Here is a 144,179-nt window from a genome sequence, read left to right as displayed (position 1 = left end):
ATTCAATCTGTACATCACACACACAGATAGCTATTACTATAAAAAAAAGTGCAATTATAGAATACCTTACATATTTTCTGGAGAACCTAAAGTACAATATCACTAATGCAGTCCAATTTACAAACAACATGTTACCAAAACCAGCAATGAGATACTGACCGCATTGATTGAGGGATAGGTATAACTCAACTTCTCTTCTTGGTAATAATACTGCAGGATTTTTATGTCCCACTGAAAGGGCAGACAGGCTTTCAGTTTAATATTTCATTTGAAATAATACACTTCCAGCTCTACAGCACCCCTTCATGCATGGGATTGTCAGCTTAGATTTTGTATTCAAATCTCTGGAATGTTGCTTTTTAACTCAAGAGGTGAAGTGCCCTCACTAAGCATGGAACCTAAGCACCATGGACATTATTTGACCAGCACAATGTACACACCTTGCAGTGTGAGGAGGTATAGGCCTGGATACAAGGGACATGCAGGTTAATATGAGCATATACCTATTATACATGGGTCTGAAAAGGTTTGAAAGGGTTAACACAAAGGAGTGCCATCATCACTACCCACAACTCCAACGTCACATGGACTTGGCAGAGAGAACAACTTAGGATCTCAAAGTGAAACTTAACATCTGGTCCTCGTCCAAATCTCTGTGCCAATATCAATGTAACCTGTAACTAGTTGCTAACATAATAAACTATATTAAGTCAACTATAAAGACTCTTCTATTGAGACCAGGAAATGCGCCAGAACAAGCAGGCTCTGTCGACCTCTACACTTCAACAGGAAGATGGCAGCAATCTTCATCATGAACAACAGCTCATAATGAATCGGGAGTTGATACAAAATACAACATTGACATTAGACTAAGAGGCTCCTTATACTGCAGTAAATAGCATGCAGCCATGAGACCATTTCTGAGCTCTACATCATGGGACATGTCCTTGCCTCAACTGCAGCTTTGTTGTGTTCCAAAGCCTTTGTAATCAATAAGGAAGAAAAACTTGGCTTTTTTTTCAAACCTTGCGCACTGGAGATTCAATCCAAAGACTTGCAATCACATTTTTTGAAGCTCTGAAAACTGTTCAAGAAGCTAACTCCCAACAGCACTGTATTGATTGCATGCTCAAAATGAGAAGATCACCCTGACACAAGAAGAATTGAATAGAGCCCGCCACTTCAAGAATAATAATCGAAACCAATGGAATTCCTCGTCAAGATTTTGTAACCCCTCTGCCTCACTGCCAGGAAACATCCTGCCCCAATGGACCCCCATGAACAAATACACAAAAGGCAAAATCACCAAAAGTTGTGTCACAGGTTAGCAAGGCCATAATAAATAAAGCAAGCATGAAGCTTTATTTCTGGAGGGATAGAGTTATAAAGTACTGAAGTTTTGTCAAACTGTATTGGACATTGATTAGATCGACGCTTATGAGTACAGTGTACAGTTAAAGCAAAAGAATTTGAAGCACTAGAGATGGTACAGCGAAGATTTATAAGGATGTTATCACAAATGCTCAAGTATATATTTTTGGAAAGGAATCACAATGCTGAGAGGTGACCTAATATAGTCTTTTTTAATTATGCAAGGTTTCATTAGAGTGAATGCAGAGATAATGTTTCCTCTTGTGGGGAAAGGCTTAACTAGAGGCCAACAATAGAACATTGTCATCAAGAAATCCACTTAGAAATTCAAAAGAAACATATCCAACTGCGGGATGGTGAGGATGTGGAACTCACTGCCATAACACATGGTTGAAATGAAGGGTACCTTAGGGAAAGTTAGACAATAATGTGAAGGAGAAGGGACAAGGGGGTTACAATGATAGATTTAGGTGAAAAAAGGTGTAAGGTGTCTGTAATGAAGCATAAACATCAACATGCACTGAATGGTGGATTTGGACCATTTCCATGTTTTATATCCCATGTTATCCTGCAAGGCAAAGAATCCTACAAAGTATATGCTGAGTCAGAGACTCATCTTTATTGGGCATATCAGAAAACAATATCCTGAATCACAATAATGGGGAAATAAAATAACCCTTTGTCTTGCAAAGAGAAATCACTGTAACAGAAAAATTGATTCCTGAAAATGGGCAATATATAAATGTATAAAGAAAGACAGCTCATCACACAAAACTCAACTTTACATAGCACCTTTGATGTCAATAACAGTGATCCAGAGTACGTTATGATGTCAAGCACATGAAGGAAACATTAAGAGGGTTGACCATGAGCTTGGCACAACAGGATCTTGATCAGATGGGCCAATGGGCTGAGAAGTGGCAGATGAAGTTTAATTCAGATAAATGAGCGGTACTGCATTTTGGGAAAGCAAATCTTAGCAGGACTTATATGCTTAATGGTAAGGTCCTAGGGAGTATTGCTAAACAAAGAGACCTTGGAGTGCAGGTTCATAGTTCCTTGAAAGTGGAGTCACAGGTAGATAGGATAGTGAAGAAGGCATTTGGTATGCTTTCCTTTATTGGTCAGAGTCCTGAATACAGGTGTTGGAGGTCATGTTGCGGCTGTACAGGACATTGGTTAGGCCACTGTTGGAATATTGCTTGCAATTCTGGTCTCCTTCCTATCAGAAAGATGTTGTAAAACTTGAAAGGGTTCAGAAAAGATTTATAAGAACATTGCCAGGGTTGGAGGATTTGAGCTATCATGAGAGGTTGAATAGGCTGGAGCTGTTTTCCTTGGAGCATCGGAGGTTGAGGTGTGACCTTACTAGAGATTTATAAAATCATGAGGGGCATGGATAGGATAAATAGACAAAGTCTATTCCCTGGGGTTGGGGAGTCCAGAGGTAGAGGGCATAGGTTTAGGGTGAGAGGGGAAAGATATTAAAGAGACCCAAGGTGCAACTTTTTCACTCAGAGGGTGATACGTGTATGGAATGAGCTTCCAGAGGATGTGGTGGAGTATAGTACAATTGCAACATTTAAAAGGCATCTGGATGGGTATATGAATAGGAAGGGTTTGGAGGGATATGGGCCGGGTGCTGGCAGGTGGGACGAGATTGGGTTGGGATATCTGGTCGGCATGGACGGGTTGGACTGAAGGGTCTGTTTCCATGCTGTACATCTCTATGACTCTATGACTCTGCTACAAATGTTTCTCTCAGTTACTTCAATACTGTTCTTTGGAGTTATCGGCCACCTGCCATAATTTCCATTCTTATTTTACCGTGACAACGTTGGTCAGCGATATTTGATACAATCACTTGATGGCCCCCAGAAGACAATAACTGGTAGGATTTTAAAATGATTCAGTTACATTCAGAATGTGGACCCATCATCGGGGCAGGATGGTTAGCACTGCTGTCTCATAGCACCAGGCACCCGGGTTCAATTCCACCCTCGGGCAACTGTGTGGAGTTTGCACATTCTCCCCATGTTGGCTTGGGTTTCCTCCCACAGTCCAAAAATATGCAGGTTAGGTGGATTGGCCATACTAAATTGTCCGTAGTGTCCAGGGATGTGCAGGGTTATAGGGTAGATAGTGGATGGGCTGGCTGTGGACTCGATGGGCCAAAAGACCTGCTTCCACATTGTAGGGATTCTATGACATCAGTTTCAGAATTGTCAAGGGGCAATGATGAATTTTCGATGCCATTCTAAGGGTGCTGCGCTTTGGCAAAAAAATGTTTCCTGACACCAATAGTAATGAGAGAGAAGATTGGCAGTAACTTTACAACAATATCATCTTCTATTCCCATAACACTCTAAATATCCCAAAGTAATTCACTGGGTTGTAATCAGATGAAAGTTGATACTGTGGGACATAAGTGTTGAGGAGAGGGACCTAACCTTGGTCAAAGAAATAGGTTTTAAGGAACGTCTTAAAGGATGAGACAGAGGCAGGGAGGGCTAGACTGCAGATTTCAGATGTTTGTATCTTGAAGGTTGAAGGCAGAAGTGTCTGTAGGGCTGCAGGAGGTCACAGAGAAAGGGAAGGGCAAAACTCTGGGGAGTTTTGAACCACAAGGACAAGAGGTTTGCCTTTTTCAGGCATTGCTGGAATGGGAGTCAGTGCAGGCCAGCAAGCACAGAGGGGGTGGCTGAACACTACTTGGAATGTTGTCTGGTACATTGTCTAGTTACCTAGTACAGGCAGCAGATGATGTGGGTGATTTCACAATGAGTGCAAGGCTGGAAAGCAGGTCAGGAGAGTCTTAGAACAGTGAAGTCAGAAGGTAACATGACACATGGATGAGGGATAAAACAGCAGAGTAGCTGAGGAGAGATAAATAACATTGTAAGTGGAAATAGGCAGTCTTGCTAAAATAAATTTCCTCATATATATGTAAAATCATTTAAAGCTGAACATTTATTTAGTACTTTTCTGAAACTAATTTTTAGAAAGCATGGATTCATAAATAAGGTAATGATCAAAACAATTTGCAAAGCAATGTTGTCCAGTAAACAACAGCCTTAGCAACGCTACATCCTCACATAGCAGACACAAAGAGTGGTTTCAGACATAGTTCCTGCCAGCCTGTCACAAACCAACCTTCTCCATTTCCTAATTAATTATCTATGAGAGATGGTATCTGTCCAAAGATCAAACACTTGTCATTGTTAACTGTTTGTAGCTGGTGCCCCAGGCAACAGTGGAAATGATTTACTTAGATGATAGACCTTAACTTCTCTGAAAGAATATCAAGCCCTCACCTGTAGCTGTGACTAAGTTCAGTTAAATCACAACAGTTACTGCATTTAATGGGGAAACGAAAACTACTTGTAAATGTAATTTTTCAAAGCCACTCAGAGCAAAATGTGAAGTACGAATTCTTTCATCTGTAGAATCCCAACAATATGGAAGCAGGCCATTCAGCCCATCAAAACCAAACAGACCCTCTGAAGAGCATCCTACCCAATCGCCTTTTCTATAATCCTGCATTTCCCATGAATAATCCATCCACCATACACATCCCTGGAGACTATGGGCAATTTAGCATGGCCACCTAACATGCACATCTTTGGACTGTGGGAGGGAACCCACTCAGACTTAAGGAGAACGTGCAAACTCCACTCAGACAGCTACTCCAGGCTGGAGGTGAACTAGAGTCTCTAGGGCTGGGAAGCAGCGTTGCTACCCGCTGAGCCACCATGACACTCTTTCTTTGCAAAGGCTGCTTTGAAGGAAAGAATGTGCATTTATATAGCACCTGTGTCAACCCCAGGATTGTATGGCATAGGCAAAATGGACCGAAGGGTCTGTTTCCATGCTGTACATCTCTATGACTCTGAGGCTCTTCTTCGGAACTGATTACCTGGTCATTACCAAACTGGTGTTTGTGAGAACTTGCTGTGTACATGTTGCTTGGTTTCCTCCACTGCAGCAATAATGTTTTTATTGTGAATACCAATTAGAAACCAAACAAAGCTGATTTATTTTGATGACTGTCCACACTCGTTCTGCAGCACTGGAATACCAGGTACACAAGCCTAACTATCCCACCCTCCTGAATTAAAGACAATATTGATGCAGAACCAATGGTGGCTATAAGCCCAGCGAGCAGATAGAAAGAACAAATTAATACGAGCAAATTTTTGAATACAAACAAACAGCTTATAATTCATCTTTACTGCTTGTGCCTTTTGAATACTTAATTCTATTATCTGTTCTTAAATAATTGGACATTATCAACTTTATTTTAACTCATGTTCACTCTGAGTGGAGGATTGTAAAAAAAGTGAAAAATCACTTGGTTTGCACACGCCTTTGTACAGCAGGAAACCTGGTTTGAACCTTCCCCGACAGGATGTGATTTCATTTCTGGAATGTAGGCATTGCTTTCAAGGCCAGCATTTATGAACTGTTGCTAATTTCCCTTCAGAATTGCCCTCTTGAACCGCTACAGTCCATGTGGTGTAGGGATACCCACAGTCCTGTTAGGGAGGAATTCCAGGAACCTGATTCAACTTTAGGGAAGAAACAGCAATTTGGTTTCATCAGGATGGTGTGTGGCTTGGAAGCAACTTGCAGGGTGTGTGTTTCCATGCATTTCCAGTCCCTGTCCATGGTGACTTGACATCCTGATCTGGCCAGGGCAGGCTGGTTTCTCATTAAACGTCCTGGTATCTCAACAATTTGCTCAAAAGAGCTCTCAATGTTCATGACCTCAAGAGGAGTAAGGGGAGCACAACTGTGGGTGTGACTAAGCTGTAGAGTTGGAGCTGAGGGGGTGATGTTAGAAGATGATGTTGTAATTGAAAGTGGTGCAAAGGAAGGTGTGGAAACTCAGTGTTGATAGAATTGACAGGGAGTGTCAGAAAGGAAGGAATTTGGAGGCTCAGGAGGTGAGGATGCCTTGATTACCAGACTGAACCCGTGGTTCTCTGTGCCAAGTGCAACCTGCTTTGCCTTTCATCCGCATGTGAACTGTAAATGTACCATGGAAATGGGAAATGGCTGTAACCGCACTCGCAATGGGGAGGGTCAGTGTTTTCTGTCCCACTGAGCACACAGGCTCTACCTGGGAGTGATGTGAGGTCCTTCAAAGACAATTGCAATAATCAGACACTTTCCCAGTGCAGGTTGAAGACATTTTTAGATTTAGATTTATGAGCAAGTTTTGTAAGATTTGTAGCTCAGGTTGAGGCTCCAGATGTAGGTTTGCTTGCTGAGCTGGAAGGTTCATTTCAGACGTTTCGTCGCCATACCAGGTAACATTTTCCATGAGCCTCCAGATGATGCACTGCTGATGATTCCTGCTTTCTATTTATATGTTTGGGTTTCTTTGGGTTGGTGATGTCATTTCCTGTGATGATGTGACCAAACATATAAATAAAAAGCAGGAATCATCAGCAGTGCTTTGTTCGGAAGCTCACTGAAGATTTTACCTAGTATGGTGACAAAACATTTGAAAATGAACCTTCCAGCTCAGCGAGCAAACCTACATCCATTTAGATTTATTGTCACATGTATATAAAAACATTGAAAAGTGCTTTTCATGTGTGATATGCAAAGTGTCACCACATTCCAGCGCCATCTTGAAAGTTTGAATAGAATGCAATAGAGTTCATCTTTCTCTCTTCTTGTTCCTCCTCTGTTGCTCCTCCAGATGCTGCCTGAAATCAAGTGGTGTCTCGGTTACAGACCCTGGGGTCTTGGTTATGGACCCTGGGGTCTCGGTTATGGGTTTGGAGTCTCAGTTACAGACCCTAGGATCTCGGTTATGGGTTCTGGGTGTCTCGGTTACGGGTTTGGGGATCTCGGTTATGAACCCTGGGGTCTCGGTTATGGGTTTGAGAGTCTCAGTTACAGATCTTTCTGTGCCATTGCCGCCATGTTCAAGCTGGAGCCAGCCATGGGGCTTGGGGCTACGCAGGGCCTGTCCACAACATGTCCAAACTGGAGCCTGCACCCAAGGCTCACTGAAGTAGTGGAAAACAGAGGAAAGACAGTGAAGCCATTACAGTGAGAGCATGTGGATACAGCTGGCTCCACTCCCGGTACCATCTCCATGGTGCCCAGGAGCAGCTGAGCCCAGGCACCTCTAATCACAGCTCTCTGCATGTGAAATGTATGCAGTGCCCAACTGCGTGGGAAAGAAATCCTGGTCCTGGTCACAAGCACAATCTCGGCCCTAGCAGATGGCAAACGCTTATCATCTCTGTGAAACAGACTTTAAAACAGGCCTCCATAAGTTACAATTCACAAAGGTGATGCAAAGTCTTATGGGCTGCACAGGGACACAGGGCTGATTTTGTCTTGTCTTGAGTAGTAAGTATTTTCTAACATGCTCTCGAACATTCTCAATGCAATGCTGCTTTTCCTGAGTAACATGAAGAGTACGGCAGAAGGATAAAGTCTCAGCACTCATGGAACCCTTACAATCTCCTACTCTCCTGGCCTTTTGCTGCATTCATTAGAATAAGGTCCCTGTGCCAAAGAACCATGGAATGACATTCCAAGACCCTCTCTGTCGGAATCCTCCATGTCGCTCTGTCAGGAGGATTGTGCCAAACCATCATTTGTGCGTGATATAAATACTGACCACTCACATTCCTAAGGATTTGTTCTGTTTCTGATATTCCCCACAGGTTCATTGGGATAGTGACCAATTGATCAAACCATAGCAGGGGGTATCCTCACTGTTCCAGCAGCCTCCAGAAGCTGCTAAACAAGTTCTACATGAAAGTACCCTCAGGATGTGTGGGAGGTCCAGAATCTATTGTCCTCGGTGCCATATCCTCCGGATCAGGCACAGTGTTGCCACAAATTGAGGATGTCCCAGGACACTGTCAAAGAAATATACCAACTACTGGAGTGGGACCTGAGACATGAAGGATCAGATGACCAGTCCATCTCTGTGGTTGTCAAGGTAACAGTTGCACTCAAACTGTACACAACAAGCTCTTTCCAAGGATCCACTGAAGATCTGTGTGGGATCAGAGAAATGGATCAATGGAACTGCTATGGATCAAGTCTGTCAGAAATGGAATTTCTGCCAGATCACATTCCTTCTTGACACCCTGTGACAAGAGTAGTGCTGCGGCCTGGGCAGGAGGCTTTGTCAACATAGCTGGCTTCGCCTGGATGTAGGGCACTATACAGTACACACATGGTGTTGAGAGGACCATATCGCAATGTGGCTGACTTCATGAACAGAAAAGGATTCCATTCCATCAATGTAATCAGCAACATCTCAGAAATCTGCAGCAGGTACCCTGGGAGCTGCCATAAGACCTCTATTCTTGAGAACTCTCAAGTTCCTACTTCATTTCAAGGTCTGGATGCCTTACAGTAATGGTTATTGGAAGACAAGGGCTGCCCTCTGTGACCATAGCTGATGGCTTTGTTACATAACCTCCTGACTTAGGCTAAGTATTGAGACAATGCAGTCGAAAGTGTGGTGCTGGAAACGCACAGCAGGTCAGGCAGCATCCGAGGAGCAGGAAAATTGACATTTCAGGCAAAAGCCCTTCATCAGGCTGATTCCACAGACTTTTGCCCAAAACATCAATTCTCCTGCTCCTCAGATGCTGCCCGACCTGCTGTGCTTTTCCAACACCATACTCTCGACTCTAATCTCCAGGATCTGTAGTCCTCACTTTTGCCTATTGATACGATGCAGCCCATTCTTCAACCAGAATCATCATGGAGACATTAGGTCTGCTGAAGATGAGGTTCTGATGCTTGAACTAGTCTGTGGAGTGGGCCTTGCAGACAGAGTATGCCACATAATCCTAGCAAGCTGTACACTTTACAAATGGAGCAGGTGTTGAGGGGATATCATGGGCTCTGAAGAGCTGAGAGAGTTTCAGCAGTCTTCCAAAAAGGAAGACAAGGATGTTGAGCAAGGAGATCATCATCTTCTGTACATCTCTAAGCACAACAAGGCAGACTGGACTTTACTGACATTCGGTTCCAATGATCATTCATTGTCCACAAATATGTTGGTGTTTGAAAAATAATCAGTCCCTATCTGTCCCAGAGGCAATTGCAACTTCAGTCTTTTTCTTGTTTGCTTTTGCTATAGGTGAATAAAAGTGAATGTTTTGAACCACTTGAAGGCCTTCCAGTATGTAATGGCCCCACATTGAACAATGAGAAGATGCTGGGCCACACTGGATGTTGGGGAAGGACTGGCAAGCACTCCCTTAGACAGAGCTGTAAGATGGCATGAGTCTAAGGATGGATAAGATGTGTGGCTTAGTTCCTAAACAGCAATAGATGTTAGAACCTGTGCATTTGCTAGGATTACATCCACTGGTCCTTCTTTATTTATGCTACAAGTAACATGAATCTCCAATATATTTGTCAAACATAAGTTACCCTTCATAAATCCATGTTGACTCTGCCAATTTTACCACTGGTTTCAAAGTGTCCAGTTACCATATCTTTTCCAATAGATTGCATTATTGATATCAAACTAACAGAACTACAGTTGCCTATTCTCTCCCTTCTTAAAAAATGAAATTATATGTTATTTCCTAGTCTGCAGGGACATTTTCAGAATCTAAAAGATTTTGAAACACAATCACCAATGTATCCACTGTTTATATAGCTCTATGGTCCAGGAGTTTCATCAACCTTCCATCCAGTTTTCAAATACCTTTCACTGTTATCAATTTCCTTCAGTTCCTCGGTTTCACATGTCCTTTGGTGGCCGAATATTTAGTGTCATAGTGATCTACAGCATGGAATTCTGGGTGATTTTCTATACCTTCTCCAGTGAAGCCATGTGGATCTGTAATTTGTAAGGACGATACAACAGAACAGGCGAAATCAATGGCCAAGAACATAACAGATGGATTATAATGACAGTAAATGTGAAGGTATTGTGTTTGATAGAGAAAAAATAGATGGACAGAATATTTTTTCAATGGTGGCAGATACTCAAAAGGATTGTTAAAGAGTTTCTAAAAATTAGTATGGAGATGCAACAATCAGTAGGGAAAGTAAGAAGTATGTTGGCCTTTGTTGTAAGGGATAAGGCTACATGATTAAAGATGTCTTACTGCAATGATATAGAACCTTGGTGAGATCTTGCTTAGAGTATTGTGTATAGTTTTTGACTCCTTTTGAAAGGAAATATATACTTGCCTAATGGAGGTTCATCAAATTAATCCCTGAGATGCTAGGATTCAGTCATGAGGAGAGTTTGAGGAAGTTGGGCCTGTATTCACTCAAGTCTGGAAGAATGAGAGACGATCTCATTGAAACGACTCAAGTTATTCCACGATGTGACAAGGTTTGTGAAGATGGGATGGTTCCGCTGGCTAACGACTCCAGACGTAGGGGCCATATTCTCAGAAGGAGGAGTAAGCCATTTAGACCTGAGACGAGGAGGAATTCCTTCACTCAGAGAGCCTTGAATCTTTGGAATTCTCTACTCCAGAAGCTCGTGGAAATTTAATCATATATTCAAGACAGAAATCAATGGACTTCTGGAGACAAATGACATCAAGACAAATGGAGATGATCAGCCATGATCCAACTGAATAGCACAGCAGTCCAATTCCTGTTCCTATGATAGGATTCATCCTGCATTCCCAAGGCTTTTCCATGTGTTATCATATTTATGTTTAAAAATCTAGTCACCATAACTCTTGTTGTTCTCTGTATTCCATTTGGTAGGTGCTATTTGCTGAGTCGCTGCAGTGCATCTTGTAGAGGTGCGTACTGCTGCATCAGTAGTGAAGGAAGTGAATGTTTAAGACAGGTTTTGGGGAGTCAGGAAGTGGGTTACTTTTCTTCTGTTCTGAATAAGAGTGACTGGACCCAAAATGTTATCTCTGCTTTCTCTCCACAGGTTCTGCCAGATCTGCTGAGTTTTTCCAGTGATTTCTGATTTTGTTCCAGGATTTCCAGTCTCTGACCTGCTCTTGTAGCCACAATGTTCATGTGGCTGGTCCAGTTAAGATGCTAGGCAGTGGTAACTCCCAGAATGCTGTCAGTGGTTGGTTCTGCAATGGTCATAGAATGTCAAATTAAAAGAAAAAAGACTTGTATTTCTGTAGCTCCTATAGCATCAGATGTCTCAAAGTGAAGTACTGTTGATGTGTCATTGCTTTATAAAGTAGGAAACACGAAAGCCAATTTACACACAGCAAGCTCCCATAAACAACAGCACAATAGTTTCTGTTTTTTTCCTGTGATGTTGAACGAGGGATAAATATTAAACAAGACACCCAAAGATAACTGTTTTGCTTTATGAAAGAGTGCCATGAAATCTTTAGTAATACAAACAGACAGATAAGAGCTTAGGTTAGCACATCCAAAGTGCAGTACCTGGAGAGTGTACCACTGCATCAGTGCTGTGATGGTTTATTGGTCTTGATCTGTGCACGAGAGTGTGGTGCTGGAAAAGTACAGCAGGTCGGGCAGCATCCGAGGAGCAGGAAAGTCAACATTTCAGGTGTAAGCCCTTCACCAGGAATCCTACTCCTCGGATGCTGCCTGACCTGCTGTGCTTTTCCAGCACCACACTCTCAACTCTGATCTCCAGCATCTGCAGTCCTCACTTTCTCCTAAATCTGTGCACACAAGTATAGAAGTTCAATCGGGATATTTAAAATTCAGATACTTCTAACTGAGCTAGAGCTGACATTGTCAGAAGCTTCAATGAGTGCAACTGTTTCAGCTCATTCGGATACCAGATGCAGTTGTCACTACAATGGGACATTGAGAAACAGACAGAATGAGCAGGTAAGCACCTTTCGCAGATCTGGCCGTCGCAGCAAGTGACAAAATAAGACCAGCATTTAAATGCTAGAGCAGTTTATAGTGATTCAAGCCTGATCTGAAGTCTCATTGTGTGGCCGAAATGCCCAACACAACATCAAGATCATCAAACGACACAGGGTGAAGAGAACTCTGATAAAGTAGATGAAGACATTGATGAATCTGAACAAATTATATTTGATCACAAAGAGTTTAACTCCTGTGCTGAATGCATTAATCATGGACTCCTTTAATAGGGCTGGATACCATCAAAGTGTACCCCCCATGTGGAACAGATTGGTTAAAATGTTACCTTGTTTCACTAAGAGTGGGAAAAGCGAGCGAATATAAAAGTACTATTTGTTTTAGACTTGGTGATTCACTGAAGTCATGAAAGAGAGTAATCAGTCCATGTAAAATGGAATAAACCATTTTATAAGCTCTTTGTAGTCTCTCAGGCAACATCCGAGGAGCAGGAGAGTTGACGTTTCGAGCGTAAGCCCTTCATTAAGAATGTTCCTGATTATGCTTATGCTGGCTCCTCAGATGCTGCCTGACTGACTGTGCTTTTCCAGCACCATACGTTTTGACTCTGATCTCCAACACCTGCAGTCCTCACTTTCTCCTCTTTGTAGCCTCCACTGAGATACCTGTGCTATTAAGGAAACCTATGAAAAAGATATAAATAAAACTTTACACATTGAGGGGAGATCATTAGGCTCTCTCTTGTTGGAAATGGTCATTGCCTAGTATAGATGTGCTATGTACTGTCACTGAGCAGTCTTGAGTCAAAACTTGAGTGTTGTCCAGGGTCTTCCTGTGTCAGACTCAATATCTGAGGAACTGTGAATGTAACAGTTGTGAATATTCAAATATGCGTGCAAATCCAAGGAAAAGTAAAGGTGTGCATCAATGCAACTGAATATTGTTTAAAAGCACTCAGCATTGATGCATTCAAAGAGCTGCAGAGTAGCATCCTATTCCATACTCAGGGAAATCATTAGACATTATGGGAAGAGGGTCTCCAGCAGTGACATTGATAGGAAAGTGCAGGAGCACTGATTTGATAATAAAAACCTCTGAGGGTCTTGGGGATTGGGAAAAATGGAGTGGGCTTTAGACAATAGACAATAGGTGCAGGAGTAGGCCATTCAGCCCTTCGAGCCAGCATCACCATTCATTATGATCATGGCTGATCATCCACAATCAGTATCCTGTTCCTGCCTTATCCCATTACCCTTGATTCCACTATCTTTAAGAGCTCTATCCAGCTCTTTCTTGAAAGTATCCAGAGACTTGGCCTCCACTGCCTTCTGGGGCAGAGCATTCCATATATCTTTGCACTAACAAGCAGGAAGTCTGGAGAAAGATACAATGGTTTTTGTCGAGGTTTGTCCCAAGCAGTTCCGTAATACAGGACTCTGTACTCTTCCACAGTCTGTTCCCTGGGACACACACTGAGACAAACATCGACTGTGCCTAGAGGAGCACCAACTCGGTGAAAGGTGCCCTTTAGTCTGCCTGAAACATGTTGGTCTTCCGGAACAAGGAGCTGACCCCAACCAAGTGTTGCAGACTGGGATGCTCCAAGGACTACGTGCTGAGGGACACACTAAAGCTTGGGGCAGCTGCTGCCAAGGCACAGGGGGAAAGACCGTTGTCTGAGGTCTTTCTGCTGAAGGTAAATGAGAGTCCATTCAGTTATCAGGCCCTCCTGTGCCTCATAAATGTCATCGTGCACGAGTAAGAGGATGCATTGGTTTGTTTTGTTGGATTGAGTCAAACTCCAATGTTTATTTTCTTCATATGCTACTGTGTAGAACTGAACAGCTTTAGTGACTTTGTATGTAAATAAAGTACATTATTAAAATAAACAAAAAGTAATAAGACTGATGTCCTTTTTATACATCCATTACAGTTAGTCACAGGTACATGTAGATCTTTATGATCCAGGCAGCTCTCAAATTAACTGTGCATTCAACTGCTGCCATTGAAACTTTATTGATTGTACATTTGGAAGTGTCATCTCTGTTGTAGGAAACACAGTAGCCAAGTGGCTTAGAGGGCCACTTACTAGTGGTGATGACCTAACAATCTGGTTTTGAGTTTCTGATTGAAGGATGAACATTGGACAGGATACTGGGAAGAACTCCCCTTCTCTTCTTTGAGGTGGCAAAGGATCATCTGGATTCTAGGGTTGGTCTAGATTCAGCTAACTAACCAATGATCACTAGTGATGTGACAAATCCAGCCAAATGGAAACAATCCTGTTTGCTATTTAAGATTGAGATCAAGTGTGCAGTACTCAGCTGGGAGTCAGAAGGTGTTTTGAACCCTGGGGATAATAAACAGAACAGTGCTAATAGTTACAGAGCTAATTACTCCAAAATCAACTGCAGGGTATATCTCCACGTCTTCCCACTTTCCCACTCAAAGCCCAACCAGGAATGATGAAACCAAGATACCAATACTGTCACTTAGTACTGGAACTTACTGTGTGCAAATTAACTGGCACTTTCTTTTATGATTTGGAGACACTGGTGTTGAACTGGGGTGTACAAAGTTAAAAATCACACAACACCAGGTTATAGTCCAACAGGTTTATTTGAAAGCACTGGCTTTCTGAGCACTGCTCCACAACCACCTGATGAAGAAGCGTCGCTCCGAAAGCCAGAGCTTCCAATTAAACCTGTTGAACTATAACCTGGTGTTGTGTGACTTTTAACTTTCTTTTACGACAATGATGACTAGATTTCAATAGGTGTAAAGCCTTTGGGATGCTCTGAAGTCATCAAATGTGCTGTTTAAATATAAATCACTCTTCTGCAGATCAAAACTAACAAGTGAACGCATTGATTTAAGACAATGGCTGGAGACTGGACTCAGGTTTTGGATACGTGATTGCATAATGATAGAAAGTCACATCACTGGCTAAGTGCTGTCCATTGCTGGCTCTCTGTAAGAGCAACTTACCTAATGCCACTTCCCTGTGTTTTCCCTGTAGCTCTGCATTATTTTCCTCTTCAGATTCAATTTCCTTATGAAAACCACAAAGAAATATGCTCCCACCACATTCTCAGGCAGTGCATTCTGGATCCAGACCATTTGCTGCATAAAAATGGCTTCTTCATTTTAGTTTAGTCCTTTTGTCATTCACCTTAAATTTATGCCTTCTGCTTCTTGATCCGTCCACCAATGGTAATAGATTCTCTCCATCCACTTAAACACTTGAATCAAATCCTTTCTCGACCTTCATTTCTCTAAGGAGAACACATCCAACTTCTCCCATTTATCCGCGCAACAGAGGTCTATCGCCCTGGAACCATCCTCCTGAATCATGGCTCCATGCTTTGTAAAGCCTACACTTCTTTCCTGAATCAGACACAATTCTCCATCTGAGACCCAAACCAGACTGTTTTTAAGAGACTCATCATAACTGCCTTGCTTTTCCTCTCTCTGTAAAGCTCACGGCCCAATTATAAGCTGTTTCTAAACAGAGAGAAAATGCAGAAGGTATCAGAGGTGGAACACTATCCTGTATTTATGAGGAAATACTGGGGCTCCGCCAGAGCGCAGAAAGCTAAGAGAAAATTTAATAGTGTTTCAGTCAAATTCTGAAAGCCTCCGATGGTATGATTTACTAGAATGGTTCTAGGAATGCGAAACTTCGGCTGTGAGGATAGATTGGAGGGTTTGGCACTATTGTCTTTGGCAAAAAGAAAGCTGAGAAGAGATCTGATCGAAGTTTTCAAAATTATGAGCAAATGAGACAGAGCAGATAGAATGAAGTTGTTTCCATTTATAAAAGAAACAAGACCAAGAGGATATCGATTAAACATGATATACGAACAAAGTAAGGGGGATGTGAGAAAAAAACTTTTGTTGTTAGGGTATAGAATGCACCGCTTGGAAATGAGATGGAGGCAGGTTCAATTGAGGCATTGAAGAGGGCATGGACTGTTTTCTAACTCGGGAGAGAATTCAGAAGTCTGGAGTGCAAAGAGACTTGGGAGTTCTAGTCCAAGATTCTCTCAAGGAAAACTTGCAGGTTGAATCAGTAGCTAGGGAGGCAAATGCATTGATGGCATTTATTTTGAGAGGACTTGAATATAAAAGCAGGGATGTACTTCTGAGGCTCTGTAATGCTCTGGTCACACCACATTTAGAGTGTAGTGCGCAGTTTTGGCCCCCATATCTCAGGAAGGATGTACTGGCCTTGGAGCATGTTCGGTGGAGGTTCACGAGAATGGTCCCTGGAATGAGGAATGCTTAGGATTCTGGGTCAATACTCAATGGAGTTTAGGTTGGGGGGAATTAAATGAAACATACAGGATACCGAATGGCCAGGACAGAGTGGATTTTGGGAAGATGTTTCCATTGGTAGGAGAGACTAGGACCCGAGGGCACAGCCTTAGAGTAAAGGGAAGAGAACGGAGATAGTGAGAAAATTCTTCAGCCCAAGAGTGATGAATCTGTGGAATTCAGTGCCACAGAAGGCTGTGGAAGCCCAGGTCATTGAGTATATTTAAGACTGAGGTAGATGGGTTCTTGATTATCAAGAAAATCAAGGATTATAGGAAGAAAGCAGGAGAATGGGGTTGAGAAGCTTGTCAGCCATGATTGAATGTGGAGAAGACTCGATGGGCTAAATGGCCTAATTTCTGCTCCTCTGTCTTATGGTCTCATGGCATGAGTTTATTTTTGATCGTCATGGTGTGCAGGGGATAAAGGGAAGAGGCAGAAGATTAGCACTAGATAATCGAGCCAGTATAAGCACGATGGAACAAATGGCTTCCTTCTGCACCACAATTCTGTGATTCCGTGATCGCGAAAAGATTATTTTGGACAGTCACTGATGAGGTCATAGAGTCATACAGCTGGACGGCACGGGAACAGACCCTTTGGTCCCACTTGTCCATGCCAATCAGATATTCTAAATTAGTCTAGTCTCATTTGCCAGCATTTGGCCCATATCGCTCTAAACCCTTCCTATTCATATACCCATCCAGATGCCTTTTAAATGTTGTAATTGTACCAGCTTCCACCACTTCCTCTGGCAGCTCATTCCATACACACACCACCCTCTGCATGAAAATGTTGCCCTACAGGTCCCTTTTAAATCTTTCCCCTCTCACCTTAAACCTATGCCCATTGGTTTTGGACTCCCCTACCCTGAATCATAGAATACCTACAATATGAAAACAGGCCCTTCAACCCCAACCACTCTACACCGACCCTCCAAAGAGTAACCCACTCAGACCCATTCACCTACCCGACATTTTACCCCAGACTAAAGCACCTAACCTACACATCCCTGGACACTATGGGTAATTTAGCATGGCCAATTCACCTAACCTGTACATCTTTGGACTGTGGGAGGAAACCAGAGCACCCAGAGGAAGCCCACGCAGACACGGGGAGAATGTCCGAACTCCACCCAGACTGAAGCGAGAACCGAATCCGGGTCCCTGGCACTGTGAGGCAGCAGTGCTAACCACTGAGCTACTGTGTGCCCTCGGGAAAAGACCATTCCTGATGAAGGGCTCTTGCCCAAAATGTCGGCTGTCCTGCTCCTCGGATGCTGCTTGGCCTGCTCTGCTTTTCCAGCACCACACTCTCAACTATGGTCTCCAGCATCTGCAGTCCTCACTTTCTCTGCACTGACTAATAAAGGCAAGCATGCCAAATGCCTTCTTCACTATCCTATCTACCTGTGACTCCAGTTTCAAGGAACTATGAACCTGCACTCCAAGTTCTCTTTGTTGAGCAACGGTCCCTAGGTCCTTACGATTAAGTGTATAAGTCCTTTCCTGATGTGTTCCAAAATGCAGCACCTCACAATAATCTAAATTAAACTCCATCTGCCACTCCTCGGCCCATTGGCCCATCTGATCAAGATCCTGTTTGTTCTCTGAGGTGACTTTCTTCACTGTCCACCACACCTCCAATTTTGGTAACATCAACAAACTTACTAACTGTACCTCCTATGTTCACATCCAAATCATTTATATAAATGACGAAAAGCAGTGGACCCAGCACTGATCCTTGTGACACACCACAGGCCTCCAGTCTGAAAAACAACCCTCCACCACCGCCCTCTGTCTTCTACCTTTGAGCCATTTCTGCATCCAAATGGTTAGTTCTCCATGTGATCTAACCTTGCTAACCAGTTTACCATGAGGAATGTTGTTGAATGCCTTATTGAAGTCCAAACAGATCATGTGTACCACTCTGCCCTCAGCAAACCTCTTTGTTATTTCTTCAAAAAAACTCAATCAAGTTCCTGAGACCCATGATTTCCCACACACAAAGTCATGTTGACTATCCCTAATCAATCTTCATCAATTTAAAGATGTGGTTGAGAGAATGAAAGTTGAGATCAGCAGCAGAGAATAGGTGAAATATAGAGTGTATCACCAAATAGAATGTACTAAGCAGAGAGCATTAAATGTTTTTGGAGAAAAAAAGGATCAAGCATTTGAAGCAGAAGAAAGATGCGCTGTTAAAGGGAAGAAAATAGGGCACTAAGTTAGTTTTGGATTTCTCCATGAAAAGTCCTACACAGACACTACGGCCTGAGTGGCCATCCATCAGTGGTGTAAACTGCTGTGGCTTGGTATTCAGGGCCTGTGGGATCGGATGGAGGAGGACCATGGAATGAGGAATAAAGAAAAAGAACTGAATTCAAGGGAGGTGACCTGGAATGGGAGGTAGGATGGGCTGCAAAATGGACATCATTAAAGAGATGGTGGAATGGGGCAGGAAGTAAGGGAGGAGCATTAGGGTGAGGAATAAGAGAAGGATTTGCAGCAGAGAGTAAGAGGAGATGCCATAATGTGGAGTGGACAGGAGGAAAGGGGTCACAGAGTTAGGGAGCAGTGGAGAGAGTGAGAGTGGGTCACGGAGTGGGGAGAAAGGCAAGGGTTAGAAACCCAACACAGCTCAAGAGTAAACTTAATTGTATTCTGTCCTCATTAAGAAACGCAGATTTCAAATGTCTGCAAAGGAAATGCTGGTTAACATCTTTTACAGAAGTTTTGTTGGGAATTATCATAATAAAACCATTATTGGGATTTGAACCTTTATTTTAATTGTGTTTTCACGCTAACTGTTCTTGGCACCTTTGATATTTAATTACAAAGACGGGAATATGGTTCATCTTGACAGTGATGTCTACTGGCAACTAGTCCTAGAGGGACATTTTGAGTTTGTAAGACATTGATTGGGAATTGAAGGATTGCAGGTTATTTTGAGCAGGTTATGTAGAACAAGACGAGCCATTTAAGTGGACGATGTGTTTAGTCACGCTGAACTAAGTAATGTAAATCATAAACACTGGAAAGGTAAGTGTTAAAAAAGTCAGAATTCTCCATAAATTATGTAATTATTATTGAATTTAATATTATGTAAACAAAAAATTACATTTATATAGCAATTTTCACAACCTCAGGACTTCCTAATGTGCCTCACTGTTGATAAACTATTTTGTTGAGATGTAGCTACTGTCATAATATTAATTGCATTGTAGCTGGTTTGCACAAAGCAAGACCCAACAAACCCCAAAGTAATAATACCTAGCTATATTATATTTGCGGCTTTGATTGAACAATAAATAATGTTCGTCAAAATTGTGCCTGAGAGAGTAGATAGAGCCTCGGTTTAATATGCGTTTTCCGAGAGACAGCATCTTCTCCACTAGCCTAACAGTGTCAGTCTAATCAAAAGGGAGGCATTGTGATAACACAAACTTAATTGACATTTTACAACTGGCTATTTATCAGTATGGCTTGTGATCTCAAGCCTTACTGTATATAAATGTACTGGTTATTAATACAGGTCCTTACTATATATAAATATTCTGCCGATTATCCAACTTCATGTACTTACTCTGGCCATTACTCTGACTTATGGAGCACTGAAAAGCAGTAATTACAGATGAATGGTTTCACCCAAATTTATTACTATCTAAATTAATGTTCGTATACATACACAATTGAAAAGAAAATAAATGGTTTATAACATTTTACTTTGAACAGCAATAGACAATAGGTGCAGGAGTAGGTCATTCTGTCCTTCGATCCTGCACCACCATTCAATATGATCATCGCTGATCATCCTTAATCAGTATCCTGTTCCTGCCTTATCTCCATAACCCTTGATTCCACTATCCTTGAGAGCTCTATCCAATAGATTCAGAGATGTAAAGGCAATAGATAATAGTTTGGAAGGTGGAGTGGGCGGCACGGTGGCACAGTGGTTAGCACTGCTGCCTCACAGCGCCAGAGACCTGGGTTCAATTCCCGCCTCAGGCGACTGACTGTGTGGAGTTTGCACGTTCTCCCCGTGTCTGTGTGGGTTTCCTCCGGGTGCTCCGGTTTCCTCCCACAGTCCAAAGATGTGCAGGTCAGGTGAATTGGTAAATTGCCCGTAGTGTTAGGTAAAGGGGTAAATGTAGGGAAATGGGTGGGTTGTGCTTCGGCGGGTCGGTGTGGACTTGTTGGGCTGAAGGGCCTGTTTCCACACCGTAAGTAATCTAATCTAAAAACTCTTTCTTAAATGAATCCAGAGACTGGGACTCCACTGTCCTCTGGGGCAGAGCATTCCACACAGCCACCACTCTCTGGGTGAAGAAGTTTCTCCTCGTCTCTGTCCTAAATGGTCTACCCCATATTTTTAAGCTGTGTCCTCTGGTTCAGCACTCACCCATCAGCGGAAACATGTTTCCTGCCTCCAGAGTGTCCAATCCTTCAATAATCTTATATGTCTCAATCAGATCCCCTCTCAGTCTTCTAAACGCAAGGGTATACAAGCCCAGTCGCTCCAGTCTTTCAGCGTAAGGTAGTCCCGCCACTCCAGGAATTGACCTCGTGAACCTACGCTGCACTCCCTCAACAGCCAGAAAGTCTTTCCTCAAATTTGGAGACCAGAACTGCACACAATACTCTAGGTGTGGTCTCACCAGGGCCCTGTACAACTGCAGAAGAACCTCTTCGCTTCTATACTCAATCCCTCTTGTTACGAAGGCCAGCATGCTATTAGCTTTCTTCACTACCTGCTGCACCTGCATGCTTACCTTCATTGACTGGTGTACAAGAACACCCAGATCTCTTTGTACTGCCCCTTTACCTAAATTGATTCCATTTAGGTAGTAATCTGCCTTCTTGTTCTTGCCACCAAAGTGGATAACCATACATTTATGTTGTTGATTGAATTTAATGAATGGAGATAAAAGTTTTGATTTAACATGCTTTGGGTACACAGTGTGTGCTTCATCAATCTGCTAATTGTTTCTTGGCACAGAAGCTAACTGATTGCTGTTTTACTGCTCATACATCTATGAGAAATCATTCAATGGATAATTTATTTTTCCAACTAAATATATTAAACAGCAAATGATCAGGTATGTACTCTCAGTAACAAACACATATTTTAATTCTTCTGAACTTCACAAGATCCTCATTGTAATGGAAAAATAATAAATAGGTTGCAACTATGTGCTTTATGTGGAGAGAATGGATGTTTACAGAGGTTCTGATCAAACAGATTCTGAAAGGTGTCAAGATTCTTGAGCATGTTTGCAGTCCAGGTAAGTGGACAGCATTCTATTATATCAATGACCTCTACCTTTTAAATGGTGGACAGACACTGGGGAGGAGGGAGATGAATTTCTTGCCACAGAATTCACAGCTTCTGATCTGCTCTGAGAACCATAGCATTTACGTGGTTAGTCCAGATCAATTCCTATAAGTTGGTAAACCCAGGATGTGGTTAGTGGGATATTCAGTGGTGGTAATGCCATTGAATGTTCAGGGATGATAGTTAAGAACCTTTTTTTTTGAGGTGGTCATTGGCCACTCGTGTGCCATTAATGTTACTGAGTGGCATGTGAGACTAATTGAATAGCTCTTTAAAAGAAAGCTAGCCCAAGTATGGGGGCCGAATTGCCTCCTGTGCTATATGATTTTTGTTGTTCATATAATCAGTATAGACAGATCATCGAGTCTGCATCTGACCCTCCAAAGAGCATCCCAGCCAGACTCACCCTGTAATCCTGCATTTCCCATGGATAATCCAGCTAGCCTAAACATCCCTGGGCAATTTAGCATAGCTAATCCACCTAACCTGCATATCTTAGGACTGCAGGGGGAAGAAAACATCACAGACAGGGGGAGAATATACAAACAGTCACCCGAGGACAGAATCAAACCCAGGTTCCTGGTACTGTGAGGCAGCAGTACTAACCACTGAACTACCACATCACCCTATTGTGGTTCTAAAATGTAACAAAATAACCTGAAACATTTTGATATGAATGAAGGTGGTCTCATTTTATGAGGGCAAAATTAAAGAGCCAAACTAAATATAGAACTGTGCAGCACAATAGGAGGTTGGGGCAGTGGTGGGGGGTTGGAGGGGGAGGGGCATAAAGTCATCATAGTCCCACCAGACCAAAGATAGAGAGAGACGACTGGTGGTGTTTTAACCTGAAGGTCACCACAGCACAGGTAAGGGGAGAGGCTGAGATGGGAAGATCCTTCATAATAACCTCAGCCATCCAGCTAACTGAGCTAACTGTGGATAAACCAACTTTGTTGATACACAGTTCAGAATAAAGCAAATGCTGATAAGTATTTACAATTGGGATTTTCCCCAAATCTTTAATATTAGATTTACTTGAAATGACTGTCAAATTAAGTAAACACAGAGTCCAACTTAATTTATCCATGTAATCTTATAGTCATGCTTGAAATATCTTCTAAGTTAAAGTTAGGGAATATGAAGGAATATTTTCTAAAACACAGAACAAAAAGGCTTTGGAGGGAAAGTCCAGCTAGATCAAGATATATTTCTTTATAGGAAGGGATGGGAAATGGAAGAACTTAGACTTACATTTCAGTAGCACCAGTCACAAACTCAGGATATCCCACAGCATCAATGAAGGGTAGTCACTATTATAGTATATAATTGCAGCAGACAATTTGCTGTCTGTCACACCAATAATTATGTAGCAATGATCACATAAACTACCTTTAATTATGTTGTCTGAGGAATAAATATTGGCTTGGGTAGCGGAGATTATTCACCTGCTGTTCCTGTAAATAACAACATGGGATCATTCACCTTTACCTGAGAGAGTAGATGAGAGTAGTGATTCAATAACTCACCTGAAACACAGCATCTCTGCTACACTTCTGTTATAATGCAGTCGGAGTTTCTGCCTAGATTATGTGCTAATTTCTTTGGAGTGGGACCTTCTGACTGAGAGGCAACTGTGCTGCCACTGAGTTACGCAGTCGCATGGAAATGTGCAAATACTCCAGACAGTAATCGCATGCCAGTTTTAATGGGCAGAAAATTGTTTTGGAGCACGACACTGGTTAGCTTTTGAAGTCTCTACCTAGATACAATATTACTTTTAGAGAAACAGATGTAGTAATGTCATGATGCTCTTATTATTTGGCAGAGTCTTTTTTGTGACTTTCTAAGAATAACATTGATGTTACTGAGATACAATCAACTAGTGCAGTGTGTCAGTTCATTCAGGGAGGAACTACACTGTGCTCAGCTCTAACCTCAATGTGTAATTAGGTAAAAACAATGACTGCAGATGCTGGAAACCAGATTTTGGATTAGTGGTGCTGGAAGAGCACAGCAGTTCAGGCAGCATCCGAGGAGCAGCAAAATCGACGTTTCGGGCAAAAGCCCTTCATCAGGAATAAAGGCAGAGAGCCTGAAGTGTGGAGAGATAAGCTAGAGGAGGGTGGGGGTGGGGAGAAAGTAGCATAGAGTACAATAGGTGAGTGGGGGAGGGGATGAAGGTGATAGGTCGGGGGGAGGGGTGAGTGGATAGGTGGAAAAGAAGATAGGCAGGTAGGACAAGTCATGGGGACAGTGCTGAGCTGGAAGTTTGGAACTAGGGTGAGGTCGGGGAAGGGGAAATGAGGAAACTGTTGAAGTCCACATTGATGCCCTGGGGTTGAAGTGTTCCGAGGCGGAAGATGAGGTGTTCTTCCTCCAGGCGTCTGGTGGTGAGGGAGCGGCGGTGAAGGAGGCCCAGGACCTCCATGTCCTCGGCAGAGTGGGAGGGGGAGTTGAAATGTTGGGCCACAGGGCGGTGTGGTTGATTGGTGCGGGTGTCCCGGAGATGTTCCCTAAAGCGCTCTACTAGGAGGCGTCCAGTCTCCCCAATTCTCAACGTGAGAGCTGATGAATGTACTAAATATTAATGTCTTCAATCACACTGAGTCAGTGCGGAATAATTTGATTGCACGATGTACTGATTCAAAACAAAACTCAGTTTGTCTCTTATTTTCAAGCTTACAGTTGTATTCAGTGAAGAGTGAACCGTGCATGATTTTGTTGTGTCTTTGGGAACTGTAAGATTGCCTTCAGATGTTTGGGAAGATCAAAACTAAAACTGATGCTTTAGGTGACTGGAGCAGTCTACAAGGTTGCCAGGGACAACTGATTCACACTGAGCTGTGGGAACTGCATTCTGCTCATTCGCCTGGCAGGGGTTTGTTACTTGCTGTCGGGATAGAGGGGGTGAAGAATCTGAAGACACTATAAGTAGACAGCTCGTGATTTAACTTTCCCTGACAGACCACAGAGACTGACAGAAATATAATTTTCCCCACCAGACTGGCGGGAGTTTAATATTTTCACTGAATTACAGTACATTTTGTGTCAACAGTTCCATTCCAGAGACTTTGAATACCTATTCTTGGCTGGCACTGCCAAGGCAATACTGTGGCACTGCTGTGTCAGTGAAGGGGCCATCTTCTGCATGAAATGTTGAAAGGTCTGCCCTGTCAGGTGGGTGTAACCCATGGCATGAGCTTGAAGCAGAGCCGGGCAGCTCTCCTGTAGCCTTGGATAATATTGTGCCCTCTTACTCCCCTGCTGTGGTCGACGTTGTACTTTTGAGAGAGGCTCTTTTATTCCCCGCTCTGACCTCAGCTGGGGTGAAACTAAGGCTTTTCCAGGTGATCTCAGTATCGATTGGAAATAAGACATCTGTTCTCATTGCTATTGAGTGATGCCTGCTTAAAATATCTGTGAAGACTTCGACTGTAGAAAAACCTTAACATGCACGATTGAGACCCATACGCGAAGTCTGACCTTTCAAGTATAAATATAAAGCAGCATGAACAGATAATTTCAGCAAAGGTGTGTGAAAGCTTATGGGAGAGAGTAAAGTAAACATGTAATTATAACAGCCAAGCAGTAAATAACAAACAATACCTAAACTATTGAGCTAACGCAGGACCTTATAACTGCTGTGAAAAAAAGAAGTTAAAAATCACAGGTTACCGTCCAACAGGTTTATGTGGAAGCACTAGCTTTTGGAGCATTTTCAGATAGCCATGGAGCAGGACCATAAGGCACAGAATTTATAGCAAAAGGTTATAGCGTCATGCACCTGAAATGATAGATTGAACAAACCTAGATTGCTTTCACCTTTTAGAATGGGTTGCAGGTTTCAGTTCATTAATATGTAAATCTCAGAATTTGTTTAAGTCACATACTTGAGATAACTTAAAGTTTTATAAAAATATGACATCTCAGCTCAAACAATGAATTAAAGGTGTGAGGTTAGAGTCTGCTTGTATCCCAATCTTGAGTCAGACTGGTTCTATTTCCAAAGTGGAAGTTATAAAATATTACATGGATTGACTGCCTGTAGATTGTGTGCTTTTTGAGCAAAATAGAATGTATCTGCAAATATAATTCTGCAAATGCAAATTCACCCCACAGACTTATATGTGTGTGTGCACGTGTGCCTGAGAGAGGGAGAGAGAGAATGTCTGCACATGAGTGTGTGCATGTGAGTGTGAGTGTGCGTGAGAGTGTGTGTTTGCATATGTGCATGCTTGGTAATGTGTGTGTGCGAATGTGATGGAGTATAAGCCTATGAGAGGATGTGAGTGTGGGGGGTGTATGCGTGTGTGTATTGAGAGAGTGTGTGTATGAGAGACGGTCTGCGTGAGTGTGTGTGTGTGTGTGTGTGAGAGAGAAAGAGAGAGAGAAAGAGAGAGAGAAAGAGAGAGAGAGAGAGAGTGTGTATAGTGTAGTGGGGTCACCTGTATTGTGACATGAACCCAAGGTCCTGGTTGAGGCCATCTCATGGGTACCAAACTTGTCTATCAGCCTCAGCTCGGCCCCTCTGCATTGTTGCGTATCCTGAAGTCCACTCTGGAGGATGGTCACCCAAAGATCTGAGGCCAAATGCCCCTGAACACTGTAGTGTTCCCCGACTGGGAGCAAACACCCCAACAATATATCATTTCATGTGCATGTCATTGTAATTGTTTGCTATGAATTCTGTGCCTTACGGTCCTACTCCATAGCTACCTAATGAAGGAGCAGCGTTCCGAAGGCTAGTGCTTCCAAATAAACCTGGTATTGTGCGATTTGTAGCTTTGTCCACCCCAGTCCAACACCGGCTCCTTTCACATCGTGAAAAAAGAAGAATGACATGTGTTTAACAAGGGTCTTTCATTAACTCAGGACTTCCTAAAGTGCTTTACAGTGACAGAAGTGCTTTTGAAATGCCCTCTGTCCTTTCCAAGCTTTTCTGGTGCAATGCTATTGGAATCCAACAACAGCAGTCAGGGCTTACTGAACAGATTCACGTCTGAAATTCCCTCCCTGACCACTGCTCTGGCCAGTGACACAATCAGCAAAGAGGGTGGATACACTGGTATTGCATTATGCCCACCTCAATCTAAATGAGGTCGCAAATCTCAAACCCTGTGCACAGAAAACAAGGCAGGCATACATATTAGTCCAGAGGATCATAGAATCCTTACAGTGTGGAAGCAGGCCATTTGTCCAACTGAGTCCACACCAACGCTCCAAAAAGCATCTCACCCAGACCCACCCCATCCCTGTAACACCGCACTTTCCATGGCTAATCCACCAAGCCTGCACATCCCTGGATGCTATGGGCAACTTAGCATAGCCAATTTACCCATCCTGCACATCTTGGACTGTGGAAGGAACCGGGTCACATAGAGGAAAATCACACAGAGAATGTGCAAACTCCATAAGACAGTCACCTGAGGCTAGAATCGAACACCATTTCCTGACGGTGTGAGGCAGCAGTGCTAACCACTGAGCTGCCGTGCCATCCCAGGAAACATGCATGGAAGCTGTCCTAAGTAAGACCTTCCAATTCTAACTATGAAAACAAAATGGAGGTAAATAGTTAGGTGTAGGAAAGTGAGGACTACAGATGCTGGAGATTAGAGTCAAGAGTGTGGTGCTGGAAAAGCACAGCAGATCAGGCAGCATCTGAGGAGCAGGAGAATCGACATTTTGGGCAAAAGCCCTTAATCAGGAATGAGGCTGGGAGCCTCGGGGGTGGAGAGATAAATGGGAGGGGGGTGGCACTGGGGGGGAAGGCAGCTGAGAGTGCAATAGGTGGATGGAGGTGGGGTAAAGGTGATAGGTCGGGGGGAGGGTGGTACACATAGGTGAGAAGGAAGATTGATGGACAGGAAGGTTGGAACTGGAGTAAGGTGGGGGAGGAGGGGAAGTGAGGAAACTGGTGAAACGCACATTGATGCCATTGGGTTGGAGGGTCCTGAGGCGGAAGATGAGGCGTTCTTCCTCCAGTTGTCGAGTGGTAAGAAAGTGGTGATGGAGGAGGCCCAGGATCTGCATGTCCTTGGCAGAGTGGAAGGGGGAGTTGAAGTGTTTGGCCATGGGGCAGTGGGGTTGGTTGGTGCGGGTGCCCCGGAGATGTTCTCTGAACCGTTCTGCGAGTAGGCGTCCTGTCTCCCCAACATAGTGGAGACCGCATCGGGAGCAACAGATACAGTAAATGACATGTGGGGAAGTGCAGGTGAAACTTTGATGGATGTGGAAGGCTCCTTTGGGGCCTTGGACGGAGGTGAGGGGGGGGAGGTGTGGGCGCAGGTTTTGCAATTCCTGCGGTGGGGAGAGTGGATTGTTGGGGGGCGTGAACCTGACAAGGTAGTCGAGGAGGGAACGGTCTTTACCGAAAGCAGATAGGGGTGGGGAGGGAAAAATATCTCTGATGGTGGGATCCATTTGTAGGTGGCAGAAATTGCAGAGGATGATGTGATGTATACGAAGGTTGGTGGGGTGGAAGGTGAGGTTACCGGGGTGGGTATTCTTGTTGTGGTTGGAGTGGTGTTGGAGGGAGGAATAGTTAGCTATTAACCCATGCAAGAGAGATTGACTTTAAAGAGAAAATTGCTGGAGCAAAGAGATAAAACAGAACTAAACAGTTGTTCAAATGGAAATGACTTCCAGCTGTTACTACAATGCCATTTAAATCTTTTAATCCATTATCAAAAGCAATGAATACCTATCATTATTTGCAAATTAATGCAAGAATTTTGAACTTAATTAAATGGAATTGCAAAATGATTCTTCATGTCACTTTTTATTTCAAGTAAAATTTTTCTGCACATGCCTGAAGCAGCCCTGAAATCTAGTTTCTGTAATAAACTAAATTACAGGGTGAGTTTATGACTGGTGTTTTATTTCTTATGAAATGTGATTTACACTAGTTGCACAGTTATTACATTGATGTTTCTAATCAACATCAGCCCTGGTTCAGAAAAAGAAATTTGCTGGAAAAACTCAGCAGCCTTAGCAATATCTGGGGAGAGAGAAACGGAGCTGAAAATGTGTTGCTGGAAAGGCGCAGCAAGTCAGGCAGCATCCAACGAACAGGAGAATCGACGTTTCGGGCATGAGCCCTTCTTCAGGAATGAGGAAAGTGTGTCCAGCAGGGTAAGATAAAAGGTAGGGAGGAGGGACTTGGGGGAGGGGCGTTGGAAATGCGATAGGTGGAAGGAGGTAAAGGTGAGGGTAATAGGCCGGAGTGGGGGCGGAGAGGTCAGGAAGAAGATTGCAGGTTAGGAAGGTGGTGCTGTGTTCGAGGGTTGGGACTGAGACAAGGTGGGGGGAGGTGAAATGAGGAAACTAGAGAAATCTGAGTTCGTCCCTTGTGGTTGGAGGGTTCCTGGGCAGAAGATGAGGCGCTCTTCCTCCAACCGTCATGTTGCTATGGTCTGGTGATGGAGGAGTCCAAGGACCTGCATGTCCTTGGTGGAGTGGGAGGGGGAGTTGAAGTGTTGAGCCACGGGGCGGTTGGGTTGGTTGGTCCGGGTGTCCCAGAGGTGTTCTCTGAAACGTTCCGCAAGTAGGCGGCCTGTCTCCCCAATATAGAGGAGGCCACACCGGGTGCAGCAGATGCAGTAAATGATGTGTGTGGAGGTGCAGGTGAATTTGTGGCAGATATGGATGGATCCCTTGGGGCCTTGGAGGGAAGTAAGGGGGCAGGTGTGGGTGCAAGTTTTGCATTTCTTGCGGTTGCAGGGGAAGGTGCCGGGAGTGGAGGTTGGGTTGGTGGGGGGTGTGGACCTGACGAGGGAGTCACGGAGGGAGTGGTCTTTTCGGATCGCTGATAGGAGAGGGGAGGGAAATATATCCCTGGTGGTGGGGTCCGTTTGGAGGTGTCGGAGAACTCAGCACCACCTTCCTAACCTGCAATCTTCTTCCTGACCTCTCCGCCCCCCACTCTGGCCTATCACCCTCACCTTTACCTCCTTCCACCTATGGCATTTCCAACGTCCCTCCCCCAAGTCCCTCCTCCCTACCTTTTATCTTAGCCTGCTTGGCACACCTTCCTCATTCCTGAAGAAGGGCTCATGCCCGAAACGTCGATTCTCCTCCTCCTTGGATGTTGCCTGACCTGCTGCGCCTTTCCAATAACACATTTCCAGCTCTGATCTCCAGCATCTGCAGTCCTCACTTTCTCCGAGAGAGAAACGGAGTTAATTTTGCAAGTCCAGTGTCTCTTTATCAGCCCTGGTTCATTGGTAGCACTTGTAACTCTAGTCAGAGGATTGTGAGCTCAAACTCTAATGCAGATTTTCGGACATATGACTGGAGCTGACAATACAGCAGAGTACTGAAGGAGTGCTGCACTGTCAGAGGTGTCAACTTTAGATGAGATGTCAAGCAAATGCCGTTTCAAATGGATTCAAATATTCCCATCATGCTGTTTAAAGTACAGCAGCGAGGGCCCACCTCCTCCACCCAAGCCCTAAAGACAGGATCAAAATCACTAATAACTTATACAGTGTATATAATATAAAAGATTAATGTAGTGTTTATATGAGAAAATCCCTGGCATAGAAATTTACTTTAACATTAATTACTGCAGTGTGAATTTTTGATAAAGCTGAATTTTGTGTTTAACTGTTTATGTAGAACAACACAAGGAAACATAAATCACGTAATAATTAGACTGTGGTGACTGTAAAACACAAGTTCTTAAATTAAGTGGAAACAAATATGGTTTAAATTAGTGACAGTTACTGAAAGGCAATAACACAAATAGGACAAAATCTGGGGCAGATTGAATGCATTGCACACAAAATCTAATGTCTCCATTAAAGAGAGGCAGAGAGGGCGAGAGGCGGAGAGAGGGCATGAGAGAGGTAGTGCACAGAGGTAGTGCCCCGATCCCTGGACTGGGAGGCTTGCGTTCAAGTCCCACCTGGTCCAGAGGTCACAGCATCATTGAGATGTACAGCACGGAAACAGACCCTTCCGTCCAACTCGTCCATGCCGACCAGATATTGCAACCCAACCTCGTCCCACCTGCCATCACCTGGTCAATATCCCTCCAAATCCTTCCTATTCATATACCCATTCAGATGCTTTTTAAATGTTGCAATTGTATCAGCCTCCACCACTTCCTCTGGCAGCTCATTCCATACACGTACCACCCTCTGTGTGAAAAAGTTGCCCCTTAGGTCTCTTTTATATCTTTCCCCTCTCACCCTAAACCTATGGCCTCTAGTTCTGGAATCCCCCACCCCAGGGAAAAGACTTTGTCAATTTATCATATTCATGCCCCTCATGATTTTATAAACCTCTATAAGGTCACCCCTCACCCTCCACGCTCCAAGGAAAACAGACCCAGCCTATTCAACCTCTCCCTATAGCTCAAATCCTCCAACACTGGCAACATCCTTGTAAATCTTTGCTGAAGCCTTTCAAGTTTCACAACATCTTTCCGATAGGAAGGAGACCAGAATTGCATGCAATATTCCAACAGTGGCCTAACCAATGTCCTGTACAGTCGCAACATGACCTCCCAACTCCTGTACTCAATACTCTGACCAATAAAGGAAAGCATACCAAACGCCTTCTTCACTATCCTATTTACCTGCGACTCCACTTTCAAGGAACTCTGAGCCTGCACTACAAGGTCTCTTTGTTCAGCAACACTCCCTAAGACCTTACCATTAAGTGTACAAGGCCTGCTAAAATTTTCTTTCCCAAAGTGCAGCACCTCACATTTATATAAATTAAACTCCATCTGCCACTCCTCAGCACATTGGCCCCTCTGATCAAGATCCTGTTGTAATCTGAGGTAACCCTCTTCACTGTCCACTATACCTCCAATTTTGGTGTCATCTGCAAACTTACTAACTGTACCTTTTATGCTCGCATCCAAATCATTTATGTAAATGCAGAAAAGTAGAGGGCCCAGCACCGATCCTTGTGGCACTCCACTGGTCACAGGCCTCCAGTCTGAAATCAAACCTCCACCACCACCCTCTGTCTTCTACCTTTGAGACAGTTCTGTATCCAAATGGCTAGTTCTCCCTGTATTCCATGAGATCTATCCTTGCTAACCAGTCTCCCATCGGGAACCTTGACGAATGCCTTACTGAAGTCTATATAGATCACATCTACTGCTCTGCCCTTATCAATCCTTTTTGTTACTTCTTCAAAAAACTCAATCAAGTTTGTGAGACATGATTTCCCACGCACAAAGCCATGTTAACTATCCATAATTAGTCCTTGCCTTTCCAAATACATGTACATCCTGTCCCTCAGGATTCCCTCTAACAACTTGCCCACCACCGACATCAGGCTCACCGGTCTATAGTTCCCTGACTTGTCCTTACCACCTTTCTTAAACAGTGGCACCACGATTGCCAACCTCCAGTCTTCCGGCACCTCACTTGTGACTATCGATGATACAAATATCTCAGCAAGAGGCCCAGCAATCACTTTCCTTGCTTCCCACAGAGTTCTAGGCTACACCTGATCAGGTCTTGGGGAGCTATCTATTTTTATGTGTTTCAAGACATCCAGCACTTCCTCTTCTGCAATATGGACATTTTTCAAGATGTCACCATCTATTTCCCCACAGTCTATATCTTCTATATCCTTTTCCACAGTAAATACTGTTGCAAAATACTCGTTTAGTATCTCCCTCATCTCCTGTGGCTCCACATGAAGGCTGCCTTGCTGATTTTTAAGGGGCCCTATCCTCTCCCTAGTTACCCTTTGGTCCTTAATGTATTTTTGTGTGCTAACATTTCTGAACAGGTTGATTAAAAAACCGGTCAAATATTTTTTTTAAAATGTAAAGACATCATTAGTAGGTACTCTTGTGGCACAGAGGTAGAGCTTCTATCCCTGGTCCAGGAGGTCTGGGTTAAAGTCCCACCTGCTCCAGAGGAATGTTATACCATCTTTGAATTGAGGTTGATTAGGAAAATAGATGAAGATATCAATATTAGGGCCCTCTTGTGGTGCGGTGTCAGTGTCCCTGTCCCTGGACCAGGAGGCCCAGATTCAAGTCCCACCAGCTGCAGAGCTGTATAATTACATGGCTGGTATGAACAGATTGATTAGAAAAATAGGTGAAGATATCGTTATGATACTGACTAGCCTTACAACACTGACTACAACATGATAACACTGTTAATATGAGAACATTAAGTATAACATTCCAAAACTGATTGTAATATTACAGCATTGCAATACTAACTACAATAATAAACTGATGACACTATTGCAACAATACAATACTGATTACAACATGACAATACCTGCTACAGCATTAGAATACAAATATGACATTAGAACACTGACCACAGCATCATCATCAACATCATCAACTATAGCATTAAACATTGATTCTGACATTGCAACACAGCCATAACATAACAACCCCGTCCATTAAATACTGCCTACAACATGACAGCACAGACTACAGCATTGTAACACTAACTGCAGTAATACAACACTGACTACAGCATTACAACACCAGCTATGATATTACATTGCAAATATAGCATGACAACACTGATAAGAGGACGGTTAACTGGACAATTGGTTTGTAATACAGAGTGCTCAGCATTGTGACTTCAATTCCTGCACTGGCTGAGGTTACCATGAAAGACTCTCCTTCTCTACCTTTCCCCTCACCTGAGGTGTGGTGACCTTCAGGTTAAACCACCACCAGTTGTCTTTCTCGAATGAGAGAGCAGCCCTAAAGTCTGGTAAGACTATGGTGACTTTACTGCACCTTTCCTTTACAAAATTGACTCTGGCATTGCAATGTGGCCACATTATCCCAGCCATGTCTATAGCAGTGTAACATTGACTACAGCAATGCTACAGTCCCTTAGTACATTTTCGCAAAAACAGAATGTAGGAACTGGGGTGGGAGAAATTCTGCCATTGAGGCACACCCACAGGACTTGCTGCTTGAGTATCATCGATATAGTGCACATAAAGGTACAGTAGTCCCCCTGTACTTGCGTGGGATATGTCCCTAAACCTATCGCGTAAGCCCAAAACCGCAGATAGGAGCAAACCCACTCAATTTAATGGGAAATCTATCTTCCCGACAGCCCCGGTCCTTGATTCCAGAAGGTTCTCTATAGCATGTTCCAGTGGCGGTCAACCGCGGGTAACCGAAAACGCAGAAAATAATTCCATGGAAACGGGGGTTGCCCTGTACACACAATCAGTCATAGTTGGAGTAGCCATCCCACTTTTAAAGAACTGATGCCTAGGCATCCCCCACCCTCTCAAAATGAAGTTCTGGAGCAGGAACATCAGGACCGTAATGGGCGGCACGAGCAGTATGAGTCGTCAATGTTACACCACTATAAGCACTTGGGAATGTCGGCACTCTGACAGTGGTGTCACTGCCCTGAATGAGACACAGAAAAACCAACTCAAACCGGTTGGATACATCTTCTTCTGGAAAGGTAAGTCACTAGAGGAATGCCAACTCCATGGGTTGCCTTTGCCATAGCTGATTGTCTCAGAGAGTCCAAAAGTCTCATAGAGTTATAGAGATGTACAGCACAGAACCAGACACTTTACTCTGTCATGTCAACCAGATGCTCTACATTAATCTAGTCCCATTTCCAGCATTTGGCCCATATTCCTCGAAACCCTTCCTACTCATATACCCATCCAGATGCCTTTTAAATGTTGTAATTGTACCAGCCTCCACCACTTCCTCTGGCAGCTCATTCCATACATGCACCACCCTCTGTGTGAAAAAGTTGCCCCTTAGGTCCCTTTTAAATTTTTCCCCTCTCACCTTAAATCTATGCACTTTAGTTTTGGACTCCCCTACCCTGGGGAAAAGACCATGACTGTTCACCCTATCCATGCTTCTCATGATTTTACAAATTTCTATTAGGTCACCTCCCTCAGCCTCCAACACTCCAGGGAACATAGCCCTAGCTTATTCATCTTCTCCCTGTAGCTCAAACCCTCCAACACCCTGGCAACACCCTTGTAAATCTTTTTATGATCGCCTCATATCTTTCCTACAGCAGGTAGGCCAGAATTGAACTCATGACCCTTCGGCTCACACTAACTCAGACGCATTACTCCATTGTCAACAGTGTTTATGTCCCAACCCTAAAAGCAGCAGATGAGGTCAAAGAGGAATTCTACTCCAACTTGATCGGTCATAGTTTGGTCCATGTTCCTGACCCTTGTCAGACAAACAGATTCTCCCTGGTGATTTCAATGTGAGGGTTGGAAGGAAAGGCCATTGACAAGGAAGGCATAAGGAAGACTACCGCCAACAGAAATATCCTCTGCATGAAATGCCTACTACATGATCTGTTCATAACAGAAAGACAAATACAAGACCTCATGGCATCACCCTTGCTCCTGACATTGGCACCTGCTTGACCATCCCATCATTGGAGCGAGGGACTACAAGGATGTTCCTATCACTTGTGCCATGGCAGAAGCTGGTGAAAACTGCAGTGAGTTTTGCTCAGTCCAGTCATTTATCTCCAATGTATAAAACCAAACAAAGAACCTGCTGATACTGAGCAAACAAAAATAGCAACTTGCTGGTGAGACTCTGCAGGTCTGGTCTCATCTGTGGAGAGAAAGCAGAGTTAATGTTTCAAGTTACCCTCTTCAGAACTGAAGAATTTTATAAGACCACAATGTACATGTGCAAATTGGGATCAAGCAAGACTATGTCATTGTACCAATGCTCTTCCCCAACTTCTTCACTGCAACACTCCCCCCCCCCCCCCATACTTATTAAACTTCCTGCTGATTTAGAGCTAAACTTACAGCTGAGATCTTCACCCTGCATTACCCCCAGTCCAGAGATAAGACCATTCCAAACTCTCTCATCGAGCAGACAATGCTCCAAACTGTCATCAATACATTCACAGAAATATATGGGAGAATAGACGATAAATCTGCAAGATGCAGGTCTTCTCCTAGCCTGCTCCTGCTGCATAACATTCTCCCCAATGCTGTCAGACCTGCTGAGCTTCATCAGCACTTTCGGGTTTTGCTTCAGATTTCCAGCATCCGTAATATTTCACTTTTATTCAGATGTACATTGTCACTGTTGAATTATATCTTTCAAAGTAACCCACTCCCGGTATACCCACAAAACTTAAATTACAATCCATTTTTTCTTGCAAACCCTCAAGACTTAAGTCCTCCAAGAAATATGATACAGGAGGCATCTTTCTAACGCACAGCACAGGCTTTAGGTTGAAATTCAAACCTGTCGGGGCTGGTCAAACACTAATCTTCTGCTGATTTAGGAATCTCTTACAAGAAACAACTTAGGGTTTTTGAATGACTGTTCTGTTGGAATGTGTTCTAGTCTGAGGTGATCTTTATTCAGCTACATTAAAACTGACTGACTATTTTATCTTTCACTCACATCAACATAATTCCCACTGCCACAAGTTCTTGGAGATATGTAGCTCCTCCTTTTACAGTCTTAAACACGAGCTGAAAATGTGTTGCTGGAAAAGCGCAGCAGGTCAGGCAGCATCCAGGGAACAGGAGAATCGACGCTTCGGGCATAAGCCCTTCTTCAGTCTTAAACACGATCCCAGTTTTCAAAACAAGAATATCATGTCATACAGTCATAGAGTCATACAGCAGAGAAACAGACCCTTCGGTCCAACCAGTCCAAGCTGAACATAATCCCAAACTAAACCAGCCCCACCTGCCTGCTCCCAAATCTTTCCCGTACATGTGTTTATCCAAATGTCTTTTAGATGTTGTAATTATATCCACGTCCATCACTTCCTCAGCAAGTTAATTCCATAGGTGAACCCCTGGTCTTGAAATCCCCCATCTGAGGGAAAAGACAACTACCATTAACTCTATCTATACCCCTCATTATGTTATAAGGTTCTCAACTTCCTACACTCCAGTGAAAAAAGTCCCAGCCTATCCAGCCTTTCTTTATAACTCAAACCTTCCACACCCTACAACATCCTGGTAAATCTCTTCTGAAGCCTCTCCAGCTTAATAATATCCTTCCTATAACTGGGTGACCAAAACTGGACACAGTATTCCAGAAGAGGCCTCACCAATCTGTGAAGGATGAAGAAAGGGAAGTCTTCTAGAGACTGCACATGGTGGTACATATCTAATAAAGTAGGGAAGGCAGAACAAAGACTATAAGAAATGGTGGGGAGAAATAGGTCTTTCAGCTCCTTTATGGTCATTCAATAAGGTAATGGCTGATCTGGTTGTGACCTCAACTCCCTAATCCTGTCTGCACTAACCCCATATCCCTGAACTCCATCAAAAATCTGGAGATGTCAGCCTTACTATGTACTCAAACCTGTACAAGGACGGTGTAGCAAAGTATGTCAAATCATCAGCGTTTATTGGAGGAATAACATCTGCATGGAGTCCTACGTCTCTCTTTGCTGCACTGGCGTACTATCAAGTGAGTGTTCACACATGGTGCTTTCCAGGAACCTGTCTTTGACCATATTACAACCTGACAAAAATTAGGTTGCTAGGATGTAGGGAGCGTAAAGTGATGGTGTTGGACGTAGGAGGGTGGACGTACGTCGATAATAATGATATAGCCGTCACAAGTGGAAACATGTTCAATGGTCATTTTCATATTTGCTCCCTTTACTTCAAAGAGAAGGAGTCTTGCCAAGTCTGTTACATCCTGGAAGTCAAAACAGTGCAAATTTGCCTCTGGTCTTTTTGATATTTGCATTTCGTCTTTTGGCTATGTCCAGTCCAGTTCTTATTTTTACAATGACATTGGCCTCCTGAGAAGTTTACCAATGTTTGACTTGTTACAATTACCTGAGCAACTGTGCAGTTTTGGAAGTTTTTCAATCATTTTCTAACCATTCTGAAATGCTTCCAAAATCAATAAAGTGGTTTTTTTTTCACCAGGTGTGTTTGCTGTTGTCACTTTAAGAAATGAAAGGAGCTGGTTGGCAGAGCCAGACCTGAGGAATTCCTCGTGGTTACCCAAGACTGCTGAGTTTGACTACATCAATACAGAGCCCCAAGCAGAAGTGATAGGGCAACCCAACTTATCTGGAGTTTGACTTGCAGGGAAGGAACCAACAACAATTTAAGATTGACAATGTGCCATGCGAAGAGGTATTAGGGGCTATAACCTAAAAGGGCTAGTTTCAAGGTGCATTTTAAAGTAGAGTAAAGTGTCATTGAAGTTTGGGGAAGGAAGCCCACTGTTTTGGGACTGTGCAGTAGAAAACGAGAGAGAACCAAAGCACATTGGGAATGTACCAAAGCTTTGCATTGGAGAATTCCCATCCTTCAGTGAAAGTCGTCTCCTCCTCTGGATCCCAATGCTAAGAACAAAGAACAAAGAAAATTTACAGCCCAGGAACAGGCCCTTCGATTTTTCAAGCCTGAGCCGATCCAAATCTACTGTCTAAACCTGTCGGCCAATTCCTAAGCATCTGTATCCTCTGCTCCCTATCTACTCATGCATCTGTCCAGACGCATCTTAAATGAATCTACCGTGCCTGCCTCTACCATCTCTGCTGGCAATGCGTTCCAAACGCCCACCACCCTCTGTGTAAAATACTTGCCACATGTATCCCCCTTAAACTTTCCACCTCTCACCTTGAAAGCGTGACCTCTCATTATTGAATCCTTCACCCTGGGAAAAAGCTTGTCTCTATCTACCCTGTCTATACCCTTCATGATTTTGTAAACCTCAATCAGGTCCCCCCTAAATCTCCTTTTTTCTAATGAAAATAAACCTAACCTACTCAACCTCTCTTCATAGCTAGCACCTTCCATACCAGGCAACATCCTCATAAACCTTCTCTGCACCCTTTCCAAAGTGTCCACATCCTTTTGGTAATGTGGCGCCCAGAACTGTACGCAATATTCTAAATGCGGCCAAACCAATGTCTTGTACAATTTTAACATGACTTGCCAGCTCTTATACTCAGTATCCCATCCAATGAAGGCAAGCATACTATATGCCTTCTTGACCGCTCTATCCACCTGTGCAGCCATCTTCAGGGTACAATAGACCTGCACTCCCAGATCTCTCTGCCCATCAACTTCCCCCAAGGCTCGTCTGTTCATTGTATAATTCACTCTAGAATTAGACTTGCCTAAATGCATTACCTCACATTTGTCTGGATTGAAAACCATCTGCCACTTTTCCGCCCAACTCTCCAGTCTATCTATATCCTCCTGTATTCTCTGACAGTCCCTTATTCTTTCTGCTACTCCACCAATCTTTGTGTCATCTGCAAACTTGCTGATCATACCAACAGTGCCCTTTTCTAGATCATTTATGTATATTACAAACAACAGTGGCCCCAACACTGACCCCTGTGGAACCCCACTGGTCACCTTTCTCCATTTAGAGAAACTCCCTTCAAATGCTACTCTCTGTCTCATGTTACTCAACCAGTTCTTTATCCACCTAGCTGGAACACCCTGCACACCATGTGACTTCACTTTCTCCATTAGTCTACAATGGGGAAACTTATCAAACGCCTTACTGAAGTCCATGAATATAATATCAACAGCCCTTCCTTCATCTAACAACTTGGTCACTTCCTCAAAGAACTCTATTAAGTTGGTAAGGCACAATCTCCCCCACACAAAACCATGTTGCCTATCACTGATAAGCTCATTCTTTTCTAAATATAAATAGATCCTATCTCTCAGTACCCTCTCCAGCAACTTCCCCACCACCGACATCAGGCTCACTGGTCTGTAGTTACCCGGAATATCACTACTACCCTTCTTGTACAGGGGGACAACATAAGCTACCCGCCAGGCCTCCGGCACCTCACCTGTGTTTAAGGATGCCACAAAGATATCTGTCAGGGCCTCAGCTATTTCCTCTGTAACCTCCCTCAGCAATCTGGGATAAATCCCATCCGGTCCTGGGGATTTGTCCACCTTAATAACCTCTAGCATACCCAACACATCTTCCCTACTTATGCCAACATGATCCAGACTAATCAAACTTCTATCTCTAATCTCAAGATTCATCATGTTCCTCTCCTCAGTGCTGGCCAGTATTACTCACCTGCCTGGTGTAGGTAACAGATTGCCAAGCCTTCTGCAGGGCTTTGATCTGGTTCCAAATTGTCACCATCTTGAAACTATCGTGACACCAAAGGGATTGTGACTCTCTTACCTGCTCTGATGATGAACTCTCCCCTATTCCTCCGTGGCCTAGTCTGAGGCTTCAGATGTTAACCACCTGCAGTTCACGCTCACTTGTGTGCATGGCAACAGTTCAATCAACAGTTCACCTGAATAGTATTAATAATGCAAGTAACTAAAATGTTCTCCAGTTTGACCGATTCACTTGTCAGACAGTACAGAAAGGCGTTATCTTCACTGTGACTGGTGGGGCGGGGGTGTGCTGTGATGTATAATTTTCATCTTTTGGCTTTGAACTCTGGTTCTATCCATCTTGTTAAAGCTCAACTAGTTTCCACTTCCAACACTTTCAATTTCCTGTTCTTCAATGCCTCGTGTCATGGCCCCAGGCTGGAGGAGGGATGTGGCCTGAGAAACCTGTGCAGCTGAAGTGATCTGACATTAACCCTTGCTTCTGAAGAGCAGGTAACTTATGAGTTGTGTAGAAAAGTCACCCTTTTACACACTTACCTTTAATCTGGAAAGGCCAGGAAGGGAGCCCAATGCAGCCTGCAGGACAGAACTTTCAGTTTGGTTCCGTGGTACAACTATAGACATCATACACGCTGAGTAGCAAATTACAAATCCAAGACCAGGATAGTGTCACAATGGCTGGAGTATGAGAGCATGGCTCCTGTACCCAATTAATCCAATCATAGATATAACCAATGTTTTTTACAAAGCATAGTACATATCCCATATCAATTTCCCATCCAGTGCTGAGATAAATGAACAATCAGTCATTCAGCTCAGAATACCATTCGTTCCATCACGCTTGTGCCAGCACATTGGAAGAGCTTTCCAATTAGTTGCACTCACCTGCTCTTTCCCCAGTAGCCAAGCACTTCCACCCCTCCCTTTTCCAAGCTATTTTTTTTTCCTAATTCCCTTTTGAAAGCTGAATTTGATTCTGCCACTCTTTTCAGAACAGTGCATTTCAGATTTCAACTTATTGCATAAATAATTTCCCCTTTGTGCTGGATTGTTTTGCTAAATATTTCAAACCCATGCCCCCTGATTACCAACACTCCTGCTATCCGAAAAAAAAATTCTTCCTGTACATGCTCTCACAACTCTGCTTAATTTGGGATATCTCTGTGAAGTCTCCCCTTAACCTTTTCTGTTCTAAGGTGAGCAATCCTACTTTTTCCAGTCTCTACATAGCCAATGTCCCTTCATCCCAGTTACCAATCTGGCCAACCTCCTCCTACAGATACCCACAAAGTCTTTGTGACACATGAACACATAATTTGGGAGCAGGATAGGCCACTCAGTCCCTCAAGCGTACTTTGACATTCAACAACATCACCGATCTCATTAAATCACATTTCCGCCTACCTCTGTTAAACTTTTACCTCCTTGCTTATCAATAATCTATCTTCCTTTGGCTTCAAAGTATGCAAAGACTCTGCTTCCACCAACTTCTGCGCAACAGAGTTGCAAAATGTCATGACCATCTGTGAGAAAACATAAATCCCCTGGACTCTGGCTCAAATGGGTAACATTTTCATTTTAAAGTAATCCCTGGTTCGTCCACAGGAGAAAAATGCTTTCCATATCTACCCCATCAAGGCCCCTTAGGATCTAATACTGTTGTAACCAAGTCACTTCTTACTCCTCTTAACGCCAGTGGATACAAACCTAACAGATCCAACCTATCCTCACAAGACAACTCACCCATTCCAAGTATTAGTCTTCATCTTCTCCAAACTGCTTCCAATGTATATACGTCCTTCCCTGAATAAGGAGACTAAACTTTTCCAGATGTAGGCTCACCAATGCCCTGTATAACGGAAGCACCACTTCCGTATGTTTGTAGTCATTTCCCCTCAAAATAAATTACAACATTCCATTAGCTTCTCTAATTCCTTACTGCACCTGCAAACTAATCTTTTACAATTCATGCACAAGGTCCCACTGCATCTTAGAACTGATCAATCTTTTACCATTTAGATAATATTTCTCATTTTTTTGTCCCTGTCAAAATGGCTAATGTTTCCCACATCATACTCCATTTACCAGATCTCATCCATTACAGCCTCCTTATGGCCTCTTTAAAATTTACTTCCCCATCTATCTTTGTCTCATCAACAAATTTAGCAGCTCTAACTTCAGTCTCAACATCTAAGTCATTTATATCAATTGTAAATGGTTGAAGTCCCAGCACTAATCCCTGTGGTAAACCACACAAAGTTTGCCAACCAGAAAATGACCTAGTGCTGCCTGTTCTCTATTTTCTGTTAACTAGCTTACCTTCTTTCCATAGGAGAAAGTGAGGACTGCAGATGCTGGAGATCAGAGTCGCGAGTGTGGTGCTGAAAAAGCACAGCATGTCAGGCAGCATCCGAGGAGCAGGGGAATTGACGTTTTGGAAATAAGCCCTTCATCAGGAATGAGGCTCATGTGCCGGGGGGCCTGAAAGATAAATGGGGTGGCGTGTGGCTGGACGGAAGGTAGCTGGGAATGCGATAGGTAGATGAGGTTGAGGGAGAAGGTGATAGGTTGGAGAGGAGGGTGGAGCAGATAGGAGGGAAAGGTGATGGACAGGTCAAGAGGGCAGTGCCGAGTTGGAGGCTTGGGACTGGGATAATGTGGGTGGAGGGGAAATGAGGAAACTGGTGAAATCTACATTTATCCCATGTGGTTGCAGGGTCCTGAGGCGGAATATGAGGCATTCTTCATCCACGCATCAGGTGATTAGGGTTTGGCGATGGAGGAGGCCCAGGACCTGCATGTCCTTGGTGGAGTTGGGGAGTGGGGGGAAGTTGAAGTGTTTAGCCACGGGTTGGTGAGGTTGGTTGGTTCGGGTGTCCCAGAGATGTTCTCTGAAACGATCCACAAGTAGGCATCCTGTCTCCCCTGTAGAGGAGACTACACCAGGTGCAACAGATACAGTAGATGACATTGGTGGAGGTACAGGTAAATTGCTGTCAGATGTGGAAGGATCCTTTGGGGCCTTGGACTGAGGTGAAGGGGGTGGATTACGCGCAAGTTTTGCACTTCCTCTGGTGGCAGGGGAAGGTGCTGGGAGTGGGGTGTCCACTGGTGGATGGGGGGGGGAGCATAGATTTGACGAGGGAGTGGCGGAGAGAATGGTTTCTCCGGAACGCTGATGGAGTGGGAAGGGAAAAATGTAGCTGGTGGTGGGGTCCGTTTGTAGGTGGTGGAAGTGGTGGAGGATGGTGTGATGAATGGGAAGGTTGGTGGGGTGGAAAGTGAGGACCAGTGGGTTCTGTCCTTGCTGCATTGGGAGGGGTGGGATTCGAGGGCGGAGGTGTGGGAAATGGAAGAGATGCGCTGGAGGGCATCGTCGACTACGTGGCAAGGGAATTTATGATCTTGGAAGAAGGAGGCCACCTGGGATTTTCTAAGGTGGAATTCGTCCTTCTGGGAACAGATGCGGCGGAGGGGGAGGAATTGGGAATAAGGAATGGCATTTTTACAGGAGGTAGGGTGAGAGGAGGTGTAGTCTAGCTAGCTGTGGGAGTCGGTGGGCTTTGTAATAGATGTATGTGGTTAGTCAGTCACCGGAAATGGAGATGGAGAGGTCCAGGAAGGGGAGGGAAATGTCCGAGATGGTTCAGGTGAACTTGAGGTCGGGGTAAAAAGGGTTAGTGAAGTTGATGAACTGTTCAACCTCCTCATAGGAGCATGAGGTAGTGCTGATACAGTCATCGATGTAGCAGAAGGACAGGTGGGGTGTGGTGCCGGTGTAACTTCCATGTACTGGTCAAAGAGGCAGGTATTGCTGGGTCCCATGCTGGTGCCCCCAAAGGATCCTTCCACATCCGACAGAAATTTACCTATACCTCCACCATTGTCATCTACCGTATCCATTGCACTCCTCTATGTTGGGGAGACAGGATGCCTATTTGCGGATTGTTTCAGAGAACATCTCTGGGACACCTGTACCAACCAACCTCACTGCCCTGTGGCTGAACACTTCAACTTCCCACCTCCCCTTATTCCACCAAGGACATGCAGGTCCTGAGCCTCCTTCATCGGCAAACCCTTATCACCCGACACCTGGAGGAAGAACGCCTCATATTCCGCCTCGGGACCCTGCAACCACGCAGGATCAATGTGGATTTCACCAGTTTCCTCATTTCTCCTCCCCCCATATTATCCCAGTCCCAAGCCTCCATCTTGGCACAGCCCTCCTGACCTGTCCATTACTTTTCCCATCTATCTGCTCCACCCTCCTCTCCGACCTATCACCTTCTCCCCCACCTTCATCTACCTATTGCATTCCCAGCTACCTTCCCCCTGCCTCCAACCTCACCCCCGTCCCATTTATCTCTCAGCCCCGGCCCACAAGCCTCATTCCTGATGAAGGGCTTATGCCCGAAACATCAATTCTCCTGCTCCTTGGATGCTGCCCGACCTGCTGTGCTTTTCTAGCACTACACTCTATCTTCTTTCCATGCCAATATTCTGCCTACTAAACGTGAGCTTTTATTTTCTGCAATAAACTTGGATGTGGCACCTGATCAGAAACCTTCTGGAAATCTGAAGTCAGTACTTTCACTTTTCTCCTCACACCTGTTACTTCCTCAGAGAGATCCGATAAACTACTTAAGCACAAATTCCCTTTCCCCACAATTTCCACAATTTCCATGTTGACTCTGCCTGATCACCTCGAACATCTCCAGGTGCACTGTTTTAATATTTTTAATAATGGCTTCTAACATGTCCCCTATGACAGATGTTAAGGTAACTGGCTTGTAGTTAGGAATAACATAGGAATTAAAAGTGGGAGAAGGCAATTCAGCCCTTTGAGCCAGCTATGCCATTCAACATGATCATGACTGATCTTTTTTTGGTCTCAACTCCACATTCCTGCTTCTTCCCCATAGCCCTTTATCCTGCTTTTCATCAGAAACATGTCTATTTATTTCTTGAATCTGTTGATTGATTCTGCCCCCACTGCACTCTGGGGCGGTGGGTTCCACAGATTCACAACCCTATGAGAGAATTAGTTTCTCCTCCTCTTACCTCTATGTCTATGAGCTCTTGTTTGAGAGTGTCCCACAAGGGGGAGCATCTGTACAACATCCACCTCATCAATCCCCTTTAGTATTTTATACAGCTCTCATTCCTCTGAACTCCAGTGAGTACAAGCCCAGCTATTCAACAGTTCCTCATATAGCATCACTTTCAGCCCTGGAGTCAACCTGGTGAAGCTCCTTTGAACTGCTTTCAGTGCCACCACATCCTTCCTCAAGTAAGGAGACCAAACCTGGATACAATACTCCAGGTATGTTCTCACCAACACCTTATATAATTGTCACAACACTTCTTTACTTCTTGTAGTTCCAGTTTTCTGTCTGCCTTTTTGAATAAAGGAGTTACATTTACAATTTTCCAATCTAAAGTAATCTTTCACTAAGCTGGGGGAATTTGGGAAAACTAAAACAAATGAATCTCAAGTCCCTGAAACAGGTCTGTCAGGAGCTCGGGAGTTGTCACCCCATAGCTCCGATAGTTTATTTGGTATCACTTCTCTGGTGATTGTAAAGAGTCCTTCCCCCCTTTCATGTCCTGATTTATAGCTATTTCTGGGATGTAACTAGTATCCACTCAGTTCAAGATCAATTAGGAATGGGAAGCAAATGCTGGTGGCTTTATCTTCTGCATCTACATCCCACGAAAGAATAACGAGAAGAAAATCACTTTGTTGGGGTGTTTAGTTAAGCAATTTTTTTTTCTCCTTAGTGATTTTCAAGTGGATTTCAGTTTCAGTTTTAGATGAAAGAGCTTCAGTCTAAGTACCATCATAAGCTTAACCACTATTGTTGTGGTTTATGTGAAAGTCCATTAAAAATACGAATCCTTTCCTCCACACAGAGGCAGACACTCTCAGGGAGTTGGGTGGAGAGGATTCAGACAGGACGCGCAGAAATGCACCTCTGCTTTTAATCTCCCAGATCTGAACTAATGATATTGTGCTGAATGCAGATAAATTGCAGGTGCAGGTATCAACTGTCGATGTTGGGAGGTGTCAGATTTCCTTCACTTCAGTGTGAGGAACATCAAACTATTTGATATTGCAAAGAAGAAGCAGATGAGGCACGCAACCCAAAAGAATCAAATCTTATTATGTCTTTAAACTACATCAAGGTCTAGGAAGGAGGGTATTAGCACATGATGGAATATCCGGGTTCTTTACATTGCATAGGAGGAGCATGGGGAGGAGAAATGGTTTCAATGATTTCTTTCATGATGTTATAAACATTTGAGCCCCTATCTTTTAATGTACATCTGTGTACAAAAGATAAGACTGTGTTTCAGCTGTCAATGATCTGACAGAGAAAAAGCTAACGTCAGATAACTCAGTTTCTGAAGAATGGCACTTTGAGGGACAGCTAAAATCTTTAGCTGCAAAGGTTCTCACTGTTGAATGCTAATCAGGGTGCAGATCTATATCCTGGCTGTTTCACAGAACATCTCCATGTCAGCAGCTATTCCACTCCTTTCCCCAGCCCACTGGACCAGTCTACCCCTTAGTTGTCCCTGACCAACATATAACTTGACCTCAACTCTCCATTTCCTTGCCTTTTCCTCGAACCCTTCTCTCTCCTTTCGTTCAAGAATCCATCTATTTCAGTTTTGAACATATACAAGAACTTGGCCTCCCTTTGTGGACTAAAAAATTCAAAAGGTTCATCAGCTTCTCGAAAGAAATTCCTTCTTAACATCTGAAATGTGTCACTTCTTAGCTTCTTATGGGTGCTGCTGGCTAGGCCAGAATTTAGTGCCCATCCCTGGATGCCCTGGAGAAGGTGGTGTGGGCTGCATTTATAAGGGGGTCAGGATTTGTTATGCTCTGTGTGGAAAGAACATACCTCGGAGATTTTCTACATTGCCAGATAGATACCAGAGTTGCAATTGTACTGGAACAACTCAGTCAGGGCTGCAGCAAATTCTGGAGTGCAGGTGTTCACTACTAATGTTGGAATGAGTCAGAATCTGTAGCCTTGGCAGTTTCCAGTCCCTTCTACTGTTTCTTGATATCATACAGAGTGAATTGGCATTTGTGATGCTGGGGATCTCAGGAAGTGACTGAGATGGATGACCCACTTGAGAATTCTGGCTGAAGATGGATGGAAACATTTCAACCTTGTTTTTTTGCACTGATGCATTGAGCTCTAATATTCATTGTAGATGTGGATAAATGAGGAACCTCCTCCTGTGCTTTAATTTTGTTCAACCATCCATTCACAATTGGATGTGGCAAAATTGCAGAGCTTAGATTGCATCTATTGGTTGTGGGATCTCTTAGTCTTAGATAGCACATGCTAATAGTACTGTTGTTGGTTTATCAGGTTGACATTTCATTTTCTTGGTGTTGTTCTTAGTATGCCCGCCTGCACAATTCACTGAACCCTGGTTGGTCGCCTGGCTTAAAGGTAATGGTAGAGCAGGAGATCTACTAGACTAAGAGGTTACAGATCATGTTTGAATACAGTTCTGCTACAGCTTATGGTCCACCATTTATGCTCAACTTTGAGTTGTTAGATCCGTTCGAAATCTGACCAATTCAGTACTGTGTTAGTACCACACGACAGAGGAATGTGAAGACAGAATCCAGTTTCTACAAGGACGGCATCGAGGTCACTTGTATCCATACAGTCAAGAACAGATTCAACTGCAGACTAGTGGGGATAGGGTTCTACTAGGTTTGGCCCTTGTTGGTTCCCTCACCAACTGCTGCAGACTCGTCATGCAGTTATGGGCGGCACGGTGGCACAGTGGTTAGCACTGCTGCTTCACAGCGCCAGAGACCCGGGTTCAATTCCCGACTCAGGCGACTGACTGTGTGGAGTTTGCACGTTCTCCCCGTGTCTGCGTGGGTTTCCTCCGGGTGCTCCGGTTTCCTCCCACAGTCCAAAGATGTGCAGGTCAGGTGAATTGGCCATGCTAAATTGCCCATAGTGTTAGGTAAAAGGGGTAAATGTAGGGGAATGGGTGGGTTGTGCTTCAGCGGGTCGGTGTGGACTTGTTGGGCCGAAGGGCCTGTTTCCACACTGTAAGTAATCTAATCTAATCTAATATCCCTTAGGACTCATACAGCTCAATCAATGATGCAAGGCAACACCACTGATTGCAAGTTCCTCCAAGCGACTTATCATGTGGACTTGCAACTACTATCACTGTCACTGAATCAAGATGCTGGAACTCCCTTCTTAATCGCACTGGGCACCACTCATCAAAAAATAGTGAGGAGATTAAAAATAACATTTTCACAGAGGGTCATGAATCTTTGGAACTCCAATTTTTCCGAAAAGGTGGTAAGAGAGCCTTTGAATATTAATGCAGAGGTGAACAGATTCTTGATAAGCAAGGGAGTAAAACATTACCAGGGATAGACAGGAAAATGTATTTGAGGTCACAATCAGGTCAGCCACAATCTTATTAAATGGTAAAGCAGGCTCCTGATCTGTCCTTACACTTGAGCTGCAATTATGAATGGCAGCAGCCTAGTATCACTTTCACAAGGGGAATTATTAATCAGCAATAAATACTGAATACTGGCCTTACCAGCAATACCCACATCCTGCCAAAGGGTAAAATAATAACTGACATTGACCAAAAACAGAATAAATGAAGATTTTTTTTTAAGTGTTACGTTTGCACAGATTTTCCTTCATGGGTTCAAGAGTATATTTTCAGCATGGAGACTCCATGTTCAGTACCAGGTAGAGTGACAGTTCTGTAATCTACTGGAGGCTGCACCAACTGGAGCAATGTCAAGATACTGCCTTAGATTTTCAGCTGGAGTCATAGAGATGTACAGCACGGAAACAGATCCTTCGGTCCAACTCGTCCATACTGACCAGATATCCTCAATTGACCTAGTCCCATTTTGCCAGCATTTGGCCCATAACCCTCTCAACCCTTCCTATTCATATACCCATCTAGATACCATTTAAATGTTGTAATTATATCAGCCTCCACTACTTCCACTGGCAGCTCATTCCATACATGCACCACCCTCTGCGTGAAAAACTTGCCCCGTAGGTCCCTTTTAAATCTGTCCCCTCTCAACATTAACCCATGCCCTCTAATTTTGGACTCCTGTAGCCTGGGGAGCAGACCTTGCCTATTTATCCTGTCCATGCTCCTCAAGATTTTATAAACCTCTGTAAGGGTCACTCTCAGCATCTGACGTTCCAGGAAAAGGAGGCCCAGACTATTCAGGTTGAAGGTGTTAGCCCCCTGTGTTCTCTGGGGGGCTAACACCTTCAACATATTGTCTAGTTAACACCAATTGTTACAGCTAACCTGAGAATGCAACTTTAAAAAAAAGGTTTTGTGCTTTACACATGAAAGAAGTGAAACTATTGTGGTATTCGAACAGATGAAAGACTCAACAGATAATCAAGGTATTTTTCAATGTATAATTTCAGTTGCATCACACTGTAAATTTTTGCTATAAATTCTGTGCCTTACAATTGTGTCCTCCACAATCACCTGATGAAGGAGCGATGCTCCGAAAGCTAGTGTGCTTCCAATTAAACCTGGTGTTGTGTGATTTTTAACCCCATGACATTCAATGGCATTAGTAGTTACCATTGACCTGAAACTGAACAGAACCAGCCATATAAATACTGTGACTGGAAGAAGAGGTCAGAGCTATGAATTCTGCAGGCACTTGTTTCCCTACTTTCTAAGCCAGGTAGCGTCAGGCAGTGGAGAAGTCAACATTTTAGGTGTAACCTTTGTTCTTCCAGCCTCCTGCTTGTCTACTTTGGACTCCAGCATCTGCAGTTTTGTTTTGTCTCCCCACTCTCTATGGCCTGCCCACTATCTACAAGGCACAATTCAGGGGTGTGATGGAAGACTGTCCATTTGTCTGGATGAGTGTAGCTCTGGCAACATTCAAGCAGCTCAAAATCTTCCAGGACGAAACAGCCTGTTTGAAGGGTAACTGACTCTGCTTTCTCTACAAAGATACAGCAAGACCTGCTGAGTTTCTCCAGCAATTTCTGTTTTTGTTTCAGATTTCTAGCAGTTGTGTTTTTGTTTTGCAGCCTGTTTGAATGTCACCTTATCAAACGCCTTCAACATTCACTCCCATCATTGTGTACCACCTACAATTTGCAATACAGCAACTCACCATAGACAACACCAAGACACCTAACTTGTGGAAGATCAGCAGTTGCAAGGGGACATTACCACCTGCACGTTCCCCTCCATATACACATAATCTTGATATAGAATCATATCACTGTTCCTTCATCATTGCTGGAACAAAATCATTGAATTCCCTTCCTAACATCACTGTGGGTGCACCTACATCACTTGGACGGCTGCAGTTCAAGAAGTGGAGCTATCGGTGTTGAACTGGGGTAGATAAAGTCAGAAGGCACACAACAAAAGTGATGGAAAAGGATAGACCAGATCTTAAAGTTGAAGTTCTAAATTGGAGAAAGGCCAATTTTGACAGTATTAGGCAAGAACTTTCGAAAGCTGATTGGGGGCAGATGTTTGCAGGTAAAGGGGCGGCTGGAAAATGGGAAGCCTTCAGAAATGAGATAACAAGAATCCAGAGAAAGTACATTCCTGTCAGGGTGAAAGGGAAGGCTGGTAGGTATAGGGAATGCTGGATGACTAAAGAAATTGAGGGTTTGGTTAAGAAAAAGAAGGAAGCATATGTCAAGTATAGACAGGATAGATCGAGTGAATCCTTAGAAGAGTATAAAGGAAGTAGGAGTATACTCAAGAGGGAAATCAGGAGGGCAAAACAGGGACATGAGATCGCTTTGGCAAATAGAATTAAGGAGAATCCAAAGGGTTTTTACAAAAGGGTAACTAGGGAGAGAATAGGCCCCCTCAAAGATCAGCAAGGCCACCTTTGTGTGGAGCCACAGAAAATGGGGGAGATACTAAATGAATATTTTGCATCAGTAAAGGATATGGAAGATATAGACTATAGGGAAACAGATGGTGATATCTTGCAAAATGTCCAGATTACAGAGGAGGAAGTGCTGGATATCTTGAAATGGTTAAAGGTGGATAAATCCCCAGGACCTGATCAGGTGTACCTGAGAACTCTGTGGGAAGGTAGAGAAGTGATTGCTGGGCCTCTTGCTGAGAACGTCGGAGGCTGAGGGGTGACCTTATAGAGGTTTACAAAATTATGAGGGGCATGGATAGGATAAATAGACAAAGTCTTTTCCCTGGGGTCGGGGAGTCCAGAACTAGAGGGCATAGGTTTAGAGTGAGAGGGGAAAGATATAAAAGAGACCTAAGGGGCAACTTTTTCATGCAGAGGGTGGTACGTGTATGGAATGAGCTGCCAGAGGATGTGGTGGAGGCTGGTACAATTGCAACATTTAAGAGGCATTTGGATGGGTATATGAATAGGAAGGGTTTGGAGGGATATCGGCCGGGTGCTGGCAGGTGGGACTAGATTGGGTTGGGATATCTGGTTGGCATGGACCGGTTGGACCGAAGGGTCTGTTTCCGTGCTGTACATCTCTATGACTCTATGACCAGGTTGTAGTCCAACAGGTTTATTTGAAATCACAAGCTTTCAGAGCGCTACTCCTTCATCAGGTGAAGTCAGGTTCACCTGGTGTTGTGCGACTTCTGACTCAATTCAAGAAGACAGCTCCAAAATAAAAGCAATTAGGCATGGGCAATAAACACTGGCCTAGTCACTCTCGCTCACACCTAGTGAATGATTTTTACTGAAAACTATGCAAGAGGCTAAAATGCAACAGAAAATCTCTGGAAAAAAAACACGTCCCACTAAAGTAGGTTTAACTTAAACAGCCAAAATCGCTAAGTCACTCAAATGTTTTTGAAATAACATTAAACTGCACCTGAACCCCTAGCCCTCAGCAATATTACACAGTTTAAAAATGTGTTGCTGGAAAAGTGCAGCAGGTCAGGCAGCATCAAAGGAACAGGAGAATCGACATTGCCCGAACCGTCGATTCTCCTGTTCCTTTGATGCTGCATGACCTGCTGCGCTTTTCCAGCAACACATTTTTAAACTCTGATCTCTAGCATCTGCAGTCCTCACTTTCTCCTAATATAACACAGTTGGTGTGTTCAGACTCTTAAACGCTTTGAAGTATTATCCTTCTTTCCTGACACAGCCTTACTAATCTGGTGTTATTCATTTCCACAGACACACTCGAAACAATGTCACAATTAAGATTCACACTAAATTGTCATTAATGTGCTATAAAAACAGGAGGATGGTTGTGTGCCAATGAATGATTAATACCGGAACAATTGCAGTCGTAACTCATCAGGCCATGTGATTTTGTTTCACTTTGTGCCCACTACCTGCATTATTAACACTGATAAATGTCAGATTGCAGATGCTCAGGTTAATCAAGAATTATCAGGTCATTAGGTAGAAGCTCTTGTGTAGATAGTATTTGCATTGATATAGCCCCTTTCACAGGCTCCAAACTCAACACACTTCACAGCTAATTAGATGCATTTTAAGATTAATCAGTCTTGTAATCTATATTTAATTGAATGATGGAACTGAATGACATTTATTACATTCTAATTATTTTTAACTATATTTTGGGAGCACTTATACCTTGACATTTATTCTTTCATGGGACATTGGGAGTTGTTTGGAAAAGTCAGCATTTGTTGCCCATCCCTAATTTGCCTTTTGCTCTGAGTGGTCATTTCAGAGGTCGGTGATGAGTCAGGTACATCACTGTAGGTCTGGAGTCACATGCAAGTCAGAACAGGGAAGGACAGCAGATTTCCCTGAACGGACATCAGTGATTCAGATGGATTTTTATGACAGTCAAGGATACATTTAGAGTCAACATTACTGATTCAAACTCTGAATTCAAAATTTCATTAGCTACTGGGGTAGATGCAGAAAAGAAGAACAAGGATTAGGAGTAAGCCATCTGGTCCCGCAAGCCCACTCTGCCATTCTATAAGAACATGGCTAATCTTTTCGTGGCCTCAGCTCCACTTACCTGCCCACTCACCATAACAAACCTGTGATCCTGAAGCATCAGCCAGAATGTCTAGTGACTTTACCACTAAACTACAATCTCACCTTCTACCATGCACATATTTGATTTGGGATGACTGACACTTGAGGAATCTATAAAGACTTTCCAAAGATCAATAAGTTTCCATATTAGAACTGGTATGTTATGCATGTGGCTACACTAATGTTATAGATTCCTTTTAGATAGCAGTGGCCATCTTACAGAAGACCGGACTGGAGATTATCCAAAGGGTTTTAATGGTTGTAAAAAGAAAAGTTTGAAAATCAATGTCCCATCAGAGAGAAAATATCAAAAATTTTTATGAGATAATTGTTTCAGAATGATTACAGCATTTGCAAATTTTAAACACAAATTGCTTTTGTAATTGATCTAAACAAACCACCAATGTCAGGATGTGGTTGCCTTGCCTTTGGGGATGTGAGATTTTCCCATTAAAGAGCTCAAATTAATTGAGCTAATCTAATATGATTCATTTGCTCACTTTTATAACCATTAAATATTTCTCTTCATATTGAAGCAGAACTTGTAAAAGTTGCACTAACAGTTTGTAGCAGAAAAATCCATATTTTCACTAGTACATAAAGACGTTTTTTCATAAAGTTCTTTTTGATTAATTCTGCAATTATCTCAAATTTGCATCTTACTGATATAGTTTCATCAGCAGTACTATGATGCCAAAATGTGTACACAATATTTGAATCATAGTCTGTTCTTTAACAGGATTAACATCACTTTCTTGTTTCATGAATAACATACTTGTGTTTTTGGATGCAAATAGATGAGTCGTTTTGCCTGACTGTGCAACCTTTATTGAATTAAGGTGGTCAGTTAGCTCAGTTGGCTGGGTGGCTGGTCTGCAATGCAGAGTGATGCTAAATTCCTGTTCGGGTTACTGTGAAGGTCCTGCCTTCTGAACCTCTCCCCTTTCCTGAGGCATGGTGACCCTCAGGTTAAACCACTACCAGTTGTCTCTTTAGTGAGAGAGCAGTGCTAATGTCCACTAGGACAATGGTTACTTTACCTTTTTATCTGATCATATCCAAAATATTCCAAGTCTTCACACAAATAGAATCTTACATAGGACTAATGTCATTTTAAATAACTAATGTCAGCTTAACCTCATGTTAAATGGAAGGTTCAATTCCAAATAGACTGAATGTTCAGTCTTTTCCCCTGGAAATTGAGTGGGAACTTGAGGGAAATGAATTTGCAAGGCTATAGGATAGAGTAGGCAAAAGTGGGGACTGCAGATGCTGCATTCCTGATGAAGGGCTTTTGCCCGAAACATCGATTTTCCTGCCCTTCGGATGCTGCCTGACCGGCTGTGCTTTTCCAGCACCACTCTAATCTATAGGATAATGTAGACCAATGGTCTGACTGGATTGTTCTAGAGAGCAGGTCAAAACTGAACTCTTAATAACTTTAACGACTTTGTTTCCTAATAAGAAATCAGTAAACAGGCTTATGCGCATAGCCTAGAAATGCTGACCTTTAAGGAATGTTGAAAGTCTAGAGCAATTTATTCCTTCCATGCTTTGTCAAAACAATGACGTGGATTGTTACATGTAGAAAAACCTGTGTTAACCAGGTATCTTCTGATGCTGTGGGGAAAGTGAGGACTGCAGATGCTGGAGTCAGAATTGAAAAGTGTGGCGCTGGGAAAGCACAGCAGGCCAGGCAGCATCTGAGGAGTAGGAAAGTCGACGTTTCGCAAATAAGTGCTTCATCAGGAATTCCTGCTCTTCAGATGCTGCCTGACCTGCAGTGCTTTTCCAGTGCCACCCTTTTCGACTGATCTTCTGATGCTGTGAAACATTCAATCCAGTTGCAGACCAGTTGTGAATCTGTGTTAGTTCTGACTTTTCAGAATGAGAAACAGAGCAAACCTAAGTTGGTACAGGCTGTTGGGGGAAGAATGAAGTTCTCCCTCAATCCAGCAGGTACAGCCTATTGAAAACAGGCTTCAGGTTGTACATTCCTTTCACAAACAAAAGATTAATAAATCCGAAGCAAATGTTAATCATAGCTGAGAAAATTAAGAGATTATACAAAACTCATCAAACCATTCAGTTCAGGAAGCATCTAGAAATTTTATTTTATTTATATATAGTATACATTTTTACACAGGAGAAAAATAAACCTTTCATTGTTGGGTATCTAAACCAGCCAAGAAGTTGATATGAGATAAAACCATCTTTTAATAGATTTCAATAGAATAAGCAAACAATGGTTCCATCTGAACCAATTATTTGTGAATATTGATATGTTTGGCTATCGCACTTTAAGACTGTTCCTTAAATTCCGTTTGACCAATTTTTGATCCCTCTCCTAATATCTCCTCCTTTGCCTCAGCAATCATTGCATTCCCTTGTGCTTTCTGTATCTTAAAGGTGCTGCACAAATGCAAGATGTTGCTGCAAAGTAACAGCACAGGGAACGTAACATTTCTCATTTTAGACTCTGTATAGGCATCAAGACAGAGGACAAAGGGAGCACAGACTGCTTAACTTTACAGATTTGCTTGTAAAACACTAGGTGATTCCCCAATTCTTTTATAAATAGCCACTGCTTCTCACCTGTACATTGATGGATGCCGCAACAATCCCCATCACCCTGCTCGCCCTCCCTTCAAAAACATCCTGACTTTTTTTGGATCCCAGAGATTGTTTTACAGATAACTTTCCTTTCAGTAATGTTTCCGCAGTACATTAGAGAGAACAGAAAATCCATCAATGGCGCAAAATTCACTGCAAATTTGTTCAGTTCTAGTTTCAAATCAAACTAGGTAAAATAATAAGTTACAATTGTAACATCTATCAGAACTGAATTGCCACAGAAATAAAGCTAGGGAGATGTCTGGCTATATTACAACACTTCCAGTTCAACTCTTTCTCACCTTGAGAATACTCACATTGGACAGATTAAAATATTTCAGAATCATCATTAGTTGCTAGAGAGTGGAGTGATTCAGGTCAATGCCAGAGACATAGGGTTAGATAAATAAATGAAGGAGAAAGGAATAGAAAAATATGTTAAAAAGAGTCAGATAAAATTGAAGGATGATCACATGTAGTATAAACACTTGCAGACTGAGCCAAATAGATTGTTCCTATACTGTGAATTCTGTAACTCAATGAACTGTAACCTCTGCAAATTATTAATGCAGCTTTAATTTAATTATCTCATTACATTATCTATAAAAGGGATTAAATTATACCATTTGTAGGTTACAGTCCATTTGGTCATCATAAAGTAGCAAAGATTTTCCATAAGAAACAACACTAATTTCATGAAACATGGTGATGTATATGGGGGCCATGACTCCAGATAAAATGGTTGGTGCGGATCAGTTGGACTATGATTTTGTGATATTGTACAAGTGCAAGTGTGAGTCCAGAGCAATTAAACTTATTTTAAAATATTGGCATATTGCAATAAAATTTAGTTTCACAGGTATAATATTTTGTTTTAGAATATAGAAGTCACAACCAGCTATCACAACACCTACATTAAGGCTTTTATTGAAGATCTCAAAAATTGTTGATTTCTTGTTTGGGGAGTGTGAATTAAAAAATTAAGAAGTGAGATTGATAGATTTTCTTAGTTTAGGATATTGGATATGGAATCAAGGTGGGTAAATGAAGTCAAGACATATCTGTAATTCAATAGTAGACGAGACCCAGGGCTAATTAGCCTACTCCTGTTTTAATGAAGTGTGGGAGGCACATGATGACTGCCTCCTATCACTGGACCTGTGATTTTTGGAGAGTGAACAGATACAAGTCCTTTCACATTGCTTATCAGGCATGGAGTCCAGATTAACTATAATGCCAAGACAGTATCGGAATCCTGAAATGACTAGTCCAGTTTTCAGTCTCACAGGCATTGTATTCCCATTCCTGCATTGCACATTTCTTGTGTGGACTGTGGAACTGGATTACGAAGGGCCCAATCATTTCTGCTTGAATCTATAAAAAAGCAGCCCTTTCAGACATGCTTTTTAACTAACTCCGTTCAGGCTGATTTTGAAATTTGTTCCCAGAATATAATTTTCCTAGATCTACAAAGTTTGTACATCATTCAGCCTGAAATACAGTACAATCTGAAAATTACAGCATATCTTTAAACTTCTAACGCGATACTTCAATAAACCTTAATTAGCATTATTGTCCCAAATATCCAAGTAAAAACTTCATTGTAATTTAGTCACAGATTTAGAAGCCTTTTCACCAACTTCATGAGCCTGTCACTACTAGTGTTGTGCACACAAGCTGACTGTTTAACTCCCATTCAATCTCCTGTGATTACCAGTATTGCTGATGACAAGCTGGAATCAGTGCTGCTTCAGTTACTAGATTCTAGGACTGGTCTGATACTTCACTCCTCAAAGAGCACATTACAAGATATTCATTACTGTTGAATGACTCATGTCACCTGAAAACCTGAATTGCTGTGAGCGAGAGAAGTAAATGTTTAAATTGACCGCAGTCAGAAAAAAAAATTATTGCTGTGATATTTTGCACCAATTGTCAGCAACAAGTTCCAAGGGTGAGATACAACCAAGCTGCACAACAAACTACTTTCTACTTGCCACCCTCAATAAGCCAACTATAGAATTAGAATCCCTACAGTGTGGAAACAGGCCATTTGGCTCAACAAGTCCACACCAACCCTCCGGAGAGTTACCCACCTAGACCAATTCCCCTAGCCCTCTTATTCCACATTTTCCTCTGACTAATGCACCTAATCTACACATCCCTGAACTCTATGGTCAATTTAGCAAGGCCAATCCACCTAACCCGCACATCTTTGGATTGTGAGAGGAAACTGGAGCACCCGGATGAAACCCACGCAGACACAGGAAAAATGTACAAACTTCAGAGAGACAGTCGCCTGAATTGATCCCGGGTCCCTGGCGCTGTGAGGCAGCAGTACTAACCACTGAGTCTTTGAGAAGCAGGGTGACATTTTTCAAATGTTTAAATCACTATAAAATATGGAGCTCGGCAAAAAATTCCAGAGTGTAATGAGAATGTGGAATTCACCATGACAACGAGTAGCTGATGCAAATAGCACATGTGCATTTAAAAGGAAGGTGGATATGTTCACAATGGAAAAAAACAATAAAAGGATAGACCAATAAGATTAGATTGGATAAGGTGGGGAAAGCCTTGTATGGAATATAAATATGGGCACGGACTAAAAGATTAATTTCTGAACTATACGTCGAATGCAATTTTGACCAGTTTGCACTAGGGTCAGGCTAGTAACCAAAAGGAGTGGCCCATTCCTATTGGCCACTAATACTTGGTACCAGTGATCCTCAAACTAGGATCTGTCCCACAGAGACTTTCTAGAGAGCCTGCACGATAATACAAACAATCCACTGCTGCAATGGTCCAGGTCAGGCGAGTACTCTTTATTAGTATTTTAATTTTCTTGGCCTGTTTGACCAGTTCAACTGCAAACTCACACTCTGGAGAGTCCTGGAATCAGTGGGACATGTAGGAAAGATTGTTCAGCAGCACAGAGGCTGGGGCATCTCTGAAAATGGATTGGGAAGGGAGAGTGGAGCAGCCACCTAAGCAGTGCACAGAGAGCTAAAACGCTAATCAAGCTGAGCTTTATTCATTGAATACAGCATCTGCACCAGTAATTGGACTTGAGCTAAAGTTGCAGTCCTGGGTACTGGTCGCATCCTAGTGGCAGAAATGCCACATACCAGGCAGCGTACCAGTGACAATCCAGTATAGAAAGGCCAGTAAATAGCAAACAGGGGAGGAAAAATCCCAAACCAATTAACAATTGTGCTCAAAGGCGGTGGCCAGTGAGGGTTATACCTAAAATAGTGGCTTTGTTTCCAAAATGGTCACCGAACCTAATCCCACTCCTGTCAATTGTTGGAAAGTCTTCAACAGAAATGTTACTGAACTTGTAAGGTGAGACTTCAAGCTGAACAGAGAAAAGGTTTCGCACCACCAATCTCAATAAGCGTTGCAAAGTTTGGTTGCTCTTTTAAGAGGACACTGATGAATTTTGCATTAAGCGTTTGTAGCATTATAATTTAAATGGGTGGTCCCTGATTATTAACCCATTAGAAAAAGAGTACTTCTACTAAAAGAGTTTGAAAACCACTGCCCCAAACAATCCATGGATAGTGCTGCCACAACTGGATGCCACAGTGACTGCTCCTCAGGTGTGGGCTCTGTGGCAGCATATTTACTGATGTTGTTCTTTTTTGTTTCTTTATACCATGAGAATCCCCCAAAATTCTGGTGAAATCAGTACCCTTTTTTCCACAAACACAGGCTACTTCTTACCTGACCTCTAAATTGACCATGTTATATATATATTGTGACAGACAAGAGGAATGTCAAAAAACACTGGTATATATTTCATGTGGCTGGCTGCAGAAGCCTGAAGTGGGGGAAGCTTTATACAAACAACAGATAGTTTGCTATAGTGAGAGCTTGGAGTGGCAGCAAGACATTCTGTCCAGTGAGTGAGGCTGCAGATTAAAACCAGCATCAGTCAAAGACGTGGGTTAAATCACTTCAGTGTCAACTACCAGTTAAATGGGTACATTGCTTGCTTCTTAAAAGGAGGAAGCGGGTGCAAGAATGAGAAGTACGCATATAAATATCGACTGGATCTGAAGTTAATGCTAAGAATACAAGATTTTGGCCTCTTCAGATTGACTTCCTTTGCTCACCAGTGGCAACACAGACCGACTGACACACCCATTGGCCCACACACAGTCAAACCGACTCTCACATGCAGATCAACCCCCACACGCACAGACACACCAGGGATGGATACGTTAGCAGGAAACAGCATAAAACCCATTTGAGATGGTATTTTGAACTCTCCATGGTTGGGAGATGTCAGACTTTCACTAAGTTCATTCATGCTGTTTTGTTATTTTTTAAACTCTAATATCTTCTCGCTTTTATACCTTTTATTTCACTCCATTAAAAGGGCCAAATATTCTAGAAAACATTAACGAGAACAAATGAAAGTGCTGGATAGAGATAGGAGGGTACCCTGATCATGTAGTGAATGAGATCCCGTATCACGCTTCCCTTATCTTTTTAATGATTAAGAAAAGCTTGCTGGAAGTACCCTGCTTCATTGTCTGCTGCAAAAGCACGTCCATACAAGTAGGACAAAACAAACTTCCCATTCGAACCTGAGCCTCGGAATTTGTTTGCATTCAACCAAAATGAAACAAATGTTATGGCATTGAGTCTTCTATTCTATAGGCAGGACTAAGATGCAAAGTCTTTGGAAACTGCACACACCAGTCCAATTGAAATACCACACCTGATTTCATTAAAAGCAATGCTTCAGAGAAAAAAAAACACTCACTGAGAAACAGTTGGACCCTTTTGTGGGAAGGTTATTTTATCCCTTCAGCTATTTCATCCAAGTAAGTCCCACCACTATTAAATGGAAAACAATAACAGCCATGAAAGCCACGCTTTGTCAGCTTATGTTTTAACAGAGACTATTAAGTGGGCTATCCTAATACAAGCTGGAAAGAAAAACGGCAATCCTAACTTTATCCTTGGATATGGAAAGCAGGAGACAAACTGCAAGGTGCAAAAAACCATTAAATACTTCAGGTGATCCTATACAATTGCAGGGCTCTCTGCTCACAGTCCAAGGGATTTCCGCACGGTTTGTTGGGCTATTTTGTAGAACTGTCCCCTATCATCTCGCCACATTTTTGAGGCATCCACGTTGGCTCCACTTTCATCATTCGGCTCTGTGGAAAGGAGAGATAAAAGCAACATTAAGACCAAACAAAATTGTAGCAACCAAAGATCTAGAAGAATGGCTTTATTAATAGGTGTGTATAAGTGCAAGGAAATGTAGCTAAACTTAAATCACGGTATTGCAGCTGAGGGCAAACCCATGTCCGAATCAGGGCATCTCAATTTAGCATAATCACAAAGCCTTGGACGGTGAACAGGCAGACTTACCAATGTTAAACCAAGGATGAAGAATTTGTTAAGTGGAGTGATGGGAAACAGAAATTGCCATCTTTGATGCACAGACGATTAGGAGAGATTTAACATATAAAGTCTAGAGTCATAGAGATGTACAGCAAGGAAACAGACCCTTCGGTCCAATACATCCATGCTGACCAGATATCCCATCCCAATCTAGTCCCACCTGCCAGCACCCGGCCCATATCTCTCCAAACCCTTCCTATTCATTTACCCATCCAAATGCCTCTTAAATGTTGCAATTGTACTAGCCTTCACCACATCCTCTGGCAGCTCATTCCATACACGTACCACCATCTGTGTGAAAAAGTTGCCCCTTAGGTCTCTTTTATATCTTTCCCCTCTCACCCTAAACCTATGCCCCTCTAGTTCTGGACTCCCCAACCCCAGGGAAAAGACTTGTCTATTTATCCTATCCATGCCCCTCATAATTTTGTAAACCTCTATAAAGTCACCCCTCAGCCTCCGACGCTCCAGGGAAAACAGCCCCAGCCTGTTCAGCCTCTCCCTATAGCTCAATCCCTCCAACCCTGGCAACATGCTTGTAAATCTTTTCTGAACCTTTTCAAGTTTCACAACATCTTTCTGATAGGAAGGAGACCAAAATTGCATGCAATATTCGAAAAGTGGCCTAACCAATGTCCTGTACAGCCGCAACATGACCTCCAACTCCTGTACTCAATACTCTGACTAATAAAGGAAAGCATACCAAGCACCTTCTTCACTATCATATCTACCTGTGACTCCACTTTCAAGGATCTATGAACCTGCACTCCAAGGTCTCTTTGTTCAGCAACACTCCCTAGGACCTTACCATTAAGTGCATACGTCCTCCAAAGATTTGCTTTCCCAAAAAGCAGCACCTCACATTTATCTGAATTAAACTCCATCTGCCACTTCTCTGCCCATTGGCCCATCTGGTCAAGATCCTGTTGTATTCTGAGGTAATCCTCTTTGCTGTCCACTACACCTCCAATTTTGTCATCTGCAAACTTACTAACTGTACCTCTTATGTTCGCATCCAAATCATTTATGTAAATGACAAAAGGTAGAGGACCCAGCACCGATCCTTGTAGCACTCCACTGGTCACAGGCCTCCAGTCTGAAAAACTACCCATCACCACCACCCTCTGTCTTCTACCTTTGAGCCAGTTCAGTATCCAAAAGGCTCGTTCTCCCTATATTCCGTGAGATCTAACCTTCCTAATGAATTTCCTATTGAGGGTTTAATTACTGTTGATAGGCAGACTCTATTTCTAGTGAATAAACAGTGCTCAGATTTAAAGCAATAGGCACAAGAACCAGGGGAGATACGACAACGTTTCTTTACAATTAAGTGTGCCCTGGAATGGTGGTATCCATGTCTTCACTCTGACACGTCTTGCAGCGCCTACCGTGACAGGGTTGTATGGAGTTGTCCTGAGAGCCAGGCAGCTTGCTATAAACAATGATCCGTTTGAGGTTTGGCAAGCTGCCCAGCTCTCAGGACAACTCCATACAACCCCGTCACGGTAGGCGCTGCAAGACTTGTCAGAGTGTAGACATGGATACCACCATTACACATGGGGACACCTCCCACCTTGTACATGGCAGATACTCATGTGACTCAGCCAACGTTGTCTATCTTATACATTGCAGGCAAGGATGCCCTCAGGCATGGTACATTGGGGAAACCGAGCAAAGGCTACGACAACGGATGAATGGGCACCGCACAACAATCAACAGACAGGAGGGTTCCCTCCCAGTTGGGAACACTTCAGTGGTCCAGGACATTCGACCTCGGACCTTCGGGTGACCATCCTCCAAGGTGGACTGCGGGACAGGCAGCATAGGAAAGTGGCCGTGCAGAGGCTGATAGCTAAGTTAGGTACCCATAGGGAGGGCCTCAACCGGGACCTTGGGTTCATGTCACATTACAGGTGACCACCATTGCACTACATACACACACACACACAAAGACCCACAAAGATATTTTGTAGGGTGAATTTATACTTGCAGAGTTACACTGTACTTTGCTCAAAAACTGCATGAATTCATGTAAAACTCCGTTATCTCACTTTTTAGATTAGAATTGATCTAAACATCATGGCATAGACAGAGAACACAGGGGGCTAACACCTTCAACATATCACCATTGTTAACAGCTAACCTGAGAATGCAACCTTTTAAAAAGGGTTTTGTGATTTACACGTGAAAGAAGTGAAACTATCATGGTATTCAAACAGATGAAAGACTCAACAGACAATCAAGGTATTTTTCAATGTATAATTTCAGTTACATCACACTGTAAATTTTTGCTATAAATTCTGTGTTAGGATTGAGCCCTCCACAACCACCTGATGAAGGAGCGACGCTCCGAAAGCTAGTGTGCTTCTAATTAAACCTGTTGGACTATAACCTGGTGTTGTGTGATTTTTAACTTTGTACACCCCAGTCCAACATCGGCATCTCCAAATCCATAAACCTAATAAATGATATGCTATGCACATACATGTGTAATGTGCCTGTTTTGAGATTATGTATTTCAGCTCCTAATTCAAGGCTTACAGCCATCTCCTTCAGCTTGTCTTTACTCCTTTCCTCCTTGGAAACATTTTTACCCTCACTAAGTTTACTCTCTCCGCTCAATTAATTTTTCACTTTTATTTCTAGTACATACAACATATGTTAACTTCTCTCCCGGCAGCCAGTTCCTTTTCTCAGTTTTACTTCCATTCAGTTTCTCAGTGTTTACTCTGAACTATTTGCTTTCCCCTTTCCCAACTCCAACTTTTCATCACTTTCCTTCTTATAAGATGACATTTTTTTGGAGCATTACTGAACACATAATGCTGCAGCCCAAGCCATTCAGAAACATATATTCATTATTTCCTGTATTAGTTCTGGAACACAACACACACTTTGTGCACCCAATAATTCCGGTTCATCAGTGCACTGTTTGCTTTAGATTTTGTAATTGCAGATCCTTGAGCACCAGGTGGCGGTGTGATCCAGGTCCATCCATATTTTCTCTTCCTCCAGCTGTCGTTGGATGGTTCGGGTTCTTTGTACCAGTCTTTTGTCGCTTTTGATTTTTGCCTTTGAATTTGAAAATGACCTTTTAAAATCTTACCTCCTCCCATCTCTTCCAGCAGGTGTTCACTATGGCTCAGCTTCACTTTCCAACGTCCAACACTACTCTAAAATTTCACAGGACCCACACTCCCAGCTGTTCAGTCACTTTATTAACTTTTTAAAACCTCAAAACCTTGTGACTTTCCCCTACAAGGTCCCAGGAGACTAATTTACAGTGTTTTGGAAGAGGTGGATCCCCAGGAGATGCACACAAACATTAATAGGCTACCCTGATGTCATCTTAAATATTCATTCCTTTCATTACCATACACCATACTGCAGTACGTGCAAACAATAGGATGCACTTCAGTAACTTTTTAAGAATTTATCAACTGTACCTCCTAAATTCGTAAACTCTGTCACCTAGGCTATCAAATATGCCACCAACTGCAGGATCTTTTCCAAGTCACATCATCTAAGTTGGGTATATAATTGCAGTTCCTTCATCATTGTTGGGTCAAATTCCTAGAATTCTTTCCCTATTAGCACCATGGGTAACTATAATCACAAGGACAGCAGCAGTCCAAAAAAAAAAGTGCCTCATTATCTGTATCAAGTGATGTCCAGCATTTCCCAAATATGAACTTTAAAAAGCATTATGTGAGCCTTTTGCAGTACAATGTTATGTCAATTCAAACTATTTAAAATAATCATTTCAATTTATTTAGATGTTGTGGTTAATGCTTTAATTGTAGTCACTGTTGGTATCTAAGAAAATGATAAATTGTATGCCTGAATATCTTATGAACAATAAATAAATGAATTGTTTAGATAATTGGTGACTGTAGAAAAACACAATTTACATTGGTAGGAAGAGTGATAATCAGAGGATAAATTTAAAACAAGTAGCAAAGAAAGAATTTTTATTTTTATGTATGGAGCTATTGAAATCTGGAATACAATAGGTTAAAGAGTGGTGGAGGCAGACTCAAAAATATAATTGACAGTGCATCTCGCTAGCTTTATGGTTGAGCCGAGTGGCTGGGGCTAAAGGTCAGTCAGACCAAAATGCAGGAAAAGACTGGTACACAAGGCCCTTAACTAGGCCAGCGATCCATCACGCCAATGCAATATGTAGACAAATAAAAAAATGGTAATTTACTTCATTCATTGAGTAAGAATTAAAAAAATATATATGGTAGCTTTCAGATGACCAGATTTAAGACAACTAAGTTTGAAAAGAAAATTGATCTTGTTTTAAAAATTACAGGGCTGCACAGATGAGAGAGAGTGCAGATGAGAGAGATGAGAGAGAGATTCAGTTAATGGGATTAACTGAATCATTTTTCCAGAGAGTGAGCACAAATATGATTGGCTGAATGTCATCAGATTGTGCTAAATGATTAATAAATAATTATAACATTTCATTGCAGTATTTTAACTTTCTTACACCAGGCTTATGGTGTGGGCAGAGGGCACAGGACACCACTACAAACAGGATAGTTCTCTTGAAACACAAGATAATGCTGAACCCACATTACATCTAGGACTCAACTATAAACACAATCTCACTCCAGCCTCCTCTAATTCTGGTCAGTAGCAGAATCCACACTGATCTTTACCTGCCAACATGCTCACGACCGAAAGGAGAATCTTCTCAACACTTTGAACAGGACTCCATCGTTCTGCACTGCTCTCGTAGCCCATAGGGTCATCGCCAGGTGCGTGAAGAATCGAGATGCAAACCCTCCCGTCTGGGTAAACTGCAACAACAGGACAATGGTCAAAACAGGAAAGGCAGCGGATTGCACTGGATAGACAATTTGCAAAGCACATTGCACAAAGCAACTCATTGCATAGACTCTCTCACAAATGAGTGGGCGTCTATGAAGTAATTCCTGCTAATGAAAAGTAGGCACCAGTATTCTACTAAAATTAGCACTTACCATTTGGGTGAAACATCTCTCCAGTGAAACGCATTTTTGGTGGACTCAGTGGATAATCATGCGGAAAACTCAGGATAGCTGGAAAGACTCCGCCTTCAAAACAGGTGTCTTCAGGGCCCCTAGGAACAAAACAGAGGCGCCAATTTATGGCTCAATAATTATGCACACGTTTCATATCCAGGCCTCCTCTCTCTTCCTATCACTGTTTAAAGTTACTGGGACCTCAGCTTCAAGTACTTGATTTTCAATGTAGTAAAACCCAACTGGAGTTTCTTCTCGGTTCCATTGAAGACAAAAATCAGAAAGCAAGAATAGGCCATCAAGCCTATTCTAACTCTGCCACATCATTACCTGCGTGTGCAAAGGGCATCATTACCCTTGAAAGGGCATCATAACCAGGCTCCAGCCGGGATAATATTGTCAATCAAGCAGTGCAGATATTTCTTTCACACCCAACCAAACATTCAGCTCGATGTGTGAGCTGGTTCCCTTTTAGAGAATGAACTGATTCAAGGCCAGCTATATTATAGAATGATGGACTTGCAGGACAGGTTGCGTTACTGAGAACATGTCAGAATGTTACGATTAATCACTAACACGTAAACTAGGAAGCCATAGGAATAGATAATTGAGAGCACAAGTGCATTAAGTCTTTCATCAACAGGACTAACTGCAATTTTCAGTCATGGTTTAAGTAGGTCACTGCTATTTATTCACCTATTCAAAACGCCAATGAAAAACTACACCCATAATTATGTCCTTAAAAAAAGGAGTAATGCCGTCAGCATAGAAAGCAGAGAAGCTGCAGTGACGTGCTGCCAAAACCAATAACATCCACCTACATGAAAACACTTTTAACACAGCGAGACACTCCAGGGCCAAACAGATTCTTCCATTTTATCTTGCCGTCAGACAAGATTTGCCACACTGTAACCATTCTCCTCAAATGAGATGAACAGGCAGACTCACCTAGAGGTTCCACTATGTCCTGAACATTCCCAACACATCTAAATTAAATTTGGTATTTCAGGAGATATCATTGCTGTAGTGGCTACAATCAGCCACATGCACCGCTTCTTCTCCGCTGTTATCAAACGTTTGAACAGAGCTCTCATATTAAAGGTTGATCTTTTTCTGCATCTTTTAAAAATCCATGTACACCACATCACCACACCACATCCACTGCTCTACCTTCATCAATGGGTTTTGTCACATCTTCAAAGAATTCAATAAGGCTTGTGAGGCATGACCTGGTCCTCACAAAGCCATGCGGACCATCTCTAATCAAACTATGGTTTTCCAAGTAATCATAAATTCTGTCTCTCAGAATCGTCTCCAATATTTTGCCCACCAATGACATAAGACTGACTGGTCTGCAATTCCCAGGATTATCCCGATTCCCTTTCTTGAACAAGGGAATAATATTTGTTATTCTCCAATTATCTGGCAATATCCAGGGGACAGTGACTATTTTCAACACAGAAGTCATCGCCGAAGGTGCAGCAATCTCTTCCCTTGCTTCCTGTATTAACCTTGGGTATATCTTGTCTGGCTTCTCTATCCTTATGCTTTTCAAAGTTTTCAGTACATCTTCATTCTTAACATCCATCTGTTTGAGCATATCAGCCTGTTTCATGCTGTCCTTACACAAACATCAAGGTCCCTCCCAGTAGTGAATACTGAAGCAAAGTATTCATTAAGGACCCCCTTTACCTCCTCAGACTCCGGGCACAAGTCCCTTCACTATCCTTGATTGGCCCTACCCTATCTCTGGCCACCCTTTTGTTCTTCACACAAGTGTAGAATGCCTTAGGGCTTTCCATAATCTTACCTGCTAAAGCTTTTTCATGCCCCCTTCTAGCTCCCCTAAGTCCATTCTTCAGTTCCTTCCAATCTATCTTGTAACCCTGTAGAGCCCTGTCTGATCCTTGCCTCCTCAACCTTAAGTAAGCTTCCTACTTCCTCCTGACTAGATGCTCCACATCGCTTGTCACCCAATGTTCCTTCACCCTACCATCCCTTACTTGCTTCAGTGGGACAAGCCTGTCCAGCACGATCAGCAAGTGCTCCCTAAACAACCTCCACATTTCTGTTGTGCATTTCCCTGAGAACATCTCAGGTGCCCCAGTTCCTGCCTAATAGCTTTGTAATTTCCCCTCCCCCAATTAAATACTTTCCCATACTGTCTCCTCCTATCTCTCTCCATTACTATAGTGAAGGGCAGGATAGAATGCATTTAAACCACAATTACACCAGGGGTGAGAAGGTTAAATTATGAAGATAAATTGGATCGGATAAGCTTAAATTGCCTTGAGTTTAGTGTCGAGAGTGTGGTGCTGGAAAAACACAGCCGGTCAGGCAGCATCAGAGGAGCAGGAGAATCAATCATCCGGAATGAAGGGCTTGTGCCGAAACATTGATTCTCCTGCTCCTCGGATGCTGCCTGGCCTGTTGTGTCTTTCCAGCACCACACTCTCAACTCTGATCTCCTGGATCTGTAATCCTCACTTTCTCCTTGCTTTGAGTTTGGAAGTGTTTAAGGTACGGACAGGTTGTACAACAAAGGATTTGGAGAAAAGGCAGTTGAGATACAGGTCAGTCATGACAAGTGAATTAGAGAACACGTTTTGTGGCTGAATGGCCTCCCTTTGTTCCAAGATGCAAACATCACCAAGACCACATACATCACCACTTAAAAAAAATAATTAACTAGTAACGTATAGATTCTTCAGCTTCTCAAAATATTTCAACTTACATTTCTTCTCTGTAGCTGTAACACTATGGGGTAGTATTCTAGTTAGCACTACAATGTTGGCAATTAATGAAAAACTGAGAGTGTTCTGCTTTTTCAGGAGTTACTGCCTTTTGGAGTAGGCATTTTGAAACAAGCTTTTACCTACCTCTCAGGTGGATGCTAAAGATACTGCTGCTGGAGCCTTGAAACTTTTACCAGCTATGTATAATCTATGGAACTGAGAGTAATGGATCCATTTTTGCTTATGGTACAAATTTACATGGGACACTTACCTATGAGGCTGACACAAAGAAGTTGAAAAGTGATAGAGGTGGGTTAACAGGCACGAGGTATGCATTGTGAAAAGAAAAATAGATGTGAAGAATTTTTATTTTAAATGGACACAAGGTTTTAAATGCAGGAGTTCAGAGGGATTTGGATGCTTGCGTTAAATAAACTCAAAGTTAATATGCAAGTACAAGAAGCAATTACGAAGGTGATCTGTATGTTGGCCTTTAATGTTAAGGATGGAGACAAAAAACTGCAGATGCTGGAACCCAAGGTAGACAGAAAGGAGGCTGGTGAACACGGCAGGCCAGGCAGCATCAGGAGGTGGAGAAGTTGATGTTTCGGGTGTAACTCTTCTTCATAACTGGGGATGGGTGTGAGGGGGAGCTGCAGATAAAGGGGGTGGTGGGGGCAGGGTGGTGAAGTAAGGATAGGTGAAGACAGGCAGAGAATATGATCTGTTTGGTCAATGGGAGGAATGAATATGATGGGATGCTGGGAGGAGTGGAAGGGAGGGTGACGGGCTGGGAAGGGAATCAGAGGTTGAGAAGGAAGGTTATTTGAAATTGGATAACACAATTGGTGAGGTCTCCAGGCTGTAGGCTGCCCAGGCGTAAATTGGGTGTTGTTCCTCCAATTTGCAGATGGGTTCATTGTGGCAATGAAGGAGGCCTCTCTTCCAACTTTGTTTACTGTATGAGGTGCTCCATATGTGGTCTTCTCCATATCAGGGAGACCAAAAGTAAACTTAGGGAACAGTGCAGGCTGACCGGACCTCCCAGTCACCGCCCATTTCAGTTCCCCTTCCCATTCCCTTTCCGAAATGACCATCCTTGGTCTCCTTCATTGCCAAAACGAACCACACTGCAAATTGGAGGAAAACATCTCATCTTCCGCCTGGGCAGTCTACAGCCCGGAGGACTCAACATTGAATTCTCCAATTTCAAACGAACTCCCTTCCCATCTCCTGACTCCCTTTCTCGCCCCTTCCCCTCCCATGGACCAACCCACCGGATTCATTCCTCCCATGGACCAACCTGGTCATAGGGGCTCAGTAGTACAAGAGTACTGCTGCTGCATTTGAACAGTTAGTTTGTTAGACAATACAATAGATCTTATATAGTAGCTTGAGTAAGGGGGGAGTGGAAAAAAAACTTTCAGCCAATGGATTCGTGGTATTAAAGTATTGTCCCACGAGGCCATTCCTGCATCTATTTTTCACACTGCGTTAAAGGCCACGTTATACCATTCACAGAAGATTAGTAGTGTCTTCCTTGTGCATTGGAAACATTTAAATCTCAACCAATGACACCAAAAATGATTTCCTAAGGTATTTCTGGAACTTTTTGGTATGAAAATTGGCTGCAGTGACTGAATAAGGGGAATTATCAACTTGCACTTGTACAGCATCTTTCCTGACCTTGAGATGTCCCAAGTGTCCTGTGATCAATTAAACATTTGACATGCAGTCATTGATTTAACATTGGAAGTGAGGCAGCGAATTTCCATAGGAAAGCTCCCACAATCAAAAGCGTGGTTTAAAAAAGATAATCTACTTCTCGGTATAGATTGAGGGACAGTAAACCCCCGGATCTTCTTTGAAAGAGTGACATCAGATTTTTCACACATACCCCAGAGGTTCGACAAGGCTTTATCTAATACATTCCCAACAGCGCCTTCCAAAGCTCTTCAAGGTGAAAGGACTACTAACCAAGACACGGTACACACAATATAACAATTACAGGAATTTACTGGCTATGTCTTTTTCTGACATCATTGTGAGGTCATGAAGTCACCATGTTATCCAAATTTTATATATTTTTTTCCAACCTATGTTAAGAACATTTTCAATGTGTGAAGGCTGAGAAATTTATGGTTTTAAATTAGCATTTACTTGATCCTTGGCCAAAAATGGATGACTGCAGAGCAATGGTAGTAATCCCACTGTTTCCCAGGACAACGGCAGTTATTTCAGTATCCATAAGCAAAAGAAGCATTAAGAAATACCTTAACAAAACAAACTTTGGATCCTTGACTCCACCATGATCACAAATGGCCCTTTTAGTTGAAAAGCAAACATCTGACAGTCAATTAAGTAAAGTGCGGCAAAAGTGAGGACTGCAGATGCTGAAAATCAGAGTCTAGATTAGAGTGGTGCTGGAAAAGCACAGCAGGTCAGGCAGATCAGAGGACCAGGAAAATCGACGTTTCAGGCAAAAGCCCTTCATCAGGAATGGCTTTTGCCCAAAACGTCGATTTTCTTGCTCCTCGGATGCTGCCTGACCTGCTGTGCTTTTCCAGCACCACTCTAATTAAGTGAAGTGTGGCAAATGCATCACAGTTTGTGCATATGACTATATATGGTGTACATACTTATATACACTACATTTTGAAATTTTACATTTGCCCTCGGCCACAGCGGCTTCCTGAGGGAAGACAGTTTTCGATTTTTTTTTGTTGGAAGAAGTGCTTCCTGACGTCAGTCCTAACTGAATAGCTAAGGTTGTGCCTTCTTGTTCCACACAAGCCACCCACCATAACTCCAGCTCTCTATCTACCCGATCGAACTTTTTTATTTTAAACACAGTTAGATTACACCTACAGCTCCTGTAGACTGGTCTGCAAAACGTATCCCTTCTACATCCCTGTACTATTCTGGTCAATTGCACTACATTCTCTCCCCAAGCCAAAATCTCTCTCAAGGAGAAAGGTGCCCAAAACTGAACGTGAGACTCCAACCCCCCTGCAGGACAGCCTCTCCCTCACAATCATATATGTATATTTACTTCAAACATCTCAAGTTACTGCCAATGTGGAACAAAGTTTCCATTAAAAGACAGCTTTGGCTTTGAGAATCCCGGCCAGAGCCTTTGAAACCCCTTCTTGCTAAGGAACCTAAATGTACTCCCTCATTAACTGCATTTCTGTTCCACCCAGTCACTTCAGATAAGACTTCAATCTCCGCCCACTTCAGTTTTCAGGATCAGAAAGGGCTTAAAAAGCCTTGAAATTAGAGCTTTTAAAGTTAAAAGCACTCTCTCGCTTTCAAATAATTGTTTTTGATGATTATTTTTTATGCAATACAAGTCAACAAATAATACATTTTAGAACAAAAACGCCCATTACATATTCATCACTAGAGATTATGACCTGGCCAGTGAAGGTGTGCCACATAACTGAGGCTCCATTGACAGCAACAGCTCTGGAAATGTCTAGAATCAGCAACTGAACTACAATGTTTGCAAAGCAAGGACAAGAAAACAGCATCAGGCCTAATCATTACCTGGATGCTACAAATAAATCTGCTCAACTCCTTTCCAAAATCTAAATTGGTTATCAGAGCTAAAGGATCGTGATACAGATACAAAAATCACTGAAAGTGTAGGTTAATAAAGTCACAAAAAACAAGCACTGGAATTTATTTCTATGCACATAAAATTGAAAAGTGGCCAAGTTACATTCAGCTTCTGTAGGATATTAGTCAAATCATACTGGGAGGATGTGTAAGCAGGTTTGGTTGGATTATTACAGAAAGCAAACTGCAAACAGTGCAAAATAATTATAAGATGATAAAATCAAAAGATTACACTCATGAGGAAAGTCTGATCAAATTGGAGTTTTTTTCTTGCATAAAAAGAATGCTGGCGATTCATTTGACAGAGATCTTTGATACTACCTAAAGGTTTAGTGAAGTGAAAATATTTCCACATGGAAAATCCAAACTAGAGGCAACAAATACTTTAAAACCTGATAAATCCAATAAGGAATTCAGAGAGGAGCTTTTCTATCCAGAAGGTGGCTACAATGGAAAACTTGTTACCAATAACGTGACAAAGGCAGGTGGCATAGATGCAGTTAATAAGTTGGAAAAACATAAAAGGGGGAAAAGCAGATTATTCAGATAAGGTTAGAGAAAGAATAGTGTGAGGATGCTTGTGAGGAGCAGAACAATGGCATGGAGTAATTGAGCCACATAGATTGTTTTGTGCTGCTATATTCATTATGCAAAATATCTTCTATCAGAAGCTAAATAATGGAGCAAGTTTATGATATCAACAGGTTTGGCTTCAGCTGAAACAGTATGAACAAATCTGGGCATCACAATTCCCAACAAGCCCTTATTTAACTATAAATAGGGCAACTTTACTCTCATAGAGTCATTGTCATAGGGATGTACAGCATGGAAACAGACCCTTCAGTCCAACCCGTCCATGCTGACCAGATATCCCAACCCAAACTAGTCCCACCTGCCAGCACCCAGCCTATATCCCTCCAAACCTTTCCTATTCATATAACCATCCAAATGCCTTTTAAATGTTGCAATTGTACCAGCTTTCACCACTTCCTCTGGCAGCTCATTCCATACACGTACTACCCTCTGCGTGAAAACATTGCCCCTTAGGTCTCTTTTTATATCTTTCCCCTCTCACCTTAAACCTATGCCCTCTAGTTCTGGACTCCCTGACCCCAGGGAAAACACTTTGTCTATTTATCCTATCCATGTCAGTCATAATTTTGTAAACCTCTATAAGGTGACCCCTCAACCTCCGATGCTCCAGGGAAAATAACCCCAGCCTGTTCAGCCACTCCCCATAGCTCAAATTCTCCAACCCTGGCAACATCCTTGTAAATCTTTTGTAATAAAGACTAACAGATTATTTGCCATCTTAAATGTTTGCTGAAACTGCATAGTGACTTTTTCTGCTTCAGACACAAGGACATCAGATCCTTATAGATATCAACATTTCTCATCACCAGTTAAAAAAATATTCATCTTTTTATTCATACCAAACAGATACCTCCACAATTAAGTATTACTTTCCATCTTGCCCTCTTACTTGGTCCAAAGGTGGCTATCAAGAATTAAAAGTGATTATTAGAGTAGGAGGGTTATAATATTGCCAAAACATGTAGAGAATCTGAGGATTGGGAAGTAGAAGTCATTGGGATGGCAGCCAAGATGGTTCTGAAAACCATGATATGGATTATTTCCAAAGAGTGCAGACACTGTCCCAATTGAAACAATGTTAGCTAAAGTCATGGAATGAAGAAACAGCCCTTGTTGAGGTTATAGAACAGATAATTATGCTTCAAATCCATCTTAGTCCTTTTCTTTTATGTTTATATAAACACAGTTGGGAGAGATCAGCAAACCATAAGCTCAGCCAAATACATGGGGATTTCCAAACGTTTAATTCATCTTGATCACACTACTCCAGAGCAACAAATGGAAATATTCCCCTCCCTTTCCCACAAGAAAGGGATGAGAAGCTCATGAAAATTGTTTTAAATGCAGCTGAAATAAAATAAGCAGACATGCAGATGTTATTATAACTCAGCCATGAAGGGCCAGTCTTGGGATTCACTGGGGAAGAGGTCGAGAGATGCGTAATAAGAAAAAAAAAATCAAGATTTCTGGCCTACTTAGACACTGTTAGTAGATAACTATGCTTCCCAATTGCCCATTCCACCTGCAATAAAACTGCCATACCTTTCTGAAGGGACACATGTCAATCAATAGCATTTTATGGTGAAAGGCCATCAACATTTTTTCTTCATTTTTTCATGGGATGTAGAAGCCAGTATTTATTGCCCATCCATAATACCCCTTTATCTAAGTGGCTTGTCACACAGTTAAGATTCAGCCACATTGCTGTGCGTCAGAACTCACACGTAGGGCAGGCAAGGATGGAAGAGTCCCTTCCCTAACAGGACATTAATGAAGCATTGTTTTAAAATAAAAAGACACTCAAGAATGATTTCATGGGTCACCATTAGTCTCGCATTTGTGAATTTGCACCCTGCACCAAAAACATTAGCTCTGGCCTATGAGTTACTACTTCAATGATAAGATGACTATACCATACTCTCTCCTGAAAGGTGTCAATTTTTAAAATATTCGTTCGTGAGATGCTGATTCATACTGTTCACTGGAGCAGCACTGATTACTCATCTCCAACTGCCCAGAGGGCAGGTGGAAGTCAACCCACAGATTGCAGTGGGTCTTGAATAAAACATAGGCCAGACTGGATGAGGATGGCAGATTCCCTGCCCTAAAGAACATCAGTGAACCAGATAGGTTGTTTACAACAACTGACAATGGTTACACAGACACAATTAGGCTAGCCACATTAGGAGACTATGGGATGTGACCAAAGGCTGCACTACAGCAAACTTTTAAAGACCACCTTAAAAGAAGGAAAAGGAGACAGGAAGGGTTAAAGAAAGAATTTCAGAGCTTAGGGCCAAGGCAAGTGAAGATGGTATCTATTAAAATTCAGGATGTCAGAGGCTAGTTTTTGAGGAGCACAGACACTGACTGTTTTGTGGCTGGAGGAGAATACAGGAACAAGAGAGTTGGTGGGACTTTAAAACAAGGTTGTGAATTATAAAAGTCAGGATGTTGCTCAACTGGAATCAGCACAGCTCACAAGCAAAAGAGTGAACAGGACTCGGTATGAGTAAAGACATTAGGAACAAAATTTTGGATGACCTCAAATTTAGGGCAGGAAGCAAGAGGCTGGCCAAACATGTGACAGTATAGGCCATGTCTAGTGGTAACAAAGACATGATTGAGGGCTTCAGGAGCAGAAAAGCTGACACTGCAGAGGAGAGAGATATTATGTAATATGAAGCAGCCTCACAACGTATCTCATTTTCTGAAAGATTCCTCCTTTGAATTAAGGATAATTAATCACCACTAGAACATTAGAGGCAAGTATTCTGGGGTGCTGGGTATCAAGCATGCTGAGCACCACCCAGGTGCATTAAGAGAGTTTGTTCTACCAACACTGCACTGGGAATTGGCAGCACAGATTCCATGTTCAGTTCTCTGGAGTGGTATTAGAACCAACAACTTTCTCATTGACAACAGTGCTACCCACTAAGCCATAACTGTGTCCTCTAGCTGTTTTGTTCTGACCCTGTAAAAATCACCAATAGCAAAACACTGACTAGAAAAGTTACTTGGAACAAAGGAACGATATGAAAAACACATTCCATCTTACATGATCAAAGCCTCCCATTCGAAGAAGTTTTCCTCATTGATGGGACCTGCGAATGGCAGAAACAGAATCACTTGGTTATAAACCCAAAATCCAGTGAAAGACAGTTACCACCTAGCTGCAACAAGATTGGTAAATTAATTTGAAACCTCATTGGGAAACAAATGGATCTCTTGTACGGTGATTGGAAGATATGTTATGAGAGGGGAATTTGCCAATAAACATAAAATACATCAGCACATCCACCAATGCTTTTATTCCGTGGCATTTCTACGTTTAATTGAAATTGATTGCATAACTTTGTTACTTTGCAAAAACTATAACCTCTATTCATAAATTGTAAGTATCTTCCTATCAACTTTTCCAAATACTCTCAACCAATTGTCCTGAGCATTCCTTGAATTCAGGTGTTTGAGATGATTAAAAGATTTGACAAGTTTTAAGAGGGAAACTATTTTCCCTGCTAGGGGAGTCCAGAACAAGGAAGAATAACTTTAAAACTAGAGCTGAGGAGTTCAGGTATGATGTAAAGAAGTACTTGGTCATATAAAAGATAATGGAAACCTAGAACTTCTCTAAAAACTATCCAGACTGAGGATCAATTCAACATTTTAAACAGACTGAGATAATACCCTTGCAGAACAAAAGTTAAGGGTCACAGAACCCAAGATAGCTTAATGAAGTTAAGATGCAGATCAGTCATGAGTTAACTGGAGGAGCTATGTCTCAATGGCACCAAAGGAAAACATAGTTAGTGTATAACAGGCTTAATGAGGCAATTCCTATCATAGATGAGGACATTGGAATTTACAATGAAAACGTAAAACTGAGAACAGAATGTGTGCCTTTGCACTATGATCTGATTACCCTCTGCCTTCTCATCCGCTTTAACTGGAAGATTCCACTTGTCTTTGACATGTTGTCCAGGCATACGACAGGAAAATACAAGTTACCACATGGCAATCAGCAGCATGTAAATAATATTTACAGATTATTCACAGATGGAGTCTCTTTCAACTCTGTACAAGATAACTTTCCTGTCCTGAAGAGAAAATGGCTCAATCTATCAAAATGTTTCGTTAAAAGATATCTATGCTTTCTATTCATAACAAGAACATATTCCACATTCTCCTGAATTACACATTGGATTTAATAGTAAAAGACCTGTGGATGCTGGAAGCCTGAAACAAAAATAGAAATTGTTTGAGAAATTCAGCAGGTCTAGCAGCAGCATCAGCGATGATGGCTCACTGGAGTTGAAACATTAATTGTGTTTTTGTCTCCACAGATACTGCCAGACCTGCTGAGTTTCTCCAGCACTTTCTATTTTTAGGTTAGATTTAATAGTGACCATTTTACATTCATGACATAGATTTGGACTACCTAATAAGTGAAAACATTTCTTCAACATCTATACTTATTAGGAACATGGAACTGGGATATCATGGCAATTACAGAGACGTGGCCCATGGATTGACAGGACTGACAGCTTAATGTTCCAGCCTATAGAAGCTACAGGAAGGATTGAAAAGGGGGGCAAGAGAGTAGAGGGAGTGGTGTTTTTGACAAGGATAACATTACTGCTGTATTTAGGGAGGATACTCCTGGGAATACATCCAGGGAAATTATTTAGGTGGAACTGAGAAATATGAAAGCGAAGACCACTTTTTTGGGATTGTACTATAGACCTCCGAAAGTGGAGTCGCAGATAGGTAGGATAGTGAAGAAGGTGTTTGGTATGCTTTCCTTTATTGGTCACTGCATTGAACAGAGGAGTTGAGGTCATGTTGCGGCTGTACAGGACATTGGTGAGGCCACTATTGGAATACTGCATGCAATTTTGGTCTCCCTGCTATAGAAAGGATGTTGTGAAACTTGAAAGGGTTCAGAAAAGAGTTACAAGGATATTGCCAGGGTTGGAAGGTTTGAGTTATAGGGAGAGGCTTAAATAGACTGGGGCTATTTTCCCTGGAGTGTCAGAGGCTGAAGAGTGAGCTTTAAAAAGTTTATAAACTCATGACGGGCATGGATAGGGTAAACAGACAAGGTCTTTTCCCTGGGATGGGAGAGTCCAAAACCAGAGGGCATCAGTTTAATTTGAGAGGGGCAAGATTTAAAAGGGACCTAAAGGACAACATTTTCATGCAGATGGTGATGCGTGTATGGAATGAGCTGCCAGAGGAAGTAGTGGAGGCTGGTACAATGCAGCATTTAAAAGGCATCTGGATGGGTATATGAATAGGAAGGATTTAGGGTGATAGGGTCCAAATGCTGGCAAATGGGACTAGACTTATTTAAGATATATGATTGGCATGGATGAATTGGACTGAAGGGTCTGTTCCGTGCTGTATATACCTATGACTCTATGCTTTTGTAGTTTTAAAATTTTAAAAACTTTTTATTAAGTCACCTCAGCTTCTCTTTCCTAGAGAAAAGAACCCAACCTGTTAAGTTTTTCCCAGTACTTATAATGGACAGACAGAAGAGACACAACAAACAGTGAGACAAAGTATCGTACCTCTGATAACAAGGAAAGGACAAACACATAACCTCAACATCAAGGAGAGGGAAGCACTAAAATCACTAAGAAACGATAAGAACATAATCATACTACCAGCAGACAAAGGCAGAATGACGGTCATCCTGGACAAAGCAGAGTACATCCAAAAAGCACAACAACTACTTGCAGATACCAACATCTACCAAAAGAGGGAGTTTGACCCCATCCCACAGCTCACCAATAGGATAAACAACACACTGAGGAACCTACAAAAAAACGGATAGATAACCAGGTTTGACCTACAAAGAATGAAACCTGAAAGCAACAACACCCCCAGATTCTATGGACTATCTAAAGTGCACAAACCAGACATCCCACTCAGACCCATCGTATTGCTACCAGGGACACCATCACACAAACTGGCTAAAGAACTACAGCAGAAACTGAAACACCTGATCAGCGGATCCAGAAACACTATACAGTCAACACAGGAATTCCTGGACATCATCAGAAATATACACATAGACAAGGAAGAAACCATGGTCTCATTCGATGTAACGGCACTGTTCACTTCTATCGACAAAACCCTGGTCAGAGAAACAATAGCCAACCTGCTGGACATACAGAACAGACAACAGGACATTGAACCTATCAACAAAGACTGCATACTCAAACTACTGGACCTGTGCCTCACAACACACATCACATTCAACAACCAAATATATGAACAAATCAATGGCACACCCATGGGCTCACCCATCTCTGGACTCATAGCAGAAGCGGTAATGCAAAGATTAGAACAAACAGTCTTACCGCAAATTCAACCTAAACTCTGGGTCAGATATGTGGATGACACCTTTGTAATCATTAAAATCACAGAAATAGAGAACACACACCAGATCATCATCGCCACGCTCACAGGAATCCGATTCACGAGAGAGGAAGAAAAGGACAACCAACTCCCATTCCTAGACGTGATGGTACAGAGAACACCAAACGGAGAATTCACCACAAAGGTACACAGGAAAGCCACACACACAGACCAAGTCCTAAACTATGAAAGCAACCACCCCAACACACACAAAAGAAGTTGCATCACGACACTATTCAAAAAGGGCCACAACACACTGCAGCACACCAGAACTGCAAAAAGAGGAAGAAGAACACCTATACAATGTACTCGCCAAAAACGGATACCCGCGCAATTTCATCAATAGATGCCTAAGGGAAAGACAACGGAACGAGGACATGCCGCAACCCAAAGGACTAGCCACACTATCATACAACAAAAACATTTCCGAACTGACAGCCAGACTACTGTGACCACTAGGACTCATAACAACACACAAACCAACAGCCACTCTCAGACAACAACTCACCAGAACGAAGGACCTAATACCCAGCATGAGCAAAACCAATGTAGTGTACAAAATCCCAATGCAAGGACTGCACAAAACACTACATAGGACAAACAGGAAGACAGCTAATGATCTGCATCCATGAACACCAACTAGCCACGAAACAACACGACCAGCTATCCTTAGTAGCCACACATGCAGATGACAAGCAACATGAATTCGACTGGGACAACACTACTATTATAGGACAAGCTAAACAGAGAACAGCCAGGGAATTCCTAGAGGCATGGCACTCATCCACAGATTCAATCAAATAAGCACATCGACCTGGACCCAATGTACCGGCCACTGCAGCGGACAGCTGGAACTGACAACCGGACGCGGCAAATTCAAACCACTACAAATGCCGGAGGAAAGATCACAGAAGCGCTTCACAGGAGGCTCCCAAGCACTGAGGATGTCACCTAGACAGGGGACGAAACGTCTGCAACACAAATTCCCAGCTCGGCGAACAGAACCACAACAACGAGCTACAAATTTTCTCACAGACTTTGAACTTATCAGCTCTGTACATTTTTCTCCAGTGCTTTTATATCCTTCTTTGCAATACAGTGACCAAAATGATTCACAGTGTGCTAAATGTGGTCTAAGTTTTCATGACTCCTGGCAAGTACATCAAGTTATAACAGTAGGAGTATGTGACAACAAGTTAAAATAAAACTTAAAGACAAGAAATACTTTTACAATTAAGTTTGAAGAAGTTATTGTGAAATATGCAGTTTTTTATTTAATGAGAAATGCATAACAACCTACCGTGAATTTTGAAGCATCTGGTTCAATATTAAGTGCACAGAGTGGAATATGCACTCAAAGATATGCTTCCTACACATTTTTCTTAATAGTACATTAATGCAATTTACTGTCTTCAGACATATGGAGACAGGGAGTTCATTGGAAATTAAACAATGCAGAATTTCTTACCTGCTACAATTCCTTCTGGAGGATTTAGTGTCAATTCTGCAAAATAACATAACAAAGGCAATTACATTGAGAATTTCTGTGCCCTGCTACCCAGTACTTCTGAACAATATCATTATTCATAGTTTAAACAAAAACTTGTTGAATGAAAAAGAAAAATTAGCATATTGCTTAAAATACAATTAAGACAGCAGGTTTCTATGATATGGTGGTGTTAGCTGCATGTTTAGAATACATCACCTGCTCTTTCCAATGCCCATAAACATCAGCCACACAAACAAGAAAAGAAAAACCAGGTGATCAGGTAGGTAGATAGATGGAAGGGGAAACCTAGATAAAGTACTTGCAAAATATGGAAATACTAGTAAAGCTGTACGAAAAGAGCAGAATTTCATAACCAGGCAATAAAGGCCAGTAATTCTGAGGTTGGAGGGAAATAGTCTAATAGGACATAGGAAAGGAAGTTGAATTCTACATCTGGCCCATGACGTAGCTGAGCAGTCACAAAGCCATAAAACTGAAAAAAACTGGTGCAATCCCAAGTAAGGAAACTTTTGACCTTGCTGTGTATAAACATTTACTCCCTGCCAACACAAATACCTGTTTTCAAAAAGGGCTGTTTATGTGACAAAAGATTAAATAAGCTGTTAAAGTAGGACCCTTTAGGGGAGATGGGAAAATGTTATGACCTGAAATAGGCAGGTATGGTGAATTAATTTTTCAACGCTGTTGTCAAAAACAAAGACTGTGGTCAAATCTAGATCCACCTTTATTGCCTCGGGAATCCACAGTATTGTGAGGTCAGTCGAGCATGTATTGAAGAAAATTCAAGGTATTAAAATGCCTGTGGGGCACTCAGACACACGAGAATGCTTAAGGAAATTGATGATGCCATGAACAGCATCTCCACAAACTCCTTCAGAATTGAAGCTGCTTCTGAGGACCAAAGGAAACATAATATTCTGGTGCCTAATGAGGCATGAACAAATCCAGAGACAGCCAAGAAATGTACATGAGAGTTTTTCCAAGAGATGACAAGATTGTTCACCTCCAGTAAAAAGTGCTAATTCTACATTAAATACATTTCATTGTATGCAGGTGGTGAGTATTAACTAAAGTTCATCTGAGCTTCTATAAAATAGATACAGACTGAAAACTGGTGGGATCGGGTAAGGAGATGTAGGTTTATAATGTGTAACTCTGTAAATACACCAACTGGCTTCCTGGATAAGAATGCAAATAATTTGCTTTTAAAAGCATTATTTATTTAAGGCACTGATATTATGAATAGTCAAAGGCTACATTATGTATCATTAGGATTAATCAGAAGACATCTGACAAAAGGTCAGACTGAAATATTTTTCGTTGATGGAGGCTCCTGGAATTAACAGCATATTAGACAGGTGTCTCAAAACCATCTTTGTAAGAGAAAGTAAGAGAGGTTGAATGGGAATGTCGAGAGGTTTTATCAAGGTCTGTCACAGGTCTCTACAATTCATAAGTTGAATGATCATTCAGGGCTTACTGGTAACACTCAATGTCCAATTCAGAAGGATAATGGTTCAAATCATACTTTTGAGACATGAGCATAAAATCATGCTAAGTATTAAGTTCTGTATTGTCGGAGGTGTTGACATTTGAATGAAGCCTTGACTACTTTTCAAAGGTGACTACAAGGCATTATTTCAAAATAAAACAAGAAAATGCCACAGGTATCTTCAGAAATATTTATCAGCAAAACAGGTTAATTATCCTTTATCTCATTGTTCTGTTGGAGCTTGCTGTTAATGGCATTATCAAGGAAAAGGATACACAGTTGAAGGGATCGATCAATTATGTACTTTGTCTAAGTTTCCAAAGTCAGATTCTACTGCCTAACATTGAACATGGCAATGCCAAGCAAACCAAAAACATATTGCCCTCGGGACTCAAAAAATTCCAAATGTGCAAGTCAAAGAAATAAAAGTCCTAACAATGAACAAGATGACACAGTATATCAGATTCACACACACAGTCTCTTGCAGAAAACAGTAAGGCAATTGCGGAGAAAACATTCCAGCTTTCCATATCATTGCCAGGTTACACAATAAAGAAAGAGAAGTAGATGGGGTTTTTGTGGCAAACAGTGGTTAAATGGCTGCAAATAGTTAATTAGGAAAATGCTTTACTCCAGATTTTTATTTCATTCAAATTTCACCATCTACCATCATGGGATTTAAATTCATGATCCCAGAACATTGGCCTGGGGTTCTGGATTGCTGGCTCTGTGACACTACTATTACGCTGCTGCCTCCCTCTTATATGCTTGAAGTCTTCAGCACCTGGTGGATGAATCATAGGCTAGAATAAATGTCAGCACATTTACATTTTACTTTCATAAATTTCTGATCAAAATGTTGTTTTTAGTATGGTGCCCCTTTAAGCTGAAAAACTATTTTTAACCAATCTATTTCAGACATGTTAGGACACTTCCATGACAGTTGGTACTTTAACCGAGACCTTCTGACTCAGAAGAAGGGACACTACCAATGCACATTTTAAGAAGCTGAATACTCTGTTCAAGATGGTGACAGAGTAGCATGCTCTAGCCGGAACTCCATCTGCTCATCGGTTCCTTTTCCCTTTCTTTTCCCTCCTCTTTGCTGCAGCTTTTCTTGCCCCCGCTCCCACCCCGCCCAACTTTTAACTTCTTAAACTACCCTACCTGCAGGGAATGGAGAACACAGCAGGCCAGCTTGGGAAGCGAGTTGCGGCCGGAGGCCAGAGCAGGAGCAGAGCGAGCGTGGGCCGAGTCCTGGAAGCCAGTCATGGCTGGAGACTGGAGTGGTAGCAGGGCTAGTGCAGCTTGAGCTGGGAGCCAGGTTGCGGGCTGGAGCCTGGAGAGGGTGCAGACCAGGCCCAGGCTGACCAGGCGGAGCGAGTCTGTGGCAGTGGTCAGCACGTGCAGGAAGTGAGGCCTCATGTTCTAAAGTTTAGTGGGCACAGACCCAATGAGAAAGGACAATAACTTGTTTGAAGATACTTTTTAAACTGTATTCCCACACTCGTCTATTTTTTCCTACTATTTCAATTCTGTAACAACACAAAGTATCTGTACCTAGCCCTAAGATGACACCATAAGGCAACATTATAAACTTTTCACTACACTCATTTAAGTGCACGTGACAATAAAGGTTATTCTATTATTGATTTTTGATTATAACCAAATGAACTAATTTAGGTATAAAGAGATACTTGTGTAAGAATACTAAATAGACATGTCTGGGACATTGGGTAATTGGGTCATAGTAAGAGGAAGACATATGCAATGCTGCATTGCACAAATAAACTATAAGGAAAGGATTCACATCTACTTTCATATTATAGTACCTAGTTCCAGCTCGATTTAACATTGCTGTGTGTAAACTAGCTGTTATATTTCTTAAACTGCAACAGTGACTACTATGGTATTGGTTAATTATATATAATTATTTGGAAATTTGGGTTTCAATTGCTTATCAGACATAAACATGTATCGGTTCAAGATTGAATTGTATTTATATACTGCTGATTAGAAGGGTAGACATAGTTTTAATGTAATTTTTGATTTCTGAGAGTGTTCACGGTTATCTATTTAGTTTGGTCAGTTCTTTTACATGTATGTAAAACCCCCCTTTCCCCCCACCGATGTGAATAGTTCTGTGTTTTAGAAACCATGGATAGAAACAAGGAGATATTTTGCCATTGCCTAGCAACAAAGTCTCCTTTGACAGAGGAAGACAGAGATCAAGAAAAGTTCTTTTAGCAAGGCAGAACCATCCAGTAGGTCAGCGTGTGGACAGGATTGTTTCAAAGAGAAACACGTCACAGCTAAAACACCTGAAACATCAGCAGTGCAGTTTAGCAATCTCCAAAACAGTCAGGACAAAGGAAAAGAAGATCCGAGTGCCTTAGAACTTAAAAGAAAAACCACAGAAACAGAATGCATCAAAGTGTCAGATGAGTGGGCATTCTACAAGGCTGTTGAGTTTAAAATATACAGAGGAACCTCAATTATCTGGCATTCGATTACCCAAATTTCGGATTATCCGGCAAGATCGCAAGGTCAAGATGCTTGGCTAAACTATTATCTGGGATTCGATTAACCCAAAGAAAAACTCCCTGCTCATGTCCTTCAGATAATCGAGGTTCCTCTGTACATGTTAAGGTGTTAATGAGCTCTGTCAGCAGTTTAAAGGTATTGTGTAACTGTGGACTCTAATTCCTTTGAGCCGTAAAATCCTCCGAGGATTTTTACATTTTAAATCTTAAAGTTTTTCTTACGTTCCCTTTGTATTTAGGGAGAGAAAAAAAAGAAACAATTCATTCCCCCAACCATCTTTGTTTATCTTTCGACTCTAATTCAACCAATTTCCTTCTCCTCTGATCTCCTGTTTCTCAATCTTTAAATCACAGCGGTTAAAGAGATAAACCACAAGTGCTGTATTAACTAGGGTCCTAACATTATCCATGCTGCATTTTTATGAGCACATATGTCAGCAAGTTACAATGTAAAAAAAATTTCTAGCTGAAGAGCAAGGAAAAGAAAGTCGAACTAAGGGGGCCTATTACAGTATGCCCTACTCTGGCTCATTATGTTATTAAGTTCATGCAGAAGGGGTGGAGAATGATGTGACTGTACATTCCTGTTGTTGGGAGTGTGTACAATGTTCTTGTGAAAACTAAATGAGGAATTTTTCACCTTATATTCTTCAATACATGTTGGAGAAGAGTAGACAGTCACGAAATGCCTGAGTACTTTGTAATGACTGCCAAGGCATATCACTGGGTTTTGCGTGACTCACCTACCCTCGAGTTCCAGTTTACAATAATAGCTTCACTCAAACAGCTGGATTAACAATAAAGCATATTACTGAACCACTCAACCTATTAACCTGACACACAGCAGTCCTTTCAATCAACAGTGCAGAGTTACTCAATGTAACCACATGATCAAAGAAGCCAATTCAAATATGTAAACAGCTCGTGGCCAGCTCCAGAACTTCACTTCTCCAAACAGCTGTCACAATAAGAATTCAAATAAGTCAGATTTGCAGAATTAAAAAAACGTTGGGCTTTGAATGGCATAAACCCACTTTTCAGAGTTTATGTTTGTGCCCTAAGCAGGCCAGAAATAAAGATTATGCTACTTGTGAAATTTTTAATTTGACATTTATTTAAGCATTCTACCAGTTTCATTAATAATTTTCCCAGCAAATACTACAGTTTTCTTAAATTGAAAAAATAGCAAAAACCAGACATAATTGATTCAAAATAATAGTTAAGTCAATCATCCCCCTCACTCACTGTCTGTAATGTCATGGGGATTGACAGAAAAGCACAGAACAGTTGAGTTTATTGCAATGCAAGATTACACACAGACTGAAAATTAATCTACAAGATTTATGTTCTTGTTTGGTGTTGTATGCTTGCATTCCCTGCTTTTATCCCCACAGTTGCATTTTTGTTCCCCAAAATGGCCTCACCCATTGGGAATATAACCAGCATCACAGAGTTGTGTACAACAGGATCCTGAGCTGGACGGAGGCAGGTATCAGGATTTGGCAATCAGAGCCCTTCCAGCTCATAGGAGCTTCAAAACCATGGTCAGCACTCACCATGCACAAGAAATATTAGATGTGCATCCAGTACAATAACTTAGCTAAAAGCGTGGGAGCTGAAATTGAACTCTAATCCACATGTTAAACAATGGGCAGGTCAGATTATCTGCTACTGTGGGGGAAAGTCAGTAGCTCACACAGGGCTAGTTTACTTAGGGTTATCTGTCTTGACAGTGTAGTCATAGAGTATCCTGGCCACAAAAGAACTGGTGAAATGATGAGATATTGAACTGAATTTTCAAGTATGACGTTTGGAACATTTCCATCACTTAGAATGATTCAGATCTAAACTCTGTTGATAGAATTACAGTTCTGTAAATCACCAACTGTGACAAGCTTTTGTTCAGAAGACTACTGTAGTCTCAAAAGGAAACACAGCACCAAAAGAATGACAATCACACCTTTACTTCAAAGCCTAAAGGTGAAATATCAGGTGCATATTCCAAATCCCTAATTAAACATTAAATGACAAAAAAAAAGCACAAGCCCAAACTTGGTAATTTTAGAGAGATGTTAGTTTTAATACTCTATCACTTCACTTTATCACGTAGCTTATCTATTTTCCTGTTTTTTGAGTTAGGTGTTGGGTTTAATCCTGCTCGAGGAACTGGAGCTCATTATCTCGTCCAAAACAGGAATGAAGCAATATTGCAGAAGGACCAATCTGTTGGCTAAGATGTTAAACTAACAGAGTCTGATCTCTCAGGTGGATACAAAAAAAAATCCATGGCACTGTCTCAAAGAGGAGCAAGTAAATTGTCCCTGGTCAACATATATTCCTCAACTAAAACTGAAAAAGTTAATCTTGTTATTATTTTTTGTGGGAGCTTGCTGTGCTTTAATTAGCTGACTGTTCCTTGCAATATTCTGGATTAGTGGTGCTGGAAGAGCACAGCAGTTCAGGCTGCATCCGAGGAACACTAAAATCGATGTTTCGGGCAAAAGCCCTTCATCAGGAATATTCCTGATGAAGGGCTTTTGCCCGAAACGTCGATTTTACTGCTCGTCGGATGTGGCCTGAACTGCTGTGCTCTTCCAGCACCACTAATCCAGAATCTGGTTTCCAGCATCTGCAGTCATTGACATATTGCAAGGAACAGGGTAAAAACAATGATCACACCTCAAAAATACTTTGCTAGCTGTAAAGTGAGTCAAAACATTGTGAAAATTGCTAAATAAATGCAAGCTCTTTTCCTCTTTCCAATTTGCACAGAAATAATTCCAATAAATAAAAATATACAAGTTTGGAACATTTTCCTGTGATGAAGGAGTAAAGGTTGCTGTTGGTTAGCCTGTATTGGATTTCAACTGATTTCTGTTCTTAGTTTATATCCAAATTATTGGTCAGAGTATTGAGTCCAGGAGTTGGGAGGTCATGTTGCGACTGCACAGGACATTAGTTAGGCCACTGTTGGAATATTATGTGCAATTCTGATCTCCTTCCTATTGGAAGGATGTTGTGAAACTTGAAAGAGTTCAGAAAAGATTTACAAGATGTTGCCAGGGTTGGGGGATTTGAGCTATAGGGAGAGGCTGAACAGGCTGGGACTGTTTTCCCTGGAGCGTCGGAGGCTGATGGATGACCTTATAGAGGTTTATAAAATCATAACGGGCATGGTTAGGGTAAATAGACAAGGTCTTTTCCCTGGGGTGGGGAAATCCAGAACCAGAGGGCATAGGTTTAGGATGAGCGGAGAAAGATATAAAAAGAGACCTAAGGGGCAGCTTTTTCCACACGGAAGGTGGTATGTGTATGGAATGCGCTGCCAGAGGAAGTGGTGGAAGCTGGTACAATTGCAACATTTAAGAGGCATTTGGATGGGAATATGAATAGGAAGGGTTTGGAGGGATATGGGCTGGGTGCTGGCAGGTGGGACTAGATTGGGTTGGGATATCTGGTCGGCACGGACGGGTTGGACCGAAGGGTCTGTTTCCGTTTTGTACGTCTCTATGACTCTATGACCTCTACAGAAAGATGTCAGAATGCAGGAGTGTGTGCTTTAGAACAAAAAAAAGGGATATAGTGACAGTTATCATTTATCCCCATTTCAGCCTCAGTGTGACAAAGACAGAGAAAGTGAGGGAGGAAAGGAATGACATTTTATTCTTTTGAGTTCTAGGAGATCACTCTAATCTCTACTGGACAATCAAAGGTTGTTACAGACATTGCTCCACAAAATATATCAGAATCACAATCAGAATAATAGAGTTCAAACACATTTAACAGGAGAAAACAAGATTAGAAAGAAGGAATTTGTCTAAAGTATGATTGAGATATATGAAAGATGTGGCATTGTTCCGTAATCTTCTCAGCCTTTACCACCGAGGAGGACATGGTCAGCAGATACATTGGAACACCACCCCATCTGAAAGATCTTCTCCAAGACATACAGCATCCTGACTTGGAAATATATCACAGTTCCTACACTGTACTTCTCATGTAGGTGACTTCTACTGCCTTCCGAAGATACACAAAGTCAACACACCAGGATGTCCCATCGTATCAGGCAATGGGACCCTGTGCAAGAACCTATCTGGCTATGTTGATGGTACCTTGAAACCCATTGTACAGGGACCCCCCCAGCTTCTGTCATGTCACTACAGATTTCTTACAGAAACTCAGCACCCATGGACCACTCGAACTGGGAATATTCCTTGTTATAATGGATGTGTCAATACTCTACATCAGCATTCCCAACAATGATGGCATCGTGACAACAGCCTCAGTACTCAATACCAACAACTACCAATCTCTGAGCACTGTGCAACAACTCATGCACTTCATCCTCGACCACAACATTTTCACCTTTGACAACCAGTTCTTCATCCAGACACACGGAACAGCCATGGAGATCAAATTTGCACCCCATATATACCAACATTTTCATACACAGGCTCAAACAAGTTTTCTTTTCTGCATAGGACCTCCAACCAACACTATACACCAGATATATTGATGATATTTTCTTCTTCTGGACCCATGGCAAGGAGTCACTGAAACAATTACAAAGCGAGACTAACAAGTTTCATCCCACCATCAGACGTACCATGGACTACTCTTTAGTATCTGTCTCATTCTTGGACACATGCTCCTCCATCAAGGATGAGCACCTCAGCGCCTCACTCTACCGCAAACCCACGGATAACCTCACAATGCTGCACATCTTTAGCTTCTACCCTAAACGTATTAAAACAGCGATCCCCTATGGACAAGCCCTATGCACACACCAAGATCTGTTCAGATGTTGAGGAACGTGACAGACACCTGAAGGTGCTCAGGGATGCCCTCATAACGGCATCAACTCATCAACAGCCAGTTCTGACATGCCACAGCGAAAAACCGTAATGACCTTCAGGAGACAGACACGGGTTGCAACCGAAAAGGTACCCTTCATTGTCCAGTACTTCCCGGGAACCGAAAAACTATGCCATGTTCTTTGCAGCCTGCAATGCATTATCAAGGAAGATGAGAACCTCACCAAGACCTTCCCCACACCTCCACTGATCGCCTTTAAACCACCAAACTTCAAACAGATCATTCTTCATAGCAAACTACCCGGCTTACAGGACAACATCGAGTATAACACCGTACAACCCTGTCACGGTAGCCACTGCAAGACATGTCAGATTGTCAACAAGGAGACCATCATTACACGTGGGGATGCCTCCCACCACGTAGACAGCAGGGACTTACGTGACTCGGCCAATGTTGTCTCTCTCATATGCTGCAGACAAGGATGCCCTGTGGCATGGCACATTGGCAAGACTGAGCAGATGCTATGACAACAGGTGAACAGACACCGCACAACCACCAGGCAAGGGTGTTCCCTCCCAGTTGGAGAACACTTCAGTGATACAGGATATTCCGCCACGGACATTTCGGGTGACCATCCTCCAATGCGGACTTCAGGACAAGCAACAACGCAAAGTGGCCGAGCAGAGGCTGATAGCCAAGGCTAAACACACACACACACTCGCTCATACCTGCACCCATATACTCCCCACACTCGCAGTGCTTCGAAAGCCTGTGCCTCCAAATAAATCTGTTGGACTATAACCTGGTGTTGAGTGATTTTTAACTTCACTGCAATCCAACACCAGCACCTCCAAAAGCAAAATATATCATACTTCGGTGCACGAGCAGGTTAAACAACAGATGTTAGGATGATACAGCTCCGAGTAAAATTGAAATAAACCAGTCTGCAATAGAATTAAGGATGGCATCTGTCATTTACAAGGCTGGTTTGATAAACTGTGAGATCAAGCAAGGAACTACAGCACCCTCTGGTGACAGAAAGCAATAGCTACAAGAATCACACTGAATAGGATTAAATAAATACAAAGCACTTTGGATACTGGAGATCTGAACCAAAAACAAGTAATGCTGGAGAAACCTAGCAAGAGAGAAACAGAGTTAATGTTTTAAATACAATATGACTCTTTAGTGTTGATACTGCCATACCCGCTGAATTTGGCAAAAGTGAGGACTGCAGATGCTGGAAACCAGAGTTAAGATCAGAGTGGTGCTGGAAAAGCACAGCATGTCAGGCAGCATCCTGCTCCTCGGATGCTGCCTGACCTGCTGTGTTTTTCCAGCACCACTCTGATCTAAACACCTGCTGAATTTCTCCAGCAACTTCTGCAAAACTGACCCAGAATTTATTCAAATAATTCTCTGTATTTCACTTATTGCGAACAACTGCACGTCAGTGGTGGCTCAGTTGGTAGCACTTCGACCTCAAAGTCAGAACCCTTACACATTCAAGATCCATTCCAGAACTTAAGCTCAATCATCCAGGTGTAATAATTAAGGAAGTGCCACTGAACCGGGGTCCTGTTTTCAAAGATGACACAACTGAAGCAATATGAATGACAAGGGTACCACACTTTACAAAGAATGTGAAGTAATTTGGGACGGTGGAGAACATATTTAGAAGAATAGTTCCAGGAATGGGGACTTCAATTATACAGAAAGATTGAAATACCTAGCTTGAGAGATTTAATAGAGGTTTACAAAATCCAAAGATCGTAACTTCAAGCCCCACTTCAGAATGTAACCTAGACTGGAACTCTTGTGCAGTGCCAGAAGTACATTGTACTGTCAGAGATGCTACCTTTCAGATGAGATTTTAAACTCTGCCCTAATGAATTGACCCGAAATATCCCATCACACTATTTCAACGAAGATTGAATGAGTTCTCCCTCTTACCCTGCTGTTGAACTATTCTTCAACCAGCATCACAAAAATATGTCAACTGATGAGTTGAATTGTTCTCATAACGAGCAATGATCTCTTCAACTTTACTTATACATTCACATATAAAAGATGCTACATTGGGTATCATGTGGTTCTTAGTTCTTTCACAGGATATGCAAAATATTTATACTCGAGTCCCTTCCCTCACATCTTCGCATGACTTACTTTTTCTCAAAATTTCAACTTTCCAATTTCCACTTTTGTCTCAACATCATATTATTCATCAGAAACTCTTCCCTTTCTCAACTTACACATTTTCATTTCTGCTAGGTTACTAACCAACATCCATTATTAGGTAAAAACAAGGACTGCAGATGCTGGAAACCAGAGGTGAGGTGGGGGAACCCTGTGGCCCAACATTTCAACTCCCCCTCCACCAAGGACATGCAGGTCCTGGGCCTCCTCCACCGCCGCTCCCTCACCACGCGACACCTGGAGGAAGAACGCCTCATCTTCCGCCTCGGACTCACAGCGCAAGAGACCCGGGTTCAATTCCCGCCTCGGGCGACTGACTGTGTGGAGTTTGCACGTTCTCCCCATGTCTGCGTGGGTTTCTTCCGGGTGCTCCGGTTTCCTCCCACAGTCCAAAGTTGTGCAGGTTAGGTGAATTGGCCATGCTAAATTGCCCATAGTGTTAGGTAAGGGGTAAATGTAGGGGTATTGGTGGGTTGCGCTTCGGCGGGTCAGTGTGGACTTGTTGGGCCGAAGGGCCTGTTTCCACACTATAATGTAATGTAATCTAATCTAAACACTTCAACTCCAGGGCATCAATGTGGACTTCACCAGTTTCCTCATTTCCCCTTCCCCCACCTCACCCCAGCTCCAGCCTTCCAGCTCAGCACCGCCCTCATGACCTGTCCTACCTGCCTATCTTCCTTTCCACCTATCCGCTCCACCCTCTTCTCTGACCTATCACCTTCATCCCCACCCCCACCTCCCTCTCATTTATCTCTCCACTGCAGGCACCCTGCCTCTATTCCTGATGAAGGGTTTTTGCCCGAAACATCAATTTTCCTGCTCCTTGGATGCTGCCTGACCTGCTGTGCCTTTTCAGCACCACTCTAATCTAACAGCCATTACTAGCTCACTGAGTTCCACAACTACCTTGACCATACTCACTACCAATCAATCAACTTCTTGGAAGGACACAATTCCTCCTCTGTACTCCTGAAAGGTCTATGTTATGCCTCAACTGAAGATTTCTCTCGACAGCCTCCAAACAAGTCTTACCCCTTTCAGCTCTCTCCAAGAACTACCCAGAGTTCCCTTTCCATTTTCAAGGGATCATTTTCTTGAATTTCTTCATTTCAACATCCTTAAAATGGACTAGTCCCTCTGTGACACCCTGATCTAAGCCCAATGCAGTTATTTTCTCAACGTTTTTTAAAAAAAAACACTATCGTCCTCTCCAAATCCAGTGATTTACTTGCATTTCTTTCAATTTAGTATGCTGTATTCACACATCATGATAGTGTCTTCTCCCCTGAGCAAATTAAACAGTATGAGCAGTTGCTTTGAGAATACCTTCATCCTGTCCACAAGTATGGCATAAGCTTCTGATTTCCTGTCACTTTACTTGTTCTCTCCATTCCATTCCCAATCTGTCCTCAACCTCATACATTTTTCTAATGAAATTTAATATCAGTTCACAGCATTGCACCTCAACTTCCACATCAGCACTTTACGACCTTCTGGACTCAACATTAAGTTTGACCATTTCAGATCATAAGCACTGCTACATTTTCACCTCCTCCACAATAAGGAATTAGTGATGATTCTGTTATTCCTATTTAAACTTTCTTTGGTCACATCTTTCTTTTCATTACTTGTTACATAAACACTAGCCCATTTTGTCTGTTGTTTCTATTGTCAATTGATCATAGTAAATTATTCAGACAGCATCTGTCGAGATAGAAACAAAACTAATATTCTTGTTGATGATCACTTGATTCATTAATTCCATTAATTGCCCAGGTATATTTTGTAGACAAAAAGCAGGAAAAATCCAACCTGGCCAATTACTACCCAATCAGTCTATTCTCAATCAGCAGTAAAGTGATTGTACTGCTAATGATGCTTTCTATCAAGCAGCACTTGCTATCAATAAACACCTCACTGGTGTGTAGCCTGGGTTCTGCCAGGGCCACTATTCTCATGATCTCATTCAAATATGGATAAAAGAGCTGAATTGTAAAGTTGAGGTGAGAGTTGGCATCAAGATCACATATAATTGAGTAGGCATCAAGGAGCCTAGCACAACTGGAGCCAATGGGAATCAGAAGGAAAACTCTCCACCAGTTGGAGTACGAACTGGAATATCGGGCTGTGGTTATTGGAATTCATTCATCTCAGCTCCAGGCTATCGCTGCTGGAGCTCCTCAGGGCAGTGTTCTAGACCCAATCATCTTCAGTTGCTTCATCAATGACTCTTCCTCCATCATAAGGTCATTGGAAATGTTCGCCAATGATTGTATGATGTTCAGCACCGTTTACTGATCCTCAGAGACTGAAGTAGTCAATGTCCAAACGCAGTAAGACCTCGACAATATCAAGGCTTTGGCTCACAACTGGCAAGTAACATTCACTTCACACAAATGCCAGGCAATGACCTTTTCCAATTATAAACAATCTAACCACTGCCCATGACATTCAACAGCATTGCCATCACACTGATTTCCCCTCCCCTCCCCTCCATCAAAATCCTGGGGGTTACCATTGACCAGAAACTGAACTGGACTAACCATACAAGTACACAGTGTCTAAAACAAAGGTCAGAGGTAATAAATACCATGGTAAACAACTCACATCATGACTCCTCAAAGCCTTTCCACCCTTAATCTAATCTAAAATCTACAAGGCACAAGTCAGAAGAGTGATGGAATACTCTCTAGTTGCTTGTATGAGTGCAGTTCCTACAACACTCAAGAAGCCTGAAAACATCCAGGACACAGCAGACTACTTGAATGGCACCACACCCATAAATACTCACTTCCTCCACCAGTGATGTTCAGTAACAGCTGCGTGTGCCAGCTACAAGATGCACTGCAGAAATTCACCAAGACTCCTTAGACTGCACTTTATAACCCATGACTATTACTAGCTGGAAAGCAAAGGGTAGCAGATACATACGAACACCAACAGCTGCATGTTCCCTTCCAAGTCCAGACATCGCCATTCCTTGTGTCATTGGGATAAAATCCTGGAATTCCTCCCCCTCCCAAAAGGCATTGTGGATCTACATACAGCACATGCATTGGAAAAGTTCAAGAAGATAGTTCACAACCACCTTCTGCAGGGCAACTAGGGAAGGGGAACAAGTGCTGGCCCAGCCATGGAATCCATATCCCATGAAAGAATAGAAAAGTACTCAGCTGGTCTCTCAGAATCTGTTCCATGAGTCACAAGTGAATAAAAAAAAATTGCTCTTCACAGACACCGCCAGACCTCAGTTTTCCCATCACTACTTGTCTTGGTTTCCAGCATAGACAATATTTTGCTTTTTTTTTGTTAGTAAAGCACAGATTGTGGGAACTTGCTGCATGAAATTACTTGCTGTGTAATATAGTGACAATATATTTCAAAAGCAACTCATTGTCTGTAAAGTGCTGCTAGGTATCGTGAGGTCTATAATGGAGCTATTTAAATTAAGCTTTTCTTGCAGAATTAAACTTGTAATGTGCTTTATGGATACAGGCTCTACAACATGACAACTTGCAAAGTTGCTGCAGTCATAAGATATAAAAGATATAGGCCATTCAGCCCATCAAGTCTTCTTCCGTTCAATGAGAGTGATCTGATAATCCTCAACTCCACTTCCTACATTTCCCCATGACCCTTGATTTACTAACAGGTTAAAAAGCTATCTTGCATATTTTTAAGAACCAACCTTGACAACCATCTGCAGTAGAATTCCACAGATACACTATCCTCCGAGAAGAAATTCCTTCTCTGTCTTAAATGTGTGATTTCTTATTATGATTCTCCCACAAAGGGAAATAACCTTTCTACTTTTATTCTGTCAAGTTCCTGAAGAATCTTATGCATGTTTCAATAAGGTCTCCTCTCATTCTTCATAATTCCAATGAGTACAGGCCCAAAGTATTCAACCAAGTCAGCCAAGAAAATTCCTTCAGGTCTGATATCAGTCTAGCGAAGGTTCTCTAGACGGTCTTTAATACCAGTTTATCTTTCTTTACCTAAGGGGCCAAAACTATTTGTTGTATTCAAGCTGTGGTCTGATTGGTGTCTTGTGCAGTTTTACGTTTTACGTTTAAACTTCACTCTTTTTGAAATAAAGGTCAACATTCCATTTGCTTTTCCTAATAGCAACTGAACAAGAATGCTAGCTTTTCACAATTCATGGATGAAGGCTCACAAATTCCTCTGTAGTTATGTCATTTAAATAATATTCAGCTTCTCTATCCTTCCTGCCAAACTCCGTAACGTTACATTTTCCCACATTATATTCCATCTGTCAAGGTTTTGCATACTCACTCAACTTACCTATATCCCACTACAGATTATTTATATCATCCTCATCCCTCAGCTATTTTTGTATCATCCACAAACTTCCCACATCCAGGTCATTAATATACAGATAGTAAATAATTATGGTGTCATTACTGATCCATGTGACATTCTACCATCCAGAAAGTGCTTCCCTTATCCCAACTCGGTTTTATATTAGTTAGCCAATTTCCATCTACGCTAATACACACCCTCCAGTTCCGTGGACTCTTATTAGCTTAATATGTGATACCTTATCAAACACCTTCTGAAAATCCAAATATATTAAATCCACTGTTTTCCATTTGTTTACACTGTTTGTTACCTCCTCAAAAGAATCTAGTAAATGTCAGGCATGATTTCTTCATCATGAAGCCACACTGACTCTGCTTGATCATACTGTGAACTTCAAAAATACTATTAATTTCTTTATAACGGACTCTAACGTTTTCCCCAATACCAGACATTAAGCTATCTGGTCTACAGTTACTTTTTTTTTGTTTCCCTCCGTTTTGGAATAAAGGTGTTACATTGGCAGTTTTTCAATCCTCCTGGTCTTTTCAGGTCACTAGCACTACATTCACTATCTCAGAAATTACTGAAAAAGCACAGCATCTAGCAGCATGTGGAGAGAAATCAAGAGTTAATGCTTTGGATTGAGTGACCCATTCTGAGGTTAGATCACTCAACCCAAAATATCAACTCTTGATTCTTCTTCACTAATGCTACCAGATTTGCTGAGCTTTTCCAGTAGCACAGTGGCTAGCACTGCTGCCTCACAGCACCAGGGTCCTGGGTTTGATCCCTGCCTCAGGCAACTGTCTGTGTGGATTTTGCACGTTTTCCCTGTGTCTGCGTGGGTTTCCTCTGGATGCTCTGGTTTCCTCCCACAAGCCAAAGATGTACAGGTTAGGTGAATTGGCTATGCCAAATTGTCCATAGCATTAGCTACATTAGTCAGGGGTCAATGTAGGGGAATGGGTCTGGGTGGGTTACTCTTCGGAGGTTCGGTGTGGACTTGTTGGGCTAAAGGGCCTGTTTCCACATTGTAGGGAATCTAACATAATAATCTGTTTTTGTTTCTGATTTACAGCATCTGCAGTTGTTTTGATTTTTATATCCGCTATCTTTGCAGCTACCTCCTCCAAGGGGGACTTATGAATCTTTAACCCAATTAGTTTCCCCAGCACTTTGCCCTCCAGTGATAGGTGCTGCATTTATTTTCACTCCTCCTTTTGCCCCTTGATTACTTAGCAATTTCGGCCCCTTAGCCACGTCGCTCAATTTAAAGTGGAGTTTGTGATCTTACTTATGGCAAACAGTAGTGATTATAAATGTGCTGGCAGTCATGAGGATTTAGCCTGGGATCACTCTCACCTCTCTTGAAGGTCTGAGACCACCATCTGCCTGGCCAGGAGAAGGATTGCCTATTCATAATCCCTGTGGGTCAGCCATGTCTGTAGTCAAACCCAAGGCCTTGCCTATCTCTCATGAGCTATTTAAGTGGCTCCATCCCCCGAAGAACAACAACCGCTACCAATGCGCGGTCCCGGGGACTCCTATCCCCCAACTTACGCTTGTACTCAGCCATCAGCCGTTTCAGCGCTGTCCCTGCCATCGCCGCGACCGTTAACGACGTCACGCAAGAAACGGCAAGGACGGAGGATCGATTACAGCGACGCACCGCCTCTACTTCCGGTCGGGGGGGAGGGGAGGGAGTTTAGCGACGCACCGCCGCCCCCTTACTTCCGCCCCTTTTGTCCTCCCCGCCCCCTCCTCTCCTGAGGGACGCGGCAAAATGGCGCTGTTGCCCCCTGGCCTGGGTCTCCTCCTTGGCATGGCGGCACTCGCTGGCGGCCAATTCTACGGGGACGGGGGAGCTTTCAGCCCCGGGCAGACCGGCGGCAACGGAGCTTCGGTGGCTCAACGACGCAGGTAACGGACTGGCAGCAATAATCTCAGCAGAGGGCACTCATAACGGAGGGGATTAGTAATAATAGTGGGGAATGACAACAATAGGCATTGGGGTTAGTAATAACGGCGGGGAAGGACGATGACGTTCAGTGGGGTCAGTAATAACGGCGGGAAAGGACGATGACATTCAGTGGGGTCAGTAATAACGGTGGGAAAGGACCATGTCACCCAATGGGGTTAGTAATAATGGCGGGGAAAGGACCATTTCACCCAATGGGGTTAGTAATAATGGTGGGAAAGGACCATGTCACCCAATGGGGTTAGTAATAATGGTGGGGAAAGGACCATGTCACCCAATGGGGTTAGTAATAATGGTGGGGAAAGGACCATGTCACCCAATGGGGTTAGTAATAATGGCGGGGAAAGGACCATTTCACCCAATGGGGTTAGTAATAATGGTGGGAAAGGACCATGTCACCCAATGGGGTTAGTAATAATGGTGGGGAAAGGACCATGTCACCCAATGGGGTTAGTAATAATGGTGGGGAAAGGACCATGTCACCCAATGGGGTTAGTAATAATGATGGGGAAAGGACATGTCACCTAATGGGGTTAGTAATAATGATGGGGAAAGGACATGTCACCTAATGGGGTTAGTAATAATGGTGGGGAAAGGACCATGTCACCCAATGGGGTTAGTAATAATGATGGGAAAGGAGGATGGCGTGCAGTGGGGTTAGTAGTAATGGTGGGAAAGGATGATGACATTCAATGGGGTTAGTAATAATGGTGGGAAAGGATGAAATCACCCAATGGGGTTAGTAATAATGGTGGGAAATGACAATAACACTCAATGGGGTTAATAACAATGGTGGGAAAGGACGATAGCACCCAATGGGATTAGTAATAATGGTGGGAAAGAACGATGACAGTCAATGGGGTTAGTAATAATGGTGGGAAAGGATGATGACACGCAATGGGGGTTAGTAATAATGGTGGGAAAGGATGATGACACTCAATGGGGCTAGTGATAATGGTGGGAAAGGACAATACCATTCACAGGAGTAGTGAAAGAATTTGGGAGAGACAATAGTACTCCACGTGGACACTATTAATGTTGGAGAGAGACATTAACACTTAATAAGGAGCAATAAGATAATAGTTCACAGGTAATGTTCTTTTCACGAATGTGGGACATGGGTGTTGCTGGCTGGACGAGCACTAATTGCCTGTATCCAGCTGCCCTTTGCAAATCGACGCACAATACTGTTAGGAAGTGAATTCCAGGAGTTTGAAGGAACAGTGACATTCCATAGGCAGTAATAACAGTGGGAAGGGACAATAATATTCTATAGCGGAGTGGTGTGGCGGGATGAGTTTGGTGTTGACAGTATTTCAGGGCAAGTGCAATAGTGTGGGAAGGCAAGGGGAAATGTGAGGATTGGGGTAGTTTGGACGAGTGGTGGTATAATTGCAGAATGGTGGACTTGTGTGGTGTTTGGAGGAGTATGGAGGTACCGGTGGGTTAGTGTGGGGAAGTGATAGTAGCACAGTTGGTGAGGATGGTGTGTACATGTGTGTTGTCATGAGAATTCATGGGTCTTTATTCAATGTTGAGAACTTCAAGGGATGCACTTGCACCATCTTTTTCCAATTAGTTTGTGGGATATGGAGGTCGCTGGCTGGGCCAGAATTATTGCCCATCCCTAGTTGCCCTTGAGAAGGTAATGGTGAGCTGCCACGTTGAACTGCTGCAGATAACCTGTGGAAGTTTAAAAAAAATCAAAAACCATCGTACATTTTTTCCTGAAAATAATAAAGGCTGGAGATCACAGCAGGTCAGGCAGCTTCGGTGGAGAGAGTCTTCATCTGAAGTGAAGTGTGAAGGGAGAGCATTTGAGGATTCTGTCCTGTTGGTGAGAGATGGGTAACCATAGATAGTGGTGTGTGGGAAATTGTATGGTGAATGACTACTGTATGGGGCTATTCTGTCAGTTCTATAGGATAGTTCTCCCAGTTTATGGTTAGTAATAAAAGTGACAAGGAGCACCAAAATGCTAGGAGGGATATAATCTAAAGAAAATGAGGTGCATTAAGCTCTGTTGTATAAGTATTTTGCCTATTCATATCAGACCTTGTTTATGGTGACAAGTATTTATAATTAACTTTAACTATCTTTACCTTGTCACACCGCAGTTGCAGCTACTGGAGGTGGTGCAGTGCCATCACTACTAACGAGATTAAACACACGCAACCTGTCGGAGGGGAGGGCCGTGGCGGCGAGGGTGACCAGGGTCTGGGATGTGCTGGGGGCCGGGGGCCTGGGCTGGACGCTACCGCAGGACATAGCGAGCAGGGCAGCGGTAGACGTCTGGTACGTGGCCACCGCCATCCGACGCCTTAAAACGGCGGTGCTCGGACCCGACGTAGTGCACCAGTTGGAGGACGCTCAGGTGTGCGGTGGGATCCCGTCCGCGCTCACCCCAGCCCGGATGGAATTTCACATTGGCCCCAAGGTCCCGTACTTCCCGCGGGAGCCTGTGCCCCACAACCTGAGCCGCCTCCGGAATTTTAATTTTGTTTCTTTCAAGGATGTAAAAAGAAGGGCCCTGTATAGACTGCTGCTGCACACCGTCCACCTCTTCTCCCTCATCCACCATCCGGACACGCCTTGGCATGCCCATTTGCCACCGGGCGGTGGGGATCCCCAGTGGAGGGCTCTCTACGCGTGAGTCCTCCCCCTTTCTCTCGGGGATCTGGGGTGGAGGGTGCTGCACGCAGCAGTCCCCTGCAACCGCAGGTTGTGGTGGTTCACGGACCCCCAGCCCAACTGCTTGTTCTGTGGCCCTGTGGAGTCCGTGGACCACGTGTATATTGGGTGTGGGCGTTTGCACTCCCTTTTTGATTTTCTGAAAAACCACCTCCTCTGCTTTTGGTTGCACTTCAGTCCCACGCTCCTGATCTTCGGGCACCCGGTACGGAGGAAGGAGGGCAGGTCTGAAGACCTCCTCGTGGGTCTGCTCCTGGGCCTGGCCAAACTGGCCAACAACAGGTCCAGGCAGCGGGCCGTGGAGGGGGTCGTTAGGGCCGACTGCCTGCCCCTCTTCCGCGGTTACGTTAGAGCCCAGGTGTCCTTGGAGAAGGAGCACGCGGTATCGACCAACACCCTGGAGTTGTTCAGGGAGAGGTGGGCGCCGCAGGGAGTGGAGTGCATCATTTTTCCCTCCAACTCTATTTTGATTTAGTCCCTACCCTCCCCTTCACTGTTTTGATCACACAGCACTGCCCTTTGATGTGAAGGGTGTTTGTCACTGGCGGTAGTGTGGGGGTAAAATAAAAAGAGAAAGAGAAAAGAATTTTAAAAAACACACACGCAACCTATTCTGTTCCACCATTCTCATCTCATTCGCCCCCAATTCACCCCACCCTTACCCACTAATTTTCTGATACTGGAGAAATATAATCGATTACAATGCACTTTGTGACCTTAATAACAAAGGATATAAAATATTGTGTTTCATAGAAATATTCTTTGTCCTTTTAGATATTTATTATATGATGTGAATCCACCAGAGGGATTTAATCTTCGTCGAGATGTCTATCTCCGTATGGCGGGCTTAATGGACACCCTGCTGAAGAGTGAAGATTGGGTGCTGGTCCTTCCTCCCTGGGGGCATCTCTACCATTGGCAGAGCAAAGGTCTTAAACAAGTTCGCATTCCTTGGTCTGCATTTTTTGACGTGCCAAGCTTAAACAAGAACATTCCTGTCATTGAACATGAGCAATTTATTGCAGGTACCTTGTACTATAGTCTACCTTTGGACATTCAGATTACTCAGAACATGCTATGTGTGGGACAAATGTAAAAGATGAACAGGAAGAATAATCTTACTTGAATGAAAAAATCCAAATCGGTTTGAGTCTATTTTAATGTTCTATTCGGCATACAGTTCTATTCTTGACATATTTAGGTCCTTTAAGTTCTTAAATAATGACATTATATGTATCACAGTGCCTGTAATGTAAGAATGGCAGTATTCATTTTAATTCAACAGTCTTTTTATATCCTGTCTGCCACTCTGCTGTTCCCTTTTAATTTAGTCTAATTTTATTGCATGCTTGCATATTTTTAACCTGATTGCTTAGTCTATATACATGTTTGATTTAGATTATGACTGTTTTTGGAATGAAAATGCCATATCTCTCATAAACTGAAGTGCAGTCAAAATTGTGATACACTGAATCAGCTCGACTGGGAAATGTTAAAACTCTTGGCTAAAGTGAAAGTGTGTGAATGTGGAGGGCTTACAATGCTAGTCTGGCAATCAAAGATTGAGTTTAAGTGCTATGAGGGCAGATTATAAAATAGAATTTCAAAAACTAGGCAAATCACTGGAGAAAAGGTAAAAGAGGAATTTATATAAAAACAAATCAGGCAGTTCATTCATTCAGGAATGCCTGGTCTCTGCTCTGACTTAGGTCTAAGTACATTACATGTTGTTCCTTATTGATGTTCTATGATGTCACTCAACTCGCAAGAATGACCACCTCATGCCAACTATGGCTCTTAATTATAGCCTTGCTGGAAAACAAATTCATAGAGTGTTACACACCATCAAAGGAGGCCAGTTGTCCCTTGTGCCTGTGCCAATTCTTTGAAAGAGCTATCCAATTAGGCCCACTCTGTGCTCTTTCCCCATAGATCAGAAAATTTATCACTGTCCATATATATGACATAAAACCTTATGAAAGTTCCTATTATAGCTACTTCCATCTACCCTTTCAGGCACAGTATGACGACTAGTAGACTAGTGTTTGACTTGATCGTTCCATTTATACTGAATATGCTTTCAAAAGCAAACTAGATAAATACATGAGAGAAATTGTTTAGAAAGGTATTCTGAGAGGCTGAGATGAGATGATCGAGTTGGAAGAGATTTGTACAAAGTATAAACACCAGTATAAATTAATGGACTATTTATGTGCTCTGTATTATTTGTAATTTAAATGTCAACCATTTAAAAAGGCTAGCTAACTGGAAAAATATTAACTAAAGCATCACCTTAGGACTACTGCTTCTTGGGTCATGGCTCCATTCTCCAAATCACAACCCCGACAATCCTTGATTCCATGAAATCATAGAATAATACAGCAGCAAAGAGGGCCATTCAGCCTATTATATCTGTGGCAGCATCTGGAAATGGGTAGCATACTGATGTCTCAAACCTATTGCCCCAGTTGCCCTGAAATTTTTTTTCTTTTCAAGCACTGATCCAATTATCTTTTGAGAGGTACTATTGATTCTGTTGTCACTGACTTCCACAGTGCATTTAAACTTGAATGATGCAATGTTTGTTCAGTTCTTCTCTGTTTACAATTTTTCTCTCTCTCTCTCTCTCTCTCTTACTCAGAGTCTGGTGGCCCCTTCATCCAGCAAATCTATGTTCTGCAGGGATATGCAGAAGGCTGGACAGAAGGGCACTGGGAAGAAAAGGTAGATGAGCGACTTTGTATTGAGGATCTTCCCTACAGGAATGACGAGCAGGGATTTTACAGGTATTTTCAGACTTGTTTATAATTCATATAGAAACCCAATAGAGTGCACAATCTTCTTCCTTTTTGGTGTTAAGTGAGGCAGAAATCTGATGTTACGTTGCAGCCTTGGAGTCCATCATATTTGTATGACACAGCTTACAGAATTATAAAGCATTAAGCCTATTATGCCTTTTCCAACTCTGAACACGAAGGAAGTCCAACATGGGTGATAAGCACAGTTATTGAATTAACTGTGAAGAACAGATTAAGCTAATCAGTGGCAATTGCATTGTCTCACTGTTGGTAGGTGAGTTTTTGCTCAAAAATGAGATTTTTGTATACTGAACACCAGATCTTGCAGGTTTATTGTGTATTACACATGCCATGATACATAAACATATGAAAAGGTAATACTTGTAAACCAGGTCCAAGACTGGTATTTGAGGATCAGAATGCCTTACAGGGAACACACAACAGAAATGTAGAGGCTGTTTAAGGAGCACTTGTTGCAAGTATTGGATAACTTTGTCCCACTGAGACAGACAAGGAGCGGTAAGGTGAAGGAGCCCTGGATGACAAGAGAAGAGCTTCTCGTCAAGAGGAAGAAGGAAGCTTGCTTCAGGTTGAGGAAGCAAGGATCTGGCACATCTTTACAGGATGCAGGGTAGCTAGGAAAGAACTCAAAAATGGACTGAGGAGAGGTAGGAGGGGGCACGACAAAGCCTTGGCAGGAAGGATTAGGGAAAATCCAAAGGCGTTCTACATGTATGTGAGGAATAAGAGAATGATCAGAGAGAGAGTAGGACTGATCAGGGATAGTGGAGGTAACTTGTGCTGGAGTCTGAAGAGGTAGGGGAGGTCCTAATTGAGTTTATTGCTTCAGTACTCAGTAGAGAGAGAGAGGGATCTTGTTGATAGTAAGAACACTGTGGACCTGGTTAATAAGCTTGAACAGATAAATATTAAGAAAGTGGATGTGCTGGAAATTCTGGGAAGCATCAAAGTAAGTCTCCAGGGCTGAACCAGATAAATCCAAGGTTACAATGGCAGGTGAGGAATGAGATTGCTGCGCCTCTGGCAATGATCTTTGCATCCTCGCTCTCCATGAGAGTAGTACCAGATGATTGGACAGAGGCGAATGTTGTTCCTCTGTTCAAGAAAGGAAATGGGCAAATCCCTGGGAATTACAGACCAGTCAGTCTTACATCCATCACAAGCAAAGTACTGGAAAGGATTCTGAGAGATAGGATTTATGATAATTTGGAACACCATAGTTTGATTAAAGATAGTCAGCATGGCTTTGTGAGGGGCAGGTCATGCCTCACAAGCCTTATTGAGTCCTTTGAGGATGTGGCGAGATAAGTTGATATGGTCGAGCAGTGGATGTTGTGTATATGGATTTCAGTAAGGCCTTTGATAAGGTTCCCCATGGTAGACTCATCAGAAAGTTAGGAGGTATGGGAATTGGGAAATTTGGCTGTCTGGATACGGAATTGGCTGGCCGAAAGAAGACATGGTAGTGGATAGAAAGTATTCCGCCTGGAGGTCAGTGACCAGTAGTGTCCCACAGGGATCTGTTCTTGGGCCTCTGCTCTTTGTAGTTTTATAAATGACTTAGATGAAAAAATGGAAGGGTGGGTCAGTAAGTTTGCTGATGACACAAAGGTTGGTGGTGTTGTAGAAAGTGTTTTGGGCTGTTGTAGACTACAACAAGATATTGATGGAATGCTGAACTGAGAAGTGGCAGATGAATTTCTACCTGGATAAATGTGAAGTGATTCATTTTGGAAGGTCGAATTTGAATGCTGAATACAAGATTAAAGACAGGATTATGGCAGTGTGGAGAAACAGCAGAATTTTGGGGTCCACATACATAGATCTCTCAAAGTTGGCACCCAAGTTGATAGGGTTGTCAAAAAAGCGTTTGGTGTTTTGGCTTTCATTGACAGGGGGTTTGAGTTAAGAGCTGTGAGGTTTTACTGTAGCTCTACAAAATGCTGGTTAGACCACAATTGGAATATTGTGTGCAGTTGTGGTCGCCTCATTATAGGAAGGATGTAGATGCTTTAGCGAGGGTGCAGAGGAGATTAACCAGGATGCTGCCCAGATTGGAGGGCTTGTCTTGTGAAGAGAGGTTGAGTGAGCTCGGGCTTTTCACACTGGAGAGAAGGAAGAGAGGTGACTTGATAGAGGTGTACAAGGTAATAAGAGGCATAGATAAAGTAGATAGCCAGAGACTTTTCCCTCGGGCAGAAATGGCTGTCACGAGGGGTCATAATTTTACGATGATTGGAGGAAGGTATAGGGGAGATATCAGAGGTAGGTTCTTTACACAGAGGGTGGTGGGCATGTGGAATGCCCTGCCAGCGGTGGTAGTAGAGTCAGGACATTTAAGTGACTATTGGACAAGCACATGGATGGCAGTAAATTGAAGGGTGTGTAGGTTATGTTGATCTTAGATTTTAAAAAATTGCTCGGCACAACATCATGGGCCGAAGGGCCTGTCCTGTTCTATGTTCTAAAAAGAAATCAATAGCAGTGTAATGTTAGCAGTCTTCAGGGCAGTCTGAGTAATCCTTATTTTTCACTGCCTCGGCAGTTCTGCAGAAATGTCTGTTGTAGCTCAGCCCTTTCCTGAGATGGGTGAAAGGTGAGAAGACATTTCTGAAAGCAGAATAATGCTTTTAAAACACAGGGGGAAAGCTTCACACAACTGTGAAAGGTGATATTGTTACTCCTTTCCCAGTTTGAGTGCAGTGAATGTAACCATTATCTGGCTTTAGGTGGTTTTGTGGATTCCTGCTTTCAGATGCTGAGAAATCCATGCAGAAAATCTGATATTGCAACTTAATGTATACATTCTTCTATCATGATCGCTGGTCCAGGTGAAGTTATTACAGAGAACTTCATAAATGTCTTTTGGAACTGGCTGAGAATTTACGTATAAATTTGTAACTTAAAATCTGCTACACTTGCTTATTCTTTTGTTGATTCATAGTCCTGTGCTGTTACTTTACAAACTGTTGGAGATGGGGGAGCACAAGCAACGAGTCTATCAAAGGATGCAACATTTACTATGTATCAATGATTTACTCCTACCCAGATTTGTTTTATGCATAATGTAACATTTAAGTTCATAGCGAGTGTGGGTGTCTTGAAGTGCATTACAGCCATTGAAATACTTTTGAAGTTTTTAGTATTGGAGTTGTGACAGCCCACTTACTGTAAGATATAACAAGTATTATTATGATGACCCTTTCCTTGTATGTGCCTAGATAGGCATAGGAGGTTAACTGAACAACTAGCTTGATTCAGTTCAGGAGCATTGTTATTGATGCCTATAAAAAGCAGGAAGCATAGTGCTGCTTGCTGCACTGTGTGTGTTACTGGGTTAAAAGGGAGTTGGGTGAAAACAGGGAGTATCAAGGATAAGTGGTAATGAATCTTAATTTTGGGCCTAAATCTTCAAAACAAATGAGTTTTTTTTAATCTAGTAACTTAAAAACTGCTCTGTCTGGGTGTAGTTTTAGCCACATTTCTGAAGTAGGAGTCAGCTGAGTCACTCTCAGGCACAGGTGGTTAACTGAACAACTAGTTTGATCCAGTTCAGGAGCATTGTTTTTGGGGCCTATTAAAAAGGAGAGAGCCGCAGTACTGCTTGGCTAAACGAGAGTGCTTTGGATTTGGGTTAAAAACAGGGAGTAGGTGAAGCTGAAAGTTTGAGTGTGCTGCTCAGTTTCAGTCCACGCACTTAAGAAAGTGACACAGTCCCAACAGAAACAGCCAATTGGTAAGTGATACCAGCAGAGTATTTTCTTCATTTTTAAAGCATAATATATCAGCTTCAAAAAAGGGAGGGACTATTGATTGTAATAAGAGTTTAAAAGGAAGGAAGATCCGAGCTTAACTAAATTCTCTGAAAGGGGGTAACTCGCTTAATCTAGAGAGAAGTCACGATGGGAGACCTCAGACCCATGGTGTGCTCTCCTTTGTGCAGTGTGGGTGATGAGGGACACTTCTGGTGCCTCTGAAGACTACGTGTGCAAGAGATCTGTCCAGCTGAAACTACTGGCTAACCACCTTTCAGAGGCGCAGCTGTTGGTGGTGCATCCACAATGCTGAGAATGTCACGTTTAGCAGGGCATTCACACTGCAGGTGAGAACTACACGGGCAGAAAGGGAATGGTAAAAGTAAAAGGCTCAGGAAGGAAGTGCACAAGTCATCTGTAATTATCCCCCTTCTCAAGCAAATATACCACTTTGGATACTGTCGAGGGGGGTGGTCTCTCAGGAGAAAGCAGCAGCATTTGGGTTCATGGCACCACGGGTGACTCTGCTACACGGAAGGGGAGGAAAATGAATGGCAGTGATTATGGGATTCAATTGTAAGGGGTACAGACAGGCAATTCTGTGGCTGCAGGTGTGAATCCTGTTACCTCCTTGGTGCCAAGGTCAGGGATGATACACAGTGGCTGCTGGACATTATGGAACCAGTGGGGGGTACCAATGGTATTGGTGAACAAGAGGATGAGGACCTGAAAACTGAATATAGCAAGTTAGAGAATGAATTAAAGTGGAAGACCTCAAATGTAGTAATCTCTGGATTATTCCCATTGCCATGTGCTAGTGAGAGCAGAAATAAGATTAGATGAATTAGGGGAAAGTGAGGACTGCAGATGCTGGAGATCAGACTCGAGAGTGTGGTGCTGGAAAAGCACAGCAGGTCAAAAAAAAGGACGAGATAAATAAGGAATAAAAGTTTTTAATTGGTGGGAGGTAGATTTCACAAAACTGTGAAGTGATTTGGCTGAGGTGGACAGGACACTACAGGATAAATCTGTGGGAAAACAGTGGGAGGCAATAAAATGTGAGGCCACTGGGGCACAAAGCAGGCATGTCCCTATCAAAAATAAGAATGTTATTGCCAAATGTAGACTCCCACAGTTGTCTAGAAAAATATAGGGGAAGATTAAACAGAAAAAGAAAGCTCTCAGTATTACAAAACTTTTACTCAACACTGCAGATAGCCTAGAGGAGAATAGAAAATACGGGATCAGGTTTCAAAAAAAAAGAGGAAATCAACAAGAGGGCTTGAAAAAATATTAGCAAACAAGATAAAGGAAATCCCAAAAATGTTTTATCAGTATATAAAGAACTAAAGAATAGTTAAGGAAAAAGTGGGACTTATTAGAGATGAAGAAGGGAACTTGTGTGAAGGTGCAGAGGATATGGGAAGAATTTTAAATGAATGGTTTTGTCTCTGTATTCACAAAGGAAAGGGATGATGTAGATAAAGTAATCCAAGAACAGCAATGTGAAATACTGAACAAAATAAATCTTAACGAGAGAGGAAATGGTAGAGGAGTTGAAATTCTTGTAAGTGGGTAAGTTGCCAGGGCCGAATGGATTGTTCCCTCGGATGTTGAAAGAAGTCAGGGACGAAATAGCAGATGCCCTGAGGATTGTTTTCCAAACTTAACTAGATACAAGTGAGGTAACTAGAGAAATGCAAACATGGTTCAGTTCTTTAAAAAGGATACAAAGGAAATGCTGAACAATTGTTAGCACTTTAGTCTTTCTTCAGTGCTGGGCAAATTGTAAGAATCAATCTCAAGAGATCAGATAAACTGTCACTTAGAAAGGCATTGACTAGTCTGGGATTGTCAGCATGATTTTGCGAAGGGAAGGTCATGCCTTACACATGTGATTGAATTATTTGAGGAAGTGACAAGGAGGATGGATGAGGGTAGTGCAGTAAATATTGTCTACATGGATTTGACAAGGTCCCATGTGGCAGACTGGTCAAAAAAGTAAAAGCCCATGGCGTACAAAGCCATGTGCTGAATTGGATCTGAAGGACAGAGATGAAGAGGAACTGCTTTTCCCAGAGAGTAGTGAAAATATGGAATTCTCTACCCAAGGAAGCAGTGGAGACAAAAAAAATACTGCAGATGCTGGAATCCAAAGTAGAAAGGCAGGAGGCGGGAAGAATACAGCAAGCCAGGCAGCATCAGGAGGTGAAGAAGTCGACGTTTTGGCTGTAACCCTCCTTCAGGGCTGGGGGGTGGATGTGGATGAGGATCTAAAACCTGAATATAGGCTGAGAGAACTCGTCGTCAGGAACAACCACTTAATACATGCTCTTACTAACTTAGGTGGCAATAGAATGGCTTCTTAATGCAAATAACATGACAAAATGGCTTCTAGGCTGCAAACTGACAATTCTGCTTAAAGCTGTATAAAATGGCTTTTAACCCTGCTAAAGCTGCGTAATTAACTAACCACAGTCTGCCTCAACAAAGATTAACAGACAATGCTTCTTTTACAGCATAGAAATAACTAGATAGGACGGCCAGTAATGTCTTAACTAACCTTCAATTCCAGGTGCAGAGACATGGTTTTGTGTGCCAAGTGTGACTTAAGGGTTGGAAAACAAAGTTGGTTCCCAGGAAATATCATTGGGCTGAGTTGCTGTCAATAAAGCTATTTTGTTAATTGACTGGCAATTGTCTGAATGTACTATATGATTATGGCTTGTACCTTTCTTAAAGAAAAGTACAAAAATGTCTGTTTTTAAGCCATGTGAGCAGCTCCTCTAAGGAACACCGAAGCGTTTAACCTCTGTTTCTGGACAATCTGTGCTCGGCCATACGAGAAATAACGTGTGAAGTCATAAAGGACCAGTCTGATTGCGAGTGTTTATTGACCGATCATGGAACAGAGAGACCACCTCCCCCATCCTCCCAGGGTCCAGATCTTCGTGGGGGGAGCTGCAGATAAAGTAGTGTCAGAAAGGGAGTGGTCGAGTGGGATTAAAATAGTCTGGTCGGCCATCTTTGGCCTCCTCCATTGCCAAGTCAAACCACAGCTCCTAATGGAGGAACAACACCTCATCTTCTGCCTGGGCACCCTACAGCCCAGAGGACTCAACATTGAGTTCTCCAATTTCAAATAACTTCCCACTCTATCGCCCGACTCCCTTCCCAGCCCCTCCCCCTCCCTTCCACTGCTCCCTGCCACCAACCGGATTCATTCCTCCCATTGACCAACCAGGTCGTACCCTCTATCTGTGTTCACCTATCCCCACTTCACCACTCTGCCCCTGCCACCCCCTTTATCTGCAGCTCCCTCCACACCCACCCCCAGTCTTGAAGAAAGGTTACACCCGAAACATTGACTTATGCACCTCCTGATGCTGCTTGGCTTGCTATGTTCTTCAAGGATGCAGTAGAAGCAGCTTCATTAAATATATTCAAAACACAGTTGGCTGGGTTTTTGCATGGTAGGGGAATTAAGGATTATGGAAACAATGCAGGTAGGAAGAGCTGAGGTGATGGATAGATCAGCCATGATCTTAATGAATGGGGGAGCAGGCCTGATGGGCCAAGTGGCCTACTTCTTCTATTACTATGAAAACTATGAAAATTGCCTTGGTAACAGGAAACAAAGGATGCTGATTGATAGCTGCCCTTGCAAATGGTAAGCTATTTCAGATGTTTTGCACAACATAGAGTTAGATCCCTGCTGTTGTTTTATACATTGATGATTTCCACTTGAACTAGGGGATACAATTGGGAAATTTGCAATGTAGTGGACAGTGTAGAGAATAGCTGTAAGCTCCAAAATGAAGTATAAATTTTGGTGAAGTAGATAGAAAAGTGGCAGATGGAGTTCAACTCTGACAAGTGTGAGGTAATGTATTTAGGGAAGTCAAACAGTAAAAGGGAATAAACGGGAATATATATATATAGACTATAAAACGCATGTGGGATGCTCTCCTTCATTGGTAGATGTTTAGAATTCAAACGTAGGAATGTAATAATGAAACTGTGTAAGAAATTGGTGAGGCTACAACTGGAGTACATAGAACATAGAACATTACAGCGCAGTACAGGCCCTTTGGCCCTCGATGTTGCGCTGACCTGTGGAACCAATCTGAAGGGCATCTAACCTGCACTATTCCATTTTCATTCATATGTCTATCCAATGGCCATTTAGATGCCCATAAAGTTGGCAAGTCTACGACTGTTACCGGCAGGCCATTCCACGCCCCTACTACTCTGAATAAAGGAACTACCTCTGACATCTGTCTTCTATCTATCACCCCTCAATTTAAACCTATGTCCCTTCGTGATAGCCATCGCTATCCAAGGAAAAAGGCTTTCACTATCCACCCTATCCAACCCTCTGATTATCTTATATGTCTCAATTAAGTCACCTCTCAACCTTCTTCTTCTCTAACGAAAACAGCCTCATGTCCCTCAGCCTTTCCTCATAAGACCTTTCCTCCAAATCAGGCAACATCCTAGTAAATCTCCTCTGAACCTTTTCCAAAGCTTCCACATCCTTCCTACAATGCAGTGACCAGAACTGTAAGCAATACTCCAAAGTGCAGCTACACCAGAGCTTTGTACAGCTACAGCATGACCTCATGGCGATGAAACCCAATCACTCTACCAATAGAAGTTAACACATCGTATGCCTTCTCAGCAACCCTATCAATCTGGGTGGCAACATGGACACAGAGATCTCTCTGCTCATCGTCACTACCAAGAACCTTATCATTAGCCCAGTACTCTTTGTTCCTGTTGCTCCTTCCAAAGTGAATCACCTCACACTTTTCCACATTAAACTCCATTTGCCAGCTCTCAGCTCAGCTCAGCAGCTTATTTGTGTCCTTTGGCACTGTCCACAACTCTACCGACCTTAGTATCATCTGCACATGTATTAACCCATCTTTCTAAGCCCTTATCCAGGTCATTTATAAAAATGACAACAGCAGTGGTCCCAAAACACATCCCTGCAGTACCCCACTAGTAACTGAACTCCAGGATGAACATTTCACATCAATCACCACCTCCTGTCTTCTTTCAGGTAACCAATTTCTGATCCTAACCACTAAACCACCTTCAACGCCATACCTCTGTATATTTTGCAATATCCTACTGTGAGGATCCTTATAAAACGCCTTACTGAAATCCATATACTGCACATCAAATGTTTTACCCTCATCCCCACCTGTTTGGTCACTTTCTCAAAGAACTCAATAAGGTTTATGAGGCACAACCTACCCTTCACAAAACTGTGTTGACTATCCCAAATCAACTTATTCCTTTCTAGATGATTATAAATCCTATCTCTGATAACCTTTTCCAATACTTTGCCCACAACCGAAGTAAGGCTCACTAGTCTGTAATTATGATTTGGAGATGCTGGTGTTGGACTGGGGTGTACAAAGTTAAAAATCACACAACACCAAGTTATAGTCCAACAAGTTTAATTGGAAGCACTAGCTTTCAGAGCACTGCTCCTTCATCAACCACCTGATGAAGGAGCGGCGCTCCAAAAGCTAGTGCTTCCAATTAAACCTGTTGGACTATAACCTGGTGTTGTGATTTTTAACTTTGGTCTGTAGTTACCAGGGTTGTCTCTACTCCCCTTCTTGAACAAGGAAACAACATTTGCTATTCTATAGTCTTCTGATACTTTTCCTGTAGACAATGACGACATTAAAATCAAAACCAAAGACACTCTTTTATCTCCTCCCTGGCTTCCAAGAGAATCCAAGCATAAATCCCCTCCGGTCTAGGGGATCTATCTATTTTCACAGTTTACAGAATTGCTAACACCTCCTCCTTATGCATCTCAATCCCATCTATTCTAGTAGCCTGTACCTCAGAATTCTCCTCAACAGCATAGTCTTTTTCCAGTGTGAATACGGATGAAAAACATTAATTTAGCGCTTCCCCTCTCTCCTTTGACTCCACGCACAACTTCCCACTACTATCCTTGCTTGGCCCTAATCTTACTCTAGTCAATCTTTCATTCCTGATATAGCTATAGAAAGCTTAAGGGTTTTCCTTGATCTTATCGGCCAACGACTTCTCGTGTCCCCTCATGGCTCCTGTTAGCTATGTCTTCAGGTCCTTCCTGGCTAACCTTTAACTCTCAAGCACCCTAATTGAGCCTTCACATCTCATCCTAACATAAGCCTTCTTTTTCCTCTTGACGAGCTTTAACTACTTTAGTAAACCACGGCTCCCGCACTCGACAACTTCCACCCTGCCCGACAGGTACATACTTATCGAGGATCCGCAGTAGCTGTTCCTTGAACAAGTTCCACATTTCAATTGTGCCCATCCTCTGTAGTTTCCTTCCCCATCCTATGCATCCTAAATCTTGCCTAATTGCATCATAATTGTCTTTCCCTCAGCTATAACTCTTGCCCTGCATATATACCTATCCCTTTCCATTGCTAAAGTAAACATAACTGAATATTGAATTTGGTCACTATCACCAAAGTGCTCACCTACCTCCAAATCTAGCATCTGGCCAGGTTCATTCCCCAATACCAAATCCAATGTGCCCTTGCCCCTTGTTAGCCTATCTACATACTGTGTCAGGAAAGTCTCTGCACACATCGGACAAAAACTGACCCATCTAAAGTGCTCTAACTATAGTATTCCCATCAATATTTGGAAAGTTAAAGCCCCCAGAACAACTACCCTGTCACACTTGCTCCTATCGAGAATCATCTTTGCTATCCTTTCCTCTCCATCTCTGGCACTATTCGGAGGCTTATAGAAAACTCCCAAAAGGGTGACCTCTCCTTTCCCGTTTCTCACCTCAGCCCATACTATCTCAGTAGACGAGTCCTCAAACATCCTTTCTATCACTATAATACTGCCCTTGATTAACAATGCCAGACAACCCCTCTTTTACCATCTTCTCGGTTCTTACTGAAACATCTAAATTCCAGAACCTGCAATGACCATTCCTGTTCATGCTCCAACCCATACTGTAGATTCATCCACCTTACTCCAGATACTCCTGGTGTTGAAGTAGACACACTTCAAACCAACTTCTTGCTTGCTGGTGCTCTCTTGCGATCTTGAAGTGTCACTTCTGACCTCACTACTCTCAACCTCCTGTACAATGGCACTACAATTTAGATTCCCATCCCCCTGCTGAATTAGTTTAAACCCTCCCAAAGAGCATTAGCAAATTTCCCCCCAGGATATTGGTACCCCTCTGGTTCAGGTGAAGACCATCCTGTTTGGAGAGGTCCCACATATCCTAGAAAGAATCCCAATGATCCAGGAATCCAAAACCCTCCCTCCTGCACCATCCCTACGGCCACGTGTTCAACTTCTCTCTATCTATCTCTCTCTCTCTCACTCTCTCGCTCTCTCTCTATTCCTTGCCTCGCTAGCACGAGGCAAGGGCAACAAACCAGAGATAACAACTCTTTGTTCTAGCTCTAAACTTCCACCATAGTTCCCTGAATTTCTGCCTTAAATCTCCATCTCTCTTCCTACCTATGGCATTGGTGCCTATGTGGACCACAACTTGGGGCTGCTTCCCTCCCCCTCAAGGGTTCCGAAAACATGATCAGAGATATCACGATCCCTAGCACCTGGGAGGCAACACACCAACCATTAGTGTCTCTTGTTCCCACAGAACCTCCTATCTGTCCCCCTAACTATGGAGTCCTAATGACTAATGCTCTGCTCCTCTTCCCCCTTCCCTTCTGAATAACAAGGACAGACTCTGTGCCAGAGACTAGTGCCCCATTGCTTACCCCTGGTAAGACATCCCCCTCAATAGTATCCAAAACGATATACTTGTTGTTGAGGAGTATGGCCGCAGGGGATCTCTGCACTGCCTGCCAGTTCCCTTTCCATCCCCTGACTGTAACCCATCTACCTTCTTCTTATACCTGAGGTGTGACTACCTCCCTATAATTCCTCTCAATAACCCCCTCCGCCTCCAAATGATCCAACGTGCATCCAGCTTCAGTTCCCTAACGCAGTTTTCGAGGAGCTGGAGTTGGGTGCACTTCCCACAGATGCAGTCAGCAGGGACACTAGTGGTGACCCTTACCTCCCATATTCTGCAGAAGGAACATTCTACTGCCTTACCATCCATTCCCACTATTCTAAATTCCCGAGATTGCTGAAAACTAAACAAAACATAAAAATCCGTCACCTTACCAATCTGGTGCACAGAACCATTTATGTTTGGTTAGAGGTGGAGGGTAGGTGGGAGACACTACCTGAGTAGTGTTTCAGGTAAAGCAACTGCCCAAATATATATAACTTTACTCACCCATGTCTGCTCTTGCTCAGCGTTGCTAGCACTGGAGATTTATAGCTATGAGGAGAGATTGGGATTGTTTTCCTTGGAACAGAGAAGGCTGAGGGGCAACATACATCATGGAAACAGACTCTTTGCTCCAACTCGTCCTTACCGACCAGTTATCTCAACCCAATCTTGTACCATTTGCCAGCACCCAACCCATATCCCTCCAAACCCTTCCTATTCATATACCCATCCAAATGCCTTTTAAATGTTGTAATTGTATCATCCTCCACCACCTCCCCTAGCAGCTCTTCCATACAATCACCATCCTCTGCATGAAAAAGTTGCCCCTTAGGTCCCTTTTAAATTTTCCCATCTCACCTTAACTCTATGCCCTGTATTTTTGGATTCCCTATCCTGGGAAAAAGACCTTGACTAATAACCCTATCCATGATTTTTTAAACCTCTATCAGGTTACCCCTCAGCCTCCGATGCTCCAGGGAACATGTCCCCAGCCTATTCAGCCTCTCCCAATATCTTAAACCCCTATCATCAACCCAGGCAACACCCTTGTAAGTCTTTTCTGCAACTTTTCAAGTTTCACAATATCTGTCCGATAGCAGGGAGACCAGAATTTAATGCATTATTCCAGAAGTGGTCTTACCAATGCAGGAAGTGATGGGTGTCTGGAATTCATTGACCGAGTTGGTGGTGAATGCAGAGGCCCTGAACTCTTCTTTTTTTTAAAAAAAAAACCGACCTGCCCCTGCCCCATAATAGTCCAAACTGCAGGGCTATGAGGCGTGTGCAGGAAGATGGGATTAGAAAGGGTGTCTGGGTTGGTATGGACAAAATGGGCTGAATGGCCGTCTTCTGTGTTGTATCATTTCTATTGTTCTAAGGTGCAGTATTTCTAATAAGACATAAAACCCAAGTCCTTGTCTGCTATTAGGTAGATGAGAAAGATCCCACAGCCATATTTTGTGAAGTGGACAGTAGGGGAATTCTGCCGAGTGTCCTGCCCAGTGTTCATCTCTCAGCTTATATCACTGAAGATTTGGTCAGGGTGACATAGCTGCTTGTGGAAACAAGCATCGTATAACTTGCCAGTTACAGTTCCGATGTTATGACAGTGACTTTAAAAAGTTCTTCATGAACTGTGAAGTGCTTTGGATTGTTAAGAAAAGGGCTGTAGAAATGCAAGTTTTATTTTTGTCTTTTTAACTGATATATAATGTGAAGCCGGTTATTTTAAACTGACTATGTTGTGGAGGTCAGGATCTGTGAAATCAAAGATAGTAGAAGAATTGGTGTAACCTTAAATTGTGCCACTAACCTCCGTTGCATTTGTTTCCTTTTTGACAGGGGCTGGTTTTGGGGTCATGAGGAGACAAGAGGCCTCAGTGTTGCCTGCGTGTCTGTGCAAGGCTCAGCTTCCATCATGGTGCCAGTTCTTCTGAAAAACACCACTGCACAGTGAGTGAGTGACCAGAACTGAAGGGCTGTGAAATGTATTTGTTTCTATGGGTACAGCCAGCCATGATAGTCCAGAATGGAACCAAAGACCCAAATAGCAAAGGGGATGTGGTACTGCAATCAGAACCTAGGTAGCCAAGTACACAGTTAGCAGGTAGGACCTCCAAAGTATCATCTATGGATTACTCCCAGTGTGATGTGCGCGTGAATAAGAATGTAAGTCAGCTGAACACGTAGTTAGAGAGTTGATGCAAGTGGGAGACCTTTTTTGATTTTTGAGACATTGGAACTGGCTGAAGGAGAGATGGGACCTGAACAGAGCCCGAACTGAGATCCTTACAGGACATTTTGCTTGTGCCATTGGCGAGGGTGTAAACGAGGGAGGGGGTGTGAGTATCAGGAAATTATATCAGAGAGAAATGCCGTGAGAAGGCGGCGGCACTAGATTAGAGAATGGTCGATAGATGAGGTCAGAGTAAGGGAGAAAATTATAAAGTCTATCAGGGTTACTGCGCTGTCTGTGAATGAAAGAGAGTGTGGTACATAAGATTGAGTTGCAGGCATGCTAATTGCAGATGTTATTTTCCCATTTGGTTTTTCTTGTGAATTGCCTTTGAGTGCAAGATGAAAAGCTTTGACAAAATGTGTTTTCTTTTCAGCAATACTCAAATATGATCTAGCTGTACCAGAGACCCCTGCCTCAGTGTTGAATTTTTTGTTTCAAGGTGTTAAGAAATATATGAAAGAGTGAAAAGTGGAAGGGTGGGAGCGTTGCAAAGCTGGAGAGAGGGGTTGTCCCAGAATGATCAAGGACTGAACCAATTTAGCTTGACCTAAGGAACACAAAAGATAACCTTATTATACCGCTCAGCCACTAACTAGTGGGAAAGAAATACAGGAACAAATTTGCCAGAAAATTATCCAATTATAGACTTGGTATAGCAGTAGTGTAAAGGACAAGAGGGTGACAGGAGTTCCTGGAGCTTGTTTGGGAGAGTTTTTTACATGTGTACCAGTGCAGTCAGAAAGGAAGCACTGCTAGACCTAGTTGTTGGGAATAAGATGGTCTAGATCGATCAAATGTCAGTGGAAAACATTCGAGGGAAAGCAATTCTTGTATCATAAGTTTTACGGTAACTCCAGGAAAGGATAATGAACAATCCAGGATAAGAATAATCAGGTAGGGGTGCACCAACCTCAGTGGGGTAAAAATGGATCTTGGTCAAACAAATTGGAGTCAAATGTTTGAAATTGACAGGACCTTCAAAGAGGAGACAGTTCGGGCACAGTTGAGATTCTAGTTCTCTTGAAAGGAAAGGGTAGAACAAACCAGCTCAGAGTACTATGGATGGAAAAAGAGGTAGAAATTATGATGAAAATTAAAGTGTGCTCAGGTTAAAAAATACAATTGGGAACAAGGCTGAATGTAGAAGGTTATAAAAGTGATGGAAAAGCAAACAAGAGGGAGTAAGAAAAGAGTCAAGATTAGTCTGGTGCTAGAAAAGCACAGCAGGTCAGGCAGCATCCGAGGTGCAGGAAAATCAACGTTTCGGTCAGGAGCCCTTCATCAGGAATGCTTCAGCACCACTCTAATCTTGACTCTGATCGCCAGCATCTCAGTCCTCACTTTCACCTGGAGTAAGAAAAGACACTGCCAGCATTAGAGAAAATCCTGTGTCTTCTACAGGACACAAATAGTAAAAGGGTGAATGGGCCAATTAAGGACCAAAGAGGGGATTTACACATGAAGGCCGAGGGCATGGCTGAACTATTAAATGACTATTGTGCAGCTGTCTTTATCAAAGAAGACAGTGCTACTCCGGTTATCATCACTGGAAGGCTTCAAACTCTGAGGAAGTGGTATTGGATAGACTGTCTGTACTTAAAATAGATACGGCATTGAGACCAGATGAAAATAGTCCAAGGATACCAAGGGAAATGAGAATGGAAATTGCAGAGGCACTAGCAATAATTTTTCTTGCTAGACCAATGGGTAGTTCCTGAGTACTTGAGAATTTCAAATGTTACACCTTGTTCAAAAAAGGGTTAAGGATGAGCCAAACAACTATGTCCCAGTCAGATTATTTTTAGGGGTTGCAAAACTTCTAAAAACAAAAATTAATAATTACAAGGACAAACTGGGTGGCTTGGTGACTCAGTTGTTAGCACTGCTGCCTCACAGCACCAGGGACCTGGGTTCAATTCCTTGCTGGGTAACTGCCTGTGTGGGTTTCTGCTGGGTTTTTCTCTTTCCCCCTGTAGTGCAAAGATTTACAAATTAGGTTGGTTGGCCAAGCTAAATTGCCCATAGTGTCCAGGCATGTGCAACCTAGGTGTATTAGCAATGGTAAATGCAGGGTTACAGTGTAGGGGGCTCAGGCTGGGTCTTTGTGCCTTTCGGAGGGTTGGTGCAGGCTTGATAGGCTGAGTGGCCTCTTTCTGCTCTGTCAGAATTCTGAAAAATGTGGGTTAATGAGAGTCAGCATGGATTTTCTAAGGGGAAATGTTGGACTTTTTTGATGTTTTGTTTGCGGATTTCTAGAATGCTTTTGATACAGTGTAACATAGCAGACTTGGGAACTAAGTAAGCATTCATTGAATAAAATGGAAAATATCAATATAGATTGTTATAGACTAGATCAGACCCCCTCAAAATACTTTCAGAAGGTAGCCCAGACCCTAATGTTTTCTTATTTTAAAGGCAGATGGAAAGTGTCTGTTCCCGATGTGATGCGACTGTTCAAACTACTTGACATTAAGCAGAACGCAATTTACTTAAAGTACAACCAAAGAAAGGGGAAGTTCAAATGACTTATTCTATTGGAAATGTAACAGAATAAGAAGTACAGTAGCTATTACTCATTAACTGTTCTAATATTAGTAACATCCCATAAACACATCCCTTGGCAAAAAAAAAGGAAAATTCAGACACAGAATAGGACGAGATTAATTTCGGATAATCTGGTTGGCATGGACGAGTTGGACCAAAGAATCTGTTTCCGTGCTGTATATCTCTATGACTCTAAGTAACTAAAAGTATAGGGGCAGGTTAAGAGATATCAAAGCATATGGCTTTCTTAACACGTGCATAGAGTACAAGAACAAAGGGGTTATGTTGAATTCCTATAAGGTGCTAGTTGGATACTGGCTGGAGTGTTGCATTCTGTTTGGAATGTCGAACGTTAGGGTGGATGTGAAGGCATTGGGGCAAGTGCAAAAGATGTGTATCAGAATGGTTTGAGGGATGAGGAGGCATTTCAATTATAAAGGGAGATTGGAGAAGCTGGGAGTGTGGGACTGTTTCCTCGGAAGAGAGATGGCTGAGAGGAAATGTAATTTATCCAGACCCCTCATGATTTTGAGTAAATTAGGAGAAATGTTCTGACTCAAGAAAGGATCAAGAACAAGAGGGCACAGATAATACATAGAGAAACTTGTTTCATACAGAGTGTGGTTAGGGTCTAGAATGTACTGCCTGAGAGTATAGTGGAGGCATTCGAAAGGGAATTAGATGATTATTTGAAAAGGAACAATATGCAAGGTTATGGGGAGAAGGCAGGAACATGGCACTAGATAAGCTACTCATTGAGAGAACTGATGAAAATACAATGGACTGAATTGTCCTTCTGTGACTCTGTAATATCTAATGTTGGATATGCTTCTGTGATCAGACAGAACTTGCTGAACAATTCTGAATGTGTTAAGAATTACACTAACATCAGATATAAGATCATCAGTGGGGCTGATAGTATGTTTGCTCGAGCACTCCAATAAGCCCAAGACAGGGGTATTGGCCAGCAAACAAGGTGGGGTATTGAAGTGACAGGCAACTGGAAACTGAGGTTTTTTTTGCAGAAAGAACATTGGTGTTCTGTGAAGTGGAGAGTACATATATTCATTGACAGCAACCTGTCCTCTGTAGGAAAAAGGACATTTTAAAAAATTAAGCAAAAGTGTGGGGTATAATAGGTCCCTAGTGCAGGCTCCATGGCAACTCCTTGACCAATCAAGGTCAACTTGTGAACCATCTCCCAATGAAGGGCTTTTGCCCGAAACATCGATTTTCCTGCTCCTCGGATGCTGCCTGACTTGCTGTGCTTTTCCAACGCCATTCTAATCTTGACTCTAATCTCCAATATCTGCAGTACCCACCTCCACCTTGTCAACCATTCTGCCCACTTTCCCATATAATATAAATTATTGGCACCTTTGAAATTTGGCATTCTTGTTCCTTGACCTGATAAATTGCAAGACAAGAAGCTTTGATAGCATGTCCTCTTTTCCCCAGCAGTCCTAGAGCTGTTAATAATAAGTCCTTTCTTCAAGTACCTTTTATCAGAGTGCAGGCCTGGTGGAATATGACTAACTTCTTCAAGCTCCCAAGTCTAACAAACAGCTATCATTCCTTAACTTTGGCTATGCCCATTTGCTTGGTGTCATCTCCTTTGACTTTGAATAGAGTCTGACATCTCTGCCATGGTTAAACTGTTTTGTTATTTGTTCTTATGACACAGATGTCACTGGCAAGACTAACATTTATTGTCCAGTTCTAAACACATCTTGAACTAAGTGCCTTGCCAGGACATTTCAGAACACACTTCAAATGACAGAAGGATGTCAGTCAATCAGATGGATTTTCAGTCATTTCATTTGAGCATTGTTGTTGAAGCTAATGTTTTATTTCTGATTTATTTAAATTCATTGAACTTGAATTCAGCAGTTGCCATGGGAGAACCAAAACAGACAAGATGGAGAAGCTCAACAGATCTGGCAGCATCTGTGGAGAGAAATCAGTTTACCGTTTCTGGTCCTCCGAACTAATGGTAGCTAGGATAATGTTGGTTTTTATTTTTAAGCAGAAGATAGGGTGATAGGAGGGGGTAAGGAGTAAATGATAGGTGGAGATAGAGCCCAAAGAGTGATAAGAACAGTTGGACAGACAAAGGAGTGAATAACAGTCAAGCTAGGAGAATGAATAGCTATTAATGGAGACTGTTAGTGGCTAACAATGGATTGTGTGTAATATCAAGACTTGATGTGTGGGAGTTGGGGTAAGGACATGGGAGAGGCTCAAGCCCTAAAGTTGTTGAATTTGATATTACGTCCAGAAGGCTGTAGAGTTTCCCAAACAGAAAATGAGGTGCTGTTCTTCCAGCTTGCGCTGAACTTCATTGGAGCACTGCAATAAGCCTGAGACAGCGATGTTGGCCGTGGAACAGGATGGTGTGTTGAATTAGCAGGCAACTGGAAGCTCAAGTCTTTTTTGTGGACTACGCTTTGTTTCCCCAGTGTAGAGGAGACCACATTGTGAGCAGTGAATGTGTAGACTAGATTGAGTGAAGTGCGCACAGAGTGCTGCTTCACCTGGAAGGTGTGTTCGGGCCCTTGAATACTTAGGAGGGAGGAAGTAAACAAGTGGGTATTACACCTTTTGTGGTTACAGGGGAAGGAGTGGAGCAGGGTGTCTTGGAGGGAACGGGCCCTTGGGAAGGCTATGATCCTCTGGATGTGGATGCTAGTGGGATGGGAGGTAGGGATTAGGGAGACCCTATCACTGTTGTGGAAGAGAAGAGAGGGCCAGAGTGTGAGAAATGGATTGGATCTGGCTGAGGGCCCTGTCAACCACAGTGCTGGGGAATCCTTGGTCGAGGAAGAAGGTGGACATTTCAGAGGCTCCCTTGTCAAAGTTGGCATCATCGGAACAGATGTGACAGAGACAGAGGAACTGGGAGAATGGAATAGAGTCTTTACAGCAAACTGGGTGTGAGGATGTATTGTCAAGGCAACAGAGTCTGTGTGGGTTTGTAGTAGATACTGGTAGTTAGCCTATCCCCAAAAATGGAAACAGGTTTTGAGAAAGGAAGGAATTGGAGTTGGACCAGGTGAAGGTGACAGTGGGGTGGAAATTCCATGGTGGAATTTGAATATGTCTTTAGAGCATGAGTTCAGACATCTGGAATACTATTCCAGTAACATTACCACAAGGTTGCCATTTCCAGTAAATGTCTACTGCCATGGAACTTTATTTCCTCTTTCTATTGCAACACTCCTTTAAAAACATTCAACTCCCAGTGAAGCATTCCCTCTGCAAGGTCTCAATACTGTTTCCGTATCCGAGCATCAGATAGTAAAAGGTTCATTGTGAGATAACCCTCCTCTTGCTTTTAGCCTCTGATCTCCATCTCTTTAGATTTCTGAATTTCTACCATTTTCAGTGTTAGTCACTTGTCATTCTTCTAAACTCCCGATGGTTCGTTCTCCAGTGCTATTGTGACTCGACCTTCCATTGGCCCTCAAAAGTGGAGCCCCTCAATATGTTCTTGGACAAACCTCCATCAAAAGACCAACTAATTACCATTTTCTGGTCTGCTGACGCCTCTTTTGCAGATTGGCTGGCAGTATTCCTACATCAATGTTGACAGTAATTCAAATGTACTTTATTGACTCCGAACACTTTGGGATGTCCTGAGGCTGTCAAAGGTGCTGTATGAATGAAAATTCATTCTTTAGATTGTAAATGTTGTATTGGTTTTGGCCTGATGTACCTAACTGTGCTGTAAGGGGAGCTGGAAATCCAAATTCTTGTCATTTTAGAATTTTGCTACATGTTAGAAGGATTCCTGACCAGATATCTGATTATGTTCTAGGTCTGTAATGTTAGACAGAGCAGAAAACCTACTTCATGACCATTATGCAGGCAAAAGTTACTGGGATGTGAGTATTGTATTCATGTGGATGAAATTTGGAGATTTAGCAACAACAGTCCAGAAAAGAGACTTTTCCGAAACTCATAGGGTAGTAGAAATCTTCCTTTTCTGTGGCTTAGCACTTTGTTTGAATTATACACTGTATAATTCAAACATACGGTCATTATAACAATTTCCGACAGCCTTCCAGGGTCTCTGCCTTTCTCCAATTCTTGCCTCTTGTACTTTCTTGTTTTCCTTTGCTTTGCCATTGGAGGACTTGCCTTCAGCTAAGCTGTGGAATTCCCTTCCTTAACCTCTTCAGCTGGAAGCTTCTCCTTAAAACCTTCCTAATATCTTGTGTCTTAATGTCGAGTTTTGTTTAATATTACTCCTGTGAAATGCTATATCAATGTAAGATGTTGGCGTTGCTTTTATTAAGTTCCTTGGGCTGTGCTCCTTGATTCATCCTCCTAAGATATTTTGAGACAATCTCAGATCACACCACAGATCTCCACATGATTCTTACACTTAAGAATCCAGCAACAAAAATTTGCTGTGTTTTATGTTTTAAATTTGTAATAAACATATCCATCATGTTTAGCTAAGCAGTCATTTATATTGGATTGGTTTTGTCAGATCTTGCTGTGCATGTATTGACTGTCACTTTTCCAACACATCTGAGCTATTTCAGAAGTCCTGACATAGTGATCATTGCTGTAAAGCGCAAATATGGTTTTGCTTTTTTCTTTGCAGGCTCGGAGAAGCATGGTGTTTGCCAAACATCTACGTATGGCCAGCGATGAATTTAGAGCAACATACCTAAACTCTACAGATGAATTGGACGAGACTATTTACAATGAGGACTGGACAAGGATGAAGGTTAGCTGTAATTAAATACTGCAACAAATTGCCTCACTTGAAGGATCGACAAAAACTTGGCACAGGGCACACAATGGGTTGAACTATATCCTTTCACCTGTGAATTAAAGGCATGATCAGTTTTCCCCATGCCAAGAAGAATCTGGTATTCTGGCCAATATTTAACTGACAACTAAAAGCAAAATATTTGGTCATTAGCTCACCCCTGTTTGTTTAGTTCACTATGCATGCAACTGTGTGAGGAAAATTGTGTCTCACAAATTCGATTGAGTTTTTGAGGAAGTAACCAAGATGACTGATGAGGACAGAACAGTAGATGGAATTTAGTAGTCTTTGACAAGGTTCTGCATCGTAGACTAATTAGTAAAGTTAGATCACACGGAATTCATGGTGTGCTTGCCAACTGGATACAAAATTGAATTAATGGCACAAAACAGTAATGGTGAATGGTTATTTTTCAGACTGGAGGCCTTTGACCAGTGGTGTTCCACAGAGATCAGTACAGGGTCCTCTTTTGTTTGTCATTTTATATAAATGATGAAGATGAGATTAGTTAGAATGCATAGTTAGTAAATTTGCAGATGACACAAAAATTGGTGGTATAGTGGATTATCTAAGATTACAAAGAAATTTTGATCAATTGGGTCAATAGCCAGAGGAGTGGTAGGAGGAGTTTAATTTGGATAAATGTGAGGTGTTGCATTTAGATAAAACTAGCAAGGGCACAAATTCTACAATTAAAAGTAGTGCCTTGGGTAATGTTGTAAAACAGAGACACCTAGAAGTTCAGGAACATAATTCTTTGACATCACATGTAGACAGGGTGGTTAAGGAGGTATTTAGCATGCTTTCTTACGCTGCTCAGACTTTGGAATACAGGAGTTGGAATGTCATGTTGAGGTTGTACAGAATGTTGGTAAGGCCTCTTCTGGAGTACTGTGTCCAGTTCTGGTCACCCCGCTATAGGAAGGATATTATTAAGCTACAGAGGGTTCAGAAGAGATTTGCCGGGAATGGGGGGGGGGGGGGGAGGGAGGGGAAGGGTGTTTAGTTATAAGGAGATGCTGGGACTTCTTCACTGGAGTGTAGGAGGTTGAGGGGTGACCTTTTATGGAGGTGTATAAAATCATATGCATAGGTGAGGAGAATAGTAGGCGTCTTTTTCCTAGTGTGGAGAAGAAAGACTTAAAGATATGAGGGGCAACTTTCTTTACACAGTGTGGTTCATATGTGGAATGAACAGCCAGGGGAAGCAGCAGATTGAAGGTATGGTTAAATGTTTGGAGGGAGATGGACCAAGATTAGGCAGGTGGGACCAGTTTAATTTGGGATTATGGTAGGTATGGACTGGTTGGACCAAAGGGTCTGTTTCTGTGCTGTATGACTACTTTTCAACATCCCAAGTGACAACTCTTGTAAAGAAAGTACTTCATTAACTGCAAAGTATTTTGGGAGATTGTGAGTGTCAGTGAATTTGTTTTAGAGCATTGTGATCGTGAACCAAATGTTTCTTAGTGTAGGCTACGCACCACCAGATCTGATCCTAAGCTCTTACATTTGTTCCAGGTGAAGTTGGGCACTGCCAGGGGTGGCCCATACTTGAGTGTGCACCTGCGGAGGAAGGACTTTATCTGGGGCCACAGAAAGGATGTCCCCAGCATTAAAGGAACAGCTGAAAAGATTCACAGCCTGTTGAAAGAGCTGAAGTTAGACAAGGTGTTTGTGGCTACTGACGCTGATGAGGATGGTAATAATCTTGGTGTGGTCTGTTACCGTTGATGGAGCATTCCTGGGCAAGGAACTCTGTGTAATTCGCCAGACTGCAAGTGTCCAGCACCAATTGCGATGGTACCAACCTCAATCCCGCCTTGCCTTGGATTCATTTTGGCACAATTCGTTCTTATTGTTTTAGATGTATCCAGCACTTGCCCACACAATTATGTGATGGAGATCTAATCTTGCCACATCATTCATTTCATACCCTTCAGGAAGGGAAGTGTTTTTTAAAAAAACAGATGGCCTGCCTTACTTAAAAGGAAGCTGACAGTCAGTCAGGTCATGGCTGATCTATTTCCTTTCTCTATTTGTATGCAACCCGGTCCCATATCCCTTAATATCCTTACATTTTCGTTGGCTACTGGTCTCCATTTTGAAAATTTCAGACTGACCCAGCATTGTGTACTTCCTGACATCTTCCCTGAAATGCCCGGCTTTTATTCTGAGGTCTTGCTCCCTTGTTTTGGACTTTCCCTACTAGAGAAATAACATCTTATTATCTACTTATTTAATCACCTCTTCCAGGCCATTTCAGAACAGCAGTGTTGAAAATCAGGCCAGATGACAATGCGAATGATCAAAGGCAGTGTTTATTATTGCTGTGCCAGGCCAGGATTTGATGGTATCGCAGACAAAAACAGATTGCTGGAAAAACACAGCAGGTCTGGCAGCATCAGAACAGAAGAAGGGTCACTGGATCCAAATCGTTCGCTCTGATTTCTCTCCACAGATGCTGCCAGATCTGCTGAACTTTTCCAGTGCTTTGATTTCCAGCATTCACAATTCTCTTGGGTTTTTTTGTTTAATGATAAAGTCTGAAACTCTCATTTATGACTCCTGTAACCTTTTAATAAGAGAGCATTCAACTGAAAATACATGAATTGGGGTGCAGAAGAAACTTGTAAATTGCAATTCCTTTACAAAAATGACGGTAATGTCAAATGTAAGGAAATTAATATCCAATGAAAAGGGTGTTTCAGATAAAGGTGTGCATTCAGTTTCTTCGATTCCACTAGAATTGGCTGTAACCTACATTTTTGTATCTTTACACTCTAGAGCTGAAGGAGCTGAAACGCCGCCTTCCAAACATGCTACGATTTGAACCGACCCAGGAGGAACTACAGTTGTACAAAGACGGGGGCGTTGCAATCATTGACCAGTGGATCTGTGCCCATGCCAGGTAGCGGCAAAGGGTTGTGGCATGAGCTACCCAATTGGATCATGTCAATTTAGCACAATTCTGTACCTGCTCTGACTGGCTCAGCATCAGAAACTCTTTCAGGAAACTTTGAATAAAGACAGGGCTTCATTAAAACAGGGAATTAAAATCCTCTGTGTTACCAGAGGCCTTTCACAGCCAATGAAGTCACAGGTATAATGTGGCAAAAACACCACAGCCAAACTGCATGCTGTAAGTAACAATGGAATAAATGTTGTGTGGACACCCCAAAAAAGGAAAGAACATAAAATGGCTTTGAATCAGGTCATGTACAGCAATTCCAGATGACTTTCAATGCATTGCAACTGGAAAGCCCTGTGTGTATAATATGTCTTAGCAGTATTCTGGGGGCTGTTCAGCTTATGACATGTTCTACAAATAAAACATTAAATAGGAAGGGTTTAGAGGGATATGGGCCGAAGAGTCTATTTCCAAACTGTATGACTCTATGACCCACTCACCGCAATCAGGATCTGGGGTTGGATTTTGCAGGTGTGCGCTTTTATGGATCTTGGACCTCAGCCACAGATACAATGCATTAGTTTTTCTGAGAAATAAGAAAGAGGAGATTGTAGAGCAGTGAGAGAAAGAGCACAATTATAATTCATTATAAAGTACTCGCTATAGAATCTTACAGCATCGTATCTGTGACTGCTCTTTTACCAAGCTAAACAATTGGGCCAAGTGCCTGCATTTTTTTTTTAACCCCAAGTATTTATTAATTTCTTTTTGAAAATTGCATTTCAATCCATTTCCCTTCCCTTTTTGGCAGTGAATTCCACAGTGTAATAATGTGCTACATGTTGAAATTTCTCCATCCTTGATCTATGTTCCTTTAGGTTACTTTGCTTGGCAAATCAGTGCATGCAGATTTAAAGTACCCTTAACTAATCATCTGCTTTTCCTGAAGGTATTTCATTGGAACATCAGTGTCAACATTCTCATTCCGTATCCACGAGGAGCGAGAGATTCTGGGCTTTGATCCCAAAACCACGTACAACAGATTCTGTGGTGATGAAGAAAAGGAATGTGAGCAGCCAACACATTGGAAGATTGTATACTGAGCAGCATGGACTCTCACTGTCATAGGAATTGAACCATATTGAGTGACATCACGGATTCAAATTCACTCTTTATAAGGAGGCCTTATCTACAATTCAACCACTTCCTTGAAGTTTATATTTTCCAAAGCTTTTTTTTTGGTCCATCAAAATACATCCACCCTGGTGCCAAGGAAGCAAGAATCCCAAAGCCAAGCTTTCCCAGCAGGAACCGCTGTTGGGTAAAGATAATGAAGTTGCCTTCTCTCAGTGGCTCCTGCCAGGAGTGTGAAGGGATAAACACGAAATAATTTCTCAAAGTAGCATGACGTTTCTCTACTCATGCTCCCACAGAGCTGAAATTCAACATAGGTATAAAAGGCAGCTTTATCATCCTTCTCTTAATCTCTGTAAGACTGCTCCCTGGACTGGTTTCAAAAACAATATTATTGCCAGGGTACACTCTTCTCTGCCAGTTTCGTTTATTCCTGTGGCAAGTCTTCAACATTGGTAATTACTACTTGTAGATACAAAAGACATGTTTTACAAATGTAAACTTAGCCTCACAGTATTAGAAACAAAGAGACTCCTGCTGAATGTAATTGGCTGGTAGTGCAATCAATGAAAATGACTAAGTGTCTGCTCTGGGTTCACCAGAGCCTACAAAATCCTTTAGTGCCTAATAAATTGAATAATTTCAGATTCTCCAAGCCAGACAGAGGTCATTTATTGAGTTGTAATCTAATGCTTCTGTATTTTTTGTTTAATGTTCCCTTGGGCCGAAGTTTGAATTTTCTTCCATTCAGTTTTGCAGTGTTGGTGATTCAGAAATATTTGAGTTGAGAACTAATCCAAACAAATTAATCTGTCACATTCCAAAAATGGGTTCAATCATTAGTTCATCTAGTTTCTTTTTAACTGAAGTACAACTTACGAATGCTGTCTTTGTGATAATATTCTGAATTAGAAGGCAAGACTGATTTATAATCCAGGATGAGTCAAAAGACAGTGACTTTAGTATGGATGTACCAAAGCCACACAGTTGCCCACTGTAGCCCTGATCATCTCCCAGAAAGAACTGCAACTCTGAACTACTGAAACCTACTTAACGGGACCCATCTGGTCTGTAAGAATTCTCAAACATGAAGTATTTTATACTTTCATTTTATAAATTGTGGGATATTAAATGCTATTTATATCATATAGTATTTACACTGCTCTTATTATTTGGAGTTTTATTTTGATGAACTGTATTCATTTGTGGGAGTGAACATGTTGCATCTGTCAGCTGTCTTTGAGCTGTTGCAGTGGAAAGCATTACATTGACAGATGTGTATTTTATTTTTTAAAAAAGTTAAAGTTTTTAGTGGAGAAAGAAATGCAGTCCAGAGAGAGCAGAGAAATAAACTTTGGTGTTTTAAAAACAGTTTACATTACAGAAGTGGATGTTCGGAAGGTCTTAGAGAATATAAAGGTAGATAAATCTTCAGGACCTGAGCTAATGTATCCCAGAACATTGTGGGAAGTAAGAGAGGAAATTACAAGACCCCTTGCTGAAATATTTGCATCTATAACTACGGGGTGAGGTACTTGATGACTGGAGGGTTGTACCTTTGTTGAAGAAAGGTTGTAAGGAGAAACCAGAGGACTATAGACCTGAGGGTCTGACTTGCTGTCATCAGTAAATTATTGGCAGTGATTATAAAAGATAGGATTTATGGACATTTAGGCAAAACTTTTGATCAGGGATAGTCAGCATGGTTTTGTGTGAGTAAAATTGTGACTCACAAACTTGATTGAGTTTTTTGAGCAAGTTACCAAAAAGGTTATTGATGGCAGAGCAGGAGATGTTGTTTGGATTTTAGAAAAGCCTTTGACAAGGTTCTGCATGGTAGACTAAATAGTAAAGTAAGGTCACATGGGATTCAGGGTGAGCTTCCCAATTAGATACATAATTGTCTTAACAGCAGGAGGCAGAGAATAATGGTGGAGGGGAGCCCAGGTGTCCCTGAAGGAGTTCAGTGTCCACCAAAACCCTCGAATTTCAGGAAAGGGTGGGCACTGTAGATGTTGGAGTGTATTATTTCCCACCCCCACTCTATTTTGATTTAATCCCTGCGTCATATAAAAAGGCATTTAGCATGCTTGCCTTCATTTTTTAGTCCTTTTGAGTAGGAGAGTTGGGAAGTCATGTTGAGGTTTATACAGAACATTGGTGAGGCCTCTTCTGGAATACTGTGTCCAGTTCAGGTCACCCAGTTATAGGAAGGATATTATTAAGCTGGAGAGGCTTCAGAAGAGATTTAGCAGGATGTTGCCGAATTTGGAAGGCTTGCGTTATAAAGAAAGGCTGGCTAGGCTGGGACCTTTTTCACTAGAGCATAGGAGGTTGAGAGGTGACCTCATAGAAGTGTAGATAGAGTTAATGGTAGTTGGTATTTCCCTAGAATGAGGGAATTTCAAGACTAGGGGGCATATTTTTAAGGTGAGAGGAGAAAGATTCTAAAAAGACATAAGAGGTAACCTAATTACACAGGGTAGTTCACATGTGGAATGAGAAAGTGGTGGATGGGGGTACAAATACAAAACTTAAAAGACATTTGGTTAGATACAAGAATAGGATAGGTTTGGTGGGATATGGGCCAGGAGTAGGCACGTGGGACTATTTAGCTTGGGATTATGTTCAGTTTGAAGAGTCTTACCAAAGGGTCTGTTTCCATGCTGTATGATCCTATGACTCTCCTGTCCCAGAGTATTGATACAATCTGGTCCACCCTTTGAATACTAATACTCACTTGGCTGCTCTTGGGCTCCCATATTTAGTTTTAGTACGTTTTAGCACAGGTTAGACAGTTTGATTGCGTTTTCTCTTGTTTCCTTCCAAGTTATAACATTTCCAGGTGGAGACTTAATTATTCTCCACCTGTCATGTTTCCCTCTTGTTCAGTCGATAGTTCAGACCCCATCTCCTCATTATTTTGGAACTCACTGTCAAGCTCACCGTGAGCAATCAAATCAAGAACTGAAGCTCTTTGTGCTTTTGGCCTTTCACTGGGATTAATTCCCAGACGTTCTCTGTATATTGTGACATGATTGGGTTAGAGCACCATGCTGTTCTGAGCCTTGATATAATCACTATCAAAACTGACTTGTTAATTTTGCTAAAATAAAAAAAAGCTGGAAATGATAGCACTAAAGTTCACAATTCATTCTTCTTTCTTCCCTAATATACAAGGATCTAATGCCTCTTTGCATTTCTTTGTACATGAGGATTTTAGCAAGGTTACATTCATCAGTTGGAGGATTGCTGGTTTCAATTAGGCCTATCCAGCAGATTCTCCCACAGAAAGTGGAGGTGGAGTTGCTGCTGGAGACTGATGAATCTATCCTTTGCCTCCTATTTTCTCGTTCAAACTCATTCTTTGCTGAGTCTTGAGGGTGGACATAGCATCTCCAGGCATCACAAGCAATGGCCTCTATGCCTCCTGCCAAAGGGTAATGTGCTGCGTATGAAGGTATGTAGGATTGCCTTTTCAGTTTTCCAGTGCTTAGCTTTCCATTCTTGGATGAGCTTTTCTGTCTGTGAGAGCCTGAGGTTGAAAAGACTTTCATCAGTCCAGAAGCTTATGTAAATTCTCTCTGCAAGGTATCGAGTTGCCCATTGCAGCATTATACTGAAGATGATAGTGAATAAGGTCAGGGCCAATGCATCTCCCAACTTCACATTTGGAAGGGAAGAGAGGGATCATTGTTGTACTTAACATACTGCAATCTTTCTCCTTTGTTTTTATAAATGATGATGATAATGACATCAGCAAGGTCCTGTTTCATTGAAGACAGGGGAAATCTCATGGAGCTAGGTGAGGGCAACGATGCTTAAAGATTTTAAATAGAATGCATCCAAGGCTTGGTTGTTCTTCATCCGGTTTAGGCCAGTTATGGATTCCTCCAGAGTTGAGCTCTAATCCAGTTTTTTTTTGACAGGCTGTTGTTGAATGTGGTTGATGGTAGTATTAGGCACTGTGCTGAAGGTGGTTTCAAAGTGCTCTGACCAATGATCCAGGACTAACTCCTTTTTGGTGTGCAGTGTCTTGCCATTAGTGCCCCGAGAGTGCCTTTGGCTTCTACGTGCTGCTCCATAGACAGATTTTAGCGCTTCACAGAATCTTATTACATTGCCGGTACCATTGACGTTGCCCTTGTTTCTGCAAATGCGAACGACCAGTCATTTTGGATGTTCCTCCGTTTACATTGAAGGATGGAATGACCATCCTACAATTTCAGTAGGAAAGGCACGTGACCCTTTATTTCAAAGGGAATGAAGTATAAAAGTAGGGAGCACATCATGCAAGTGAATGTCCATTATCTCAGCAGCAATCACAATCTGTTTATTCTGTGTAATACACATCAGTGCTACTTGTACTTGAACCACTGCAGGATATCAAAGGCTGGCTGCTGGGGAGAAGGAACATAGAACAGTACAGCACAGAACTTGTTGTGCCGACCATTGATCCTCATGTATGCACCCTCAAATTTCTGAGACCATATGCATGTCCAGCGGTCTCTTAAATATCCCCAATGACCTTGCTTCCACAACTGCTGCTGGCAACGCATTCCATGCTCTCACAACTCTGTGTAAAGAACCCGCCTCTGACATCCCCTCTATACTTTCCTCCAACCAGCTTAAAACCATGACCCCTCATGTTAGCCATTTCCGCCCTGGGAAATAGTCTCTGGCTATCAACTCTATATCTATGCCTCTCATTACCTTTATACCTCAATTAGGTCCCCTCCTCCTTTTCTCCAATGAAAAACATGAAGAGAGGTTGACTGACCTCGGATAAGATAAGCCCTTCAGTCCAGGCAGCATCCTGGTAAACCTCCTCTGAACCCTCTTCAAAGCATCCACATCTTTCCTATAATAGGGCGACCAGAACTGGACGCAGTATTCCAAGTGCGGTCTAACCAGAGTTTTATAGAGCTGCAACAAGATCTCACGACGCTTAAACTCACTCCCCCTGTTAATGAAAGCCAAAACACCATATGCTTTCTTAACAACCCTGTTCACTTGGGTGGCCATTTTAAGGGATCTATGTACCTGCACACCAAGATCCCTCTGTTCCTCCACACTGCCAAGAATCCTATCCTTAATCCTGTACTCAGGTTTCAAATTCGACCTTCCAGAATGCATCACCTCATATTTATCCAGGTTGAACTCCATCTGCCACCTCTCAGCCAATCTCTGCATCCTGTCAATGTCCCGTTGCAGCCGACAACTGCCCTCTATACTGTCAACGACACCTTCAACCTTTGTGTCATCTGCAAACTTGCTGACCCATCCTTCAATCCCCTCATCCAAGTCATTAATAAAAATTACAAACAGTAGAGGCCCAAGGACAGAGCCCTGTGGAACACCACTCACCACTGACTTCCAGGCAGACTATTTTCCTTCTACTACCACTCGCTGTCTTCTGTTGGCCAGCCAATTCTGTATCCAGACAGCTAAGTTCCCCTGTATCCCATTCCTCCTGACCTTCTGAAGTCCATATACACCACATCCACAGCTCGTATTGACTCATGTCATGGTTCCATCGTTTGAAGCCCAAATCTCTGCATGGCTGGCCTAAGATGTGAGCCACACAGAACATTGAGTATACCACAGGCAATGCTCCCACCACCTGCTCCGGTTTGACCTTCACCACACCAGCGTTGCAATCCCATTCCCATTTTCAGATCTTATCCAACTTAACCTGCTAAACTTCACAGTAGAAACACAGGAGTAGCCAACCCACACCTTTTTGCATCCATCTAAATGTCCTCAGCGTCTCTATAACAATGTACATCATATTATTGTAACCTGCACCTGGTTGCTAATGTACAATAAACAAGTTTTATTAACTACCAGGTACATTACGTAGGTCCTGCAGATCCCTACACTTGGAAGATGATAGCAGTTACCTTCTTCATGAGCAGCAGGTTCATACAGGTTAGTGAGCTGACAGGCCCATATTACCCTATGGAGGAGAGTTAATCTCACTCAAAATAGAAAGTCTGCTCCATACTTGTATCCCAGTATATCTCCATTTTCTCCAGATTGTGTTAAGGGTAGCGATCTCACCTAACGGACCTTGCTTTAAACCTGGTCAGTGTCTGTCACAGAGAAGGCCTTTTGTCCCAATCAGCCTGCCTCTGTTCTCCATGAGAGCAAATCAGCTAATCTTACTCCTTGACCCTATCCCTCATGATCCTGTAAATTATTTTTGCTTCAAATAACTGCCTCAAGATCTCCTTTTGGATCTGTCTCCAGAGACACAGTACATTCCAGATCATGGACACTCCCTAAAAGGATTTTGTCATTTTTCTTTATTTACTCTGAATGGATTCCTTGAGATTTTGAATACCTCTATCAAATAGCTCTAATCCACAAATAAAATAACCTCAATTTCTCTAGCTGTGTAACTGAAGTCCTATTTCCTTGGAACCACTCTTGTAAATGCTTTCAGTGGCCTCTCTAATTTCACAAAAGAAAGCTTTCTTAATGATAGGCACATCACATGCATCATAAACGGAGAATCTCATGTTCTGTATTTTAGACATTTATCCTTTGAAGTTGATCAATGAGAAAGCCAGTTGTTGGTATGTGCTGACTGCCTGATGGCCACAAGGTGGCAGCATTTCACTAGATGGGCTCACACCATCCAAGGTCATTAAGCAATCAGCAAGTTGGTGGATTTCACATTGAAGGAGGGATACTGCCACTAGGGATGTACCGGCCAAATTTGTAGCACAAAGCTGGCTGCATAAATGAGAGATGGTATGTATACTGTGCAATAATGGACACGTTGATAGAATATTATATAAAGATGATTTATTTGAGGTAGCTTAATTGCCACATAACCATGTACTTTATCGCTGTCATTAGCATGAAGCATCAACATTTCTTTTTGCAGTGTTAGAAAACCCAACTTTAATTTCTTACTGTTCCCTTTAAAAACCATTTTCCTCAGTTCCTAAAATGATTGCAATTGTCCCTCCTCAAGCATAGAGTCGTAGAGATGTACAGCACAGAAACAGACCAGACCATTCTGTCCAACTCGTCCACGCCAACCAGATATCCTGAATTAATCTAGTCCCATTTTCCAGCATTTGGCCCATATCTATCTAAACCCTTCCTATTCACATACTCATCCAGATACCGTTTAATAATGTAATTGTACCAGCCTGTACCACTTCCTCTGGCAACTCATTCCATACACGCAACACCCTCTGCATCAAAATGTTGTCCTTTTAAATCTTCCCCTTCTCACCTTGAACCTATGCCCTCAAGTTTCGGACTCCCTTAACCTGGGGGGAAAGACCCTAACCATGTCCCTCATGATTTTATAAACATCTATAAAGTCACCCCTTTAGCCTCCAAAGCTCCAGCGGAAATAGCCCCAGCCTTTTCCTCTTCTCCCCTATAGCTCAAACCCTCCAGTATGTCCATACTTTTGTAAGGGGGGCAAGGCAATGCAAGATTGAGCCATGAAGAATGAGATATAACAGGGAGACGGATTAAATGTGGGCAAACACCCTCCAGCCTAGTCACCGCAATACAGTAAGGTTTGTAGACAAGAGAGGAGATAAGATTGGAAAAGGGCAGATTTTAGAAAGGTGCGGAATGGGGTGGCTGGAAAGGGGAAGTGGCCGACGTGACTACAGATCAGCAATTAGTTATTTCTTTAAAAAAAAGAGATTGCAGAATATATAAATTCTATTTGAAAACAAGGACTATTTTAAGTTTCATGGAAAATGTAATGGATAAGTAGGTTAGAAACAAACTAAAATTGAAAAAGCATGCACAGTGGGGTATAAAAGATCACCATGGCCCTGTGTCAAAGAAAAGCAACAGCTTTCTTGCAGATATTTCTAACCAACCTGTTCAGTGACATTATTCAGTGGAGCAAGTGGGGCTTGAATCCAGGGCTCCAAATTCAGTGGTAAGGTCAGGCCACTGCATGGTTAGAGTCCTAGATTTCGAACAATGTTCTGGCCAGCATTTGTCCCTCAATGAACATCACAATAGTGACAAACCTGAAAAGTTCTTCACTGGCTGGAAAGTAGTTTGGCACACCCTGAATCATAAAGGTGCCGCATAAGTATAAATCTTTGCACTGCAGGAGGCCATTTGTTCCTCAGTACTTATCTGTTCCTTTGGTTTTCTGGCACAAGCATCTACTAGTGAGACTTTCAAATGAGAAAATAAGTCATTAGTTCTGCAGCAGAAAACAAGAACAAAATAGTTAATTTTCATCTAGCTGTGGTTCCTAAAGCAAAGCACATAAATAACATTTTTGAGGCATTAGACTCTAGTAAGTAAAGTCACTATGAATGTTATGTGTCCAATTCACATTATAAATACAATTAATAATATATACACTTAAAATAAATATAATGATATCATATTCTTTATCCAGTATGAAGGTATGGATTAAATTCAATGATGTTCTTAAGCAAATGGTCCACATAATATGTTACTGCATGAAGAATCAAAATGGCACCTGGAGATAAGTGTTGATGTCCCATCATGACAAACAGGGGAATTTTATTTTAATCACCCTATTCAGAGACATTCTTCCACACCTCAAGAGCACATGGGACTTGAATCTGGGTGTTCTGGCTCACAGATAAGGACACTACCATTTCACCGCGAGAGCCCTGCCTGAATGGTGGAATTTAATTTCAGTTAATTTAAATAAATGTGAAATACAGTTAGTATAAAGAATGGTGACCAGACTACAAAATTGTCACAAAACTCAATTCAGAACTTTTAGGGAAGGAAATCGGATATTGCTACCCAGTCTGGCCTACAGTTCTGTTTTAACTGTGTTACATATTGGCTAAGCAAACCATTTAGCTGTGAACATTAAGGGATAGACATTAAATTCTGGCCTTACCATCAATAACTACATCCAAAGAGTAAAAACAAAAACGAGTGCATATCCAACTCTGACATCATGTTTTTAACCTGGCGTAAATACAACAACATGGAACCCATATCAGCATAAGTAAATTTACAATTACACAAATAATGCTGTTGTATTAACAATATTACTCCGGCCAAGATGGCATGATGTCCTGATGAAAGGTCACTAGCCCAAAATGGTAACTCGATTTCTCTTTTGCTGAGTATTTCCAGCATTTTCTATTTTACACATGCCTGCTTAGCAAACAAATGCATTAAGGAATAACATTCACAAAAACTGGATTGCTTGAACAGTGCATTAAGTCAAAAAAACTGCATGAATCGCGAACTAAGTAGTGTATTATCCAAGAAAATGTTATGTGAGTTAAACAGCATTGTTTATTGCGTGGAACTCTAACTATGGAGATTGCCCTGGAACTCTTCCACCACATTTGTAGAGAGAGGTACTATGATAGAGATTGATTCTGATTGATAATCACAGATCCAGTCCCTTGAACCACATCCCAAATGGATTTTACGTCAACATTAATCAGCCTGACTAAAATATTTACATGGTTCAAAGACAAATAGCCCTCTTTAACAGATAAAGCTTACCACAAGAAATCCCAGCAATCTGGACAAATATCAAGATTCTGGCTCCCTCCTGTCAAATGAATAACTGCAAACAGATTTAAAAAGTAGAAACACAAACCATCTAAAATGCAGCAAATCCATTAGTATCCATCAGACTGATGACAAAACTTTGGATGCCTTTCTTACAAAACAACCGAGTTTCTTACTTTTCCCCTCTCTGCACTGATGTTTGAGATTTCAAATAAGATTTAAAATCAGCACAAAAGGGAAGAATCAGTAATATATACAGTGCCGAATATGGAGCTGTGTTTCAGGTGGATTGGCAAAATCAAATTGTCTCATTTTATGCCTTGAGGTGACAAGATACATTTTTCAGATGACAAATGGTTTGCAAATGTAGGCATAAAACACTGGCACATTAAATTTACACTGGGAAGACAGCATTTCTGGATGGTGATGCTTTCAGTGTTAATGTGCCCTGTTCAACCGACAGATCTTAAGGAAACAGTCACTTCTATTTATGTGCTACCTTTAATACATAATAAAATGTATAACGTCATTTCACATGACAATTACAGAATAAAGGTAGGCAAAGCCACAGAGGGATTTGAAAACAAGGGTGACAATTTTAAAATTGAGGCATTTCTTATCCAGCAGCGAACAGAGGTCAGTGAGCACACGGGCGATGGTGAATAGGACAACAATAAAAAATTTGCATTTATATTGTGGATTAATGTGATAGAACATTATCTAAATATATTGTTAATAAAAAAAACACAAAACTTGAACACGTCTCATTTCTTTGAGGGAATGTTTCATAAACACAAGAATATGACTCACTGCCATCTCCTCAACAGCAATTAGGAACAGGTAATACATACTGGCCAAAGAACTGCAGATGCTGGAAATCAGAAACACAAATGGAAATTGCTGGAAAAAACCAGCAGGCCTGGCAGAATCTGTGGAGAGAAAGCAGAGTCGATGTTCCGGGTCCAGTGACCCTTCTTCAGAACTGCGATGCTGGTGGAGAGAAAGGTCGAAATTGCTGGGAAAACTCAGCAGGTCTGGCAGCACCTATAGAGAAAAGGCAGTTAACATTTTGGATCCACTGATGATTCTTCAGAACACGTTAACTTTACTTTCTCTTGACAGATGCTGCCAGGCCTGGTAAATTTTTCCAGCAATTTGTGTTTTTGTTTGTGAATAAATACTGGTCTAGCCAACAGCCTGTGAAGGAATTAAAAGAAACTTCCTTGGGGCACTAAAAACAAGGCAATATTCACACAGAGCTAAAGACCAATATGAGGGCCTCGGAAGTAACATTCTTTCAGTAAACATCTGGAGTCTCTGATCTTTCAGTCATGCCTTGTACATCACACATCATCAACATTGATTTTATTTAAAAATTCAAAGCCAAAAATTTAAAATATCAAAGATGACTAAATATTAACTTCCGGGTTTAACATATAAGAACAGGAAAGCTTCTGGTAACAAACTTTTAGTAAGGATCATTCTGATTTTCTCCAAGATAGACTGTCAATAGTAGGTCGAGATTACTCTTTAATACCCTTCCTTACTAGTTGTTTAGAGTCATAGAGATGTACAGCACGGAAACAGACCCTTCAGTCTAACTGATCCATGCCCATCAGATATTCTAACTTAAACTAGTCCCATTTGCCAGCACTTGGCCCATATCCCTCTCAACCCTTCCTATTCATGTACCAATCCAGATGCCTTTTAAATTCCAGATGCCTTTCACGGACTGCTGAGCACCTTGTTTCTCAAACTTGGGCCTTGATAAGGACAACATAAAAGGATAAATGGCGTTATATATGAGATGTAAAGAAAAGACAAAAGACAGAGACAAGCAGTTGCTTTTGAAACAGAAAATACAAGAATAGAGTTATGTTTTGGTATTGCTGTAGAGATGAAGGATCAGAACAGTAACATGGACAAATGCATTTAAATCATGTGAAGCTTTGCTCAATGCTGCTGATCACACCACAGAAGGGTGAGGACAGGCACATTACTGTTATTAAATAAATGAGCCACTCGGAAACTCTGAGCTAAAGTAGGTTAGATCAACACAAACATAGCAGGCTAAGTCTGATAGCCTTTGAAACCAGATAGGGGAAACACAACATGCAATTAACCCACACATATTGACTGGAGTGCAGACAGCTCCTGAATGTCACGCTGCTGGTTTTCGTAAATTATTTCACTGTCTGGTTATCATTAACTGCAGTGTTTACTGGCTAGAGACCTGAGTAGAAAGCCAATGTCACCAGAGATGAGCACCTGTTAATGCATTGTTAAAAGCGAGCCTACAGCACTAGGAGTCAAGCCGTGGGGACTGAAATGCAGTGCTGAAAGAAGTTCAGGTCATCGGTGTGAGGCACTCACTCTTGTTGTATGTGGTGGAGGTCTGGCCCATTCCCTGAAACTGTGCCGTTGCAGTCACTGGAGTTATCTTCCACTTCATCTGGAGGTCTAAGATGGACTGTATCTGCAGGGACTCCATGTACAGACCTCTGGATAAGGGGGGAGAAGAACGTACCCAATGCTGCCCTCATCCCGATGGCCACCTTTGTGTGTGGCTGCATCAAACTGTGCATAGCCTCCCTAGTATGTAAATACCAAGTGTCACTACGTACTGAGTCTTTACCTGTCCATGGTGTTGCAAATGATGGGATTGACCTTGGTGCCAGGGATCGCTCTGTCTCACCTGTCCTTTGTGGAGAAATTTGCAATGAAAAACACCTTTGACCACAAGTCCAATCAGAACTGGTCAGCACATAGCATCCTCAAGACCCTGTGGGAAGAGGACAGGGCGGATCCTGTTCCATGGTCCCTGAACAGACTGTAAAAGTCATTTGGCAGAACGCTTCCCCACCAAAACTTTACAAGTACCAAGACATTGCTCGACTGGTGATGAGAAGGGAGATCCTTCTTGCATGCCCGGTCAGTTTGGGCCAACCCAAGCAGCCATCAAAGATGCTTTGATGGGGGTGGGGGTTGGAGGGGTTGCTTCAGACTGTCACACATCTCTTTCTGGGAATATGCCTTTGCAAATAGAAGACTAGAGAAAGATGCAATGGTTTTTGTTGAGGAATCTGTGCTCCACAGTCCGTTCCCAAGGACACACACCAAGATAGACATCAACTGCGCCTGGAGGACCATCAACTCGGTAAAAGATGCTCTTGGTCTGCCTGAAACTTGCTGGTCTTCCAGAACAAGGAGTTGACCCCCAACAGAGTGTTGCAGATTAGCATATTCCAAGAATCAGGACTACGTGCTGAGGGACACTCAAAAGCTTGGGGCAGCTGCTGCCAAGGCACAGCGGGGAAAGACCACCGTCAGAGTTCTTTCTGCTGAAGGTAAGTTGGGTTCCATTCAGTTATTAGACCCCCCTGGTGCATGTAAATATAGACTGCTTCAAGTAAGAGATGCCTTTGGCTGGTTTGTTACCTTGATACTGTACAGAACTGAACTGTGTTTTTGATTATATACAAGGTATTTTCATGAACAGAGTATGCTTTTGAAATTAAAAAATACTTACCTGGGAGAGATGTTCTCCCAAGATGAGTCTGAGCTGAGAACCTTCACCATCATTATCAGAATATCATCGCTGGACTGTGATTGTGAGTGAAACGAAGAGGAAGGACCACCAACCGACCAGAGCTTCTTCATGAGGAGACTCCTCCTGGATTGTAGTGGGTTCCAGACAGAAGATATTTTTCCGTCTGCAGGAATGCGGCAGCTGGGGCTACTTCGACATGACCTTCAGGAGCGTGGAGCAATGTGACAGTGTCCTGAAGGTATCTGAGGAAAAAGGAGGTGAGGGTCCTGTCTGCGGCTCCATTGTTGTTCTCCCTGTACAGAGAAGCCGGGTTGTTACAGTCCACCCTACAATCCCCACAAGCTAGCAGCAGATGGAGTTGTACCTGGGAAGGTACATATAGCCAGGAGGAGGCAGCACAAACAGAATGGACTCCGTCATAATCTGAACTTTGAAGGTGGACCGCTCGTAGGAACATCCTCTATCCAGCTTCGCGATCAGAGGGAGCCGGGTCTACCTGAAATACACAGGGCAGCCTAGAGTGTGCAGAGCCTGTGGCAGGTCAGGACACATGGTGGCAGACTGCAACATGATCCTCAGCAGGAATTGCAAATAGGAGGCCCACCTGACTAAGGACTGCAAGCTGCAACCTGTGTGGAAAAGCAAGGCCTGTCCAATATACATGTTTGTTTGTGTGTGTGTGTGGGTGTGGTGGGGGGGGGGGGGGAATGGTAAGGTGCCAGCTGCCATCAATTCAACGGAAATGAGGGGCATCCAGAGGGAGGGACACGCCAGAGAGGAGGAAAAGGTAGCCAGCGCAGGGGCACAGCAATCGACTCAACCTCCAGTTGAACAGATGGAGTTAATGGAGGGAGAGGAGAAACAGGGATGGGAGAGTGGTTACTGGTGAGGAACAACCAGAAAAGGAAAACACAGTGGACCCCCACAGGCCCACAGCTAAACAGAAAGAGGCAGCTGCACAAAGGACCAGAAGACCATAAGACATAGGAGTGGAAGTACGGCCATTCGGCCCACTGAGCCCACTCTACCATTTAATCATGGCTGATGGGCGTTTCAACGCCACTTACCTGCACTCTCCCTGTGGCCCTTAATTCCTTGCAAGATTAAGAATTTATAAATCTCTGCCTTGAAGACATTTAACGTCTTGGCCTCCACTGCGCTCCGTGGCAATGAATTCCACAGGCCCACCACTCTCTGGCTGAAGAAATGTCTCCTCATTTCCGTTCTAAATTGACTCCTATAATTCTAAGGCTGTGCCCATGGGTCCCAGTATCCCTGCCTAACGGAAACAAATGCCCAGCGTCCACCCTTTCCAAGCAATGCATTATATTGTAAGCTTCTATTAGAATCCCCTTCAATCTTCTAAACTCTAATGAATACGATCCCAGGATCCTCAGCCATTCATCATGGTTAGGCCTACCATTCCAGGGATCATCTGTGTGAAGGACACACCAGCAGCTCTTCTGATGATATTGGGCTCCGTCCATTTAATTTCTTTTTTATCTCTTTTTGTGATTATTTTTTCCTTCTTTCTTCTTCCTCCTGTACTTGAGCCTCAAGTGATGTCATCACAGACACCAGGCCTTGAAGGTGAATCCAGAGCAGACTCCCAGCATCAAGAGCCTCCAGGTGGAGCCTGGCGTGGTCTGGAGACTGGGTGTCAACATGGCCTGGGTTAGAAGAACTGTTATTTTGAACTTCTTATTTCCTTATTTTTCAAATTGAAAAATGATTTTTTACTCTTGTACCTAAGATGGTACAAAGGTCTGCAATACTGGAGTTTTCATTTCTTTATCTTTCTAGTGTTTTTGCTAGGAATTTGTTCCAAAATTCTTTACCTAAGATGATGCTGTAATTGGCGACTTGTAAACTTTTCACTGCACTCATGTGAGTATATGTGACAATACAGCTAATTCTAATTCTAATAGTGGATGACAAACTGAGGGGTCTGTAACTACTTCCAACTCCATTCTGCAAGATGCCAGGCACACAGAGGTTCATCACAACAGTTAGCTTCACAGCCACCTGGCAGGGGCATCCTTAATCTTGTTCAAAGGCTGCAGTTGTGACTGAAACATGTTGCAAATATCAATGAGGATGTCCTTCCTGAAACACAGACACCAGAACATTGGCCCAAATCTTGCAAAGGAAGAAAATCATTTCAGCAGCATAGACTGGAATTGTCCATCAGAACCCAGCATAC

At 42.5% G+C, this 144,179-nt stretch overlaps 2 protein-coding genes across 3 annotated transcripts; one reads left to right on the top strand and one right to left on the bottom strand.

Moving 5' to 3' along the window:
- Positions 1-55,043: 55,043 nt before the first annotated feature.
- ube2g2 (ubiquitin-conjugating enzyme E2G 2 (UBC7 homolog, yeast)) lies at positions 55,044-97,923 on the bottom strand. The gene is made up of 6 exons (XM_043693233.2): positions 97,825-97,923; positions 80,851-80,886; positions 76,015-76,060; positions 65,986-66,104; positions 65,662-65,802; positions 55,044-60,741 (listed from the first exon to the last, which is right to left on the bottom strand). The coding sequence occupies exons 1-6, from the start codon at positions 97,865-97,867 to the stop codon at positions 60,629-60,631; spliced, it is 498 nt and encodes a 165-aa protein (XP_043549168.1). The 5' UTR covers positions 97,868-97,923; the 3' UTR covers positions 55,044-60,628.
- An 87-nt stretch (positions 97,924-98,010) lies between these two features.
- Positions 98,011-132,045, top strand: pofut2 (protein O-fucosyltransferase 2). Of its 2 annotated transcripts, XM_043693230.2 has the most exons (9): positions 98,011-98,184; positions 101,708-101,958; positions 103,575-103,719; positions 117,145-117,255; positions 123,903-123,969; positions 124,698-124,823; positions 126,390-126,570; positions 127,656-127,779; positions 128,729-132,045. In XM_043693230.2, exons 1-9 carry the CDS (start codon positions 98,048-98,050, stop codon positions 128,880-128,882), a joined length of 1,296 nt encoding a protein of 431 aa, XP_043549165.1. In that variant the 5' UTR covers positions 98,011-98,047; the 3' UTR covers positions 128,883-132,045. The 2 variants fall into 2 exon arrangements, with proteins under 2 accessions (XP_043549165.1, XP_043549166.1); XM_043693231.2 differs by lacking the exon at positions 117,145-117,255.
- Positions 132,046-144,179: the final 12,134 nt, after the last annotated feature.

Source organism: Chiloscyllium plagiosum, unplaced genomic scaffold, assembly GCF_037043375.1.
Source record: "Chiloscyllium plagiosum isolate Xiang-an unplaced genomic scaffold, Cpla_swu_hap1 HiC_scaffold_7, whole genome shotgun sequence".
NCBI classification, from domain to species: Eukaryota; Metazoa; Chordata; class Chondrichthyes; order Orectolobiformes; family Hemiscylliidae; genus Chiloscyllium; species Chiloscyllium plagiosum.
Note: the sequence above shows the minus strand (reverse complement) of the source record. Positions and strands in the feature narration are given on the sequence as shown.

Bases quoted from the DNA above. Each gene is read 5' to 3' on its own strand.
- ube2g2 (XM_043693233.2), bottom strand. From the start codon at position 97,867: ATGGCAGGGACAGCGCTGAAACGGCTGATGGCTGAGTACAAGC. The intron at 80,887-97,824 runs GTAAGTTGGGGG...GTTATTTTGCAG, and splicing joins GCTGATGGCTGAGTACAAGC to AATTGACACTAAATCCTCCA. The intron at 76,061-80,850 runs GTAAGAAATTCT...TGCCATTCGCAG, and splicing joins TCCAGAAGGAATTGTAGCAG to GTCCCATCAATGAGGAAAAC.
- pofut2 (XM_043693230.2), top strand. From the start codon at position 98,048: ATGGCGCTGTTGCCCCCTGGCCTGGGTCTCCTCCTTGGCATGGCGGCA. The intron at 98,185-101,707 runs GTAACGGACTGG...TTGTCCTTTTAG, and splicing joins TCGGTGGCTCAACGACGCAG to ATATTTATTATATGATGTGA. The intron at 124,824-126,389 runs GTTAGCTGTAAT...CATTTGTTCCAG, and splicing joins AGGACTGGACAAGGATGAAG to GTGAAGTTGGGCACTGCCAG.